This window comes from Medicago truncatula, chromosome 2 (genome assembly GCF_003473485.1).
Source record: "Medicago truncatula cultivar Jemalong A17 chromosome 2, MtrunA17r5.0-ANR, whole genome shotgun sequence".
In the NCBI taxonomy this organism is placed as follows: domain Eukaryota; kingdom Viridiplantae; phylum Streptophyta; class Magnoliopsida; order Fabales; family Fabaceae; genus Medicago; species Medicago truncatula.
This window is the reverse complement of record NC_053043.1, coordinates 13264364-13375925: the sequence shown is the minus strand read 5'-3', so window position 1 is coordinate 13375925 and position 111562 is coordinate 13264364. Positions and strand designations below refer to the sequence as shown.

At 32.5% G+C, this 111562-nt stretch overlaps 10 protein-coding genes and 1 non-coding gene across 14 annotated transcripts; 4 read left to right on the top strand and 7 right to left on the bottom strand.

Moving 5' to 3' along the window:
- Window positions 1–63: 63 nt before the first annotated feature.
- On the bottom strand, window positions 64–6227 carry LOC11412498 (beta-D-xylosidase 1). The gene is made up of 6 exons (XM_003594747.4): window positions 5766–6227; window positions 3181–3462; window positions 2292–2461; window positions 1755–2197; window positions 1184–1597; window positions 64–966 (listed from the first exon to the last, which is right to left on the bottom strand). Exons 1-6 carry the CDS (start codon window positions 6159–6161, stop codon window positions 383–385), a joined length of 2289 nt encoding a protein of 762 aa, XP_003594795.1. The 5' UTR covers window positions 6162–6227; the 3' UTR covers window positions 64–382.
- A 16274-nt stretch (window positions 6228–22501) lies between these two features.
- LOC11417125 (putative F-box protein At3g16210) lies at window positions 22502–23626 on the bottom strand. The gene has a single exon (XM_003594746.3). The coding sequence runs from the start codon at window positions 23624–23626 to the stop codon at window positions 22502–22504; it is 1125 nt and encodes a 374-aa protein (XP_003594794.1).
- Window positions 23627–27008: 3382 nt separating this feature from the next.
- LOC11417123 (chitinase-like protein 2) lies at window positions 27009–29241 on the bottom strand. The gene is made up of 3 exons (XM_003594744.4): window positions 28811–29241; window positions 27774–27933; window positions 27009–27614 (listed from the first exon to the last, which is right to left on the bottom strand). Exons 1-3 carry the CDS (start codon window positions 29184–29186, stop codon window positions 27194–27196), a joined length of 957 nt encoding a protein of 318 aa, XP_003594792.1. The 5' UTR covers window positions 29187–29241; the 3' UTR covers window positions 27009–27193.
- A 12043-nt stretch (window positions 29242–41284) lies between these two features.
- LOC11413919 (calmodulin-binding transcription activator 5) lies at window positions 41285–48063 on the top strand. The gene is made up of 14 exons (XM_003594742.4): window positions 41285–41424; window positions 41577–41721; window positions 42421–42546; window positions 42849–42964; window positions 43172–43260; window positions 43448–43493; window positions 43902–44019; window positions 44285–44401; window positions 44485–44543; window positions 44676–45062; window positions 45183–45880; window positions 46447–46993; window positions 47077–47385; window positions 47642–48063. The coding sequence occupies exons 2-14, from the start codon at window positions 41652–41654 to the stop codon at window positions 47705–47707; spliced, it is 2748 nt and encodes a 915-aa protein (XP_003594790.3). The 5' UTR covers window positions 41285–41424; window positions 41577–41651; the 3' UTR covers window positions 47708–48063.
- A 1583-nt stretch (window positions 48064–49646) lies between these two features.
- LOC11410239 (GTP-binding protein SAR1A) lies at window positions 49647–52994 on the bottom strand. The gene is made up of 3 exons (XM_003594741.4): window positions 52696–52994; window positions 52478–52609; window positions 49647–50225 (listed from the first exon to the last, which is right to left on the bottom strand). The coding sequence occupies exons 1-3, from the start codon at window positions 52822–52824 to the stop codon at window positions 49905–49907; spliced, it is 582 nt and encodes a 193-aa protein (XP_003594789.1). The 5' UTR covers window positions 52825–52994; the 3' UTR covers window positions 49647–49904.
- LOC112419631 (small nucleolar RNA snoR83) lies at window positions 51092–51213 on the bottom strand. The gene has a single exon (XR_003009756.1). It is a non-coding gene; the product is annotated as a small nucleolar RNA snoR83 (small nucleolar RNA).
- Window positions 52995–61975: 8981 nt separating the features above from the next.
- LOC11420043 (phosducin-like protein 3) lies at window positions 61976–66311 on the top strand. The gene is made up of 4 exons (XM_003594738.4): window positions 61976–62310; window positions 63994–64137; window positions 64224–64429; window positions 65854–66311. Exons 1-4 carry the CDS (start codon window positions 62069–62071, stop codon window positions 66012–66014), a joined length of 753 nt encoding a protein of 250 aa, XP_003594786.1. The 5' UTR covers window positions 61976–62068; the 3' UTR covers window positions 66015–66311.
- A 785-nt stretch (window positions 66312–67096) lies between these two features.
- LOC11420042 (transcription termination factor MTERF5, chloroplastic) lies at window positions 67097–70075 on the bottom strand. 2 transcript variants are annotated; one of them, XM_024775647.2, is made up of 4 exons: window positions 69752–70075; window positions 68990–69039; window positions 68672–68878; window positions 67097–68582 (listed from the first exon to the last, which is right to left on the bottom strand). In XM_024775647.2, exons 1-4 carry the CDS (start codon window positions 69880–69882, stop codon window positions 67492–67494), a joined length of 1479 nt encoding a protein of 492 aa, XP_024631415.1. In that variant the 5' UTR covers window positions 69883–70075; the 3' UTR covers window positions 67097–67491. The 2 variants fall into 2 exon arrangements, with proteins under 2 accessions (XP_024631415.1, XP_013463113.1); XM_013607659.3 differs by having other exon boundaries at window positions 68990–69051; window positions 69752–70074.
- A 4498-nt stretch (window positions 70076–74573) lies between these two features.
- LOC11408806 (dihydrolipoyl dehydrogenase 1, chloroplastic) lies at window positions 74574–80673 on the bottom strand. 2 transcript variants are annotated; one of them, XM_024777308.2, is made up of 15 exons: window positions 80231–80673; window positions 79722–79868; window positions 79228–79362; window positions 78763–78871; window positions 78108–78232; window positions 77738–77863; window positions 77564–77644; window positions 76884–76946; window positions 76715–76789; window positions 76555–76633; window positions 76377–76477; window positions 76062–76175; window positions 75447–75560; window positions 75182–75253; window positions 74574–75081 (listed from the first exon to the last, which is right to left on the bottom strand). In XM_024777308.2, the coding sequence occupies exons 1-15, from the start codon at window positions 80546–80548 to the stop codon at window positions 75073–75075; spliced, it is 1668 nt and encodes a 555-aa protein (XP_024633076.1). In that variant the 5' UTR covers window positions 80549–80673; the 3' UTR covers window positions 74574–75072. The 2 variants fall into 2 exon arrangements, with proteins under 2 accessions (XP_024633076.1, XP_003594783.1); XM_003594735.4 differs by having other exon boundaries at window positions 74574–75077; window positions 80231–80672.
- A 2087-nt stretch (window positions 80674–82760) lies between these two features.
- On the top strand, window positions 82761–98732 carry LOC11422056 (serine/threonine-protein phosphatase 4 regulatory subunit 3). The gene is made up of 24 exons (XM_003594733.4): window positions 82761–83079; window positions 85721–85801; window positions 86210–86309; window positions 86491–86575; window positions 86678–86727; window positions 87381–87460; window positions 89962–90021; window positions 90862–90961; window positions 91055–91132; window positions 91261–91328; window positions 91435–91503; window positions 91617–91694; window positions 91790–91885; window positions 93785–93855; window positions 94421–94498; window positions 94602–94695; window positions 95154–95252; window positions 95492–95709; window positions 95800–95914; window positions 96761–96892; window positions 97000–97107; window positions 97211–97317; window positions 97398–97508; window positions 97594–98732. The coding sequence occupies exons 1-24, from the start codon at window positions 83035–83037 to the stop codon at window positions 98126–98128; spliced, it is 2658 nt and encodes an 885-aa protein (XP_003594781.2). The 5' UTR covers window positions 82761–83034; the 3' UTR covers window positions 98129–98732.
- A 620-nt stretch (window positions 98733–99352) lies between these two features.
- On the top strand, window positions 99353–101688 carry LOC11415983 (outer envelope pore protein 16-2, chloroplastic). Of its 2 annotated transcripts, XM_003594732.3 has the most exons (6): window positions 99353–99631; window positions 100237–100317; window positions 100571–100602; window positions 100791–100824; window positions 101119–101186; window positions 101398–101688. In XM_003594732.3, the coding sequence occupies exons 1-6, from the start codon at window positions 99442–99444 to the stop codon at window positions 101539–101541; spliced, it is 549 nt and encodes a 182-aa protein (XP_003594780.1). In that variant the 5' UTR covers window positions 99353–99441; the 3' UTR covers window positions 101542–101688. The 2 variants fall into 2 exon arrangements, with proteins under 2 accessions (XP_003594780.1, XP_039686360.1); XM_039830426.1 differs by lacking the exon at window positions 100237–100317.
- Window positions 101689–111562: the final 9874 nt, after the last annotated feature.

Genomic DNA, 111562 nt, shown 5'->3' with positions numbered 1-111562 from the left:
TAAACAAAATTAAGACAATAAATGTAATTGATAACATTTTTTTTTTTGTTACAGTGCAATGAGTTATAGTAAAAACTTCCAACTTTGTTCAAAAACTTTTTCAACAACATATAAAGTGCCAATGGGACACTTGTCAGTGACTATTTTACAAGGATGTCACATACATTTCCCTATTTTACATTTGTAGCAAGAATGGTACATTGTTGTGGCACTATATAAATTGACATACAAATATAATCCAACCTCTATTCTTATTTTACATTTTGCATAAATTCAAAATTCTTGTTCTGAATTTTATTCTATGTAATGTAAACTCACTTAAGGAATCATCATTAGTAAAAATATTGTAAAACTTTTTTGTATATGTCAATTTTTTTGACACTTAATGTTTAATTTGGTCCAAAGTTTGAACCAAAATAGAATGTTTGAGATCACCAATTTGAAGTTCATGTTCACCCATTGGGATTCTTCGAACCCCAAACTCATCCACAGCAGAAAGGTGGTTACAAACATGAACACCAACCTTAACACGTGTCTTTGATCCAGCAGGAACATAAGTCTTATGAAAATTCACCAATTGTTTAACACCATTAGGTGCTTTAGAGTAAACTAGAAGTGTGTGGGCCCCATCCATTGATCCTTCATTTTTCACATCCACGTGAAATCCTACTTCCAATTCATCACAATTTGCATGACTCACTTTCATTGCTTTGTTACTTGAGTTTGTGAAGGCTTGAGTCAAAGGGGTTGTAAATTGGACTGAAACTTGTTTGGGTGCAAGTGCTAAGGAATGTGTGAATCTTGAGTAACTTAGCCCATGCCCAAATGGGAATACTACAGGGCCCTTGTAGAATCTATAGGTTCTACCTGGATACCCTGTTGCTGGATTTGCACGCATATCCATGTTTGTCATTGGTACTTTCCTTACATAGTCTTGTGGGTACCACGTATTGGGTAACCTTCCACCTGCAATAAAGGCCCAACAAAAAAAAGTCGAATTAGATGCAACAAAAGTCAAATCGTGCAAGCCGATTGTGAGATAACTCCTGAACTATATTTTTTGTGTTTTTAAAGACTCCGGGTGATAATTTCTAAAGATTGTTTTTCAGATTAAAGAGCAAATAGGGGGCCAGAAGACGAACAATAAAAAATATTAATACTAATTTGTAAATATTTTGCTTACTTGGATTAGTTCTACCAAAGATAACATCAGCAATGGCAGTGCCACCAGATTGACCAGGATAACCAACCCACAAAATTGCACTAATCTTGGGATCATTTTTGGCAAATGTAACATCAATAGGCCCACCAGACATGAGTACCAAGATAACTGGGCCTCTTGCAGCCCTAGCTACTCTAGACACTAGCTCTTGTTGGTGGCCTGGTAAAAGAAGCCCAGTCCTGTCTCTAAATTCTGCTTCTATGGACTGGTCTAAGCCCATTACTAATACGGTTGCATCAGCTTGTCTTGCTACTTGCTCTGAAAGCCCAAATAATTGATTTCCACCACAACCCACATCCTTACATCCTGCTTGATGAATGGTTTTCACATATCTGGCAATCCCCTGCAACGGCGTCGTATAACCACAAGCAATACCTTCAAAAGAAATACAATATAATGATATTAAAATCAAGCATTGCAAGCATAAATTAATTTTACAAATACATTCAATCTGAATGTATTATTTTACTACATAGATTCACTTTATGTAAGTTTATAAAAAAAGTGGTTACTTAAGTGAGAAGTAACTAACCAGCATAGTTTCCTATCATGGTAACAGTAACATCAGAATTGGGACCAATGACTCCTACAGTGCGGTATCTTGTAGGGGATAATGGCAATGCATTTCCTTTGTTTTGTAGAAGGACAATACCCTGTCTAGCTGCCTCAAGTGCAACATCATTATGGGATGGTAAGCAAACATCTCTTGTGCCTAAATTACCATATGGTTGGGCATCACCATCAAACATGCCTAATCTCATTTGGACTGTAATAAGGTTAGCTAAAGCAAGGTTAAGATCATTTTCTGAAATAAGCCCTTGCTTAATAGCACCATCGGTATGTAGGGCTAAAAATGGGCCACAATCAAGGTCCAGGCCCGCTTTAATCGCTGCGGCTGCTGCTTGTTCAGGTGTTCTTGTGTAGTGTTGGTTGTCGTATAAAACTCCAACTGAGTCACAATCCGAAACTATGTACCTATTTTTTTTTAAATGACAAATGTTACGAAAAAGGTGAAATTAAAATCATGATAGTAACGAAGAGAAATGATAACAACGTGATATAATCTTACCCATTAAGGCCCCATTCACCGCGGATGGTGTTACGAAGGAGTTCGGGATCAGCACAAGTAGGCTTGCCATTGACTTGATTGTAGGAACACATTACACTCGCCACCTTCCCATCCCTAACGCATGCTTTGAACGGAACATCATATGTGTCTGCCAAATCTTGTTTACTCACCTGCATAAAGATCCACATATTAACAATCCAAATCTTTGTATAATTTTTTGACATTGGTTAATGAATATTTACTCTATCAACAATACTATCAGCGCAAGTGATTGATGCATAATGCGAGTGTTGTAAATTTGGGATATCAAATTCGATTTACACTAATAGATAATTATGGGTAAATTCTTCTGCAATTATTTTTTTCAATTAAAGTTACATCAATAAATGGGGTTACTAATCAATGATGTAGAAAACAAAATGGTTTATGATGCACAAGTGGTAATTTGGTAGTTTGAATGAACATCACTATCATTTAACCGAATCAATTATGCAATATGCAAGTGGCCTAAAGTCTTTATCAACAACAACTTGCATAACTTCCACTTTAATAAAAATCATATTAATTGTTCCCATCTTATATTTATGGAAACTACTTCTTTGAACCAAAACAAATAGAATGACAAAAGCAAATAACACCTCCATGCTTTGGTTGGTATAATGTGACTGTACACCCATGCGCCACTAGTAACCACTCAAATAAGGCTTAGACATGCACATGAAAATTGAGAACATTGCTCTTAAAAAGTGTAATAAACTACCTACCACTTTGGGCTCATAAATCAACCAATTTTGGATGGGTGAAATTTCATATAAATAATAATAATAATTTTCAAATAAATGCAAAAATAATTAAATGGCCCCTCTTATTAGGTCAATGTCATACATACCTTGGCATTGAAATGGAACCTATCTACACCATTCCAGTTATCAAGATCATAGGCAGTGTAATGTTTACAACAAGCAGCAACCTTGAGCCGGTTTCCGGCACCGTTGCCTTGTAATCCTTGAACATAACTGGCGGCATATTTTCCGGCCACAGTGGGATCTTCACCGGGTGTCTCTTGGCCACGGCCCCACCGTGGATCACGGAAAATATTCACATTAGGACTCCAAAAAGTCAACCCTGCAGCTCCACCATTGTACATTGCTCTTGCTTCATCAGACACAATCTGCATGTGAATACATATAATTCATTCAACAAATAATTCTTTATGTCAATGCATATTTAAATTAGTGCTAATCTTATTACATATTTTCAAAAGGGACATAATTTCTTATCATTTTTAATTTAATATAACTTTCCTCGCAATCTTGATGATTTTTTTCTTCTTAATTTTTATGTTCCAATTGAATGTACTTTTTTTTATTTGTTATTGTTTTAAATTGAAAAGTCTTTTTCTTCCCTTCCCCAATTTGTTATTTGGTTAAATACCAACCGGAATAAAAGAATATTTTATAATACTACGAAACAAACAAAAACACCCCATTTTTTGACATTTTGTGGAATCAAAACGTCACAATTCAAGTCTTAATACAAACTTTGAATATAATTAAGAAAAGGACTTCACCAATAAATTAATAATATAGCATCTGTGGCCAAAGTGATTAGATTATTATTGAGCCTCTCATAACAAAAGCAAAACAATCAACTTTGAAAGACATGTATACATATGTATAGCAACATAACCAAAAAAAAGAAGCCGTAATTGAATGGACTTGCTGCAAGAAGAGGTGTTGATAAGCATCACCAAACACCTAATGTTTTGTCAATTATTTGATAAACAATAATTAAGAAAATATGCAAAGTTGATGGACTTTTATGCTTCATTTAAACACACCAAATCATTGATGTTTATACTTTACTCAACGTAAATATTCTTTAATAAAATTTCCAATTTTGTTTAAAAAAGAACGAAACAATTCTTTTTTTTATTATGGGAATATGTTTCTTATATCAAGAGAACAATTTAAGAAAATGAAACTATATTTATTAATTTCCTCCCTAATTAAGTACTATTTAACCATGAGGGAAATTAAAAAAGGACAACAAAAACAACCTTCTCATGATGATAGTGTTGCTTTCGTAGTTTAATGAAATAGTAGCGTAATGGAGTTTCTTTTAGCAACTTATGGATAAGAAATTATTTAAGTAGATAAATTTTCAACGTCACACCCACTTATTTTCCAAACCATATAATAAAAAGTGTCATATTTCATATTTTTCCAAATGCATGTAAGGCACATGGGACAGCTTGTCAGTTTCTCAGCTAAAATAAGTGACTAGCAAGTAGTTGAGTAGCATCATATATCTATAGTTATACAATATTTCCCTTTCATTTTTTATTTTTCTTTTGTTTGTATGAGAATCAAACAAAATCAAACAAGAAATCAAAATGAAAGTTTTTTTGCTCACATGATTGGACTATTATTGCACAACTTGTTTTCCTAGCTGTTTCCTCAAGAAAAAAGTTGTTTTTGTAAATGTGTAATTAGGTGGTTAAAATTGGGCCCCCATTTTTAAATGCCTTTTCGTTTTTATTGAGGATTGAGACACAAAATTTGGTGATTAGAGTATGGGATGATTCAAACATGCGATCAAATTGATTAATCCTCTTAAGTGATAATCTTACATGAAAAGTCTATTATTTGATATTCATGATTTTTAACATAATAATTATTTTTATTTTTTTATGAAGGCCGAAATATGATATATTAAATTAGCACAATCAAAACAAAAGAGGCATTGAACGAATACAAATTAATTAATTAGTTAATATAAAATAGAAAGACAGATATAAGTTTGGAATTATGAGAGAGAAAAAATCAACGAACAAATTCAATTTTTAATGTCGTATATACTACATAAAATATTCAACGTGAAAAAATCATGCTTATAGAAAATAAGGATATATATGATAGTGAAAGGTAATAAGTATGTACTATATTATTTATTAAAAATGGGATAAAATAGCTATTTACCCATTTACTTAGCTAGCTGGTGACTGTGGTATGCTATAACGACAACACCATATATTAAAGTAATGTTATTATCATGACTTTATTACGTATGAAATAGTGGATAAATGATTATTTTTATCATGAATGGCCCAAAAAGAGAACCAAGAAAGAAAGAAAGAATCTCCTTTAAATTAAAATAACTATGTCTATATAAGCCAAACCAATAGTAGTGACAAAGAATAAATAAAAATCATGATAATTTTTTCAAAACGTTAATTAGGAAAATGCTAACCGATGTACTATGGCATTGGTCAATAAAACAAATAGAATAATTTGATATTGAAAATTGTGTAGTTAACTCTTCAAAAATTTAAAAAGTGTTATTTTTAACTTAAAAGTTAAAAGTGTTTTGTTTTAGCTTCCTTAACTAGTGTTCTGAAACATTGGTGTTTCGAGACATTGGTTAGCATTACCCTGATAGATAATAATACAATAATGATAAGAATTATCTTACCCGTCCAATTTCAAGCCACAAAGATTGATTGAAAGAAGCAGCGGTGGTGATAACTTGAGGGAAGCTAGTGGCGGCGGAGAAGGCCCCACCAAATTTAGTACCTGGGCCCACATTAGAAACACCATGTAAAGCTTCCGACCACCACTCATAACCTTGTATTCCAAGTCTTGGAACAGCAATTGCATTGTTCACAACAAGCCTTATCTTTTCAGGTAATGCAAGTCTTCCTATAAGGTCTTGTACCCTTGCATGAATTGGTACTCTTGTATTGCAAAATTTGTAGCTTCTTGTTAAGCCATTTTTTGGGTCACATGCAAAGGGTACTCTACCTTCACTTAATGTAACTAATATGGAAATTAATAACATGAAAGTTATTAAGTTTTTGAAACAACCCATGATTGTTTTTGATGAATTGAAGATGAATGAATGAAAGAGTAGTGTGGGGTGTGTTGTGTGTTTGTGTTTGTGTGTTTATATAGAGGGAAGTGTTGTGAAGTTGCGTCTTTTAAAGGGTTTGGGTAACGAAATGAGAGGAATAGAAAGATACTTTTTTGATTGGTTTTCCACGTCAATTAATTTATTGCAAGATATTATATTATTGATAATATTGGATATATCATCTTCATATGTATATTCATATGCATGTATATATCAAGGTTATTATAACGACTTAAAACTAAACTTGAATTAATGGATATATTTTGTGAGGTGAGTGAGTTAGTGTAACACGCAGTTAGACTCGGTGGCTGGTGGCCGGTTGGTCCCTTTGTGGGACTTAGAGTAGATGCCAAAATAAATCACTTAAATATATTACATGCCATAACTCAAGAAGAGATAATAAAAACTTCAACAATAAAGAAAAGACAAAACTAGTGTAGTGGGAGGAATTCGAATTCTTTGTATTTATTCGCGCGCGGTTTACGAATTTTAGTGATCAGTATATTGATGGTCGTTAGATCGAAATTGAACGATTAAAATTTTAATATAGGTTTTAATTAAAATTTGTACACTTCAATTTCAATCTAATAATCACCGATGCATTAACTGCATAAATATCTATAAAAATCATGACTTTGAGAATCTGAATTCATAACGAGTAGTAAATTTGTCGGGTTTTTTAAACATGTGATTAGAAGTTTTTTAGACAAAGTGACGAATACTATATAATAAAGGTATTCAAAGATAAATATTGACATTGACAACTGAACTATTTTCTAAAGTTGTATATATCATTGTAAAGAAAAAGAAACTTGAAAAAAAAAAATACAAAAGTGAAAAAGTTGTTTCTCTAGTTTATAATTTTATTTGTTTTTAGTTTCGATTTTATTGAGGAAGTGGAAGTTTTTGGACGTTCACGGGTGAGAGAATCTCTTGCATTTTTTTACTTGCAAGCGTGAAGTTGTTGGATTATAGAGTAGCTAGTTTTGCATCTTTTGTATTAACCCCTTAGTTCTCACGGAGACAAGGTCCCGATAAAAACTGAAAGTCGGGTGAACTAAAACTCCCGTATATGTAGGGTTTGAAAAAGGGGTCTATCATTTAGTATATTATTAGTCTTATCTTGTTTTTTTACATAAGATGTTGTTGTTAGGAGTGTCAATGTGTTTATAAGTGGTGCTAATTCGTGAACTTGTTTGAAAAGGCCTGATAATATGTTTATAAGTGGGGGTAATCCTCACCTCACAAATCAGTGTAGTGAGGTTGTGTTAGGTCCAACCACACGATTTCTAATATGGTATCAGAGCCTGGTTCGACGAAGGGTATGACCATGACCAAGACAAACGGTCTGTTGCGCAGGTAAGGAATGTCCCAATCAATAAACACATTATCAAGTCATCTCCTATCCGACGTGGGATTCTTAACAAACCACCGAGCTCAATTGCTTTTTTGCATGTTTTGTATTCAATGACAAGGTAACAATTCCACAAGCAAGGTTCTTATTTCGCTCTCAAGAGAAGTCAAAATAATTGACGGATTCTGATTGTTCCAAACACCACCAAATACAATGACTTCACTTAGGATACACTGTTCAAAAACCACTTTTGTTGGGTGTTTACCAATGTTTCATGGAAACAAACGTTTTTCAATTTTCATCCCCGTGATTTTACTGGAACTGACTAAAGCATTTAAGTAAAATCAAATCTCGTGACTCTATTATCAGAAAATATGAGTAATTTTGTCTTGATTTACTGCATTGTTTTTCCTTCCTTATGCAACTTGCAAACAAGTTTTTCTCATTATTATAATCGTCTTTATCTTGTGTTTTTCTTTACTATCTTAAGACTTTGGGCCCAATCATAGACTCTATTTAAACCCAACTTTATTTATTGATCTTTGACTCATTAATGAAATTTAAAACTCTAATACCATCTTAGGGTTGGTTGTAATTTAATCCTCAAAATTAGGCCTTATAATTCAGTGTAGATTGTCTCTTTGTCAAAATAAAAAATGTAGATTGTTTGGTGTTTATGCTTTGGTGATTTTAGGTACTTTGAAAAGGTGGGTACACACTACTTTTAAAGCAAAACTAATTAAAATTAAATTCATTTTAAAATATACACGGGTCACTATTATAAATCAAAAATTCACATTTTAAGTTCATTCAATAAATGATATATGTGGTATATATTATAGATCATATACATCCCTTATTTAATGAATTTAAAAAGTTTATTTTTGCATATAATAGTAGCTGGAAGGTGTATTGTTGCCAAACACGTGCGTAGCCGACCTAATTTAGTAGAAAAAAGTTTGGTTGTTTGTTGTATTGTTGAGTAAACTTTTAATCAACAACTCCTAATGTTTATTCTACGCAAGAAGTACAAGGCATCATTATGATATAATTTACAGTCAAATTCTTTCAAAAAAATAATAATTTAGAGTCAAATTCTCCAGAGTACATATGGCTTAGTCACCTATGAATAAGCAACTTAACATTAGATGTGTTGTTAGAAATAGATATATACATGCATGTAAAAAATTCCATGCCAACTTGTGAGGGGCCTGCATGCTTTTTGAGAAGAATATACAATACACATTAATTGATGGCTTATAGCATGAAGACATTTTGTATATTTGATTGGATAAGAGGGGTTAGACATATGATATCCATTTGTATATCTTTTCAAACGCAATAAGAATAATTGATCATAAACAATAAATAATATGTAGACGTATAATTTCAACAAAACGTTCCAAGTTTGAAATTCAATATCATTGACCCCGAAACATTTAAAATAGGCCTCTTTATAACCAAAAAATAAAATAAAATAGGTCTCTGTACAACATGTGAATAGGCTAAACTGATTCGAGTTTTGCTTAAATAGGTAATATCTAGTTTAAAAAATTAAAGCTTAATTATGTCCTGTGTCTGTCAAAAACTTAATTTAAGCATGTCCTAACCTTTTCAAAAGTTCGGTCGGACCTATTAGTATGTCTAAAATCCTAATTTGTAATAATAATTTTAAATAGAACATTTGACATATTTATAAAAAGACTAATAAGGATATACTGCATGTAAATCCAAGAAAATTTTGTAGAGTTAGTATGTCCATTTTGTAGAGGTTAATAAGTGTGTATTATATAATGGGGGCTACTAGTCCCTGTGAACATAGTTCAATTGGCAGGGACATGCATTGTTATATGCAGGGATGAGGTACGAACCCTAGACATCCACTTATTCATCTTGAAATGGGAGCTGCTAATTTTACACTCACCTAAAAAGACTAAAGTGTAAATTAACAAACTACATCCATTTGATTCAAGAAGTTCATTTATCACTGTTCAAACCAAATTTAAATTGAAAGGTAATTTTGTAAGTTTCATTTAATTAACTTAAAAAAGAACAAAATTGTTTAAAACATCTAACTGTTTCCTTAAGTGAAGGTGATTTCATTTTTTTTTTCTCTCTTTCCATAACTCCATTACTTGCCAAAAAAAAAATATACCCAAAAAATAATAATAACGCTAGTATGACGTTAAAAAACACTAATCATAGTATTTTGTTTAGGGGCACTAATCATAGTATTAATTACAAAATTAAGTATTAATGAATTTTTTTGTTGCTCTTTTAAAAAAAAATTAGAAAAAGATCCTTAAAAAAAGAAAGAAAAAAAAAAAAAAAAGACAGTAACATGCTCAAGGTACAAAATTAGTAATAATGACAAACATTTAAGGAAACAATATCTGGAATGATAAAAATGTGTGTAAATTAGTGAGGTATGTGTAAAAATTTGATAAAATTTATAAAAAAGAGTGTAAATAATCAAGTGAATGTAGGTTGCTAACTTACACCTTAATAATTATAGGTGGGTGTACCTTCCTAATTTACACCTTGGTGTTTTTAGGTGGGTGTAAATTAACAACCCCTTTAAATAATATAGTATATTCAATTACACATATTGGTCGGCCTGGTAGGCCTAATAGGCTTGTCTATAAGCCTTAACCTGATCTGTTTAAATTAATGAGCTTTTTAAAAAGTTTGACCCTAATCTATTTAATAAACAAATTAGACTGAGTCGGATTTTAAGTAGGACGGGTCATAAACCTCTGACCGGTGGTCTGACCTATTTCCACCATACCTAGGCTCTAACTAATTAACTTATTCTGTAAAATAGAAAAAACTAATCAACTTATACATGTCGATCTTTTGTCAATTCAAAAATGAAGCTTCCTCTCCAATTGTGCATCATATATATTATGATAGCTTACCAACTGTCTTTAGAGCATGGCATGTGAGGTTCAATAACAAGATTCGGAGTTCCACATGCTGCCACTGTTTCAATACACTTAACAAAATTTAATTAATCATGTACTAGTATTTTGTGTGGGTTAACTTTTGATTTTTGAAACAATTATGGTCATAGATGTTGAATATATTCATTGTAATATGTATCATATTGAAAAAAATTAATTAATTAGTTAGACAGTCGTTCATGCTTGAAAGTGGGGGAAAAATCTTTATAAGCAAAAAATGAAATAAAAATATACTACCAATTGGTTTTTAAAATGTGGGAGCGACTTAAAGTGCAATAGTTTAAAAGATTTAAAACCTCAAAACATGCATTTAAGCTATGGGCACTCCACTTCTCTATAATTAAATTATGTGAGCTCTAACCATATATTGACAGTGTAAAATTATTTTAAACATATATTTAATAATGTGTTGTTAAATCAATTAATAAAATGAATATGACAACTCACGTATTTTTAAACATATTAAATGAAATTATTTTTAATACATCATTGATGACGTGACAATACATCATTGAATGAATGTGTAAAATAATTTTACATGACATCGTATATAAATTAAATCCTTTATATAGGCCTTGTTTAATTTCCATTGTGTTCTTAGATTGATACATTGTTCTCTTTATAGTTATAACTATTAATCATAATTAAAGAACTCATTTCTTTGAGTTGGTTATAGACAAAACATGAACAAATGGAAGGACCACCAAACCAAAGCCTTGTCAAGAAAAGCTTCAATGTGAAGCATAGCACAAGCCATTATGTTAAAATCCATTTGTGGTTGAATATTATGTCGTGGCATTGTTTTTGGTTTGAGTACCAAATCATTCATGTTGTGTTATCTTAAAACTGATCTATCGCCAAACCAAAAAGGGAACAACAAACAATTAAAAGAAGCAATACATGCTATCAAGGTAAACTTTTAGTAACGGTATAGTATTTGATATAATGTCAATTCAGTCCAAAAAGAAAAAGAGAATCATCATTAATATATATATATATTCCTTCAAAAAAATTAATATATATATATATATATATATATATATATATATATATATATATAATCCTTAAAATTATACGTGTGGTTCATGTGAAAAAAGAGTGTGAATCGCAACATTATTAAAAGATAATACAAACATTTTTTTCTATAAGCAAAATAAATTACCGAGTAAATGCGCTACTCTAACCCATCAATACAAAGGTTTAATATATTGATAAAAAAAAATGAGGAAGAGGTTTAATATATTGATAAAATTCAACACCCTGATTTTTTACCATCATATTTATAAACCAAGCACCATCATATAAGATTAATCGCATGTTTACAATCTTATCTTTGAATTTGATGTTATTTGTAGCGTTGAGCTTGGCTTTTTCACAAGCACCACACAATTGCAAGCCAGATTATAAAGTCACCCCTCATTGATAACTTGCACTTAATCAAGGAGGCAAATTGACTGAAATGTTCTTTAATTTAGTTTTGCAATAATATGATAACTCCAATTTACGTAAACACAAGACACCAGACCTTATGCAAGAATGTGCAAGATATAAAAAAAAAAGTATGATTGTTGGAATTGCAATTGTTCCATCTTAAAATTGTTGTTTTTGAATTTTTAATTAAATTGTTGTATTTGAATTTCTAAAGTCTATATTGAAAAATTATTTTTATCTATCGAAGTTGTTACCAGGTTAAGCCATGATCAGATTGCTCTTTTAAGATGTTTCATGGCACAATTCATAGTTGTGCAAGATAAACTATCAACCACGCCGCCACTATGATAGAATAAGTTCAGCTACAACTATGCGATTAACTATTGCTCAGTAGAAAACCGTTCGATAATTAAACCTCCAATATCGTACTAAAACCACTCATATCATATTTTAATAATGAAACCGATCAATTATGGTACTACGACCACTCTACTATTGTATGTTGGCCACGTAAATATGGTGTTACCACCATTCTAACATTTAACATCTCCTAGTATTAATTTGGTATTTCAACCACTCAAATATGGGGTTACCACTATTCTAACCTCTAACTTCTCCAAGAATCGAAAAATAATATATTTTTAAGATCATTCTTAATTTTCGAAGGGACATTATACCTCAAAAAGAACTATGATCTTAAAAATACTATTTATTCTTAAGGGACATAAATTATCGAAGGGATTATACTCTTAAGACCATTGTCAATTCCGAAGGGACATTATATCTAGAAGGGTCTATGATCTTAAGAACACTCTTAATTTCGAATGGATTGAAAAAAAAAGGAGAAATGCTCGTCAACAGAATTTTTCGGTGTATGGAATGAACTATGTGAGCTCTATATTAAATAGAGATAATTCACAACTAATATGTGAGAATTTTTGGGAACAAGTAATTCATATATTATCTAATACAAAAATATCTCAAATTAAGTAACATAATATATCATATTGAGTGCAAAAATATAATACATTATGTACCAAAATATATTTCAGATCAAGTACCAAAATATATTATTACATACCAAAATATTTCAGATTGTGTACTAAAATATTTCAGATTATATTCCAAAATATTTTGGCAAAACATGGGGACTAAAAAAGCACTTGCATATATTATTTAATAAAATAATAAAATATATATATATATTCTCTAGTGTGTACTTAGTTCACATGATTATACACCCTCGCACTAAATAAGCACTACTACCGTGTGAGATCTATCCATATCCAACATGTTCCAACAATCCCCCACTTGAATTTAGAAAATGGTTTCTGAAATCACATCAAGTATTTCTATAAGATTGCTAATAAACAAAGGTGTCGCCTACAACTAGAACCTATGCATTGAATTATATCTCAAACATAGAACTCACACACAACCTTTTCCTCATGTGTATTCTAAAACTCCGTGCATTTATGGCCATTCACGTTTATCTCAGTTTGATAAACACTCTAGGTATTCGGACTCAAAATTCCATAGGAACCGACCTCAGTTCGATATTCGTATAAGTGAGTCTATCAAGAGTACTCTTGCAGCTATGTACTCCACTCCACATAAAGTATCGACCTCATTAAGAGTTCCTATTATCTCATCCTCCTGTCGTTGCAGGAATCATGCTTATCTAGTTTTATCATAGCATGTTCTATCACTTCATGACTAGTTATTATCAATTGAACCTATTTCTTGGGATCTTCGGTAATTTATGTCAGATTACCATCACTTGTGATATATAGGCATTAATATCATCCTATGAAGCCCATATACATGATACAATACGACACTGATACGGGAAAATTTTAAAATTCAAGATACGATATGGCAGAGATACTTCAATAAAAAGATTAAATTTAAACTACATATTAAAACTCAAAATACAAAATATGGGCTCAAAAGCAAAAAAAAAATGGCGTAAAACCTAGATCAAACAGACATAAAAAAGCGATAAGGCACAACAATTAAATTTCCTTCACAGAACAATCAACAATAACATCATTCTCAAATAAACAAAGAGACACAAAACAGACGGCGACAACAATAGAAATATAAATGTAAGTAATATTGATAATAAAGAAAGCGACAATTAGTAAATTACATATATGATATATCCTAAATAGAAAACATCATTACTTAATCAATTACATATATACCAAATATAATAGAAACATTAGGTAGCCCGCACATATCGGTTTTCTACTGCCTATCGCTCGTATCCCAGATGTATCTGAAAAGTATCAAATTGTTTCTTCACTAGTTTTCTCTAGTGATCTCATTTCAGATTTCATTGTGGACTTAGTCAATGTTGTTTGTTTCTTTTCTTTTTTCCTTTAAAGAAACAACTCGTCTAGTGATACTCATTGTGTAGCCACTAGTCTCTTAGGAATCATATGAAATGATGTTCCATCTTGTATCATTGTCCCATTCAAGTACAATAGAATACTTCTCGTAATTTAATCTTAGAGTCATAGTATTTTTATGGCATCTCATGCCTCTTTCAATAGCATTCCAATGCTTCTCAATCGATCTACTAATAAACTTGGACAAGAGTCCCACGACGTAGACAATGTCAGGTATAATACAATCAGTGACGTACCCGAGGCTTCCAATGAAGCTCGCTTATTTTGTTTGTCTAACACCATCTCAAGTGTTCTTAAAGAGTTTAACTTAGATCATAAGGTGTGCTTGCAAGTTTACAGTCAAAATAATTATATTTCCTTAAGATCTTCTCAGCATAGTGAGATTGATCCAAATAAAATTCTCTTTTGTGATCTAGTAATCTTGATACCAAGAATTACTTCAACTTCGCATAGGTCTTTCTTATTAATATGTTGTTGCTAAATAATGATTTCACATAATTTACAGCATGAATCTTTGAACCAAATATGAGCAAGTCGTCAATATAGCAACATATTATCATGCAAATGTTATTTCCATATTTGTAGTGAATACCTTTGTCTCTTTCATCCATTTTAAACTCATTCGATATCTTTAGGTTGTCAAATTTTCCATATCATTGTTTAGGAATTTATTTTAGACCATGCAAAGATTTATTTAACTTATTGACCTTGTTTTCTTGTCCATTAACCACTAAACCGTCAGGTTGTTCCATATAGATTTCTTCTAACTTATTGACCTTGTTTTCTTGTCCATAAACCACTAAACCTTCAGGTTGTTCCATATAGATTTCTTCTTCTAATTCACCATTTAAAAGGGAAGCTTTCACATCTATTTGGTGTACTATCAAGTTATGAACAACGACTAAAGAAATTAGTACCCTTACATATGTGACTTTAGGGACCGGTAAATAAGTGTTGAAGAAATCTATATTTTTCTTTGCCTAAAACTTTTTTCTGCAAGGTGAGCCTTGTATTCATAAATAATTTCGTACTCTTTATAAATATAAAACTCATTGAAAATGCGGGGATCATGTTATGCTTTTAAAACAATTCTCAATTTCGACGGGACAATACTATAATTTCACAAAACATAAATATAGAGACTAAAACAAATATAACACTACTGTAAGATTTTAATAAAATCTTCATGTGAACCATGACATTTGTTGGCCCCCTTCTAACTTCGTTCCTAATAAGTCTAGCTGAAATGACTAGATTCTTACAACTTGCTCAACCAAAATTCAGATTTCAGTTAAGAGATGTGTCTATATTTAGCGTGTGACAATTTTTGAATAAAATATCTATGATGGATAAAACCTGCGAAAAATCGTTTAAATAGAAAATATCTTTTATATTGTGAGAGTAAATTTGTTACAAAATATTAAATATATTATATTCGTGTGGCATGATGGCCATCAACATGTAAACCTCCTGTCCTATTATTACCATTTTTAGTACCTATTTTTTGCATGATGTGTTAACCACATCTAGCTTTATTCAATTAGACAATGAAAGCGAAAAGAAGTAGGAGATATATAGATAGATTATAGAGGTGGCAAAGGAAATGGGCCTCAACAAACCCAACTGGACCATAAATACATATGGACCCACAAACCCTATCCATTTGAAAAATGTCTAGTTTGACAATAATTTTGGATTAGAACAAAAACAATATAGCAATTTCCACCAATGAAATCAAATCCATTAATCTTCATATACATAATAATACCATGGCTACTTGACTAGCTGATTTATATCCACCTCAGCAACGGTTCATAAAATTGCTGCTCAAAAAGAACAAAATTAAGTGCAAACAGTAGCATGGTATATGCATGGTGCTTGTATAGTTGATGATTGATATCAAGTATATACATTCTTATCCAATCAAAGTGACGTAAAGATATTGCTCTTCCTAGAAACAAGTTATCCAATTGAAACTTTTCTTGCACAATGAAGGTTTTAAAATGCTCCAAGGATCAATCATTCTTTATATTAATTATACATGATTTGATTTATCAATTATCATTTACTAGTTTTTCATTAATACGAAACTTTGACTTGATGACATTTCAAAGGTTTTAGGTTTTACCTACCTAATTTTGAAGCTTTTGTCATATATGTTATTTATTATGAAAATTTACCTTTTCTTTTGTCTCTTTTATTTGTTCTTATTTTCAATTTACATATCTTGTTTTGTATGGTGAACTACATATATAGTCTAAAAATTCAACTATTTCTAGAGGTAGAGGAATTATTCGTTTGAGTTTACTTTAACATAATGAAATAAATAAATGTATAGTGGGGTCCTTCATGATGGAAAATTGGAATCAAAGTCTATTATATTGCAAGGAACAATATGTGGGAGATTCAATCAAATCAAGGTAGTTAAAATATTGAAATTGTGATATCAAAATATCAATCATTCTAAGAGGATCACTTTGAAATTGAATCACATATTAGCAAGAACCTTTGCATTATCCAGGTAGTTTAATTTTATTTCACGCCACTTCAATTTATTTTTTTTTAAAAATCTAAGATTCTAGATGTTACAGGTCATTACTCAAATCATATTTGGAAGAAAAAAAGACATGAAGATTATCAGTTATTGAGTCATGTCCTTAGGAAATGATAAAGATTTTTTTGTGTGCAAGTAGACAATTAGTTGTCACATTTGATCCCTAGTAGTGGCAGACCAATAACTGATTAATGTGTGACTGCCAACCTTAACTTTAGGATCAATCTTGGAATTTATTTAGTTTTTAAATAATAAACTTAAATTCTTTTTTTTAGCCATCCAGCTATATACTTTGCTAATTAATATATTATATTGTGCATGTATAGATCACTATAAATTTGTATAGAAGATAGGGACGAACTGTTTTCATTCTTTTTCATATAAGAGGATTTGAGTGAGAGTTTTCAAAAAAAAAAAAAGAGGATTTGAGTGAGAAAGAAGGAATTTGCTGATGTGTCTTGAGTGAATAACCCCAAAAAATATATATAGCACTAGCTATAATAGCAAGACCTAAAGTCCAATTGCGTTATAATCAAGTAACAAAGCTTCCTACCCAGCCAGCATTTGCATATATAAACAAACAACTCAATAAAGCACAAATAAACAAACAACCCTTTACCTAAAAAAAAAAAAACAACAACAACAACCCTAAATAGGTAGCATTTAGTTTTTTTTTTAAACAAGGTATCATTCACGTGCAATTGTTCGTAAATAAGGTACCATTTAAAAAAAAACATTGAAATAAAAAATACAAAACGGTTTCGGAAGGTTGAACTAATTTTTGTACTCAACTGTTTTCAATAGGTTGAACTCCAAAATCAGTAAAGAAAAATTGCTAATAAAAACCAGTAATTTGTAGTAACAAAACTCTTGTTTGACCGACGAATATGAGACTTTTTTTTTGTGTATGTGTGTGTCTTGGGTTGAATTGGAGGGACAATATTGAGGAGAGTTAGGTTTAATTATAAGGAGATTATGAAAATTGTTTATTTGGTCTCTTGGATTATTCACTACCATATCAAAATTTTGAAATTGCCTAATTCGGTTTCTAACTTCTGATTGCTTTATTCTGAGTGTTGGGATCAGAACAACTCTTAGGGTATGTTTGGATAGTGAGAGGAAAAAAAGTAAAAGGAAAGATTGATGAAGGAATGAAAGAGAATAGAAAGTAAAGAGAAAGTGAGATGATTTTTGGGTTGTTTGGAATAAGTGAAAGAATGAAAGGAAAGAAAGATTTATATTTAGTAAATGACATAAATATCCTTATGATAAAATGAGTTATGTATTTATTTTTAAATTAACATAATATGTTCATATTTACATATTAATAAATAAAAATCGATATGTTAATATATGTATATGAGAATCAATATAAACTAATAATATGATATCATGTCTAAAACCATGATTTACTATATGTGAGAAGCAAAACTAATTTGAAAAAAATAATGCGTAAGAAGCATTAAAGAAAGTATAAAAATCTCCAAACACAAGGATCTATTTGTCATTTTATTAATTTTGATGTCTATTCCATGTTTCCTTCCCCTTTTGTGCGGAAAGTTTTCTGCATGTGGGGTCCACCAAAAGCTGGGTTTCTTTCCTCACTTACATAGCAACCAAACAATGGAAGCTCACATTTCCATAAACTTTCCATCCTCTCTACAATCTATCCACTCTCTTTCCCTTGAAACAATCAGGCCCTTAGTTCCAGTTACGTTTGGTTCAGTAGTTTTGAACCGAAGAAATCGGAAGTTAGGACCCGATATGTTCCAACATCAGAATTAAGAGAACATTTTCAAAACTAGGTCATTATCAAAATTTTCAACAATGTAATTCAACAACCACTAATATTTTCAACAACAGTTGACATTCATCACTCGTAATTCAACAAAAAGGAATGGAATTAGATTGAGGAACTAGAAACCTAATTGCTAAAATCATCAATCTTCATTCATACTTAAATGTCATTTATGATCAATTCATTTAACTATTTTGGATCAATTAGGAATAAAGATTAACTATTTTTTTTTTGAAGGATCTACCAACTGAAAGATTAACTATTTATTTTGTGTATAAATACAATTTCATAAATTTCCTAAATGAATTGACCCAAATACACAAAATTAATACAATCTTGGGTTAATACTGCTTTTGGTCCCTGTAATATTAGCGAATTTCGGTTTTAGTCCCTGTAAAATAAAATAAAATAAATAGATTTTGTCCTTGTAATTTCAGATTCCTCCACTTTTGGTCCCTCATTTAACCACGTCAACAGAATCTACATAAATTACGTCCTTGTAATTTAAGATTCCTCCCACTTTTGGTCCCTGTAATTTCATATTTCTTCACTTTTGGTCCCTCATTTCACGTGTCATGTATGCAGATTCTGTTGTCGTGGTGAAATGAGGGACTAAAAGTGGAAGAATATGAAATTACAGGGACAATTTTTTTTTTTTTTACAGGTGCTAAAACCGGAATTCGCTGATATTACAGGGACAAAAAGTGGTATTAACCCTACAATCTTTTACTTCGTTGTAATTATAAATATTAATCTCTCGAGCATCTTGAAACCAAATGAGCGGCATAATCAGAAGCGGATCTCTTTGGAGACCCCCAGGTGCCACTGCACCCACCAGTTTTGATATAAATATCATATTAGGCATAATAATTCAGTTAATATGTTCTGTTGCAGTGGTATTGCGTTCTCTCAACCCGTTGCGTGTCCCGAGTTCGATCCCTCAGGCATTTGACCAACATCCTCCTTATACCAACCAAGCATTTGTACCACTACACCAGTTTACTATGTTGTACATTATTTGAAAACGTTTAATATATATTTCATAAATATTTGGCACCCCCAATTTTTTTTTTCAAGATCCGCCACTGGGCATAATCTTCTTAAAAAATTTAACTTTGTTGCATCCTCCACTCATATTTGAAACTGAGACTAAGTTAAAAAAATACATGTATCATCTCATCTAAACATGGTTTAAAGGCAGGTTATTTTTATGTCGTGAAAACATGTATCTCTGTCTTCTTTACATATACTTAAATTTCCCTTTTAACATTTTATTTTCTAATGAAAAACGTTCTTGTTTGATACCTATAAAAAAAAAGTATGAAGTTCACATGAGAGGCAATATCTTACACCTAAAACCTCTAATGTTTCCTTGAATAGTTCTCAAGTTCTCTGAATTGAAGCAAAAACTGAACCCTATGTGATTTTACATTTCTGATCTTATAGAACTTATTTAGACTAATGATCTTATAGATGACTAGGTACATTTCCAGCTTTGTGGATCAAATCTACACCTTTGAGACTATCTATTTGTCATTAGTTTGCACCACAAGTAATACGATATAAAATCGTCAGTTATAGGAAGCGGTCTTGAACTTCGAATGTCAAAATGAAAATCATATATTTTAGGGTCTGCTGCAAGTGAACCAAACAAGATTTTTCTGCAAAGAAGTAGAATTGACAGCAGACTTTGATTCTGTAATTCTATTAAATATTTTGAATAAACTAAAAACTAGATGGTAACATTCCCTAGGAACCAAGTTCTAGCAAATGTGCACTTACATGACAGCAAATTAATTCTTAAAATGCAAGAAGCAAATTGAAAATGATTTCCCTAATAAGTTGAGCTACCACTATAAGATTATTTTTCCCTGTATATAACAATGTATATATAACCTGCTCTAAACTTCTTTCCTCACTAGTATTTAACAAAGCCACATTACTAACTGCTTTAAATTGAAGTCTATTAGTTTTCTAAATACTAACTGGATTTGTAATCTTTCTATGCAGGCTATCACTCAATGGTTTTCAACCATGTTCGCCAGATATTTAGGGAGTGTGAGTTTTCTTGTAAGATGATAAGCTTAACTTCTTTGACACTTTTTTAAAGAACCTTTTGTGATTTTTAATGCCACTTTCGTTTGAAGGCTTTCATTGTGACAGAATTTTCCAGCATTTAATTTTTCATAGTAATTTAAGTTTTGTTCTTGACCTAGGCAAATCGGGTTAAATGCTGTCACATTTTTGCCTTATTCACATTTTCAAGACAATCGTGATCGTTGGATTGAGACCAAACAATCTAGATTTCAATACATATTTTGATTTTTCTTTTATCGAGTTTGAAATCTAGACACCCGATATCGATCCAAGGATCATAATTGTCATGGATCATGAATGAGTAAATGCGTCAAAAGGCTAACTAGAGTCAATCATAGTCTGACCTAAGGAGTGAAACTTTGCTGCAACTTCGGACTTCATCATCATTTAGTAATTTACTTTGCAGCAACTTCAGCACCATTTAGTACTTACCTGTTGTCAGTTTTTTGCCTTATTCACACATTTAAGATAATCGTGGTCGTTGGATCGAGATCAAACTGTCTAAATTTCAATACATGTTTAAATTTATTTTAATAAATATATATCAAATGTGAAATCTAGACTGTCCGTTATCGATCCAAAGATAATGATTGTCATGAATGAGTGAATGCGTCAAATATCTGACTGCAGTGAATCATGGTGTGACCTAAGGAGGGAAACTTTGCAGCAGCTTCAGACTTAAGCACCATTTAGTACTTACTACTTAAGGTGGCTAGATCATTTGAAACTTAAAGTTTTGTTATGTGTTTAGTCTAGGTTCCTTAGCTTCCATCCTTTGAACCATAGTCACACAATTCGTTGATTCCCCTGACAACCGCGAACCAATTCGTTCGTACCGGTTCGCGGTTCTTTTCCGTACCAATTCGTTTTCTAATATGTTGAAAGTGACGAACCGGTGAGGAAGAAGATCAGAGCAGCGAACCAGAAAGAGAATACATTGTATTAAAGTGAACACATTGCATATTGTGGATACATATAAAGGGCATAATGTATTAAAGTTCAATCTTTTACTTCTTTCATTACATCACCATTTGTTATTAGTATAAATAAATAAGTAAAGCAGAGAAACAATCAGAGTATACATTGTAATCATATTGAAGTTCAAACTTATACTTTTCACATTACATCTCGTCCATACAATAAAAATAAAAACCAGTCCAATATGCCATAGAAAGAGAGTAACCAATGAAATAAAAAAGGTAAAACCAAACAAATACTTCTACCTCTTATACATGAAAATAAATATATCGTTTCCAATTGACAAGCAAATTGGCATATCGCGCTTGAAATCTAGACCGTTTGATATTTGATCTAATGATCACAATTTCTTGAATGAGTGAATGCGTAAAAAATCTGACTACGGTCAATCAAGGTTCGACTTAAGGAGGGAAACTTTGCAGCAAATTCAGGCTTCAACACCATTTAGTACTTACTACTTAAGGCAGCTAGCTATTTGAGCTGAACCTAAAGTATTGTTGTGTTCAGTCTAGGTACTTGGCTTCCATTCTTTGAACCATTTTAAACAGTTTACACTATCCTAAGACTTGCATGACCGACTCTTTTTATGCTTCAGCAGGCTCATGTAAAGGAAAGTGCAAGGAGTATTACATGTACCAAACCTGTAATCATATAATGTTAAACCTCTAGTATGAAAGCTTTAGGCTTAGACTACAAAAACAACTATTTTTCATTCCTTCAATCGGCGAAGATTTTTCTTGTAAATTTTGATGTCACAAATACCTCCTTTTCCTTTAACATCAATATCATCAACCACTCCGGTAGTTAAATCAAAACAAACTAGTTTAGATTTATCATATTTTTTCTTGAAGAATATATTGCCTTTCTTCCCAACTGCAATAGGATACAAATTGGAAGACAAAGGTCCAACATCGAAGAGTCTAGTCCATGATTCTTTAACACCAATTTCACCCAAAATTGATATGCTGAAATACCTTGACCCTTTGTAATATGAGATTATAGCAACTGACCCATTTAACACAACCAAACAAACATCACCATGTATGTCTAAGGGTGTTGTGAAAAACACTTCATTGCTCAAGTTGAATGACACAACATCAGTTTTATCATTTATCCTTCGCAACCAGTGACACACTCCATCCAAGTACACCTCAGAACTCAACGGGCCGTAGAAAACAATTGGTATATCAACATCGAGTTTTCTCCAAGAGTGACTTCTTAGACTATATATCTCATAAAAGGGGTCATGTGTCTTAAACATATCTTCTCGAAAACGCACAACCCGGATGACCTTGTAGTCATCACTATCATGGTCATAACCAAACCCATAAAGAAACTGATCAACGAAGACATTAGGTAGAGACTCGGGAAGGTTAGAAGGAACGACATGAACTTCGTTAGTAGTTGGGTTCCACAACACTATCTGTGAAGGATCAAACCAGTTGTAGATACAAAGAATACCATTAATAGCAGAACACAAAATACTAATATAATCAAGGAAGTCATTCTGTTGAATTTGAACTTGAGGTGGCAGATCCAATTTGATCTCTTTCTCAAACTTCTCACCTGTGAGGAAAGACAACTTCTTCACTGGATCCAAAACCCAGTGACAGATGAGACAAGCGTCGTCATCATCATACCCTGTTTGAGATTTGGAAACAAGATTGTTGCGGAACATGTTCATGAAAATAGGGTTTTCAAATAAATGAGACCATGATTTGCGAACACAAGCAAAGCGTTTAAGATGTTTAATAGGGAGTTTAGAGAGAATAGAGAAAACAATATCATCGGGTATATAAGTACCACTAACCTTCTCAAACGTTGGAGGAGACATAAAGGAGTTTTTGAACCTGCCGTGACGTGAATTAATGCTCTGTGCAAAGGAAAGGAAAAGTGAATCGTGAATAGAATGGACATAGGGCTTGAAAACAGAATAGCGCTTGAAAACGTGAAAGAGAAATTCTTGTGTAGGAACGAACCTAACCTATCATCCTTACAAACAACAAATTAAAACATGATACGTCGTTGTTTTCTTTTAAAATAATTATAAAAAAATAAATCAACAAGTCCTTTCTCTCTCCCTCCACCACCACTAGTTCGTGATCTTCCATCACCATTCACCAGCAACACTATTCATGGTGGAAAAACAACGATGTTTTAATTTGTTGTTTGTAAGGATGATAGATTAGGTTCGTTCCTACACAAGAATTTCTCAACGTGAAATAGGTTTGAATAGATCCGTCAAAAAAAAAAAAAAAAACTATTACTTTTTTTCCCTTTTTCCTCGTGCGCCCTATTTTTTCCAATTTTATCCTGGTTCGGATTTCGTTTTCCGAATTTCATTGTTAGAATTTCGCAGATGTTTCCGGATTTGAAAATCCGAAATAATGTTTTACTAGAACTTTTGCAATTTTAAGCTTTACAATTCGTAAAATAAAATGCGAATAAGATAAAAGACAGAAGTAAAAAGATACAAACATAAAAACAACTCATTTTATTAATATATGAACAATACATTACATTAATTTTCAAGCTTTTTAAGCTTATTACATAAGATCCTAAATCTATTTCTAATCTCCTAAGAGCTTAATTCTAATCTTCTAAGATCGTAACCACTGGTATCTGATAGGACATACCAGTAGTTTGCCTATTGGAGGAGGAAGGAAGAGGAGGGCGGGAAGAAGAAAACAATGCCCCTGAGGGAGGTGGGGGGTGCTCAAACTTACGGCCAGGTAGGCCAAGCTAAGAACCACACTGACCCACATGACCCTCAGATGAACCGCACATCGTTGCAGCACGATTCCTCATTGATCGTTCCTGAAAGTTTTCAACGAGGCCCATCTATGAAAGGCCAACGATGGAAAACCATGGTTGTAGAAGGAAGAAGAGGAGGAGAGGATGGTGTGAGAAATGGTGGGGTTTGGAAGGCAATTTATAGGGAGGGGTGGGTCAAAAACGATTGGGAGGCCATAAATGCAGTCAAAAAATGTGGTAAAAAGCGTTTTTTGACTTGACCACCGACAAAAACGTGTGGTGCAGACCACCGGCCTTGACTGATGCATTCCGGAATATAAAATCCGGAATGCACATGTGTTTTCCGGAATTTATTTTTCGGATGAATGCGATAATTGTGAGCGAGGGAAAAGTTGGCACTTCTTGTAGGGCTAAGGACACTCCGGATTGTAAAATCTGGAAAGATTCAACATTGGATTCTTTTGAAAGAGAGCCATTAATGTGGGGTTGGACGGTTACAACCACTAACACGTTTTCATTGACTGTATTAATGACAAAGGACTTGTTTTAGGCTATAAATAGGCTTCCATCTTCAACAAATACCTTCATTCTTCACTTCACCTCTTTTCTTCCATTTTCTTCAAATGTTTTTAGTTTTTTAGGGGTGTCGGTGGTGTCATGGTCATTGTTGACCGTTCATATGAACCCTGCAATAGCATTGCAGCTTGTGTGGGGTTCATATAACGGTCAACAGAGACCATTGACATCAAAGAAAGACACAAAAAAACACATAATTAACATCTGGTCCGGATTTCGTTTTTCGGATATCACTAACAATCTAGTCCGAATTATATAATCCGGACCAGAGGTATTTTTGTAAATTTTACAGGGCGCGCGAGAAGACAGCAGGGTGGAAAAAGTAATAGTAAAAAAAATTATATCTCACTAACTAGAGTTGAATAGATCCCTCAAAAAAAAAAAAACTAGAGTTGAATAGTGTTTTTTTGAAAATAGAGTTGAAATAGGTGGAATATTTTTTATTTTTTTTGAAAGAAAGGAATATTTTTTATTAAATTTTGAGATTTTAATTAAAATTATGGGTATACTGTATACATGTTTGTGACTATGATGAAATTATAATCAGGCTTAAATATAAAAATAGTCTCTGCAAATATTTGACATTTTAGTTTTAGTTCCTGTAACAAAAACCAAAACCAAAACGTCAGATATTTGCAGGGGACCATTTCCATATTTAAGCCTTATAACAAATTATATTTATCTTTTCTGAAGAAAAAAAAAATTTATGTTTTAGAAAAAATATGACTAATATAATATAAATTATTATCTTTTCAATAACACTAACAATATAACATTGTTATAGGCAAATTTATTTAAGGATATAATTGAAATAATGAAAAATTCAGCCCAAAATCATTGATCCTTTTTTTATATATTGTTATAAATGCAATCTCATTATCTTTTTACGTTTTGTTTCTTTCTTTGATTTAAAGAATTACGGTTAACTTTTATCCTTTTTTTTTGTGTGTTTTTCTTCATTTTTTAAGAGAAGCAGTTTCTTTTTTACTATATCAACATGTTCCGTACCTTTAAGAACTGCTGAGAATCCCCTTACATAGTGATAAGGTGCAGGAGTCATTGTGGGGCCCACTTGTGGCGCTCGACGGTTACAAATTGGTAATCGTCGAGGCAAAAGTTTAGGACACATTCAGGAGCCGTTATTAGTTTGTTAGAATTATTCTCCTTAAGTGTTACAAGCGCCTCCTTCGAGAAGATGTGTGCGTAATGAGTAACTAGCCCAAATATAGAATTGAATTTGTTTTGATTGGGCCCATAAAAATGGACTTTAATCGACTGCTCGGTGTAGAACACAAACTATATAAGACTAATTGTAAAGATATAATGTAATAGATAAAAAAATACCAATCATATATTATATAATTAATTAACTAATATTGAATGGAGGATGTATTTTCTCATTTGATTTTTAATTATCTATTTCTATAATATAATTTATAAACAAAAAAATTAGTTTTATAGTGATGGGTTTCAAGTGTGGTAGCTAAGTTTCACATCCTTTATGAATGAATAAAATTTTGGATATAGAAAAGGGAAGTGATCCATTAATAATGTCTTAAAATTTTGAGTGAAAATGTGGTGTCTTCCTCTCTTGTGGTCATAAAGTATTGACTCATTGATTCTCCGGTGACCTTGGAACTCCCTAACATTGTGGGTCTCACACTGATTTTTCTCACTCTTACATGGTGATTAATTGTTTTTCAAAGGATGAAAATAATTTAGAAGTTGGAATATTCATTAGTGTGTAAATTCGGTAAATTCGTGGCCGTCGTTTTGATTTAAATGTGATACACAAACAAAGCTGAAAATGATTATTTGAATGCAACTTTGCATCATTTTGACCGTTGAAAGTTGAAACACAAATATCAACAAAATTGTTAAAACAATTTTTTTTTAATGATCAAATATTCAATCTATGCATTGTTCCAAAAATATATTCAAATCATATAGTGATCGATCATAAAAACCAAGAGATAATAGCATCATAATAACCTATACATATTAGATTTTGCAAGACTCAAGAATAAACCAAGCAAGATTAATTCACAACCAAACAAGTAAAAATCTCTCTTCAAGTTGTTGAAGAAGAAGGTGAGCCAGTAGGTTTAAAAGCAGCTTGTTCAGCACAAGAGAGAATCTCATTAGGCCCTGCTTCTTCTCTACCAACTCCTAATAAATCAAGGTAATAAAGATAATGAGAAATTATGTTGCTCATTGCTTCATTATCAGAACCTTGGTCGCAAACTTGATCACCGTATAAAACATTGATTGTGGCACCAAATCCAGGTACCCTTTTGGACAATGTGTCATTTTTTGTCGGTTTCCAATTTCCAACAAAAACATCATGTGGTGAAGGTATGTGTTTTTCTGGTGGTGTCATCCATTTCCATAGTGCTGCTTGGAAGGCTAATGTTGCATTTTGTTCTATGTATTCTGGATGGTTTAATAGATCCACTTTCAAGGCTTCTCCAATTTTTCCATAGTTGTAATTCCTGTTATTAAAGGCATCAAGAAAGACAACATAAGGATTTTTGTCATAAAATACTTCTTTTATAGACGATTTGAAACAACAAATAATGAGTCTCAGTGGAACGTGGCAACAAGATCACGCAAAATATGAAATATTTCAAGAAAACTCAAAATATGAATACCAATAAATCGGTATGGCGCCACGGCCATAGTATGCTGCACCAGGACTACATGGATAGGTTAATTTGTAGTAGTCATCACAATAGAATTTATCAGGACTCAATTCCTTATTGTAGCATAAGCCCCATGCAAAGGGTCCTCCAGTAGCCACCCCATAACCACCTGAAATAATATTTTAGGAACCTTACAATTTTATCATCTTAAAATAAATATCCAACCACTCTAATAATCTAACAACATCTTTAATTTCACCAATATAATTTCATTATTTTTCCTAAACATAAACCATCTTTGGTGCATAAGCGCTAACAGATCCAAAAATTTGAAGTTGTATGATCAATATTTAGATAATGAATAGTATATAGTATGTCCATACAAGTTAGCTAATATATATATTATATACTTTAATATTGAGATTTTTGAAATCCTAATGTGAACTAAGTTAATTTGTTTTGTCTTATATGTACAACTCATATGGTAAAAAAGTATAGGGATATTTGATATGATGTGACGTAGATTTTAATATGCAATTCTCCACTTTTTAACACTTAGTGTGTGAGACGCCGTTTGACTCTTTAGAACGGAAAAAAGATTTGTGTTTGTATGTGTGTTGAGATATGGATTCTTTATGGTTACAATTTCAGTCATTCACGTAGTCAGCACATCGATAATCATTGAATCGAGTTTGAAAACAATCGTGTTTTGTTTCTTTTTAACTCTAAAATTCCAAGTTTGAAATTTTACTGTAAATGAAAGCCAAATATATGAATCATCAAATGATTCAAATATATGTATGAAACAAATTAATCAACAAATCTAACTATATCTCACTTAAAATGTCAAATATCATGCAATTGAGGGCCATAACGAACCAAAAAACATAAGATCAAGAAAGAGTTAACTTGTCCCCTACATGAATTGATCGTGTTCTAAAACATAAGATCAATAAAAAGTTAATTTTGTCCCCCACATGAATTGATCATTTTATAAAATGATTTCATATAACATAAACAAACAAAAACATTGAATTGTGACTTACAAGAGGTCTTGCTTCCAACATGACCAAGGAAAGCAGCAACCTCTTTCTGACCACCATGCTTTCCACCAGAAGTACCAAATCCAAGAGGCTGATAAAGTGCAGCCGCGGTAATAAAAGAACGATAATCCCAAAATCCAGAAGCATGTGCCGTTGGATCATTCCGTTTCGAGAACAAATTCTCAAATTGGTATGTTTGGAAATAATCGGATATAGTCTCATTGCAACAATACACTGACCAACCTTTACATTCCCACCCTTTGTCACATAGTTTCTTTCCCTTTACCGTTTTCACCAATGGCTTCACTGATGTTTGTGCATTTCCTATCACTAATATTGTTGCAATGGCTAATAGAAAAAATGTCCATTTGGAATTCATTTTTTCTTGAATCAATGAATCATGTTATGTGTGTTGCTTTTGGAAGATATTTATGTGATTTAAAAAGAGATTTCTAGAGAGTGTGTATGTGATGTTAAGTGAAAAGGATGGAAAGTGAGATTTTAACTTGTTAGGAGGAATTGATTTTCAAAGTTGGATTAGGTAGAGCTTTTGCTTCCATTCTTATACATGTTTTGAGTAGAAGGGAAGTAAACAAACACTTGGCTTTTTTATACAAGTGGAAATAAATACGAGTAAATGCCCTAATTGATACTTGAGATTGTAGTATTATATCAATTTAGTCATTGAATTATTGATATTTCAAAATGATTCTTGAAATTGCAAATTGTCCCTCGAATTAAGTTTGTGAGGACTAAAACTAAAACATGTAAAAGATAACTATTGTGAGAAGAGGACTTGTATATTTCAAAAATTAAAAACAAAAACTATTTCAAACAGGCTCTAAGTGTGTAATATCGTAAATACAATGAGGAACTAACTCGATTATCTTTTTACAATTTTAAGGATTATTTTGAAATATTCATAATGTAAAAGAGTGAGTTAATACACTCCTACAAATAAATTCTGTGATTGTGAGGGGATCCATTGCAATTGCTGTTCACCAGCATTACACGTAGTTTGGTCCAAATTTTCTGATTTTGCTATATTTTGGGTTTTCTGATTTGAAGCCCAAAGTTTTTGAGACAAATGAAAATAATTTGGACTTGAAAAGGAAATGTTTGGAATTTGGAATAAGCTTATAAAAGGGGGCATTTCTTTCTCTAAATTGAGATTGTTTACCTATAGTTTTCCTAAATTAAAAAGTATATTAAAAGTATACACCTACCATGACTGGTATTTCGATAGATTTATCATAACTGATTGGAAAATTAAAAGAGCAGTTTCAAGTATTTCATAGTTTTTTTCATAGGTTCTCTACATTGGAGGAAATCTTATTCGAGACACTATTGAAATTTAAATATGGACACCTCTCCTAACCAGGGATACCATATTCTAAATATTTTGATGCCATTACAAGCTATCAGCTACTTCACAACTCTGTCAAGTTTGCTTCTTGCAAAAGTCTGATGGAACAATGTATGAAATTAGAATGAAACCAACATTTAAAACTGTGTTCAATTGAAGAAGATGAAATTGAGATTCTGGATTTCTATAGTTTTGAGAGAGAAAAGAGATATGAGTAAAAGACTTGTGTAATTTTATTGAATAAATTGTCATATATTTACAACACATGAGTGAATATATATACAACTGGACGTAACAAACTAACTACCTTGGTTAACACGCTAACCAAGGTTTGTTACTAGACTCTGCTTCTGAAGAAGAAGCTGCACTTCAGAAGCTGTACTTCTGAAGCTACAAGTTTTCAAACAAACTACTAATCAAAGATAAAGCTAAAACTAACTAAACTGAATTACTAAACCAATAAAGTCTTTGTATGGCCTAAAGCAGGCCAACTAATAATGGTTTACTTGACTATCACTGCACATATCTCTCTTGGTTATTGACAATTGGTTATGAAACATGGATACAGACACGAATACGGGACAACATACACGTCGACACCCATAATCATTTGAGAAAATTATATAATTCAATCTAATTATAAATGTCAGTGTCGTGTTGGTGTCTCGTGTCGGTGTCCGACACCGACACGTGTCCAACACTAGGACACCCCTAGTCCGAGGATTATCCATGCATCATAGGCAATCACCATCTAACCAATTCACTTTTCACTCGTTGTTGTAAACTTGACTATCCTCTCCTACCATGGCTTAACTTAAATAAAAATAGCTTTAAATGCAATTGTAAACTAGCAAAAAAATTACAAATGACCGGAAGGAAAATGGACAACAAATTATACCGTTAAACTTTTTTATATGACAAAATCAACTCTCGTAAATGCAATATTCATGAATCTATGAGACATAATATTGTTATATTTGACCCTTTAAACTTTATGTAAAATATCAATAGCATGTGAACTAAAATTTGGTCTTTTAAACAATAAAACTCCTCACAAGGCACATCGAAAGGATTTTTGTCTGCCATTACCCTAAAGTCTCAAGTTTTATGTTTCACACTGATTGGACGGAAAGAAGTAGAAGTGTAGAACGTTGAAAGCTTTGGCCCTTGGGATGGGTATATAGATTTTCTTATTTGATTATTTTGCACAATGAATTTGAAGAATTATGTTTTACAGATAGGACTCATTTTCAAATTAATGATTCTTTTAATGATTTTTAATTTAACTAATTTTTTTAAAAAAAAAATGCTAAAACATAATTTTTTTTGAAGAAATCTAACACATAATATTATATTGTGATTGAGTGTCCGCGTCAATTTCATGTCTCATAAATATTGACTTTAACTAACATAATAGATAAATATAACTAATTTACTAACATTTAATCAAATTAAAAGATCAATATGGAACTTTCTTAAGTTAAAAGATCAATATAACCTCGCAATAAAGACAAGGAAAACAATGTTTAAGCCATAATTTTAATGGATGAAAAACTTCTTATTAACTTTTTCTTAAAGAAAACTTGTTATTAACATAAAATATATATATATATATATATATATATATATATATATATATATATATATATATATATATATATATATCTTAAAGAGTCAACCTAATTCAAAAGTCCTTACTTTATTTTTTTTAGGGGAAAACTCTTTGTTTCTTGTGTTTCCATAATCTACATTCAATATTGAAATTTAGAATCCACGGAACAAAATTCTTTCAATGCAGACAAAATAAGGAAGGGATCAATTTGCATAAAAGTTTGGATTTTTATAAATAAAAAACAAAAACAATAAAGTTTGAATGACAAACTGGTCCTGTCCAACCTTATCATAATGATTGGACATGTTTGCTGTTTGACTGTTTCCATGAAAAGGTCTTCTTAACAACCTTATACCATCTACTTCAGTGTATGCTGCTGCTACTATATCCACCGTTCCATCAATCTTACGGCTATTATAATAGACAAAAATTATCTAAACCCAATATTATGCTGCAACTATATCCACGGTTTCTTATTTTTGTCAACATTTTTTGTTCGTCCACCCAAATTCTACATTTCTGCATTTCCCTCTCTGTAAATCATCTAAACCCCATATTCAATTCATTCCAATCATTATTAGCACCTATACCTATTCTAAATTTATGTTCTACTTATTTGGATGCATTTGAGAGCAAAATAATTTAACTAAGCAAAACAAATTTTAGAAATAATTCAAGTCGTTTTTTTTTTTAATTACTTTCTCAAATTTGTTTTGTTGGGTTTGATTTGATCACACTCACGTTTTCAAATTTAGTTTGTTGTGGTTTGCCCAAAAAGTTTCTTAGACAATCACATTCAACGATTTATATTCTTTTGGAATTACCTCCTACAAACAGGAAAGCAAGCATTGCCGGACAATTCAATAAACTTAGATGGTATGAGTTGACTTGGAACAAAAGGAAATATTTGGATTTTGGAATGTTTTGTTAGTTTGTTTTAATTCAAGTTTAGTTTTAGTGATAATCACAATCAGTGATTAATTACACTTTATTTTAGTTTGTTATAAGTTTGTTAGAGGTTAGTAAATAAGATCTAAAGTTTGTTACATTGTTTTTGCTTCAAGCAACTTAGCTAGAGAATCAATAATAACAACTATTTTTCTTCATTCTCTTAATCTTTCTCTTCTCTCATTCTCTCTATAATTCATAAATCTACAAACCCTAGAAACTACAAAATTGCTTCTGGTTTTCATTGCTTGTTGAACAAGCTTTAGTGCTGCGCTAACAAATTGGCATCAGGAGCCTTTGGTTTCGTTCTAAGGGGTTATCAAGATCTTCAATCACGCAATTTGAAGGAAGAAACGCTGAAGGAAACACCATGAATGGTAGCAGCAGTTTCAACACACATCTTCCAATTCTTGAAGCACGCAATTGGGAAAGATGGGGTGCAATGATGAAGAATCTGTTTGGAGCACAAGATCTGTTGGAAATTGTGCAAAATGGTGTAGATGAATTAGCTGCGAATGCCACTGAGGTGCAAAGGAACACACACAAGGAATTGAAGAAGAAAGATTGCAAGGCTCTGTTCTTTATTCAACAAAGTCTTGATGAAGGAAACTTTGAAAGAATATCAAAAACAATTAGTTCAAAGGAAGCATGGGACATTCTTTCAAAGTATCATGAAGGTGATGATAAAGTGAAGTTGATTAAGCTTCAATCACTGAGAAGGAAATTTGAGCTGATGCAAATGGAAGATGATTAGAAGATTTCTGAATACATCTCTAAACTCATCAATCTTGTGAATCAGGTGAAGGCTTGTAGTGAAGCTATCATTGATCAACAAATAGTTGAAAAGATTATGAGGACCCTATCTTCAAGGTTTGATTTCATTGTGGTAGCAATTCAGGAATCAAAAGATGTGAAGACATTGAAGATTGAAGAATTGCAGAGTTCATTAGAAGCACATGAATTGATGGTAACTGAAAGAAGCAGTGAAAGATCAATTCAACAAGCCCTACAAGTTCAAACTATCAAGAAGGATGATAATGATAGGAATAACTTCAAGAAATGGAAGAAAAACTCTAAAGGAGGAAACTGGTCTAAAGGCAAGAACAATGGATTTGAAAAAGGTGAATCTTCAAAGGAGGGAAACTCTAATCAATGGAAGAAAACTAATCAGAAGAAGATTCAGTGTTTCAAATGTGAAAAATTTGGACATTATGCTTCAGAATGTTGGTCTGGTAAAGGAAAACAATCAAGAATGATGAAGAGGAAGCTAAAGTTGCACAAGATGATTCAGATGATTCATTATTGATGATGGTTACAACAACCAATACTGAGAGCTGCAATTCAAAAAGTTGGTTCAGATACTGGTTGTTCTAATCATATGATAGGAAACAAGACATGGTTAAGAGAAGTGGATCCTGGAAGAAATACAAAGGTGAAGCTTGCAGATCATAGAGTCTTGGTTGCAGAAGGAATGGGGAATATTGATATTGAAGGGAAGAATGGGAAAGTGGCAATAATTGAAGAAGTTCTATGTTCATGGAATGGAATGCAGTGCAACTTGTTGAGTGTAGGTCAATTCATTCAGAAAGGATACTCAGTTACTGTGAAGGACAACACCTTTAAGTTGTTTGATAAACATCAAAGGTTAGTATTGAAAACTCCTCTTGCAAAGAATAGAAATTTTCAGACCAATATGAAAGTTGTAGAGTTGAACTGTTTATCTGCTATGGTAAAAGATGAAGATAGCATAATATTGACTAATCTCTTTCGAAAAATGTGGGACTTCTTTCTCCCAACCGAATTTGTTCCATGCACATGAGTTAGGAATCAAACCCCCAACTACATGCCTAATGCTTAAGGGGTCTAATTCACTTACCACTTGGACCAATTTATTGTTGGTGTTGTTTCGAGGTTATTATCAACATTTATTTTGTTTTGCATATCGAGCTCATTGGTACAATTTCTTATACTTCATTCGTTCCTAAATACATGACGTAGTTTGATCATGTGTATTATTCGCATAACCCACTTTGATCATATTTTTACTAATATATAAACATAAATGTTAGTTATAAGATTTTTTTTTTACTAGAAATAAATGATATTCATTCATTCAAATTGATAGAGTACATTGATACAATGCAAATTCGCTAAAAACAAAAATGATGAATCTACGAACAAACTCATAACATCCATGTTAATATCATAAAACAGCAAAGTACAAAAGCTTACACATGTGACTATATTCAAGTCTCTGGAATACTCATGTCCCCGGATCTTCAACGTTGAAGACGCCAAAGTCGTTGATTGGATATGCATTGGATCAAAGTTGATCTGACAATCTGAATCGAATAAATACCTAGACGAAACGAAAAAGACAAACAACGTCGCACAAAGACGACGAACAAAACAACGTCGCACTAAGACGACAAAACCACGAAAGAAAAACGAAATAGATGTGAAAATCACTTATTTCAACAAAAGGGCAAGAGAAAACGAGTTAGAGGGGGTGATTTTGGTTCAAAAATGACCATAAATCACCCCTCTTTAATGGATGAAGCAGGAAAAAAACTAGAATTTTGACGACGGCTCACAAAATTGACATCAAGTTCGACAACAAAATTCAAAGATGTGGTTAACGCAATTTACTGGATGATTAATAAATAAAACAATGTGTCAAAACTCATTAACTATCAATCGAATATTATAACGTATAATTCTAAAATGCATTGACCAAAAAATATCTATTGCATATAACTCGAATGCCAACCGTGGTTAACAAATATCATGTATATTTGAACATTAAAAATTGTGGTTAATAACATTTAAAATTATGATAAAAAAAACATTATGATTAATTATGTTCAATTGATGGTTTGAGTTGCCGCTACTTGTTATATTCATTAACATCTAATGAACTTTTTTTTTTAAATAATATGAACATCATTAGCCACGTAATTCAATTGTGTTAATCATATAGTAATTTATTAGAAATGTAACGGGTATCCAGAAGTCCTAGCTCAACTGGCAAAATGCCGAAATTGTTAGGTCGGATGTCATGACCGGGGTTCGAACCCCGGTACCTCCACTTGTGTGTGTGAGTTTATAATGGCTTTGCCATTTCGTCTATCTACAAAAAAAAAAAAAAATGTAACGGGTTTGTTTGGTTCGATTATGGGGAGAGAGAAAAAAAATCAAATCACAAATACAAATAGTTTTTTTTTTTTTGAGCAACAAATACAAATAGTTAGTTTTATTCAGTTTCTGCAATTTTTTCTCATGATATCCGAATTTTACCAAACCGATTGATAAAAAAAAAAAAAAAACATTTTAGTTTGGTTTGTTTGATTTGGATTGTTGTTCTATAATATTATTTTTGAAAACCTTATTTAAAATATCTTAAAAAAAATGTTGCTTTCTATCAAACATTATAATTTGCTTATACTATTCAAAAGAAATATTATCAATATAATGTGAAAAATAAACGAAATAATTATAAAATATAACATTGTGGTTCGACTCTCCGAATTTTAAATGATGCAAATTCCTTTTTTTTTTTTAAGGTTAAATGATGCAAATCAAGATAGATCACATTTGATTGATTTGAATTCGAATAAAAATATGAACCAATTTAATTGATTTTCATTGAATCATTAAGTTAGTTCATTCTTCGATATGGTACCTATTTTCAACTTTTGTATAAATTTGATTTGATGAGTTATCCATGTCCTTATCGAGTCAGTTAGCGTCACATCATTGTTACGTCACTAATCACATGTCACACAAACAATTAGATGTGATAATAAGGACCAAAACTTAAATTATTAGTAAATGTAGAGCAATTTTGGAATGATTAGTAAGTATATAGACGAAAATTTAAGTGAGCCTTATTTGCGTAGACTAAACACATATTTAAATCAACTTTTTAAATATTTTTACGAATATACCATTATAAAAAGTTGCGAAAGTTGTTGATTGATTTTCTTTTAAAAGCTAACAAGTGTCATAAGGACACTCTAATGATTCTCAAAATTGAGAATGGAATAAAATGGATAATTGCAAATCAATTATGGAATCAAAGGTTGAATTGATATATTAGAACTCAATTAAAATTGATGTTTTCGACACATAAAAGAGAAGACTAAGCCGTTACTCTACTAGAGGGAGTACCAAAGGGAGAGAGGAGAGACTTCACCAATATTCTTCCTATCCCTTAAGTGTCCATCATTCCTCTATTTATGCACAATCCAAGCTTCCTTAATTTTAAAATTACTAGCCACATGTCCATTTATCTCGACTATAAAATTACGTCAAGTGTGTATTTCTTCATATGTTATGTCAAATCATAATAGACACTTGATAAGAAGTTTAAAGTATCAACTTTATCTTAAAAATTGTGTATTCACCTTTTTTTTTTAAAAAAACTCGATATCCGATCCAAGAATCGACTAATTTGAGGGGACCAATCCCATTACCCACTTGCGGGGCCCCGTTTAAAGCCAGAGCAAGCTCTGTATGGACTTAGTCCACCGGAATTGGCACCAGAGTGAATCGAACATGAGACCTCTAAAGGAGCAAATTCCAAGATCTCAAGCCAACCCCAAATGGATTGTGCATTCAACTTATTGAAAGATTAAAAAGCAACTTTTCTAATACAATTTTTTTTACTTTTAGATTCCTTAGCCCGCCTCGGAGGCGTCGGTTAACAAAAACTTTTTTTTTTCCTTATGGGCCAGAATGTGAACAACTCAATCATTAATCCGTTCCCATTTGGTTGAGGTGGACTATAGTCACTTTTTCATGATCTTAATTAAAGCTGCATGGGAGTAATTATTCGGTTGGCGATTAACGATCCCATAAGTACGTGGGAGTTTTAGTAGCCACCATCTTTGTCCCACGTTTGACGAATTTTTTTTTTTCGTAGACTATAGTACAAATCATTTCATTTTCTACTTTAATTTTTTATAAAAGTACAAATAATTTCTACCTCTCGGAAAAAAAAATCTAAGTGGAGTGTTTCAACTTTTTTTTTTTTAGGACAAATTAAAACAATAAAGAGATAAAATAAAAACATAACGTGAGTATGAGAGAGAAAATTGTTGCAAAAATTGTGTTGTACAAATATCATTTCTAAAAAAAATGAGAACATTTGCTCATTGTCGAACTCAATTCAATTCTCTACCCCAATGTGCATTCTCTCCAACTAATCAAACATATGTACTAGTATGTAACAAAATAAAGTTGGAAGTTGGAACCACTCAATTTGAGAAGACACATATAATCATGTTGGGCAATCGGTTAACTATATGCGGTTGAGAAAGAAGAAGATAAACTTGCAGAGTTTATATGAATTAAAGATTAACTATAAAAATGAGAGGCATCGATTTTTGGTAAGTTTGAGAGGATGCAGATATGGAGAAGAGATAGGGACGGGATTGAGTGTAACAATAGATGAATGTTCTCATTTTTATTTTTAATAATTCTAAACCATTGATTTAATCCAACGGTATTTTTATATGCTTCACCGGTGAGGTATTAATTGAACACTCACCTTAGAATCCACCGTACGACTATTTTTGAACAATTTTAAAGTAACTTTTTATCTTTTTTTTAGAAAAATCTTTTCTCTTTTTTAGGCATTAATACTTTTACATTAAATATTTTTCTTTTTTTGTTAAACCTTTCGACTCTGAGAGAAAAGAAATTTGATAAATCAGAATTCGATAGTGAGCTAAGTAAGATCTGATTGAAAATTATTTCACTTAAAAATCAAACTCAAATTTTCTCAAATGATACTTTCTTTAGAAAAGTCATTAACCATTTGAATTCAATCACTTGGTTAAACATGTTATTATTATACTATACACCAGGAAAAAATTATAGAGTTAAAATTAGTTGGACCTTCGTAATCTGATGTTCAGTTGTAAGGTAAGTTAACACGATCAAAAATTGTTTTGCTAAAAAAATTATAAAGTAAAATAAGTTTTTAATCCCTATGAATATATCAACCTCTTTTTTTTTTTTTTTGGTTACATATATCAACCTCTATTTAAAACTAAAATTGAAAATACAAACAAATAATCACACATGATTATTATTTTTTGTCAAACTCTTTGATTCCCGGAGAAAAGAGATTTGATAAATCAGAATTCGACCGTGAGTTAAGTAAAATCTGATTAAAAATTATTTCACTTAAAAATCAAACTCGAATTTTCTCAAATTATACTCTTTAATATAGTCATTAACCACTTGGATTCAATCATTTGGTTAAACACACGATTATTAACGTATACATAGTTTTGACAGGTATCTTACACTATCAAAATGTCTTTAATGAGATGTTCACTCTTCCAAAGGGTTCTTCCCTAGTCTGTATGCTGGACTTGAAAGAAAAAATCTCAAAGCTTTGGAAAACTAATGGTTCATGGTCCATGGTTTCATTACGTAAATGTTACTTTGAATTTGTTTTTTCATCCTTGGATGATCTAAGTGTAGTTCGATCTATTGGTGCTTGGAATCTCTCATCGGGGTTCCTTCGAACATTTGCTTGGACTTTTGATTTCAACCCTCACAAGGTGTAATAACAAACAATTTCTCAAACATGGATTCGCTTTCATGGTCTTGCTCGAGAATATTGGCGAAAAAAACAGTGTTTAAAATTGTAAGGGCTCTAAGAACTCCTTGGCTCTTGATGAGACGACTAGAAAGAGAACTTTCAGTCATCATGCCAGATTTATAATTGAGGTTGATCTTACTTTAGAGATGCGTGAAAGAATCCTTGTTGAAAGAAAGGATTTCGATTTTTATGTATATGTTGAGTTTCAAAAACTTCCCCATTGTGTAACTCATGTCAGATTGTTGAACATTCAGTTAAGAATTGCAGGTATCACATTCTCAAAGTGCAACCTATTGTTAAGCCTATTGCCTCAACTGTTAAGAAGGTTGATGTTGTGATCATACCACCCTCACGTACACATATGGTGGCAGATACAATAAAATTGCTGTAGAAATAGACCCGCTTATTGATGATATAATAACGTGTATAGAAGTTACAAATGTTGTGTTTATGAGTTAAACCATGTGGAAGAGGTTCGTAATATCTTTGTTGGAGTTTTTCATGTGCAACTTTGCAGGTTGATGACTATGTTCTGGCTGAGACACAGAGGGAGGACCAACATCGCAACAAATTTTCAGATATGCATATTGTTTGTTCTTTGGGGTGATCCAATCATTGATGTGGATTATATTCAAGATTCTCCTTCAAGTCAGGAGGATTTTGGTAGATCCATCGTGGTTAAAGACTCTAACTTGTCGAACTTTAGTTCAATTGTAATTCACGATATGCAAGTTTTAGGGCTAATTCCTACTGAGGCCCAACAAACTATGGAATTATTGAGTGAATCCTGGTCTAACATGGCTCAAAATGATGAGAGTGTTGATTTGGTTGGAAACGCAAATCAACCATTTCAACATGTGTTCCCAAGAAAGTCAAAGAGCAAGTTTTAGAAGCAGCAATCCGAGGCTAACAAAGGGTTGAAATCAACATGTGTTCCCTGCTCTAATCCTTTGGCTTGTTGTACCTCAGGCTTTTATTTTGTTCTTTATTTTTTGCTTTTTTGTTTGAGGGTTTTGGCTTTAGTCACCCCTCTTTATTTGTACTCTTTTTATTTCTATTGTTATAAGATTAAGGTATTGCATCAGGCTACCCCTTTGAAAAGAAAAGAATATATCAAATTTCTTTTAAGTCTCTAAAAAAATTCAAACTACGATCATTTCCTTCAAATATTTTCTATTGCTATTTTTTATCTCTTTTTTTAAGTCAACTAATACGTACCCTTTAGTTTTTTCTAATATCTTTAAAGTATTATAAGAGTCAACCACAAAAATTTAGAATTTATTAAATAAAAATGAATTAAATATGAATTTTTATGCGTCAAAAATATTACATTTTATAAACTTTTGTAAGAGAGATTTCTGTAAAGTATAACTATTATTACAAAAAATAATTCAATATTTTGAAGGAAACATTTGAGTTAATTTAAAAATAGAGACAACAAAAGTAAATATTATCATTAAAAAATTCATGATTCATCATAAAAAAAATCTAGAAAAAGCCAACAAGACAACAAAAATAAAAAGTTAATAAGATCGCTAATTCAAAAAATATTAGAAATATGAGCTCATAAAACGAAACTGATTTATTAAACAAGTTTTTTTTTGCCTACTATATGAGTCAAAATAAAGAGAAAATTAGAAAATTAATTGTGACTTATAAATGAATCAGTTTGGTCCATTTTGTCTTATATTTGACATGTTCAATTTATAATATTTAAGATATAAAATCCATTTTTCCTTCAAAAGAAAAATATAAAATCCATTTTAACAGAGTTTAGTCCAACATTTTTTTCTTTTTTAAGCAGAAGATTTTAACATGAAAGAAAATTTAATTTACATGAGAAAAAAATAGCAAAAACATTTACAAAATAGGTTAAATATAATTATAGTCCGTACAAAATTAAGTTTATTTTAAACAAATAGTAACTGTAATAATAACAGAAATTAGAAAGTGTGAAAGAAAAGAAAATAGAAAAAGGGACAGAAGCCAAAGAAGAACAGAGTGTCATTAATATTCAGCTCTGACTACTTTTTCTCTTTCATCCATTCAGAACAGACCCTCTTCTCCAAATTCATGTAAATTTATCTTCTTTTTTTCTGACCCCTTTTGATTTTTCATTTTTATTTTTCCTTTTCTGTTCACAGTTACAGTTTTAGTATTAATAACTGTTGTTTCTTTTGTCGTGTAGTTGCTGCTGAATTTATTGTTTCTATTAATGTTGTTGTAGGTTATGAAGTTTGTTGTGTTTGTGGTAAGAACATAAGAGAAAACAAATTTGTCATAGGTTTTTTGTTGTTCTGTGATGATGGCACAAAACAACTTAACAGGACAGCTTGTTGGTTCAGAGATACATGGATTCCACACCTTGAGAGGTAGTACAATGCATTCTTAACTTTGGATTATGCTCATAATCATGTTTTAATTTTGATTATGCTACCTTGGTTTGGTTTAATTATTTTTTTTTATTTTTTTTTTTTTTTGTGGAGGGAATTATTTTGATGTTTAATTGTTTGGTATGGTTGCAACTATTTATTGTTTTAGCTTCTAAAGATGCAAGTATGTAATTTTCAATGCAACTTAGGAGTGAAAAAAAGAAGTTTTGTCGGTTGTAGATAGTACTTTTCTTGCCTTCTTCAAATCTTTGACAACTGTTATTTTTTGATAGATAGATGTTAGTAAGTAAGTCGTTGCGTTGGTTTTGTTGGGGGTTGAACTCAGGACCTTTTGTTTAATTAGAAATTTTTCGGTGTACCTTAACTCGCCAACCGATTAAGGGTACCGGTTACAAAGATAAAAAGCATAAACTAATTTCAACTTATGTTGAGAAGCTTACCTAAAACAGTAACAATTTCCTTTTAACGATATATTTGAAATGCTGGACTGACTTCAGCTTAACTGAATTCCATCGACATATAGTTTAGAACAAATCAAATGTATTGTGTTTGCTATAAGAACAGTGAGTAGAAGTAGAAACATGCGGCTGCAGATTTAGTCATTGTTAACTGTTAGCAAGATATTAATCTTATCTGTTGATTTGTTGTGCTAAAGTAGTTTTATTATATATGACTCAGACCTGGATGTCGGCGAAACCCTGGAGGAAGCAAAAAGCAGATGGCTTCGTCCGAATGAGATTCACGCCATACTCAGCAATCACAAATATTTTACTATCCATGTCAAGCCATTGAATTTGCCCAAAAGTATATTGCTATCAGAACTAACCTGGTGTTTCTTTAGTAGATTCGCATTTCCATATATACTATATAATATGATCAATCATATTTCTATTTCTTAATCTGCATTGCATTTTGTATAATGTATTATAAAGTTTGCAAGCTTCTAGAACCTTTGGTTCTTGTTGAAGCTTTTGATTAAATGGAATTTTGATTAAGTGATTACTTTGCATCAAAAAGAGAGCTTCAGAAGCATTTACCTTATTGTGAATTATATGATGTCAAACAGGATTTCAGTGCTAACTTATTTAATGTTGTCTGTAAAACAGGTGGTACTGTTGTACTATTTGACCGCAAGATGCTTAGGAACTTCCGAAAAGATGGGCACAACTGGAAAAAGAAAAATGATGGGAAAACTGTTAAAGAAGCTCATGAGCACTTAAAAGTGAGGATTTTAATTTTCTTCATTGTTTTGTTTATTTGATGTTTTGAGGGAGCGTATTGACTGTGTACAATGTTTATGTTTATTCACATTTTTATCATTACATAACTATGTCATATTTGATTCTAATGTTAGTTCGAGTTACTATTGATTAATTTATCTGATTGACAACATGTCTTCTGTTCATTCTTATTTCCCCTTATCAATCAGGTTGGTAATGAAGAGAGAATCCACGTATATTATGCTCACGGCCAAGATAACCCAGGCTTTGTTCGGAGATGTTATTGGTTGCTTGATAAGTATGTATATCTATGTTTAGCTTAGCCCTTAAGGTCTCGATTCTTATATATTATGTATGCATGTTCGTATTTGTGATCTATGAATTAGTGGTTGTGTTTTTATATTTCTTGCTTTTATTTAACAGAATAAAAAGAAGTCTGCAAATAGTAAAGTGACTTTCAATTGTTTTTGTTGTTTTTCTTTCAGGAGTCTGGAGCACATAGTCCTGGTTCATTATCGTGAAACACAAGAGGTCGTCTTAATCATTTTCTTTCTTCCTTTGCTTCTTAAAAATTGAACTTCACCGGACAAATAAAGACGTATATGTTGCTTTGTCTGATAGAAAGACCCCACAAGTATTTTTTTTTGGTTTTCTGAGGCATTTTGTATAGCCTTGTTTACCGGTGAATGTGTTTAAGGGTATCCCGAGTCTAGAAAAACTTCGTTGAAACCAAATTTGTCTCCAAAACAAGCAAGTATATCCACTTTTAGATTTTCATGGGTTGAAATCACAATGCAATTTGAATTAAAATAACCTTTCTTGCTCACTTTAGAGGAGTCCAATGATTGATATGTGTGATTTATGCCTTGCCATGTGATCTATTTATTTATTGAAGAAAATTGGGCTTGCTAACATTCATTAGGTTGTGCATTGATACAGTCTCAAAGTTCTCCCGTTACACCGTTAAATTCAAATTCGAGTCCTATTTCTGATCCAACTACACCATGGATTCTATCAGAAGACTTAGATTCTGGAACCAGCAGTGGTTATACGAATGGTGAGAAATGACATCTAGATAGTTTTAGACAGATTTATTTTAAGTTATATTCCTTAGGCAATCGATATGAAAAGTCAGAATTGAACACATCTATACTCAAATGATAATTTAGTAATATTCATACACAAAATATACACATTAATTATACATTAGGATAATACTATCAACCTATTGGTTATGATATATTGTTATTGTCATAGATACTTTGGTTTCTTTCCTTCACCGTATATACGTATTTTCATTCCCTTTACTGTTTTGGAGGTAGGTCTTAATGGAAATTTAACAGTCAGAAGTCATGAACAGAAGCTTCATGAGCTTAATACACTTGATTGGGATGAACTAGTGGCTTCTAATGCTAATACCCCTACTATAAAAAATGGAGGTAATTGTTTCTGCTTTATCAGAGCCAATGGCTTGTTCACAAAGAACCTTACGATTTTATACTTTAAATTTAACTTTTGGCAGGAAACGAACCGCGTTACTATCAACTAAATCAAAGCTTACCGAATGGCAGCTTTGACAATGTAAGATAATACCTTCTTTCATTTGTGTTCTTTATTCTTCTCTATGCTGTGCTTCCTTTTTCTGTCTTCTAGTGATACCGGCTTTGTACTCATACAACTGTTGTTCTAACCTATAGAGTTTTTTATAAACAGGTTGCTGGTAATCCTTCCTCAGAAATTCCTTCGTATGGTATTCTAACTCCGCCAGAGTCCGGGAGCAGTAATGTTTCTTACTGTTTCCCAGAAAGTGTTAACGATCAAAAGAATCATTCTATGAATTTTGGTGGTGTTGATTCCGTTGACACTTTAGTCAATGAAGGTTTGCAAAGTCAGAATAGCTTTGGAACGTGGATGAACAATGCCATATCTTACACACCATGTTCTGTAGAGGCGTCAACTCTTGAATCGTCAATGCCTTCGTCTGTTACTGATCCATTTTCATCAGTGGTGATGGATAATCAACAATCTTCTCTTCCGGAACAAGTATTTCATATTACTGAGGTGGCCCCTTCATGGGTTTCTTCCACTGAGAAAACAAAGGTTTCCTTTTTCTTTTTCTCATATATCTAATTGCAATTGATTATTTTGTTATAGTAGCCTTCTTTCCTACCGTTATTTTGCAATTATAATTGAACATCCATGGCCCTTTACTTCTTGCAGGTCCTGGTAACTGGATATTTTCTCTTTGATTATCAATACCTTGCAAAGTCCAATATAATGTGTGTCTGTGGCGAAACAAGTGTTCCTGTAGAAATTGTTCAGGTTGGAGTTTACCGATGTTGGGTATTGCCGCATTCTCCTGGATTCGTGAATCTCTATTTGAGCTTCGATGGCCATAAGCCTATTAGCCAAGTTGTTAATTTTGAATATCGCACTCCTATTTTGCACGATCCTGCTGCTTCAATGGAGGAGACATACAACTGGGTTGAATTTCGTCTTCAAATGAGGCTTTCTCATTTGCTTTTTACAACACCGAAGACCCTTGATGTTTTCTCTAGTGAAGTATCACCTACTTCACTGAAAGAGACTAAAAAATTCGCCTCCAAAACATTATTTCTTTCCAAAAGTTTTCTACACTTCATGAAGTCGTCTGACGCAAACGCACCTCCCTTTCCGCAAGCGAAAAATACCTTGTTCGAAATTGCGTTGAAAAACAAACTCAGGGAATGGCTTTTGGAACGTATTGTTTTAGGATGTAAGACTACTGAGTATGATCCACAAGGCCAAAGTGTAATTCATTTGTGTGCAATGTTGGGATATACATGGGCTATTACTTTGTTTTCGTGGTCAGGCTTGTCTCTGGATTTCCGCGACAAATTTGGATGGACGGCTCTTCATTGGGCAGCATATAATGGAATGTATGATACACTGCCACTCCACTTGTTTGAACAAACAGATTTGTTGCAATGTTGATCTAAATGATTTTCTGAGAGTAACCCATCAATTTTGTCCCCTAAGTATCACTCTCACTTCTATTTAGTCCCTAAAGTTTATAAAAATAATTAGTCCTTAAACTATATGAAATTTGTCAAGTTAGTCCATAAACTATATGAAATCCGTCAAATTATTCCATATTGTTGTATACTAACAAGAGATACTGGGAACTAAAGAAACAGATTTCATATGGTTTAGAGACTAACTTGATGGATTTCATATGGTTCAAGGACTATTTATTATTATCATATAGTTTAGAGATCAAACAGGAAAGCGTGATACTTGAGAGACCAAATTGATGGTTTACCCAATTTTTCTGACATGCTTCACTGTTCAAGTTCTTTTCATTTTCTGGTTTCCCTAAGTTAAGCACTGTAGGCTTTTTAGGCAGAAACATTTTCTTATATGCATTTTTTTCCTTTTAATCTAGTTATGAGCCTGAATGAAAGTATCATTGTTTGTTTGTTTGTTTGTTTGAAATTTGTCTTAGGGAGAAAATGGTTGCTACGCTGTTGTCTAGTGGAGCAAAGCCCAATTTGGTGACAGATCCAACTCCCGAAAACCCTGGTGGCTGTACTGCGGCTGATCTTGCTTATATGAAAGGATATGACGGTTTAGCCGCTTATCTTTCAGAAAAGAGTCTGGTTGAGCAGTTCAATGACATGAGCTTAGCTGGAAATATCAGTGGTTCACTCCAAACCACTACAACTGATCCAGTAAATGCTGAGAACCTTACAGAGGACCAAGTGTACTTAAAGGATACATTGGCAGCTTACCGGACAACAGCCGAGGCAGCAGCACGCATACAAGCAGCATTTAGGGAGCACTCATTAAAATTGCGATATCAGTCGGTTCAATTTATCAGTCCAGAGGAGGAAGCACGCCAGATAGTAGCAGCAATGAAAATTCAACATGCCTTTCGCAACTTTGAGACAAGAAAAGCGATGGCAGCCGCTGCTCGGATCCAGTACAGGTTCCGCTCATGGAAGTTGCGTAGAGAGTTTCTCCACATGCGACGTCAGGCTATTCGAATTCAAGTAAGAGCTGCTCTTTCTGTCTCTGTTATTATTGATAATTTCCATAATCTTGAAAAGCTTGATTTGTTATATTTTCTATGCAGGCTGCATTTAGAGGCTTTCAAGTGCGTAGGCAATATCGTAAGATTCTATGGTCTGTTGGAATTCTTGAGAAAGTAATCCTGCGTTGGCTTTTAAAGAGAAAAGGTTTCCGTGGGCTTGAGGTGAATCCGGATGAAGACATGAAAGATGAGAAGCAGGAAAGCGATGTAGAGGAGGACTTCTTTAAGACTGGTAGGAAACAAGCGGAAGAACGTGTTGAGAGATCTGTGGTACGCGTACAAGCCATGTTCCGTTCTAAGAAAGCACAGCAAGAGTATAGCAGGATGAAGATGGCACATAGTCAAGCACAGGTGACTAAACTAAGATAAATGATATTTTGACACAAATTTAACAAAAAATAACGACAACAATTTGGATGGTTAGCGCCGTTCAAATATGTGATTAATTTCGTTATGTGGATGGTTAATGAGTTGTGTTACAAAAAAATTCTATTCATCAACTATCTACTAAATGTAATTAACCATGTATTTGAATTGTATTAACTATTTACATTCTTATTATTATGATTTGACATAGTTATTAACTTGGTAGAATTGTTTTGTGCAGTTGGAACTTGAATTAGAAGAACTCATCAATTCTGATGTGGACATGTTAACAACAAAGACATCATAAGTTCCTATGAAAGGTTTATGTTTTTGGGATGCATCCAATTCCTTTAGAATTGTGCAATGTAACAAACTAGTGTTTTTTTTTTTTTTTTTTTTGTATAGCATGTAGATCTTGTAAATTCCGTAGTGTGCAAATTGAGCTAATGACCCTTTCAAGTTGGTTTAATATCTTGAAATGGGTCATTTTGAAGCTTTCATGCTTAATTAAGATGTTTGGTGGATGTTTCTGGTGCAAGATGAAACATGTAACTTAAATGATAAGGCCTTCTTTGATGTGATTATTAGACATAATTGTTGTAGAATCTTTTATGTAATGATAAAGTTGACACTATAATGAGTGATTAATATCTCTCCACAAAATATAATTGATTTGATTACATACATATGGTTCCACTCCAACTTTTTCAATTTGCAAAAACAAAATTCACAACTTTTCTAGGCATGTTGTTTTTCATATTCTCTGATTATCATGTTCTACAATACCAAACTGTTTTCCAAATTCACTATATTCTCCCCAACATGCAAAACATTATTCAACTAAATATTTTACTTATGGCTGGCATGAGAGCAACCATTTTACATCTCCATTTGGTTTTTGTCCAAAATCCTTAATTTTCATTACAAATGGCATTTTTAAATAAAATGTGATGTGTGTTGATTTTTGTCCCAAATCCTCAATTTCCTTGCAAATCTTCAATGCACCATCAAGTCCATGTCACGTGCTCATGTCAGGTGCTCACCTCACAACCATGGAATCTAGGACCACGCTACTCTCTCGTCTCATTTTAATTGTCGCATTTGAGTTTTGCACGGTTTATAAAAAAGTTATTAATCAATTTTAATGATAAAATTAATATCATTTATTAAAACGTCTTTATTAATTGGAGTAGATAAATGAAATGAAATTTAATGAAAAAATTGTATTTTAAATATTGTAACAGTATTTTAAAGTGAAAATTATTTTAAAAAAGAAATGCAAAGGTGACAATTAAAATGAGATAAGGAGTTTACAATTAACAATGATAATTTTTCCCAAAAAAAAGTAATAATATTTTTTTTAGTAATATTGTCAACCAAAATAATGTAGTTGTCATAGCCAATCTAATGAAAGGGGTTACAATTGAATTGAATTAGGTCCGCATCACACACAGGTCATGCTTATCAAATCAAATTCAAATCATGAATTATATGATATGTCATTGATAAAGATGAATTTTTCAGATAAGTTGATGTATTGTATAGAAACTTCAAGATAATTCAAGACTCAGTCATAAATCAACAACAAAAAATGTGTCTTAATAAAAAGTTAAATAAAAAAATTGGATAAATATCTCTTTTCGTCCCTGTAATATTAGCGAATTCCGGTTTTAGTCTCTGTAAAAAAAAAAGATTTAAATTTAATCCTGTAATTTCAGATTCTTCCACTTTTGGTCCCTCATTTCACCACATAAGCAGAATCAGTATACATGACACGTAAAATGAGGGACCAAAAGTGGAGAAATATTTTGTTGACGTGATGAAAGGAGGAACCAAAAGTGAAAGAATCTGAAATTACAAGGACAAAATCTAAATCTTTTATTTTACAGGGAGTAAAACCAAAATTCGCTAATATTACAGGAACGGAAAGAGGTATTTACCCTAAAATACACAGTCCAACTACACAGTGGTTTCTGATATACTAGTCCATTAATTAGTTGAGCATAGGCCATAAATAATAAGAATGAGACATTAGAGGAGGGCCTAAGTACATTGGAATTGCAATATATCAAAGGAAGTTTGTCCCTCACTTTTTCAAATAGAATTTGAATTCCTTTACTATCTTCATACTGTTAACCATATCAAAGCCTTTTTACATTATAAAAAGTATTAAAATTAACATTGCCATAAAAACCTAGTCGGATCACAAGGTTGAAAAAAGAGAAAACTCTGCTTCCATTAATATCTAAGAGGGAAAAAAACTGTATTAAGATTCTTCAAAATTATTTAAGTTTCTGCCAAGTCATGCCATCCTATAACAGAATCAAGTATTTTAAAGGACAATATTCCACCCAAAAAAATAATCTCTAAACATACAAATGTTATTATCATGTAATATTACTGCAGTTGTATCGAAATAATCCAATCAAAAGCAAAAACAAAGGTAAATAACTTGTAATTTAACTGCAGAACAGTGCCTAGTTGACCAGCAAACAGATTGGACTCTACTTGATATACTGTGAAAGCCACTGGAAGCCTTCGCCATATCCCATCTTGCGGACAATACTGCACATGAACACTTCAAGAGGTCGAACGTTGGAGTCTGTAAGATTGACCTTGCCTTTGCCTGTGGTGAAATTGGTTAGGCCGAGATGATATCGTAGCTCGTCTTCTGAAGCTGCATACGGGATGTCAATCTTGTTTCCTAGAATAAGAAAAGGAACATTTGCTAAGGACTCGTCTGAGAGCAATGCGTCAAGCTCCTTCTTAGATTCTGCAAACCTCTCTTTGTCGTAAGCATCGACTAGGTAAACTACAGCATCCACCTGGACAACTGGCAAAGGTGAGAATTCTAAAGCCATATTCAATAACTCAAATAAAGACAAAAAAATGTAATTGTAAGTCGAATTTGTGAATAGAAATATAATGTTTATCGATACTAAGCAATAACTACCAAACAAGCTTCAAATTTATGTTTCTGAAAACCTCTTCTCTCTAGAGGTGAAAGAGTATATCAATTTAAATTTAAAAGTATGTCTTATAGTGCTTTAAAGGGGATGATTAAATTTAGGCAGAGTTGCATCAAATGGTCTTTCATCTTTTGAGTATGTCAAGTTAATAATTTTTCATGTCAATTTAGTCCTTATTGTTTGAAAACGTCAACAATGTTGGACCAGACTTTATTTTTCATCTACATCTGTTATCAAATGTCTAACATGATCAAACACAAAGTTAAATTACATTGTCAATGCATCAAGATAACGTCATAATTACATCAGGGACTGTTAAAATATCTAATCCACCAAAATTCACATGAACTTTCTTAGTTTCTATCTTAGACTGTGACCTTGTTGTCAATGAGGGTCAAATTGTGGTGATGAGTGATGAAGCATTTAGTATAATAAATGTTTCATCATTCATCACCTCAGAATGAGCATGAACACAGATTTGTAATAAAAGTGGACGAAGAATGAAAGTTGGTTCAACGATGTAAACATTTTAAAGAAAAATAACTAATTTCACAAAAAAGAAGATAAAAGACATGTTTGAAATGTTAAATTAAGTTAAACAACCCCGGTGCAATTTTGCCTTAAATTTATTTGAAAGTCTTAAATCCTTCTATGCATCTGTTATATTTGTTCCCCCACCCGTCTGAATATTCTCTCTCTAATTATTTTCAAAGGAAAACAGTACATGTGTGGAAGGCAACTAGTAAACACCTCCTGAAAGGTTTAAAGGGGTGCTATCAGCAAATCTTCCAGTCTTTTTTTGCCTCCCATGAATCAGATAAATACAAAGAGCTTTATCTGGGATTATGAAGGCAAATATTTCATGATCAGTGAGCACTTGTGTCGTGTAAATCCAGCCAATAATTGTGCTATAGTAAATTATACCAAGAAGAATGAATCATAAAAAGTTGCTCAAAGCCAGAATCTAACACTATTAGAATGAAAATTTCAAATATTTATAGCAACTATAACAAAAGATCGCCGCATGTCATAATCCAACACCCCATACAACAAGAAGTAACACCTATGAAGCACTTACATAGACACAAACACAACACTCACGCGTTGACATCACCGGTAATAATGTGAGAAAATGAATTAGTTGAATGTAATCAGATTTACCAATATGTGTCGAACACCGGGCACACGCTCAATATAAAGTGCCGATGCTACATAGAGTGAAACTAATTAAGAAACCAGCATGGGCAGAAAGTCATAACATAACCAACCAATATATATGTTGATAATGGTATTTGGATGAAAAGTCATTCAATTAAGTGCCTAAAGAAGCTACAAAATAAACAAGTTTTTGAACATCGTAGATGCATCATAGCCAAAGTCACAAACATGACATTGACACGTAGACACCAGTAACAATTAGGAAGTGTAAAATGTAACCACACGTGTCCGTGTCAGACACTTGACACACCAAGATCATAATAACTTTGTCAATCAATAGAGTATAAAATATGAAACAATAAAAAAATGTCACAAAGACCAAGACCCTATCAACAGATCCATCCAACTGAAAAGCAAATCAGCACTAACAAAACAATTAAAAATCACTTAAAACAACCATGCACTACCTAATCAAGTTGAAACAAATTAACCAAACAATATAATTGTTTTACACATGCAATTTGAATGGAAAGACGTCAAATTAAGTGCCTAAAGAAGCTACAACATAACTGAGTTTTTAAATACCTAAGTGATATCATAGCATAAGAAGCACAATCATTTGACACGACATTGACACTGACATATGGATACCGGTAGTAATTTAAGAAAATGAAAGTGCTAAATGTAACATGTGTCAAACATTAACACGTGTCAGACACCAGACACACCTAGATCATAACCTTGCCAAGCAATAGACACAAAACAGACCAAGAAGAACCTATCAACAGATCCATGCAACTGAAAACCAAATCAGCACAAAGGCAGTAACAAAAATAAATCATCAAAACCATGCACTGCATAATCAAATTAAAACAAATTAACCAACCCCTCAAAATCACATGAAGAATCCAAAAAATTTGATAATTAACAAATAGATCAAGAAATTCAACCTTAGCATAATAATCTTTCCAAACTCTACGAGCAATTTGATGACCACCCAAATCAAAAGCTTTAAACTTGATCTTCCCAATACTCAATTCCTCCGAAGTAGGATGTTGGGTCGGTTGATGTTGAACTAATCTCTGCAATAAAAACATCAAAAATCAAATTTTTATACAAAAAATCGAATTTTGAATCAAAAAGGTCAAAGAAAAAAGGAAGAAATAACCTCATCTTTGAGCATATGAAGAAGGGTAGTTTTGCCGGCATTATCAAGACCAAGGAAGAGAATCTTGGCTTCTTTTTGCCAGAGACCAAGGGATGCAAGAATGCCATAGAACCAATCAAAGATGAACATGGTTGAGAGAGAGATCTAAACCCAGAGAATGGGTTGGTTTTGTGAATCTGTGAAATGGGATCGAAGAAATGAAGTGTAACAGATCCTACAGAGAGAGAAAGAGAGATCACATGTATGAGTTTCTCTGTCTGTTGTGTTGTCTTGGCCAGTTCAGCCGTGCAAAACGTGTGTGTGTGATTTTTTATTTTATTTTATTTTATTTTTCAATTTCTTTTTCTCATTCTACCTTTTTTTTTTTTTTTTTTTATAATTACTATATCTTAAGGACACAAGTTAACAACGATCCTTAGATCATCAATATCGCTTGCTGTATGTCGTGCCATCACATTTCCCAATAGCATAATGTCAGCTTTTCACTTGGCACCATAGCACTGCATTGCAACGGTGGTTTATCTGATTTCTTTGATAAAAAAATATTAAAATATAAGTGTTAGAGATATTGTGATGTTTAATGGGACTCATTTTAGAGTTTTAGATGAGTGGTATGAATATTTATAAAATGTAGTTCCCCGTATTTGAGGTGATCAAGAAGTATGGAATACAAGAGGATGGAGTAGGAGAAGCCGAGAACAACCCTAGATCGAAATTGACCTGAAATACAAGTTGATGTGGAACAATCCACTTTAGTCGATCATACTTGTTAAAGAGTCTCACATCAGATAAAAGATTGTTTGAACATGTGTTTATAAATGCAGACAATCCTCACATCATGTGCTGGTTTTGTGAGGATGTGTTAGGTCCAAATACGATTTCTAAGATGATATTAGAGCTTTTCCAAGATCCATTGGGTCACCTTTTATAAGGTTTCTGCTATTGGGGCACCCACCATTTATGTCCACGAAGCATGCCCAATAGTGATGGTCGTGAGGGGATGTGTTAAAGAGTCTTGAAACGGATAAAAGATACCCTTTTTAATTCGATATGAGACTCTTTGACAATACTAACACATTTGTGCTACCCCTGCACCCCCTACCGCATAAATAGCGCAAAGGAGCTTTGGAGAGAGTATGAATGATTGAGAGTTAAGTCATGACATCATAATCGTCTCCAAAAGGAAAAAAGAAATAAAAGAGAAGAAGGAAAGAATGAGTTTTAGAATGAAAAGGATGGAAGAAACAAAGGCTACTTAGAGCAACAACAACACATATATTTTAACTACAAACAATAAGAACGTTTAAGACGATCCAATCGCCCATAAATACATTAAATACACCACCAACTGTTCAAACCTTGTTGGTAACGTCACCGTCCACAGTCTAGACGTTTTTGGATTATATAATTCAAACACAATTTATATTGTTTCAAATTATATACTATGAAATGTGTCAAGAACTGTTTTAATCTCCATCTCACTAAGCACTGTTTGGACATCAAGGTTCAAGCAAATCAAGATCAACCCATCGTCTACATATAGGGTGTCTTTGATATGCTTAAAGGCAAATAGTAGACGGAATAACACAAGACATATAACAACACAAGACACATTTTTAAGACATTGAATAATTTTTTATTATATTCTATATTTGATGGACAAAAGTCTATTTTGATATTTTAAACAACTTGTACTTTGGACAAAAAATTGTGTTGTGGTTTAGTGGTAGACAAAAAATTTAAGTTTTTTTGTTCGGTCTTTTGTCATTTAGTTTGTTTTGTCGTTGGAACAGTTTTACAATCAAACACAGTACAATTGGAGTTGTCTTATCATGTCATTTATTTTTTTAGTAGATCAAACGCATCCATAGATTTTAAAATTAATTAATGACTTTTTTTCTATTCCATCCTTTGTCGTGATCACCTTCTCCTCCTTATTTCATAGCATCAAGATAGTTTTTCTGCTCTTTTTTAATGCTAGGATGTGAAAGTATGTTGAATTTCTATCCTTCCACTTGATAGCTTTTGAGTGGAATTTGGAACCAATAAGCTTCTTTTCTCTTCAACCAGAGTCATAATTGGCTCCTCAAAGCTTGTAGTGTTTATGACAAATACGGCAGATATCTTGCTGGCTCTATAGCAACGTGGAGAACAAATACTAGAGATTTTGCGATTCAAAGTGCCTACTTGTATAAAGCATTAGAGCTCAACCCATCGAGGTTGATTGGAAGGCCTTGCTCGTAGAATTCAAAGTTTAATGTGGATGGCGGACCATGAGCATGTGCTCATTAATTATTGAAGAAGCAAAAGAAACTATTCATGTTTTACAGGATTGCTCCATTGTAACTCAAACGAGGATTAGATTACTCCCTTCAAATCTAATTACTAACTGTTTTTTTAACTTCATGAAATGGATCTTCAGAAGTATCCTGTTTGACGCTCATAATAAGAAATGGACATCGATTTTTATGGTCGCGTGCCTGCACATGTAGATGTTGAGGAGCAAATTTATTTTTGAAGTTCATTTTCACTGTTCGAAGGATCCAACCTATACAATTCTCAAGATGGCGGGAGACATAGACAACTACACCCACCGACCTTTGAACTTTCGCCAAAGTGACACTATTTTCATTGATTGGAAAAGGCCTAGTGAAGGGTGGGGTTAAAAACTTAACTCTGACAGAGCCTACAAGGATACTTTGGGTCTAGCAAGTTGCGACCATCTCTTGAGGAATTCATATAGCAAATCGCTTAAAGGGTACTCATACAAAATTGGAACTTGTAGAGCTGTCAAAACGGGCGGCCCGGCCCTAGCGGGCTTCAGGCTTTAGCGAGCCGGCCAAAAAGCCCGGTTGACAAAACGGGCTTGAAATATACTACCCGAGCCCGGCCCTACACGGGCCGCGGGCTAAACGGGCCGGCCCGTATTAAAAATTATATATATTTTTATTTTAAAAAAGTACTGTAAAACACTGCTATAATTTTTTTATAAATAATATTTTTAATATGTTTAAATAATGTCTAGCACAAAAGTAAATTGTAATCATTTTCGTACAAACGACGAGGAAAATGATTTTAAATAAATTAGATATGTTATGGTTATAGATATTTATATATTCGATCTTTAAAACTATAAATAACGAAATGAATAAATATAGTTTTATATTACATTTATATTTGTGTTAATTCATTGAATTTTCACTTTTGTTTTTTACTTTGATAATCAACTAAGTAAATAATTATTTGAAAAATATATATAATTTATAGAATATTTTTTTTGTTATGCGGGCTACCCGCGGCCCATTCAGGCTAGCCCTAACGGGTACCGGGCTTTTAAGGGCCGGGCTAAAAAGCCCTATTAAAATTCGGGCTCAATATTTTAGGCCTAAGCCCCATATTTATTCGGGCTAAACGGGCCGGCCCGTTTTGACAGTTCTACTTGTGATGCTCTCACCACTGAAATATGGGGAATGTACTTGAGAATGCAGTTTGGAGACAAGGTTTTCACCGCCATCAAGTGTAAATTGACACATAAACTTTGGTTGACATGATCAAAGGGGATATTAAAATTAATGGCACGCCCACCTTAGTGTGTCGTATGCATGATCTTTTAAAGTTAAATTGGTAGGTGCAATTCAACCGTACTTGGCCGGAGGAAAATAAAATTGTTGATTGACTTACTAGTTTTAACACCTTCTAGTGATGTTTCAAATCTCTTTTTTATGATATTTGCGGAGCTTTTATGCCAAGGATATTTGTGTAATTACGTAGTTTTTTTTTGCATGTTAGAAAAATCCGCTTATGCCTATCATCATGCAATTTAGACCGAGTTTCTCTGATTCTTAAAGCTGAGTAAGTATAACAACTTATCTTGATGGGTAGCACAAAATAGGGTTCTGTTCTCTAACCAACATAACCTTTGTTGTTGCGTGACAATATTCTTGGTATGTATGTTTGCATAACTTTTGTATTCTCACCATATGCTGATTAAGTTCCCTATTTTCTTAAATAGATATACGGATTTGTAAGATCATAGTAATTCGATGTTAAAGGTATTGCTAATATTCACTACTTTGATATAATTATTTATCTTCAGTTATTTTGAAGAGTAGTTAAATCTTAATCATGTGTGTGTTTGGTTTGCGGTGATAAACATTGTTTTCAAATGTTTTGATGTTGTAAAATTAATTTTAGTTAGAATAGGTTGTGTTTGAATATATTCATGTAAATATATTTGAAACAATTTTGAAGGCACTCTCACAACATTGTTGTGGTTTCTTTTCTTACTATGATTTCTCAAAACGTGCCGCTATTCCAAACACATTATAAGTTGATCAATAAATTTGAGTGTAAAAATCACGTTTGGAATCAAAAGGTACAAATCATGTTTGGAATCAAAATCTATAATAAGTGATAACTACTCATTCAGTTTTGGTTTGTTGTTGTATCATACGGAAGGAGACAGGTCTTCACATGGAAGAAGAAAGAAAACCTTGGTTCTTGTGTTTCAGTGGTAAAGCCCTAAAGAATCAAACTTACTCTACAAGGATTCTTGAACTAGGGGCATCAATACTACGTAGTGTACAACACTGTTGGTAAGTTTGGGAATAATACATGATATCAGAATATGTTAGTAGGTTGTTTCTTTGGAACCCACATAATTTTTTGACACATTTGTTTCAAAAATATGTTAGTCCTAGACGTATATAAGGACCATTTTGATTTTCCTTATGTTTTTAACATACATAGATATATGCGTGTGTATATGTTTTGTAGGATGATTGGTACACTCAAAGAAGACACAGGAAAAACTCATCATAATAGAGAAAAAGAAAGTAAATGCTCGAAAAAGAAAGTCCATTCGAACGATGCAGCACTGCCTCTAGACGTAGTTGAAGTGATTGCCAAACATCTTAACAATGTGATTGATTATTTGCATTTTCGGGCTTCCAATAAACTCTTTCGTCTAGCTGCCCCACCAATTCAATGGAGATCATCTTCTTCCATGTCAATGTCACGATTTGATGATCTCTCAATGTCTCCTCTATTTAAACGAAGGACAACAAGATCTTCACTTTTGTGCATCTAAAGCATGGTCTCGAGTACAAATACATCATAAACTTTCCTGAAAGTCAACTTTGGAACTTGAATTCAGAAATTTGTTGTTCAAAAGATGGTTGGATATTACTGGTGGCTCCTAACCAATGTTTTCAAGTTTTCTTCAACCCTTTTACAAAAGAACTGCTACCATATCCATTTGCAAGTAAAGAAATCACGAATAATCGGTGTTTTGGCATCTCACATTCCCAGCCTCTTCTGAATTTATGGTCATTGCGTTGGATATGGACGAAAGATTTCAACATATGGTGATAATAAAAGTCCATTCGTCGTTGAATGGTGCAATTATCTTGTATGATTGCAGGGAATTTCCTACCTACAACATAAGTCCTATTTATCATAATGGATTATTTTATTGTCTTAGCATGAAAGGAAAGCTAAGAGTTATAGAAGCAACAAGAGAAAAAATAAATTTGAAAGAGATTGAGGGGCCTCAAGCTCCATACAACAAGCACTTCAACAATTTTCTACTTGAATGTGATGGCAATCTATTGGCAGTACTAGAGAGTTCTTTCGGAAAGGGGGTTAAAGTTTTCAAGTTGGATGAGTCTACAATGACATGGATGAAAGTTGAAAGCCTGAAAAATCATATGCTTTTTGTTGGCAAAGCATGCTTTTCAACTGTGGCAAACATTCCTGGAATGGAAAACAAAATCTATTTTCCTAGATTTTATAGGCAAAGTGTTGTGTTTTATTCTTTGGACACAAACAACTACCACACATTCAAAAATGATGTGGTTAATTTTCGGCATGTGAAAGAACACTTGAATGGTTGCTGGATTCAGCCAAGGTGGCACTAAGTTTAAGGTCACGAGTTCAAGTCCTGGAAACAACCTCTTGTGTGGTAAGGCTGCGTACATTACACTAAATGGTGGGACCCCTTCCCGGACCATGCATATACGGGAGCTTTAGTGTATCGGGTTGCCCTTGAATGATATACATATACTTTCCTATAATAATTAATTAATAACCTTATGTAGTGGTTGATGAGGAAGTATCAATTCTTAATTATAACATTGATCATATGGTTTGAGTAAAAAAAAGTAACATTGAAAAGGTGCAACCAAACAAAAGTTATTTTAATATATTTTCTCAATTCATAGTAATAGGAATATTTTCCAAAACATTCTTGGTTTCTGATCCATTATGGTCTGTTTATCAGCAATAATTACTGCAGTAGCCACAGAAGTAATCTTTTGTTGTTGGTGGTGAGAAAAGATAAGAGATTTAGAGCTATGATTAAGCAAGATGATGTAAAATGTGCATTCATAACTTATAAATTCAAAATTGTCACCTATATTGTGAAACCAGTCATTATAAAAATGGATATCATAATTAAATTTGAAACTTTGTTTAATGTGCACAAGTAAATTAATTTTGTATCATACAGAAGTTTGATTTTTTACCTTTGGATCAACAAGTCACATCATCTCTCGTTTAATCCAACGATGAGCCTTAGGCTTTGTTTGGTAAAAACTAGTGAGTAACTGATAAACTAACTTATAACTTATATTAGCGGATGAACTTATATCAACAAATCACATCATATCTCATTTGATTCAACGGTGAGACTTATGCTTGGTTTGGTAAAAAAGGAAAGATAATTTTTAAGGTAACTTATATCTTATATTAGCGGTTGAACTTATAACGGACGACTTATAAGCTAACTTATACCTGATAGCGGATGCAAAAAAGTGAAAACCTTATCATTCGTTGAGAACACAAATAAAGGACATATCGAAAGATGATCAAACCACGACATTGACATGGAAGAAGATGATCTCCATTGAATCGGTGGGGCGGCCAGACGAAGGAGTTTATTGCAAGCTCGAAAATGCAAATAATCAAGCACATCATTAAGATGTTTTGCAATCACTTCAGCCACATCTAGAGGAAGTGCAAGCTCATTATGAACTTTATTTCCTGCATCCTTCAAATAGACTACGTCACATATACTTTTTTTTTTTTTTAATTTGATGAGATTTTCCTGTTTCTTCTTTGAGAGTACCAATTATCCTACAAAACATATATATCATTTTACTATGTTAAAAACATAATCAAATTAAAAAAAGTCCTTATATATAGGACTAACGTATGTTTGTAACAAATGTAATCAAAAAGTTAAAGTACCTTGTCTCTGGCATGAACCATCTATTCAAATGAAAAAATAATCTTTGGGTAGCCAAAACTATTTCATGCTTACTCAAAGCTACGCCGTTGTAATTATGTTTCTAAGTAGTACACTTAAATTAAGGAAGTGGATTTTGAGTTTTTTTCCCCTTGTCAAGTAGCACAGTTGTACACACTCTATATATCAAACAATGATCAATAGTCTAAATGTTTTACACGATTTTCTTTTAATAATCGTAAAGCGAAATTAAACTTATTCCAACTTCAGGTTAATCAAAATTTAACTCTCCTTCATTTAAGCAAAATTTAAACTTCTCTTGAACTACTTTAATCAACATTTATACTTCAACTACGAATTCAAAATTTTGTTAATATTGCTATGATACAATTCCATTAATCAATTTTAACTTCACAATGTTACTCCCCTCAACAACAAAAAGTCTGCAAATGTAACAAAAAATTTCCTAACTTTCACAATGTTACTCCCCTCAACAACAAATAAGCTATAAATGTAACAAAAAATTTCCTAACTTTCACAATGTTACTCCCCTCAACAACAAAAAAAGCTGCAAATGTAACAAAAAATTGTTTTAAAAAAATTGAATTTATCAAATGTATAGCATTATTGAAAATACGTAAGAATGAGAAATTTTATAATTGATAAATTGTACCCGTAAAATATCAAAACCATAATTAAATAGAAACACAAATACGTACTCAAACGACACTTAAAAATGTACGAAGGGATTATTATGTATTAGAGTTAAATATGTTTTTTTTTGTCTCTATAAGTATATCGGCTTTTTCGTTTTAGGCCTTCTAGGTTTCTTTGATTTTTCCTCCCCAAAATTTCAATCACCATTTTTATTGCTTGCTGTTATGTGAACTTGTGTAGCATTCATATTTTTGAATGAATTTATTTTTTCAGAAATGTTTAGAATATTATAAGAATCTATTCTAAAAGAAATTAGAATTTCTTAACAAAACATGAATTAAATATGTATTTTTATTAAGAAATTTTCACATATATATATATATATATATATATATATATATATATATATCATGTTAAAATAATCTCTTAATACTCGTCCTCGTGAACTTAGATCAGTTGATAGAGATATTGCATAATTTATGCAGGGGTCGGGGTTCGAACCTCGGACACCTCACTTCTCCACATTTAATTGTGTGAGATCCAGTCACTAGGCTACTAGACAAAAAAAAAAAAAAAATCTCTTAATACTCACAATAACTCTTTTCATATAATGACTGAAATGACAATAAATAAGTACTTATAAGGATTGATATGACAATAAGTAACCATATTAAAGGACTAATATGACAATATTAACGAAGTATTTCTACAATCAATAACTCATTTAAAATTTTAATAGATTGATGAACTACTCATTACACATTCAAACACCAAACACCAAAATAACTGTATAACTAAAATAAACAAGGGAAATGATAACTTACGCATTTAAAGCACATGTTAAGGAACTTAGATTAAAAATTTTGTTTGAAAAATGGTGTCACTTTATTGTTTTAGAGATTGAAAATTAATATTTTGCATTAATATCTACCATTAAATCTTTAGGGTCATGTTAACTTGTGCACTTATGGCACATGTTAAAGAACTTAAAAAGAGTAATTTTGCATTGGAAAACATAACATTTTAAATTTTAAAGTTAAATGAACAGTTTTTAATACGTATATTTCTATAACATGTGTCTTGATAGCAATAAGTTAGCATTTGTCAAATTTTTAACATGTGGCTTAAGATACAAGGTAGAATCTTATAAACAATTTAAATAAAAAAATACTCTATTCGATCACTATTATAAGCAAAAGTTCATTTTTTAGATACATATAATCTATATATAAACCACATATATTATTGATCGAATGAACCCAAAAAATTAACTTTTATTGACCAGGGAGGATTTTACAACATTGGTTAAAAAAAACTTAACTCTTAAAATTGAAATGGTAATATTTTGTGAATTTAACTAGTTATTAACTATTATCCACACACAATTTCTCTCTCTCTCACACACTCTCTTTCCCTCGCGCGACGGAGTAGAAACGGCGAACACACGGTGGTGGAAGTAAACACAACACAATGGGAGATTATCACTTCATATACAAAGATCTAGAAGGTTCCTCAACTCAATGGGATGATATTCAAGCCAAACTCGGCAATCTTCCTCCTAAGCAACCAGCTTTCAAACCGGCACCTTTCTCCCCTGCTACTGATCCTGATTCCATTCCCAAGGATAAATCATGGATCGATTCCAAAACCCATGATGAACTTGAAGACCTTGAAGATGATCTTGATGATGATCGCTTCCTCCAAGAATACAGGTACTCAACACTCTGGGGTTTCTCAATTTTCAATTTTTTTATGTGGGTTGTTTATGTTTTTGCTTGAAATGGTGAAAAATTACATCAAGTTGTGATTTTTTTATGTTGGTCATTTTTGTTTTTGCCTGAAATGATGAAAAATTGCATCAAGTTGTAATTTTTTTATGTGGGTGGTTTTTCTTTTTCCTTGAAATGATGTTAAGTTGATTTTTTTTTTTTTTTTTTTATGTGGGTCGTTTGAGTTTAATTGTATCACTTGGTTATTCTCTTTGTTTCAGAATGTAATCTGGTTAGTTGGTTTTTCTTCTTTTTTTATTTTGGTACGTTTTCAGGTTAATGCACTTGAATTGGGTAAAGTAGTGTTTTAGGTTCAATCAAAATTCTACTATGTTTGGGTATTTGATTTGATACAAGGTTTATTTAATTCTCCTTTGTTTTGATTCATGAGTTGGATCAAAATAAGGATAGGATTAGAAATGACAACATTAGAGAGAGAATTGGAGTAGCAAGTATGTTAGAAAAGATGGTGGAAACTAGGCTTAGGTGGTTTGGGCATGTAGAGAGAAGACATGTAGATTCTTTAGTAAGGAGAGTAGATCATGATAGCCAGGTCACTAGAGGCAGAGGAAGACCTAGAAAAACTATTAAGAAAGATCTAGAGATTAACGAGTTGAATCGAAATTTGGTTTATGATAAACCATTATGCCGTTGTTTGATCCGTGTCGCCGACCCAGCTTAGTGGGATAAGGCTTGGTTATTGTTGTCAATAACCCTCCGTTCTGATGGGGATCTTTCATAAATTTGGAAGTTTCATTTTTCTGAGTTTTTTTTATTTGGATCATTTATGTTTTCCTTGGTGATGGTAGAGAATGAATGAAGGTGAACTTAAGATTTAATGAAGTTCATTAAGTAGTTTTGATGAATGTGAGATTTCATGGCTAATAAACGGTCAAGAGCTTAGGAATGATAGGATTTTTAATAAAATTCAAAAGGAGGAGGATGATTTGGTCAAGGATATTAAGGTACTATCGTGGAGGTGGAGTTTAACTCGGCTTAAGACTTCACCGTGTTTGTTTTATGAGTGATGCTGGGATCCGGGACACTGTTGAAATTGAAACGTTGAGAGAGAGATTTGTTTTGGCTGTGGAGCTGCTGGTTTGCTGCTGTCAGGTTTGGTATGCACTATGCAGAGTTCTGTTTTTGCAGTTTCACTGGTTTTCTGCTGTGCAACTTCCACAGCAGTTTGCCTAGTGGCTCTTGGGTGATTTTTTGGCGTTTTAGGTCCGCCTATGATGGGGCTGTGGCTGGTTTTATTTGTGGTTTTTTTTTTTTTGCAATTATTAATGTCTCAGCACCATAGGTGTTTTTGCTGTTTTTAGCATAGGCTTCTGTTTGTTTGGCTTTGCTTGTTTGTTTTAAGTGAGCATTGCTTCGTGTATTCTGTTCTGTGTGCCTTGTTTCTCTTTAACATGGCATTGCTTATAATAAAATTTGCTGATTCAAAAAAAGAGCTTAGTTAACTTTTTGTTCTGTTGAATTTGTGACCTGTTGTTCATTCTGAGTTTGCTTTAGGGGTTTGAGAAGTGAGGAAAAGAATTATGTATGAGATTTTAAGTTAGCAAAATTGGGTGCTGTTGTTTTTTCAGTCCACATGTGCTAATTAGAGTTATTTTGCTGTGACAGGAAAAAGAGGTTAGCTGAGATACAAGAGGCAGCCAAAGTTTTGAGGTATGGATCAGTGACTCCCATTTCAGGATCTGATTTCGTTCGAGAAGTTTCGCAGGCTCCATCTGATGTTTGGGTGGTTGTCATTCTTTACAAAGATGGGTATGCTTTAGAAGCAATTGATTTTCATTTAAACCTTTAATGTTATGTTTCTTTTTGCTGAAGTTGGTTGTGCTTTTGTTTGACAGGATTCCCGAATGTGGGGTGTTGATGCAATGCATTGAAGAACTGGCTACAATGTATCCTGCAACAAAATTTGTGAAGATAATATCCACTGATTGCATTCCTAACTACCCGGATTGTAATCTTCCTACTTTGTTGGTTTACAATAATGGAGCTGTTAAGGGAAATTATGTGGGCATGAAAAGGTTTGGCCGAAGATGCACTCCTGAAGGTATTTATTTAACTCTCTTAGGATGCATGCAAGCTCCATTGTTAATGCTTTCTTTCTTTGATAATTTCTAGTTGTTAATGGTCTTTAAGTATGAAAGACAAATGCTAATCATCTCAAAGCGTTAGGAACCCGAATTAAGGGATAAAAAAAAAGGTAGTATTATTGATTAATAAGGAAATATCACGTAAGGTTAACCCCTGTACTCCCTGAGCAAAAGCTCCTCAGAAAATAGATGATTCTCTCTCCGCCCAATCTTAAAGGTTCTAATTGAGTGCCTCTACCACTTGCTACGCCTCCCCTGAATATATTTCTGTTTCCTCTATAACAGATTTTCCATGTAAACAAATTGTAACTATTTATCCTCCATTTGGCCCATTTGTTGGTCTAAGGTCAAAACCCAGTACCTAACATATAGTAAAATTTACAGTGGCAAAATTGATTTTGATTGAATTCATTTTGTAAAATTGATTTTAGTTAAAAGCAATTTAAGGTAAAATAATTTACTATGTTTGGATAAGTTCATGTGAAAGTGAGTTGAAAAATAAATTTGAGTGTAAAATCCATGTTTGGAGGTTAAAGCTACAAATCCTAGCTTCACGTAAAAATCGGATGAAGATCCTCTCCATTTGGCAAAATAAATGGAGATTTGCAAGTTGGAGAGAGATAGACACAAAAAATAGATGGTGGGTCCTACCACCAAGTGGGTCCCACCATCATTAATTATATTTTATTTTTTTCAAGATTTTATGTGTCTTTATCTCTCCAAATTGAAGAAATTGAGAAACGCATAAATGGAGAGGATCTTCACCCGTAAAAATCAACTTTGGAGGCAAAATCAATTTTAATTAGAACCCTCAAACATACCTAAAATCAATTTAAATCTTTAGAATCACTGTTGACTCTCCCAAAATGAATCCAACATGCATTTAGCATCTGTGTTTGTGTTATGAAGAATGGTCGGAGCTTCAGTTCCTAAAAATCCTAATTCATTTTCACAATTAGTTCAGAAAAATAGGGCCTAAATTTATGCGGAGTATTTTGTTTTTGGTTGGTGTTTAGAGAATTTTCTCTGGCTATGAAGCTTTCGGTCCTTTTCCTAGTATTTCCTAAGTTTTACAGCAAACACATCAATATAGAAACTAAAACTGATATGAATTCTTATCAGCATCTCATAGACATGAAGATTTCTCTCATCTAGTTGAACTTCTACCCCTTGATTGCAATTTGCAGTCATTCATCTCTCATCGCACATCTTTTACCTTTTTAAGTTCTTACGTAGTTATTAATTATTATACTTATATAGTTTAAATATATTCCCTCAATTTAATGACCTTATACTTATATAGTTTAAATATATTCCCTCAATTTAATGACCCTGCTTACAACATGCTACATTTAACTTTTTGCTTGTTTTGTAACATCAGGTGTTGCATTGATCCTGTGTCAATCAGATCCTGTACTTAACGATGGCCAGAGCAGAGATGAGGAATCAAGACAAGCCGTCATTGATGGAGTTCGTAAGAGGTTTATTGAAAAAGTTGTAGCTGATCATGAAGAGAAGGATGACGATTCTTCAAGCGATTAGCATTTTTGCTTATCTTTGCTGTCCTTTTTTTCTTTCCTTTCCTTTCCTTTTTGGATACATGTTTTTCTTTAAGAGATGTTTCTATTTGATGAAGTGAAACAATACATTTGTGGGGTTTTGTTCCTTCCACAACTTTGCTCCCCGAAAGAATCTTGTGTGTAGTGGGATAAGATTTCATCTTTGTAATCAGAGTAATTTCTAGCTTAAAGTTAAAAATGTAGTTTGAAGTGCGATTTTCCATTTGCTAGACCATAGATTGTAAACTACTTTCAGTTTGCATTCAGATCTTTGCTTTAACTTTTGTTGTGTTGTAAATAAAGGATTTATCAATCTAGTTTTTCCTATAAAATTTAACACTCCATGAATTTAGTAATACAAGACAATCACCTTGAATTTCTACATTCAAAACCGCTTAGCAGAACCAAGATTTGAAATGGACAATACAACTTGGAACAATATCAAAGTCTTGGAAATCGTGGTTAGGTCTAACGACTAACACACCCCCACAAACATAGGCTTGTGAAGTGAGGATTATCCCCACCTATAAACACATGTTTAGGCCTTATTTTGTCTGACGTGGGGCTCTTTAACACAAATTAGAAGAAGCATAATTTATGACCGCCTTAGCCAAAGTATGATCATCTATATTGACCTGCTTTCTCCCAACATAATTTATTTTGAAAAGAGAGATATAAGTTCCCTGCATTTGTAAACAATCAACCCAAATGAAAATGCTGCAGATACTTAGATTTTCTCTCAACAGAATGGCCTCATTTTAATAAGGGTTAATAGTGCTTTTCACCCCTGTAATATATGTCATTTCCGGTTTGATTTGCACCCTCGTAAAAAAAAAAAAAAAAAATCCGGAAAACACCCTTAATAGGCTATTCAAAAATCAAAATTTCTTGAAAAAAAAAATTCTAAAAATGGCCTATTAGGGGTGTTTTCCGGAAAAAAAATATTTTACGAGGGTGCAAATCAAACCGAAAATTTTATAGGGGCAAAAACCGGAAACAACATATATTACAGGGGTGAAAAGCACTATTAACCCTTTTAATAAATAGCACCAAAACCTGGTGTCATGTTACCAAAAGGATCCTCTAATCACTTATTTTACAAAGTACACAAGAAATACTACAATTACTATCACATATACAACAACTTGCAAGTAGAGCTGACTAGTGTTATTCATGTTAAAATCCTGCAAAAAATAAAAATTGGTTGCAGGTGCTAGCATGTTCCAAAGTCCCTCAAAAACAGTTTAAATGCTTATCTTCATGAGCACGAACTGCATTTCCCAAAGTTATCGATCCACCTATGTTCCAGTATAAAACTGCAACTTTTCGCTTGTAATGACATTGATCCGAAAAAGAAAGGGAAAAAAAAAACAGTCATGACCATCTTCTGAGCTGAAACATGCCTGAAAGTCTCAATTTTCAATATTGGATTGAACAACCATGCTGCTGTAAAAAGAATCCTAATCAACTTGCATTTTCATTATTTTCTTTCTTAAGATCTCTTCAAAGTTGCTGCTTGACAGTGAAAGAACCTGATTCAACAGTAATCTCACCCCAGAAATTTTCACGCGTGTATATCTCGGTTTAATTCTTTGCTCTAAACTGTATCCAAAAAATTGAGGGAATTTAACCAGCTCAGATTTTGGGTAATCCATAGTCAAAAAGTAATCCCATTTCGGCATCAAATTCTCAGTCAAGCTGAATGTGTACAACATTCCATATCTTTTAATCATAATCCCAATTTCTTCCATGGTGTATCCTCTCTCCAAGAAAAATTGTGTTACGGGCTTTATATTGGCCTCAATGCTAAGACCAAAATTTTGTGGACAATTGAATAGAAGAAGGCCAACATCAACCCCCAGAGAACGGAAGTACATTGCTGTCGGTCGAAGATTGTCCTCTACACTGTAACTAACAATAGTTGGGCAGCGAGTTAAAATCTTACCTATGTTCTCTTCTGAGACGCCAAATTCGCGGAGAAAATCTAAACTTTCATTAATCTTCTGCGTGCTATAAGTTAGCAGGGCTGGGAAACGGTAGATCACTTTCGCCCATTGTTCCTTGTCAACACCTAAAGATTCAAAGAATTTCATGGTGGGCTTAAGATTTTTAGATAGACTGATTCCACATAATTGAGGCCTTTTAGTGAGGATAATGATAATTTTTTCTTTTGGTACTCCAAGTTCAAGAAAAAACTCAACCACTGGCTTAATTTTACCCTCCAAACTATAGTAGGCAAAAGCTGGGAATCGTCGCATAATACTCCTAACCTGGTCGGTATTCATTCCGAGTTCCATCAGATAAGCAATATGAGGACGAAGATTTCCCTCAGCAGGGTCTATACCACTCACTCGAGACACGGCTTTAACTTTCTTAGAGTCTACCGCTGGACTAGGATTAGGAGGTGGAATTGGTGCGTCCGATTTATCCTTAACGGGTGGATTTGGATAGTTTTCCACTGCATCCACTAGAATTTCTCCATGCTCTTCGTAAAGTGATTCAAGATAAGAGATAAGAGCATCCCTGATCTCAAGAGTTGTAAGCTCTCTCCCTGATTATTATGTCAATGAGACTGATTAGCAGGATCCAATGCAAAAGGAAAGTTATTAAATAGAAGTGATCAATTTGTAGCAACCAAACCTGAAAGGTACCAAGTTTTGTGTTTAGAGTGAAGCTTTGAGAGAAGGTGATCAATAAAAGGATCTGACTTGTTAATCGTTCTTGCTGCATTTGCATTGCTCAAACCTCGTTTCTTCAAAAACAAGGTTAATACAGCCTTGGCTTCTTCCTTTTCTGCTGCTAATAGGGTTGGAGGCAACAGTTTTACGCTTAATGACTCATCTGTGTCTGAGTACAAAGCACGAATGGAAGGTCTAATGCTTATCAGAATAGTACATTATTAAATAAACCTCATGTCAATTGCAACATCTAGATGAAACTTTGAACAAGATTGCATACCAGATTTTTCCTGAGAAAAGAAGACCCTTGTAGAGGAAGGAAGTTGAGTCCTGATGCAAAATCTTCATATTAGAGAAAAAATTCCGAGTTTCAGTAATACTATAATCATAAATATATAAGATAAAATAAGAGAGATTCGAAGAGAGGAAAAAAAAAAGCATAACGGTTGCATGCTGTTCATATAAGGCTCTGCTTGAATTGATTCGTTTGAGCTTATCAATTGGCATAAGCACTTGTAAGACTGTTTGAGAGTGCTTACAAAAACACATTATGACATGTCCATAAGTTGTTTTCAACTTATCTTCATAAGCTATCAAGGATAAGTTAAGAAAAACAACTTTTAGGTATATAAAAACCGTTTGACATATTTAAAATTGTTACAAAAAAAGCTTACATATAAGCACTTATATGATAAGCGTCTATCCTAGAAGCACTTTTTGGACAAAAAGTTAAATATACGATATTTTTATATCGGTTTCCTTCACCGGTGCCTCAGGCGCGTTAGTTAGCATTTCCCATTCTTAAATTGGGATATGACAATAAATTCACATTCACTATTACAATACATTAAGTGTATAGCAAATTAAACAACTAAGTTCTTACACAAATAACTAATACATAACTAACTTTAACATCTCTACTATTCACAATTCACATACACCCTTATCTTCTTTATTGAGAATTTGATATTAAAATGTGTAAAATGAAAGGATGAAAGAAAAAAAAAGACATTGATACATGAAAATAGGAAAGAGATTGTACCTTATGGAAGTGTAAGAGAAAAAAAGTGTGGAATGGAAATTGTGGGGTGGTTGAATTGATGAGAAAGTTTTCATCTTTATTGGTTTTAAGAGTGGAATATCACTGCAAATGGAAGATGCAACAACAAACATAGCAGCGGGTGCTGCTGCTGCTGCTGCTGCTGGTGAGTTGGGTGGTGGGTTGGTTAGAACAACGGCAGAAATTGGCTTTGACAGTGGTTTTGACGACGGAGTAAGGTTCCGATCGCTGTGGCTATAGGTGAGAGCTGAGACAAAGCAATGTCAAAAGGAAATTATGTTTTCTTTCTAAAAATTATTTTCAATCTATTTTTTGTACGTAAAAAAACTAGAAAGTACCGTCACCAATTTTTCAACAACATCTCGATTCTTTTCTTTATCTCTTTTTTATCATATCATTAACATATCACATATATTATAATATTCATTTTATCTATGTAATGGTAGATTGGGTTTAAGTGTCAAATAATTTTTTTTTATTTATGTGTGATTATTTTTTTCCTGTAGATTTATGTGTGTGAATTAAGGTTCGTTTGCTAAGGATTAAAAAATGAATTTAATATTTAATAATTTTGAGATTTCTTTTAAAGATGTTATAAAAAAAAGTAGAATTTATTTGTGTTTTTTTTTTTTACACGAGAAAAAGAAAAACAAAACAAAAAAAAAAAAACAGGAAAGAGAACTAATAGAAGTGTGCCAAAGTTGAAAAAGCTCAATCTTTATTTATGTATTTCTTATAGTAGTTATCTCATTCTCGTAGTGATGAGTGAAGACATCTCCATGATGTACCATATGAATAGTATTAATGGAATCAATGTAGTAAATGATGTTTCTCAAATCTTCCTTCCAACAAAGTCGAATCCCTTGAAGCAAAGCCAAGATTTCAGCATGAAGAATATTGGAATAAACAATATTACCATAAAATGCACACATAAAACCTCCATTAGAGTCTCTAATTAGCCCACCAAAATCTGCCATTCCCGAGTTGAATTGAACACTATCATCCACATTAAGGATATATGTACTAGATGATCCTCTCTGTCAAGCGATAAATCGTCCCTCACCCACCGCCTCTCAAGGTTGCAACCTCAATTTCAAACTGATCCCCCAAGCGCCCCCTTGAGAGCCACCATGGTATTTGTGTGTTTTGGTTACTCCATCACTATTTTTCACTTGTTTTTTATTGTTATTTCCATATTGTTTCAAGATTGTACTATATGTGTTTGATGAAATGCCTGGAAATAACTCTTTTTGCTGGTACTACGGAAATTTATCACCAAACTTTTCATCATTTAAGCCACACAAATGACTTGTCAACGTTTAGTTGAATTGATCACATTAGAGATCATTTATAGTCGATATGAGCGAACCAAATTTTGTTTTTCTTCTTTTGAAGATGGATGCCTTAAAGACTGTAGATCTTGCCTTATTCTCGACCATCAACCATATGTGGAAGAATTTTGTTGGGTTTTTAATTTTTCGATGGCTCTTAAAATGTTTATGTGTATCATGAATGTTATCGTTTTTAAGGCTTTTAATCACTAGTATCGAGTTTAAAATGTGGATGGGGAATATCCCAATGCTGAAAACACATGATCACTTTAATTGTACGATCTTGATTTTATAAGTTGAATGAAGCTTATTTTTTCAATAAAAGAAAAAAAAGGAGTGGTGTGTGATATATTATCACTACAATTATTATCCGTCTTATGTAAACTTTATTTATAACTTGCCACTGAATAACTTAAAACAACCGTATAACTAGCGGGTCTAATTCTACTTTAAATTTACTTGGTCACTCAAGATATTTTAGTATTCTACTTATGCGCCTCTTCTTTCAAAATAGTTGGTCTAAAATATATTTTAAATGTAAGCAAAGATTTGAGAATATAGAGTTGGTTGTTGATGTGGAGCATTGTTTACAAGTCTCTGGAATGTCGAGCATTTTTTCCAAACTTAACCTTTTATATTTATTATAATGCCAAATGATTTACTTTATTTTCATTCAAATAAATTTTCTATTGAAGAGCTACGCGGAACTATAGCTCCACAGTCCTTGTGGAATTAATATCTTTTTATACTATAACCTAAGAAGTGTATACTTGCACTTACTCTTTCCACCTTAAAATACTCATAGTGTTATGGGAGACACCAATTATACATAAATAGAAACATTCAAATCATTCAACCTACAAATGTATAGATATTGGCTATGTTATGTTTTCGGTGTAATTGAGATATTTCAAAAATTACTATTGCCACTTATGATAGTCTACTTTAGTCAACTTAAGAGTTTTATATACTAAGAGTAACGTGTGATAATATGGACTTGTAAACAAGTTAATTGAAAACAAAATTACTTTTACAGTTGGGATTAAAATTCCTACCTTGCTGGTTGTTGTACACGATGTCTAGTTTGGGAAGCAATTTGATTTCTGCTTTATTCATACCATCAAGTGTCTCTATTGGGGCCGTGGTGCAATAATGGGATTAGTAGGAGGCACACTATCAAATTTGACAATACATCTAAATAAGAGGAATAAATAAATGAATATAGCTCAATGAATCCATATAATAAATAGTTCACATCATATTTATGCCACAAAGCAAAGATTTGTTCGTTTCATTTCTGATTTTATTTATTTTGCAATCTACTGAGATGTGGACTCTCATTGTGACCATTTATAATTCGCTTAGCTCTTGGATTAATATTCCACAAACCAATAATTTTAGTATCATTGGAGGATTAATAACAAGGATTCCTCTTGGATATGTCTTGTTGATACACCTTCGGAATAAACGGTTTAGTCAGATAAATTCTCATTCTACTCTTTATGTGCACCATAAGCTCAAACCTTATAAGCATGCCCTCCGGATCATCTTTTTCGTGCTACTTATGTTTACATATTGATAGAGGGGAGGGTCATGTTCCTCAAAGGGGTGGACATGAGTGATCACTGCTCTTGGTGCTCCTCGTGTCACTATTTAACTTGTGTCTCAAGCTCAAAAGTGATATAATTCTTGTGTTAATTTAGGCATTTTGGTAATTTGTTTTATAAGTTATCGATGGAAAAGCTTCAATTATGTGCAATAATGTCATTTATGCTTTACATGCCTTACTCAACCCTTTTTGTGCAGGAAAATGCAAGCAAGGATAAAATTGTACCAAGTTCACAAGATTTTTGCCATTAGCAAAATAATTTCGCCATCAGCGAAATGTTGGCAAAGTTCCAGAGAGGTTTCGCCATCAGCGAAGTTGTGGGCGAAGTTCAGAAGCAGAAGCCCAAATTTTGCCATTAGCGAATATTTCACCATTAGCGAAATGCATCAGAAGAATTTCGCTATCAGCGACCTTCAGGAAAATCAAGTGGATAAGGGACACGTGGAACAACTCCATTGGTGCAGAGGCAAATTTCATACATTCCGCTAATAGCGAAATATTTGGCTATTAGCGAAATTTCGCAGAAGTGGCCCATATAAATAGTTTTCTCTTCTCTTTCCACCATTCCATTACAGTTTTATTTACATTTTTCTGGTTTTTAGAGAGAGGCTAGGGCTTTTCTAGAGAGAAACACAAAGCAAGGTAGTTATGAGTAGATTCAACCCAAGATTCATTGAGACATCATGAATCTTGTCATGGAATCTTCATCTTTTCTTCATCCTTTACAAAGCTATCATAGACATATGTAGCTACATCTACTCTTGTGGTTCTGAGGTATTCAAACAAGCTATTATGTAATCTTTTGATCATTTAATATATGGTTCTAGCTATTTATTCAATATTGTTGTTATTCTTGCTTTTATTGTTTTATTGAGATTTGAAATGATATGGACACATACTTTTGAATCTAGAAATAGAATAACAATCTATCTTAAGTTATCACTCTAGACATGGATGTTAATATTTGATAATCACTTTTAATCTAGAACTTAATGCTTTTAGTTCATTTAATCGGTTGGGAAATCGTCGATTAAACGATCCAATCGACTTTGTGATCGTTTAAATGTTTGGAAAATCGATGTTTAAACGATCCCTTAGAAATAACGATATCATTTGGACACGAATGATATTGTTGAGTGATTGTGATAATATCGTTTAAAAAGCTAGAATCCGTTAATCGATCGAGAGATTGCAGCTGTTACGCTTGGTTGATGTCTCTGACCGCAAGCGAAATAGCCCTATCTCTTCTCGTTTTACTTTTATGTTGATTAGGAAAATAGTTTTACACAAACAAACAATTTATACTCAAACACTTAATGTGACAAATATTATAAAAATGCTTATAAAATACGCAACTCCATGTGGAAACGATCATATTATACTTACGTGTAAATAGTTTTATGACATGTAAAAATCTTACATCACATGTAGAATTATAAGATAACATTTCTTTGGTCTAACACTGAGACTAACTCCTCTGTCCTTTCTTTGTTTCCGTAGGGTGCATTGCGTTGTTATATTACTTGGGTCCCAAATTTAAAAGTTGGCATGCTTATGTTTACAAATTGATAGGCGGATGGACTTATTCCTCAAAGGAGTAGACATGAGTGATCACTGCTCTTGGTGTCATTATTTAACTTGCGTCCCAATCTCAAAGCGAAGCTATAAACCTCATTGAATTTCCATTTCTTGTAATTTGAGTGATGCCGCTATTTTCTTAAGTATTTGTTGTTACGTATGCAGCTATGCTTCCTAAAGCATTAAACTATATAGATATTTTGGTTGAATTCTTATTTTTAGATAGAATATCATTTATCCTTAACACCGGTGATATAGATATAATCAATTATACAACACTTAAACGGGTAGTGCATATAAAATAAAATAAAAAGGTAATAACCGGTAGAAACAAGATAGTGACTCGTAAAAACAAATGAGCCTAAGATGGGGAAATTATGCAACTGGCTCATGCTAAAACTCATCCTATTTATAGTCAACATGTTGGATTCAAACTCATTCATACTGAAAAATAGACCACTACAAAATGCCTCCCCACTAGAATCATCTTAGACATTACTTGGGGGAAACGAGTTTCTATAGTCCAATAATTAGGAATATGAGCGTCTTTGACAAACACTGACAATATGCCGGGAAAATAATAATTCGGTGCCAATCCATTATCAAATCATTGGCAGGGTCTCTTCTAAGTTCAAACAGTTCCCTTCTATTAGAAGATTCTGAATGTGCTGATGTATCACGCGTGAAGATGGTCAATATCTTGAAACTTACTTTTACAAGCAAATTGCATGTATGCAACAGATTAGACTGAAACTGGTTCCTTTACTGGGTCAGAAGCTTGTGCTTTAACCTGTCTTGATGATTGAAGAAGCGAGCGCATATATTAACGCACCAAGCACAGCAAATTATTTGTTTAATAAGTGTAAGGATGGAAGTAAATTGTAGATAGTTCACCTTTGCTGATTTAAATAGCTCATCAAGCACCTCAGACAAAGTTGGATGGGCATGAACTGCAAATTTAATATCCTGCATTTGTAACACAAAAATGTTCGAAGTTACCAAATAAACAGGAATTGAAAGATTCTTACAAGTAAATTTATCAACATACATAGACAGAGAGAACATTTTATATTCTATAACACTGCAGCGCATGTAGCCATTAATAATTCAAAGCCAGGGCCAGTCTCGCACAAATGACAGCATCGGAAAGAAAATTTACCTGAATATGTGTCCCTAATGCTATTGCATTTGAAGCCTCGTGGATGAGATCTGCAGCATGCAACCCAAATATATGAACTCCTAGTATCTCTCCGTTGTCAGGTCTGTATATTAACTGCATGAAAACATCATGATGACAGTTAAACAATGATGAAACTAGTTAGAAGTAAAAATCCACCCATTCTGCTATCAACCAAATGCATTTTGTTATCGTCAAAGTAACTCCTAAGAAGATAATTCATCACCACCGTCTGACTGTTTGGTGTTAGGTCAGGAAGAGACCGCTGGTTGTTCAGATTTTAGAGTCTTTAATAATCATGTTTGGCCATTAACAGGGAGTCGATGTTTGGATGGTTTTACAAAATCAGCCACAATTTTCAAGGTCTAGAAGTAACGATAAGAGAATAATGATGTTCTTGCTTCTCCGCTGACTTTTAATTTAGTATCGATATTACCAAAACCGGCGTAGTAAATTTTCAAAATTATCTCTGTAACTGAACTTTAAAATAATTCTACTTTACAACACCCAAAGATTTAAAAAACATATCTTTTAACGCCAGTTTTTAAAATCCAACCCAATCGATCATGTATTAAGAAAAAGACACAGACAAATTACCTTGGCAAGACCCTCTCCTTCATTTTCTGCTAAGGCTTTTGTATTAGCTTTAAAACTTGTTTTGGCAATACTTACGTCAAACCCTTCTTTTTCACCTTTCTCCCTTGCTTGAGGCTGCAAACAACATATTTGATCATAATGAACAACTTCATAAGGCATGGACAACTAGTAGTAAAGTTATTGCATAACTAATATAGGAGGATAAAAAGGGATAGAGCAAAGGAATTGAGGCAGAGTTAGCCGCTGTGTAAGAAAGATTGAAACAAGTAACAAGTGGATGATGAAATATTAACCAACATAAAAAGTATATCATACCTCTGTCAAACCAACCATGCTGATTTCAGGATGAGTGAAACAAGCCGCTGGTATGCTTAAATGATTGAGCACATGATCTCTTCCAGTGACTTGCTCAACCACTGTCCAATAATATTTTCAATCAGTGAACTGGAAAAATCACTTGAACATCTGTAGCCAAATTATATAGTTTTTTTACCTGAAATTCCTTGTGCACTGGCAGCATGAGCAAGCATCATCTTGCCATTTGCATCGCCAATACAATATAAATGAGGAACCTATAGCTCCATATTCTAAATCAGTAACAATAGTAGATCAGCAGGAAAAAATAATGCATGCGTGAGAGTTTTGAAACAAACCAGGTTTCCATTTGCATCAATTACTCTCATACGCTCATCCACGGGAACAAAACCACGCTGTGTTGCAACGTCAATCTGCAGGAACATGTAACAATAATATCGAATCACTTCCTCCACAGAAAGCTTTTTGTACTAAATTACTAAATATATTTCTGTTTGGAAGGCATACATTCTCCAACCCCAGTCCTTGTGTGAATGGAGCCCTTCCAGTTGCTATTAATGCAGCATCCACCTGCAGAATATAAGAAACAACAGATTAAAAATATTCTTTTTATTCTTTTTACTGGAACAGAGTGTAAATATTCAGTTATTAAACATGCATGCATAATATATGAATTATGTATAATTGAGATTTTCAGATAACTGCAATAGCTCTACATATCTTGATACTAACATTACAAGTGTTCAGGAATTTCAGCCATACAGAAGCCACTAACATATAAAGCTACATGAACTTATAAATTAATGAAACTACAAAACAAAAAAAAAAAGGGTAAACAAGAGGGAAGATGCATGGCACAGTTCTGCATCATTCATAGAATTGTCGGCACACACTTTTGTATTTTCTTCTCTCCGTATTCTAATTGATGGTGAGTACATTAACGATCACTGGATCTTAAAAATTTGATGAGGACATTACAGGGTCTAATACCATGAGGGCATGCTGTATTGAGGGTTGTTCTAGAAAGCATATGACCAGAAATAATTACTAATTGTAAAAATATATTATTCTGTATTAAGTGTTCCCTGCTCACATATTCTCCAATCAACCTTTTCCAAGTAGTTTCTTTAGGAAAATTTACAGTTAAAAACAAAGTGATTAACTAAAAACATTTAAAGAGAAGGTACCTCTAAAGTTTCCTTTTGCTCCTTGGTTTTTGCATCAATGAGCTCAATCATTACAGGTTTTCCATCTCTTGCAGGAGTTATCTATACAGAAAGCATATTTATTTTGACGTGAGTGTGACAATTCCAAATATCAACCCAACAAAAATTTACAGGAGAAGTTACAGACGTAGTTACCTTGGATGCAAAAACGCCAGTATGATAGTCAATATTCCTGGGATTTATGAGAACCCTCTGAGCCAACTTGCTAATTTCAGGATCAAATCCAGGCATAAGCTGATCTAAAGCTTCAACAAAAGTAACCTGCAAAATAACTTTATTACCCACATTATCCCATCTGCATATAGGACTTTGAAATTTTACAAGGACATAATATCAATTTTTTGTTTTATTTTCTTACGTTAATAGAAAAAACTGTAGTGTAAAAAGAATGTGTAAGTTTACAGTACACAGCCTTTGATCATAAAAGTAGTAAACTATTAGTAATCCTTTTCACAAACAAAATATAATAAATAAATGAGGAAAGTTATGTCGGAAAAAGTGCTACCTCACTTCCAAGTGCTGTATATACATCACTGAATTCAAGGCCGATATAACCACTTCCAACAATTGCTATCCAGTCAGGAACTGTCTCCAACTTAAGTGCATGGTCACTGGTGATCACAGTCTTCCCTGAAGGTAATTACTCGTCAAATTTTAATTGCAGTGGAGATATACTATTAGGAACCCAAGAATTGGATTCCAATGGAAATAACAACTTTATTACGAAATAACAAGAGAGCAAGCTCTCCTACACTGGTTATAAAACCAATTAATCTAATTTGCCTTTATTCTATAATCCTATCATATACTTAATAAATCTTACAATAAGAAATATGAAAACTAAAACCAAGAGGGGCAGTATCAAACAATCAATAGACTACATAACAAATATCTACTTGGAGTCTAATATCCTAAATACAAACATACTACTAATCAGAAAATATCTCCAATGCTAAATTAATCCATTCTTTTTTCAATTGCATTCTGACTGCTTTTATAACTGATAGCATTCTATCTTAAATCACTTGAAGCTTAACAGTAAATTTAGAGAGAACACATGCCTATAACAAAGTCATTCCATTGAGTAAAAACTAGGCCAAACAAAAATAGTAATAATGCCATTGAGAGAAACAAAAAGAAATACATAGTGTACGGTGTACCATCGACTTCAATTCCCTTAGGAACAAAAGGAACGGAACCAGTGGCAATGATGATGTCTTTTGCAGTTACTACATTGTTGGAAGAGCCAATTTTCACCTTTTGAGGACCCTGCAAAGATTCACAAATAAGTCGGGCTGTAAACAAAAAACAATAAAATTTCCATTGGTGATTTAAAATGAAGCTCAGTGTTGGCAATCACAAATTATGGACAATAGCGGTTTGTTGAAATTCTGCTAAGTTACACTGTTATAGCGCTGCTATTGAAAACATTTTGTACTAAATAGCATATCACGGAACAATTGTTCGAAATCCGCTACTCTATAGCACCACTATAGAAACTATTTGACAACATTGTTCAATCCTTGGCTAACAAACAGACAATTCAATTTCTGAAGAGAATCATAACAGCATAAGCATGTATCTCTGATAACCACTGACATTACAGAGCAAAATAAGACGCTCACCAAAATAGTTCCAAAACCAGTGAGTATATCGACTCCAAGTGCTTTCATCGAGTTGGTCAAGTTACCGCGAATTTTTGAAGCAAGATTATTAGCATGGTCAGCAACTGCTTGTCTGTCATATCCAGCATTAGAAACCTAACATAACAAAACACAACTGATAAGTTAACCAATTTAAATATTTTTAACCATGAAGTAAAATTCTAAACACACTTCGACATATACATTATATTTTCTATCAATGAAGCCAGATCCACTAATGGTTTGTTTGGATTTACCTATTTGAGCTTACTTTCTATCATAAACAATTGTGAAATTATTTCAGAGAGCTTACGAAAATAATTAATGATATGTCCATAAGCTGTTTACAGATTATTTTCACAATCTCACCAAAATAGTTTATAAAAATAATGTACAACTTAATTAATTAAGCACATATATGGTAATCGCTTAATTAAACTGTTTATCCAAACACGGTCTACGTTTTGAGTTTTTACCTGAATGCCGAGAGACTTCAAATGATGATCATTCCTGAGGTCTCGCATACGACCACTTACAGCCAATAGAGCTTTAGAAGGAACACAACCTCTGTTGACACATGTCCCTCCCACAACATCTCCCTCAACAATTGCTGTTTTCAAACCCTGTAATTCACTCACTCATTTCAAATTTCTCTGGAAAAAATACGAAACTTGAGCAATACAAAAGTTCTTTATCAATTAAGGCATGTTTGGATCACTGTTTAGAAAAGCTCATCTAAACCGCTTATAAGTTATAACATCTCTATCAAGACGCTCTCCAATATAACATATAACTTATAGCTTATACAAAAGCAATTTAATTTTATCTTTTGTTATAAAAAAACAGCTTGCAAATTGATAAACGTTTATGCTTAATTTGTTTATTGAAACAGATTATAACAGTTATTTTATCCAAACAAAGCTACATCAACTGCATCAACTGAGGTGAATTTTAAGTTTGAACTTTGCAAAAGAAATTAGTGTACCTTCTCGACGGCGTGAAGAGCGGCACCGTGACCACCAACACCAGCTCCAATAATGAGCAAATCGTAATCGAATGATTTAGGAGGAGTGCCGTTATTTGAAATTGCGGCGGATATGGCATTGAGGTGTGTCAGGCGGAGGTGGTGGTTGCGTGGTGAGCGATGGCTGAGGGAAGTGAAAGCGAAGGCTTCGCGTCTGAGACTACAGAAACGGAGAGTGAGTGACGTGGCAGTGGTGGTGGTGTTGAAGAGGGAACAGTGGTGTGGTCCTGAAATGGTGGTGGGGGAGGAGAAAGATAGTGAGATTGGTGATAGCGTCATTTTGAGAGGAAATTAAATGTGAGAGAGGTTTGGAGTTTGGAAGTTGGGAGTTAGGACAGGGCGGACATATCCATCCAAGTCAGTGTAACTGTAAGTGGCGTACTTTCTATTTTTCACCAATGCTGTTGGAATTGGAAGGAATGGGCATCATTTTTGTTTCTTCATTTGGTCCTTGATTTTTTATTTTATTTATTCATTTTAATAAGGTAAATTTTTAACTATTGAACTACTTAAAATGTATAATTTAATCATAATATTCAAATTGTTTTCGGTATATAAATTTTGTAAACTTCTTGTTTTTACCTCTATATAGACACATATGACTATATGAGATGGTTTAAATGAGCTTTATATACCATTTTATATTACTTTATCTTTTTTAATTATATAAACATTTCAAGTACATTTTTGAAATATTCATGCAATTCATTAAAAACTTTGAATAAATTCCCTAAAATACTTTGAATAGGTTCCATTGAACTCACAATATATCTGACATACATTCATATTTATAAATCAACTTTTCATTATTACTGTTTACACCAAGAGAGTACAGATGAAACTTCGCACTGCACGAGGCACGTTGCCAAACATCCAAAGATTTCCTGAAACCATTGGCTAGGAACCTAGGACAATGGAAAAACTACGCAAGTTTTCTAGCGACGTGTTTTTGCTCTAAGCTTCCATCGAATGTTAAATTTGGTGAAATGTGAAATTAAGTTAAAGATTCAACCATGCAAAAAAAATAAATATTTTACTAGTATAAGTAAAAGTCATTTATTCAATTTTAGACGTGAATTTTAAACCATTAAAGATGGTGAAATAAAAATGATTTTGACATCAACTAATAGAGATTATTTTGTAAAGATTTTATAAAAAATTAGAATCTATTTTCCATCTGTTTAGCGTAATAAAAATATTTTTTTAAGCGATTTTTTTATAAAATTAGTTTAATCTTTTCACCTATATTTTCTCTCTTCTCTAAAATATCTGTTTATTTTTCAGGAAAAATAGCTTATAGTTTTTCATTACTCCCTCCGTCCCATTTTAACCGAGCCATTGACTTATTTCACACTTATTAAGAAAAAATGTATAAGTGAAAGAGAGAGAAAAATGGGTTTGAGTGCCCTTATCAACTATTGGTGTATTCTTCTTTATCATAAATGCAAAGTAAAATATATTGAATTGGAAGTGGTGAAAGTAATATTAATTAGTGTTATAATTGAAAAAAAATAATTAATATTGTATTGAAAAGTGAAATGGTCAATTTTTATGGGACAATATTTTTTTGCAAATGACTCAGTTATTATGGGACGGAGGGAGTGATAATTAAAGTCGAAATACAAAGAGGTGCAACATTAAAAATTTGGGGACTAGTTAAGAAAGTGACATTTCTAGCAAGTGTATGAGCAACCTCAGTTGCTTGTCTCTGACTAAACTCTACCTTAGAGTTTTCAAAATAAGTAACACAATTTCTCCGACATTCCTCCACGATTGCTCCAAACTCAAATACATTATTACCTTTGTTAAAGTAATCTACAACCTACTTTGCATCCAGCTCAAAATCCACATTTGTAAGTTGTAGTTCGCGCACCCAACGGATAGCGTGTGAAACTCCCAAGGCTCCACCAACTTCTGATGAACAAATGGGGTTTGACCACATTGTTTTTGCTCGTATAAAATTTTCAGCTTTCATCCCTAATGCAAAAACCAAATCCTACGCGATTTAGAGCATCCGAAAACGACGCATCCACATTACATTTAAGCCTTTCAAGACCGGGTTTCTTCCACCGAATCAGTTCATGTTGCCCAGCTCCATTCGCACTTGTTGCCGTCTGTTCTACTATACAGTAGCTGCAGCAGCCAGCCCGCCCAACAACTTCTTACCATTTGCAACTCGCCAATTAGCCAACAGCTACCTAGCTTGTTCCAATATAATCTGGATTGTGCCTTAAAAAAATTAAATAAAATTTTCAACTTTATCATGCATAATTTGTAAAATAAAAGTTTACAAAATTAAATAGCCCATAATTAGCTACAAAAATGGAGGTAAAAGTAAATGCCTCTCATTTACGTTTTTAAGTCTTTTCTATTTTGAATTCCTCACCTAAATTTTAAGTTCAAAATTATATTTTATCCTTTTTCTTTTTTGGGAAAAAAATTTGAACAGCTAATAGTGTGAGAAGGAAACACGTGTATCCACATAGTGAGAAGACAAACAAGGATAAGCGCGGGCAGTGCACTGAATCCAATGGCGCATTCGTAGTTTCACCAATTGCACAGTGGCTTTTCCGCCATTCCACTCCCGCCTAATACACAATTCATTTCTACTTCTTCTTCTTCTTTTCGCTTAATCCAACTTCATCAATGGCGGTTTAGGGTTTCCAATTGATCCCCCAAACCTCAATTCCCTCTCTTTAAACCCTAATTTCAACTTTCACCTCCAAGATTCACTTTCTCTGCTTTCAAATTTTTACTTTGCTGTCATGGGCGCACCTGACAAATCGCAGGAAAACGTTAATTCTTTGCAGGCAAGTTTGCTTATTATGTAATTCAACCTTTTTCAGCTTCTTTTTATTTTTAATATTGTGTTTAGAGTTTATTTGATTTATATGGTGAGTTGGTGATTGAGCTTGACGCATTTTGAATTAATCGGTGTTAGTTAGTTACCGCTTCTAAATTCAGTTCAACTGTTTTTCATAGTCAAATGGTGTGTTTGTATTGACTTGTTCGAGCTTATTTAGTGGCATAGGTACTGTTTGAGAGAACTTATAAAAACAACTTATGACTTGTTCATAAGCTGTTTTAAACTTATTTGCATAAGTTCCCAAGATTAAACCAACTTATAGCAACAATCTAACTTTATTTTAACTTTTTCTATAGAAATAGCTTATAAGTGCTTATCATGATACACAATTGTGTTATAAGCTGTTTATCCAAACATGACCAAAATCTTTTCATGACTCATAAATACATGGTAGTCAATTCATGTCATCAAATCACAAGGATTGAGCTGGTGGTGAGGGAGTTTGAGTTGTTTGCTTGAAGTTATTGGTTCAAATCTCCCGGTTAAAATTAAGAATCTTTAGATATTCCTTTAATTGTACAACTTCCTAGTTTAATTGTTATTACTCCTAGAGTATACAACTTCTTAGGCTAGTGTTCACTTATTAAGCATTCTATGCATTTATTGTTAAACCATTGTGTGATCTCATTATGGACACATAATTTTACACAGAAATCACATATTTTTACACTCCCCATTGTCATGATTTTATACCAAAAATAATTTGATTTAGAGATTTGCTTAAGTGCCTTTGAAGTATTGGTTAAGGTAACAAAAGTATAAAGTATGTTAGGTAAAAGGTTAAGCATCTAGGCAACATATATACTTTCTTTAAATAATTTGAAGCATTTAATACCATGTTTATTGTTTAACAAGTGCAATTAGGAACTTTTTAGCAGAGCGTAATTAATAATGGCCAGGAGTTATATAATATAATGAAAGTCAAAATTAAAACCTTCTAGAAATGTACTGAAAGGTGAGTGTTCAGTTGTTGCATTTGTACCTTTCTTTGAGATGGGTATGCTTTGTGCTCATAGTACTTTTTTTCGTTGTTATGAGACAAGAATCTGGTATCGTGGAACTGTTTATGTTGAGAATCTTGAGATAATTGGATAACTTTGGATAAGCTCGGATTTGTTTGAACCGGAGTTATTAATTGTGTGCAGTAGCAACACCACAACAATTCGAAGCTTGGCACAAATATGTAGGTTGGACAGAAGTGAATAATCTGAAACGTAGTGTTTATAATGTTAGATTAGCCTTGGGTGAATTTATAGCAGCTATTTTAAGTACCCTTATGGAATGAATAGGGTTTTTGGGATGTGATATTTTAGCATGCTTATCAATTATTTTCACAGTCCAACTTAATTTCGACTAGTTCACTTACATCCTAACTGTCTGATTTCAGCTGTTGAAGAATACAAATACTAATAGAAATATGTTTCATTAGCGCCCTTATCCAATATTAATATCTAACGTTAGAAAATTTTGGTTGATTAGCCATTTTCAGCTTGGCTGGTCTGCTGCAAACTTTTGAAAGTTGTTCAAAAGATGTATTTTTAATCGTCTAGGAAGCCCCAAAAAACGTTTACTTGGTTCCAGCCTTCCAGGACGGAAAGGCAAAACCGATGGGATAATTTATCACTACATTAAATATTAAATATGTATTGAAAATGACTATTCTAATTGTCAGTCAGTCATGTTTACTAGTTACAATGTTTCATGGAAAGAACTTCATTTGCAGTATCTTAGACGTCTTATTAGTATTGTTATTATATATTAGCTGCGGTTATTATATTATCAGGCAGCAGTTATAAGTATTAGGGCAGCTGTTATGTTATTATACATTTATTGGATGAATGGGGAATGGAAGAAAAGTCAGTAGGCATTTATTTTAGGACTAAATAGAAAATATTGATTGGGAGAGACCAAGCTCTCGAATTCTTGCAAGGGAGAGACCCAAACTCTTGAATTTCTTGGATAGGAAGTGTCTATCTTAATTTTCTTTTGTTTTCTCTCTTATACTCTGTTAACTAGATTTCCTGTTGTAATCAAAACTCTTGCCACAGTGACCAGAATTATTCAATAGAAATCAATTATTTCCTTTATATTTCTATGTTTGGTATCGGTTTCTATCACAATATTGTGTCTTTGTATTTCTTTCTTACCCTTGTATTATTCTTATTTTACTCGTATTATGGATTATGGAAGAGAAAATGTGAAGTGGCGACATTCCCATTTCATTTGGTTAATTAAAACTGTTTTGGTATTGTTTGCTGATGCTTCTTGCTTTAAATTGTTTCAACCAGTCCCTCTAAAATACTTGAATGAAAAAGGAAAATAAAACAAATGATGGAGTAAGGAATTCAGTATTCAGCTATTCTATAACTATTTTCATCATAGTCAGCAGTTGGGCTGCCTGAGTTTGTTCAATGAATGTAGTTCCGACATATATAGTTCCGATATATCTTTGTTATTTATGATGTAATACTATATATACATTTGCAATATAACTAGGGTAATGTTTTGCACAGTTCTTTTTCCCTATTGATGTCTCCATTTGTTGCAACTGTTATATTACTTATTTTTTCCTTATTGAATTTCAGCGTGTCAAGGTCTACCGTCTGAATGATGATGGGAAATGGGACGACCAGGGCACTGGGCATGTCACTGTTGATTATTTGGAGGTTAGTACACTGTACATTGTAAATAACGGGTACTATGTAAATGTTCGTGTGTGTACGCACACCTTTCGAGAGGCAGTTCATGCACGACTTCCCCTTATTGTCTGGTTATTCGTATTCTCGGGCTTTTACCTTTGCATTTTGAATTATAATATTAATTGCAATTCATAAGATATAATCTCGTTAAGGATTTGTGATACCGATAGGTACTGGTTTTCCTCATTGTCTGATGACAGTACATCTTCCTCCCTCTCCACATGATTATATTACTCAAAAGAAATAGGTGTTTGATTGGTCTTGTTATTACATTCTATTACATTGTATTTGAAGTTGGTTTTCATTTTTTAATTGGATAAATCTTAAGCTTCTTGTATTCAAATGAATGAAATATCATGACATCTCAAAATGCAGCGATCAGAAGAGCTGGGCGTATTTGTTTATGATGAAGAAGACAACGAGACTATACTTTTGCATCGCATAATTTCTGATGATATTTACCGAAAACAAGAAGGTAATTGATAGCTATTATTTTCTCCTTTTAAAAAAAATTGGTAGCTGTCATGCTTTCTGTTGCTCATCTATGATTAGTAGTCATCTGTTCATGCTTTAAAATATTTGAGGATTCATTTTATATAGCGGTTTGATTGAAGATTTTATAGTGGTGTGATTGAAGATTTTCTTTTATCCTTTAGATACAATTATTTCATGGAGAGATCCAGAATATGCCACTGAGATAGCGCTAAGCTTTCAAGAACCTGGTGGATGCTCTTACATATGGTTGCTAGTGACTTTCTAAATTTTAATTTCTTCACACTTTTCTTTGGGTTTTCTTCCTTCTGATGTGGAATTGATCTTAATTACTATGCTTGTTTTATTTAGGGACCATATTTGCAACGTGCAAAGGAATATGCATTTTAATACTTTAAATAGTAAGTAATGCAAAATTTGAATACAATTTCTTTCTATATTCGGATAATGTTTGCATTTTTTTTTTTTTTTTTATCATTTGAATATTAACTCCCAAGTTGAATTTCTCTATTTTATTTAACATTAAAAGTTTTTTTTTTTTTTTTTTGGGGGGGGGGATTAGAAGTTTTGTATCCCTATAAATAGGAGTTAGTTTTTTGAAGTTATTGTCAATGATGTTCAACTTTTTATTATTTCTCCTTTTATCGAATATCCATACTTAAACAGCATCTTTAAATATTAGATATGTAACCAAAAAAAAAAATTAGATATCCAGAATTACAAAATCAGTTAACGATTATCAATTTTGTTAACTGAATATTTTTTATCTTAAATAATTAACACCTAACAGTTGCAAATGATGTTAATGTTACTATATCTTTGGTTCAATCAATGATTTATTGATCCTATACCTTGATTGAGTCAATGCAAATCTGAGTTCTAACATTGCCTTTATACTACTAGCAAACTTAGCCATGTCACCTAAGAGTTCTTGTTAACAATTTCTTTGGTTTTATATGTTGATATATATATATATATTGGACCTGCTGATTTATCTATTTATTGTTGCCGGTTATCCCACAACCGATCTTACTGTTTATTTCGTATATTTCAGGTGAGGCATTTCACAGTGTAAACAGTGAGTTGAGTGAGTTGCCTGCAGTTGAATTATCAACGCTTCCATTGATTCTTAAGGTTTGGATATATGCTTTAATCCGCTCATTTGTTTTGTTTCTACTTTTTATTTATTTATGGATCTGCAATTTTATCATGTTTTTATTTAGGATTATCTCTTTATTTGGAATCTTACTTCACGCAGATCAACTGTGGCCACAACTTTTTGTTTTTAATCTTCCAAGCCACAGTTCCGAGTATAGTTTAGAAGTACTTGTTTTATCACTTTAATGTGTTACCACCTTAGTTTGTTTATTTGCAATGCATCAATTCCAAGTTTCTGACGTATCTCCAAACAATTTCACTTTGCAATCATCAACAGTTTTGTGCTGCATAATGAATCTAGTTTTGATCTCAGATTATGATACACACATATGTTCCGTTGGTGTTTTTTTTAATGCCATATGTTATGTTGGTGTTGCTTTTATGTTATTGCTTCTTGCCTTCCGAGAGGAGAAAGCAGATTCACAAGATTCATGGTCAAGTACTTATATCACTTTTAGGACATGGGAATAAGGATGCGACAGATTTTAAAAACTACTACCTCCGTCCCTAATTATAAGACCCTTTTTAAAAAAAAAATATCCCCCTTTTTATAAGACCCTTTTGATATTTCCAAGTACATTAATTATTTCTTTACCAACATACCCTTATTTATTTTACATCTTTTTCTTCAATCAACAATAAATATTATGTTGAAAACATAAATTAACTCTCTCTCTTAAGGATAAAATTGTAAAAATAATACTACCTCCGTTCCTTTTTAATTGTTACTTTTTGACATTTTACACAAACCAATACACTCAATAAATGTTACTACTTTTGATACAATGATATGTATTTTTACTATAATAACCCTATTAATTTAAAATCTAATTTCATATATTTCTCTCTCCGTAATAAATAAGTAAGGATAATATTGGTAAAACAACATTTAATGTTACATTGAACTTCGAAAGTGACAGTTAAATAGGAACAAAATAATTCTCTAAAAGAGACACTTAAAAAGGTACAGAGGGAGTAGTAATTAGGCTAAAATATGGGTTTGGTCCCTGCAAATATGTCTCGTTTTGGTTTTGGTCATTGACCCCACTTTTATGATGATTTGCACATGTGGCACATGATGACTGAACCCATTTATTAGAAAAATAGTCCCTGCAAAATCTTTTGATTTTTAAAATGGTCCCTGCAAAATATTTTACTTTTGAAAATAGTCCTTGGAGGGACTATTTTAAAAAACAAAATATTTTGCAGGGACCAAAAACAACAAAAAAAATTTACAGGGACTAAAACCAAAACGAGACATATTTGCAGGGACCAAAACCATATTTTAGCCTAGTAATTATATACAAATTTAATACTACAACTAACTTTCTTAATCTCCGTAATTTTTGCAAAAGGTTCCTATAATTAGGGACGGAGGTAGTATACGTTATGCTACAATAAATACAACCTTAATACAAGTCATAAAATTAGTATGAAGTTAATATAGAAGTACATTTTTTAAGATAGATGAGAGGATTCAAATTTATAGATTTGTAAAGGTTTAATTACTCTTTAGGTCCTTGAACTATGAGAATTTTTAAATAGGGTCCCTAACCTTTTTTTTTAATTGGATCCTTGAATTTGTTAGTACTTATCCGTCCCTAACTATAAGCTCCCTTTGAAAACAAAACTGTCTTAAATATAAGGCCTCGGTCATTTTGCCGAAGATGATTGATCGACGCATTAGGTGCATTTATTACTTCTTTTCACACATAATCATAATTAATACTACTCATTTTTCTTGGAAGATGAAAAGTAAACATTTGATACATCTGTACACAAAAGACAATAGTTAAGCACAAAATGTACATTAATTACACTACCAAATTTTCTTGATACATGTGAAAAGTGAAGAGGGGGATTATGAAATGGGACAGAAGGAGTAATTTGTATCTAGGCCCTTAAACAACAAAGTTTTTAATTGGGTCCCTAAAATTTTAAATGATTTGCAATTAGGTCCTTGAATTTTAAATGATTTGTAATTAGGTCCTTGAATTTTGGGACCAAAATACCAATTACTTATAAGTTTAGGAGGGACCTAATTAAAAATCAATTAAAAGTTCATGGACTCGATTAAAATAATTTAGTTAAGGGATCTAATTAAATATTTATGACAAATTCAGGGACTCAATTACAAATATTTGTAGCCTAGAGACCTATTTAAAAATCTAAAAATAATTTAGAAACTTAGAGAGTAATTAAACCATTTGTAAAATACCAGTAGAAGTATTTGAAGTGTTTGGCTTAGTATGTGTTTCATAACGGCATATAGAACAGACATGGTTCTTGTTTGAAGTATCTTGACTTCTTGGTAGAGTATTACAGCACTTCTAGCAAATGAGTTTGACTAAATTACTTTGTTCTATAGTTCTAACCATTATTTCTTGTTTTTAAAAGCTTGAATTTATGACTTGAATGCAATTTATCATCATCGTCATCATCATCATTATCACCATCTTTTCTTTCTGTGTTCACAGACTGTGGTCGAGAGTGGCATTACGGATCAGTTGCGACTTACAGAACTTATATTAACTGATGTAAGCTAAACTTGATTTCTAGTTTATATGCTTGCGATGTGTTCATAGAGTATACTGGTTCCCCTCATTCTGCATGATTTGATGATTTCTCACAATCAATGGAGATCAGCCGTGAATTGAAGTATTAATTCAATCAACAAAAAAATAAAATCCATTAATCAAGTTTTTATCATTTCATTCCAAGCAATCCCATTTGGTACTTTTTGTATTGACAATTTCAATAACTTCAATTTTGTTTGTGGCGGTTTTTAGTATGACTATGGTGGAATATTGTGTAAGCTGGAACCAGGAATTTCTTGTCCCAAATATATGTCAAAATATTTATTCATATTGTTGGTTGTGGACATTAGGCAGCCTTTACAAAACTTGTATTCATCTGTAATAAGCAATCATGGACCAAAAGGATAAAATGACTAGAAATTTATATGAAGTCATGTATGACTTTTCATTTATGCGATGTGTTTAGATTGATAAAAATACGGAATATTATTTCAGATTCAAATGTTCATAAAGTCATAGACATAGGTTACAATATATAGATTAAGGTACATAAATACTATTGATGACCATTCTAAAATTAAGTGAATAGTAAAAATAAGAGGAAATACAAACAGCAAATTTAACATGGACCACCACCATGAATCACCTACCTATTATAGTTAACCATGAAAAGAATTCACCTAATACAATAGCCCATCTTGTTTGCAAACTTAGAGTGTTCTTGTGCTCATTTTGTTCATTTTTTAATTGCATTGTTCATCTGTATGCCAGAGTGCGTTAGAATCTTTCATAAATTTCTTTTTCATCCTGTGCTTCCTCTCATTTATGTTTGTAATGCAGCAAGAGTTTTTTCCGAAGCTCGTTGAAGTATTCAGAGTTTGTGAGGATTTGGAAAATATGGATGGCCTTCACATGGTTTTCAAAATAATGAAAGGGATCAGTCAGTATCCATATTTTATGTCATTTTGATTTCCAACGTTTTATTGACAATTTATTCTTGTTACAATTTTGACATATTTTTGTTCTGATGCAGTTTTGCTCAATAGCACACAGATTTTTGAGCGAATGTTTAGTGATGAGTTTATAATGGACATAATTGGTGCTCTTGAATGTAAGTTTATGACATGATTTTTTTTTCTTTCTATTATATGTCATTTCCCTCTGTATTTAAACCCCAAAAATGATTTTTTTTTTTTTTTTCCTTTCTTTCTTGAAACTCTTCTTTTTCTGTTATTTCAGATAATCCAGAGGTTCCTCATGCTCAACATCATCGTGAGTTCTTAAAGGAGAATGTTGTTTTTAAGGAGGTCTATTTTGTGATCTTATTACTTTCTTCTATTGTGGGAGAGAAGCAAGGTGGTAGATAGACTGAAGAATGTTTTACTTACTATGTTCAGCTACTGTGTTTTTCAGGCCATACCTATCAAAAATTCAACTGTGTTATCAAAGATACATCAAACATATAAAATTGGTTTTTTGAAGGTTTGGCTCCTTCTTAGACTTTAATTATGCTCTCTCTCTCTCTCTCTATATATATATATATATCTTGCTCTTTCTCTCTGATGAATCTCCATATCTTCTCTGACTGCTTTCAGGATGTTGTTTTGACTAGAGTATTAGACGAGGCAACTGCTGCAAATCTCAACTCTATGATACATGCAAACAATGCCACTGTAAGATTTTTGATTAGAATGGAAAGAAGACTTCTATTTTAATATACTGATTGTTATCTTTAGTTTTGAGTTTTGACTGCATTGTTACTTTTTAGGTTGTTTCTTTATTGAAAGATGACAATGCATTTATCCGGGAGTTCTTTGCTAGGTTTAAATCTCCAACTACCTCTCCTGAATCAAAGAAAAATATGGTAAAGTCTTCTGTTTGTCTCAGCGTTGGCAACATTCTTATACATTTATCTCATTATCCGGGATTGTAGTTCCTCTGTTTCACAAGTTTCGGAATTTTTCCCAGAACCCAGTTTGAGGCTTATTTTTTATGACGTGTCACATTCATTAATGATGTGGAATTACATTTGATGACGTGAAATTGCTGATTTGGACTAGAAATTGCGAATTTCAGAAGGATAGGTTTACATTTGATTAAAGAAACCAAAAAAAAAAAAGTTGTAACAGGGTTTCTGGTCCAAAATAGAAATGTCACACCATCAAATGTAATTCAACATCATTACTGAATATGACATGTCATAAAAAATATGGGTTCTCTGAAAAAATCTTGAAACTTGTGAAACTGGGGGACTAAAATCTTGTTTCATTTAAATTATAGGGACCAAAAGTGTATTTAAGCCTAATTGGGAATATGAATATAGAGAGTGGACTGGGACGAGCCTTACTTAACCCAAAAGGCTACCTGAGAGTTATACAAGTCACTAGTGTGTATTGTGACGTTATACCTAGACGTGTGATCTTATGTACGCTATCAGGCTAGGGTTAGACATTTGGAGATGTTAAGATTGGATGTAATAGGTTGTGATTCCATATTTTATTTGACAGCAAATTAGCCAAAAACTAGGCTCAGCTCAAGCCTAAAACTATCAGGCTAGTGTGTATTATGGCCATATAGCTAGTCGATGTGGGGTCTTTAATAGGAAATATTTGAAAATAGTTTTATTTTTGTGTCCAATTTTTCCTAAGCTTGAAGGTCAGTTTAGAATTTCGGTTGAGCTTTACTCAACCCCAAGTGTTAGCTCATGTAGGTAAGCATGCCACCACTTATGATCCCTCAAATTCGGCGATATGTCTAATATTTGGGCTGCAAAGTTTGTTGGACTGAACATTTGCGGGTAATCCAGCAACAAATGTGCTGAACTTTGTTTCCATCTTAGAAGTCGGGCTGGGTCTAACTCATATCGAGAAGTTAGTTAATGGGGTTGAGGGCTACCCACCAGTTACAATAGCTAATTTAGCCATATCATTAGATGGTGTGAGATCTCAACAAGAGGAAAGGTATTAGAAGTTCTTAGAATTTGTGGTTGGGCCTAACACAGTCCCAAAAAACTGGCATATGAGGTGAGGATTTCCATCACTTCTTGTTCGGGTCATCTCTCATCCAATGTGGGACTCTTTAACACACCCCCTCACGCCAACACTATTGAGCTTGGTGTGTGGGTGTAAATGGTGGGTTGCCCGATAGAGGAAATCTGATAGCATGTGGCCCAATGGATCTTGGAGGAGTCTCTGATACCATCTTAGAATTTGTGGTTGGGCCTAACACGACCCCACAAAACCGACCTGTGAGGTGAGGATTGCCCTCTCTTATAAACATTCGTTCAGGCCATCTCTCATTCAATGTGGGACTCTTTAACAGAAGTATTTCTGCTCATTGCTTATCATCTTAGAACAAAACACAACCAAACAGTGAAATTTTGTTCTTCATATTTTTATGAGTGTGCTAGTGTGTCGAAAGAGGTGTGTTGAAAAGTGTGAGTGTATTGCTAGCATTATTCTCTCTCTTTTTTTCTTTCCAAAAAGTGGTGTCGCAAATGAGTTTTACCATAATGGTGTGATCTTATAGGGAAGTGTTCGTAAAGATCAATTGTCTTGGGAACTGAGGTTGAGCTTCTCATTCATTCAAAAGGAATCATGCTTGCTCGAGTTTAATTTTTGTATTCTTATAAACTGTATTAAGGAAGAGTTTTCTTCTATCTTGTACTTTTAAACTTCTTTGATGTTAATGCCAGAATTCTTTTAAGATGGCTTCACTGCTGATGCTTAATTTTGTTTGTTTTGCTTCTCTAAACAATGGATAGATCAACTTCTTGCATGAGTTTTGTGGTTTAAGCAAGAGCTTACCGATGGTACAGCAGCTTCGACTTTTTAGGTATGTAGCATCTGGAGCGGTACAAGTTTACACGCAGCATCAGCCTAGTACGCAATTTGTTTTCTCCAATATTTTGTAATCGGTTGCTATTGTCTGTTTGATTGCCTTCTTTTAATTATGTTGGCAGAGTTTGGTATTACTTCTCAAGTTTGCCTGTCTATTTTCTTAAGAAATATTTGGATTGACTATCTAAAATATTGGTAGTGCTTTTATTGGAGTATTTAATTGGGGAGATTGCATAGGTGCATTTACTTTGGAAATTTGATCCTGCACAATTATAATTTTAAGCTATGACTATACTATTTTTTTTTAATTAATTAAGCTATGACTATAACTTCAGTTTGGTTCCTTCACAATGCTTAGCAAGCTTTAATTAGTATAAAAAGCTTCTAAAAGAAACTTTTGACACAATTATTACAAGTCATATTTAATATGTATATGTCAGTTCCTTAAAGTTAGAACGTAGAGCAAACTTTCATTGGTTAAAATTGCAGAACTTTGCCATGTAGCATTGATGCCAAACTCATTCTGAATTCCTGATCAGTTTTTCATTCATTGTATGTAGAGATATGGTAAATGAGGGCATCTTTGACACTGTCACCGATGTCTTGCAAAGTGAAGACAAGAAGCTTGTGCTTACTGGGTATAGTAACCTTGATCTCATGATCTGCATTATCTTTTTGACTATTCTGATTTTACATTCTTTGCAATCAATTTCTAAGAGGGAATTGCTTCTATGGTTGCAGAACAGATATTCTCATTCTCTTCTTGAACCAGGATCCTAATCTTCTTCGATCCTATGTGGTTCGACAGGAAGGAGTCACACTTCTTGGACTGTTGGTAAGTTCTTTCTATGCAAATTGGTGACATGTTCTTTCTAGATGATATGCATGTGTTAATAAACAATTGAAATCAGATAACTTTGGTGGTGTGTTTGTTGCCAACTTTGTGCATGTGTATCACATTATGTTTAGCTGTGTCTACTACTGATAAGATGCCATAGATAGATTTCTTGATGGTTGATTCCTTGTTAAGATGTATGTTGTACTAGCAATTACATATGTAGGAGTTCAACTATCTAGTTGAACTTACAAGTATTTCCTGTCAATTCTGAATCCTGAAATACTTTGCAACTGTTTATTAGAGTATTTTTTGGTGTCTTTCGCCCTCTTTCTGTTTCCTGTATTTTCTTCTATTTTCTCAGCAGTGCTCATATTCTTTTGCATGGAAATATGGAACATGACAGCATGGTTTTTGAATATTTATCATTTTTGTTAAAGGATTTTTGTAATGTACAGGTTAGAGGAATGGTAACAGATTTTGGGGACGACATGCATTGCCAGTTTCTTGAGATTCTTCGCATTCTTTTAGACTCATCTACATTGTCTGGGGCACAGGTTCAACTTTCTGTTACTTTTACTGATCTCTCAATCTTGCCTTGCGTTGTTGCTGATATTTACTTAACCAAAATGCTTCTCGACTAAAATATATCTTAGTTTGTGCTTTGTAGTATTTATTTCTTTTTGTAAAAGAGATTTTGTTAACTTTAATTATAATATGTGAACTTAAGTTTAACATTCTGAAATAAGCCGTTTTTTATCATACAATTTACTTAACTTTACATTTCGTTTGGCAGAGGGACACTACTATTGATATTTTCTACGAGAAGCATTTGTGTCAACTGGTCAAAGTGATAACAGCTTCATGTCCTCCAGAAAATGTTGCTAATGGGAGCAACAAATTTGTAGACCCTGACAAAGGAGACCAAAATCACAGTGGGACAAAGCCAGAGATTCTATTGAACATATGTGAACTACTATGCTTCTGTGTTCTACACCACCCATACCGAATAAAGTATTTCCTTGTTGCTTTGCAAAAATCAGAATTGACTTTTATGTTGTTGATCATTTGAAAATTTAATTGTTTTCTCTTTGCTCCTTGCAGGTGCAGTTTTCTGCTGAGTAATGTGATTGATAAAATTTTGTTACTGACACAAAGAAGAGAAAAGTATCTGGTTGTTGGTGCTATTCGGTTTGTTCGTACCATTCTCTCTCGTCATGTAAGCTCATACGTTTGTGTAGATATTATCTCAGTTTTGTCTTTGGCAACTGCCAGAGCATAAATTTCCACGCTGCCCCAATATGTATATATATTTCAACACCCAGAGCATGTAATTGCAATTATATGGTTCATAAGGGTCTTATTACCCTGTCTAGAGTGAAAGTAGGGCATTCCTCCTCCCCTTAACATTGTATAACAAACTCTGATTACTGTGTATTTGTAGTTTATTTTTCTTCACATCCTCATCTAATCTGGGTGGAATATTAGAAGTTTGTACCAGGTGAAACATGTAACTCATTCTCTACTGGCTTAGAAGTCACAACTAACTGTTAATTTCTTCTCATTAACTATGTAACCAAGTTCTTGTTTAGAGGTTCTTGTCTGCTCTAGATTCTTTCCGCTTGCAAAATCTTATCAGTGACTAAGTTGTACCTTGTGTCATCTTGGTGCTCGCCTCCTTGCTCTTCTTTGTTGAAGTGGAGTTAATGATCAGATGTATGCTGTAAATACTTGCAGACTACGTATGAGGACCATGGCATCTTGGCAGTTTGAGAGCATTTTATATCTTGATAACTGTATAAATGCGTGTTAACTGTTAACTTATGTTATCGAGTCATGCTTAAATTTTTCAATTCATGAGGGGATGAAGGTGTCAGTTGGCCAAAATATAACTTTTGGACAATTTAGCGTACTTGATTAGTGCTGTTTGAGTTGCTTATGTTGGCAGCTTTATGGAAACTTTTCTCTAGACTATTGTGGTGCAAGTTTATAGGTTAATTGGCTGAATCATTTTTACTTAACAAAACTATCTTGTTTTAAGCTCTATATTATTGGTTCTCTGCAGGATGAGCACCTGATAAATCATTTTGTCAGAAACAACCTTCTCAAACCACTTGTAGACGTCTTCGTTGCTAATGGCAGTCGCTACAATCTGCTCAATTCTGCTGTTCTTGAACTTTTTGAGTTTATTCGCAAGGTATTGGTCTTTTGTTTATACTAATTTTTTTTTGGAAATTGTTTGTATTCATTTTGGATATTAATTGCCTCAAAGCAATTTTGTGCTGATAATCTTGTATAATGCAGGAGAATATGAAATTATTGATAACATATATAGTTGATTCTTTCTGGGACCAGCTAGTGAAATTTGAGAATTTGGTTTCCATTCATTCACTGAAAGTAAAATACGAGCAGGTATTTTCCATTTTGTTTTATCTACTGACTTCTTGCTCAAAGTCAAATGCAGTGCAATTATGAATGCTTGCTTGCAGTTTTGAGATTAGATGCTTCCTTGCAGTGTTTGGATAATGATGGGACAAAAGGTACTGTTACGAATGATCTTCGAAGACGAATTGAGGAGCGTGCTTTAGAAAAAGAAGAGGAAGACTACTTTAATGAGGACAGGTATATATCTTTTTTGTTAACTGTTACCGGAAACTTTATACTTCTGGCATGGAGTCTATTTAACATCTGTGGTTAATCAGTGATGATGAGGATTCAACCTCTACGTCTATTTCACATCATCAGAAAGGGCAGCAGCAGAAGCCGCTGCATGTGCTATCCAATGGAGCTGCGGCGAGCCATTCAAATTTAAGGTATACTTGCTTTACTTTGCATCTTACTAGTCCAATTTTATCAAGATCATTTTTTGTAAGGCAATGCGTTTCTTTTGGTTTTCAGTCCGAGGTCTGGTGGACTGGTTGACTATGATGATGATGAGGATGATGAAGATTACAAGCCACCACCAAGGAAGCAGCCAGAAGCTTCTGAAGAGGATGAAGGGGCATTGGAGTTGCTCGGAACGAAACGAAAGTTGCCTTTGAAGGATAAGATGACGGATGTTGTACATAAGCAGAAGATGTCTAAAAGTTTAAAATCAAAAGACACAGTTTTTTCTGCCTTGTGTTCAACTTTGAGCCAGGCTGTATTACCTGGTAAGAAGACTGCTATGAACGATCATACTGGTGATCAGACAATTGACGGGAGGATGAGCTCAACTGAAGACAATCAAGAAAAAGAGATAAAAGTTTCTAGGAGCTGCTCTGAAAATAGTAACACAACAGCTGAAGAGAATCATGTAGAGAAAGAAACTGATACACCTAGGAACTTCTCTGATGGATCGAATGGCACTACAGATAATGGACAGTTGGGTGGCGAGGAACATTCACTGGTTTCACCCAAATCCTCGCCAGAGATGGCCGTAAAAGGTTCTTAAAACTTTATAAACATATAGAGAAAAGCAGATTGTGATATTTATCCCAAGAATTTGCTGGTGGCAAGGTGGTTGCTGTGCCCTGTGAAACAAGAAATTCCTTCTACAAGGGTTTAGGTTCTGATATGCACATGTGAAGGACATTGCAGATGATATACAGTGCCAATGGGAGGCGGCAAGATATTATAGAGCAACTTGGCTCTGATCCCATGTTTGGTTGGCTGTTTCAAGCTTTGAACATAGTAATAGTTGCTTTTCTGTAACATTCATCACCAGCAATAAATTATCGTTTTGTTTCCTTGTCACCATTTTTTATCTCTTTCAGCTCATTTTTCATAGTTGCTGTTAGAGAATTCTGATTTGGGGGGTTGATCCTGTTGTCATTTTGTAGTTTTTATAAGTTATAATAACACCTTGATAGAGGGCGCCAATATCTGCCCTACATAGGTTTTATTTATCTGTCCCCCCCTCTGTAAGTGATATAGGAATATGTGCAGTGCCAGTGGGATTGTATTAACAAATTTTCAGATGTAATACGTAGAAAGTATCATCTTGTATATCCCTATTAAATTATGAATGCACTGAACTTAACTCCCTTTTCGCGTCATTTACATTAGTCTAGTTATGTTTGGGAAAAACCCTCCTAAGGGATTTAATTTTTCTAAAAGTGTGCTCTCAACTTTTTTCCTCTAATTTTTGTAATACTCATTCTTTGAAGGTATAAATATGATTAACAATTATTCATGAAAGAATTAGTAGTTGCAATTTTAATATATCAACAATTTAATATATAATTATTACAATTTAGTATGCATAAAGCAAATTACCAACTTCATGCAACAATACTGTCTTTGTAACACTCTTCAAAACACTCACCTTCTTATGGATCGAAACCAAACCTACGTGAGATCTACGTTGATTTTACATAAAAGGGTGAGATAGATATTGTTAGAATGAGAATGTTGTTAGGCATTTCTCTCTTGGAGATTGAGATTGTAAAAATGTGTCAACTTTATCCTTGAGACGATTAAAAAGTGAAGATATATATTATTATATTATATTCTGGAAATGAAAACCGAAGGAAGGTGAATAGTGTCAAATGTGTTGCAAGTGGGGGAGGCCAACAACTCTGCATCCTAGTTGTTTAACGAAACGCCACGTGTGAGTGGTGTGTACACGTGTTCTTCAACCCACTACTACTCTCAAAATCCGTTTTTTCTTTCTCTGTTGTAGCCAAATAATAATAACTTGTTTTCATCTCTATACCGTATCATCAAAAAGAAGAATTGAATTGCATTTGGAGTAAATAATCAAAGATGAACTTGAAGACGAGCAGTGAGGTAGAGACAAGGGCTCTACTTGATGAGATATGTAGCTTTGATAGGAAAGGTCTGTTTGACCTTGGCCACCCTCTTCTTAACCGCATTGCTGAGAGTTTTGTCAAAGCTGCTGGAATTGGTGCTGTTCAAGCTGTCTCTCGTGAGGCTTATTTCACTGCCATTGATGGTAAGCCTTATTTTCTATATTTACTACTATTCTATACATAACTTGCATGCAATAGTATATGCTTCTATGTTGTTTGAACCATGGACACTACTTGAATTAAGTATGTCCTGTCCGACACGACACTGACACATATAGTTATATTAAATTATGTAATTTTCTCAAATTATCGGTGTCAGTGTGTTAGCGTGTTCGTGCTTTATAGGTTGCAGTGGCGGAGCCAGGAATTTTATAGAGCATGAGCAAAAAATTTATCGCAAAATGTTACTTCCTTCCAGCGAATAATTTCACATTTTCCGCAGATAATTTCACATTTCCTACGGATATCTCTTTCCTGCGGAACCTAAATCCTTGGCAAAATCTGCAGGAAACGTGTTTCCTGCGGAATTTACACAAAAATCCGCAGGAAAAGCTAAAAATTCTAGTAATGGTTGGGCTTGCTACAAAGAAAGTTGGAGCTGAGCCTGGGCACTAGCCCAGGCTAGCTGGGGGGTGGCTCCACCCCTGATAGGTTGTATCTAATAAATATCTAAAACTGAGTTTTCATTTTGCATGATGAAAGTAGTAAACTTGAATAATATATTTTCCCGAGGGTTTGGCATTTGTAGGTCACAAGGTTGATAAGGGTGGCGTTATTCCACAAGATGTTTCACCAACCAACAAACGTCGTTTGCCAGCAGGTCTTAGAGGTACACATACACACATGCATGCATGCCATGACTATTCATTTCTATCACTTAGACCATGGTTTTAAATTGCGGTTTGTAGACTGCAATTTCAGACAACAGAAAATGTTTAGACTTTAGAGTTGTGTGCAATGACATAGGCAACCACAATTGTGGCCTCATTGCTCAAATTTGCTTGCATTTTTGCTGCAATATTATCAAGTTAGAACTAATTAAGTATTAACATTTCCTCTTTTTTTTGTTTTTGTGTAACTAGGAGAGACCAGTAACAAATCCCTCGATGCCATGGTGAGTTACTTAGTTTATAATCTTTTATATGATTGTACATTATACATACTTTTCCCTCTAAATTAAGCACGTTGTGAGCAAAACTTGAGATGTTGATAATGATATGAGATAATTCAGGTGAGTCTTATATCATATTAATTGTGTGGTGTTTTTCTATTAATTGTATTTCCTTTTTTTCCCATCCTCAGGTGATTAACACTGGGAAAGAGTCCTTACAATGGGGTAATAAAATATTCCCTTTACTTGCATAAGACACTACACTCTATATGCTTCTGTATATCATGATAAATTTTCCAATGATTAATAATTCCTTTTGGTGCTGTATAACTGTATATCATTTTCGTACTTTCCTCTAATTGCTCATGTTTTGTGTTTATTCTAAATTACAAAATGCTTTCAGTTTTGCTTCGATGATAACTATTGTAAGATATGATGAAATAGACAATATTACACAGTTTCAAAGGTAAAATTTCCTTTTGTAGACACATGAGCCTTATAGATTCTTTTGCATTGCAGGAGTGGCTGCAGGAATATACTCCGGCCTAACATATGGGCTGAAGGAAGCTCGAGGAGCTCATGACTGGGTAAATGCCTTTGTTTCTGCTTTTATTTTCCCATAGTTTTAAATGGGATCGCATTTGTGATTATGCTGCGAACCTTTATACTGCGGTAAAATGTGGCTGATGCAGAGACCTCTAAATCTAAAGCTGTTATATTTCTGTCGAATTACAACCGGGGACTGAAATTTAGAACTAAATCTAAGAATAACATCATCACTTGTTCTGTTTGATGCAGAAAAACAGTGCAGTTGCTGGAGCAATCACCGGGGCTACCCTTGCACTTACATTGGAAGACTCCACACATGAACATGTTGTTCAATGTGCTATCACTGGAGCTGCAATCTCAACTGTTGCAAATCTTCTCAAAGGGATTTTCTAAATGGGTACTCTGTCTATGGATATTTGCTTTTACTAAATCTTTTTTTTTTTTTTAATTGTAAAAGTTCCTTATACATATTTAAGATGGACTTGTAAGAATTTCCTTTTGAATTTTTTTAGTTATCATTTATGATGCTTTTCTCCTCTATTGCTTAAACTTGTTTTGTTGGTTTAGTAGAGTAGAAAAAAATACTTGGCCAAAAATAAATTAGTAGAAAAAGAATATAATAAAAGCTTGGTATTTTATTATTCAAAAATATACATGAAATTCTGCAGTTAGGCTCTTCAGAAGAAAAACAATGGTTCTTTAGAACAAAAAAAAAGATATATGGATCAATACTTGAGTGTGGTATACTATTTTATTGTTTGGATTTTTTTTTTAAATGATGGAATAGAAGAGAAAATGATAACATTTATTCCATCTCATTTTTATTGTTTCTCTTCCTTTCTATCTAAATTTTGTTCTTTATACAAGTGGCACACAATTGAAAGTAAGCAAGTGGAAAAAGAAAAAAAAATAGGAGTGATATGGCAGTTTTTTTTTTTTGGGTCAAGTACTTTGACTTCACAAATGAAGATACTGATTGGTTTGTACTTAAGACTTAAGAGGACAGTGATATGGTAGTTTGAGAGTAGTATATAGATAAGGGTCATGTTAACAAATACTCTAAGGATATTAGTTAAAAAATCTAATTAAGAAATGAATAAATTGAAATTTTGGAGTTGAGAAAATTTGTTTCTTTAACAAATGCCTAAGGCACTCTTTTTAAGTTTCAGATTTTGATAGCATCCTAAAAACATGAGCTAGTATCCTCTATTACCCCTCGCAAGATGAAAATTGGTAAATGTTTACCAAATTCAGCTTGGGCAAATTGAGGAGAGATTTGGTGAAGAAATCTGCTAATTGTTCTTGAGAACTCGCGTGTAGAAGACCAACTTGAACTTTACCAAATATCTACATACGCTAGAAGAATAATGAAAGAGAGTATGTTTTGTGACCATGGAGTGATCTGAATGAGCTTGTTTGTATCAAAATAGTCTAACCCCTCAATTTGATTGTATCCCTTAGCCACCAAGAGGGTTTCCAAATGTGCGAGATGTGGAAAAACTCAACAAAGCTCTAAATAATGTTTATGTTGGTGATTATAGATTGTCTGTGAATAACACTTGTCAGCGGGTTCAAGCTAGTGGTTCGAATCAGGTTGGGAATAATGAGATTACAAGTATTGGTGTTGATCATTGTGTGCCCACTGAAGTTACGGCTATGGTATTAGTTGGTGCGATGGATTCAAAGAATGGGGATTTGGAAGAGAAACTTAGTATGACTTCAACATCTTAGTCTTGTCCCCCATGTTGGCAAGAACTAATGGGACATGGATCATGTAGTTATGATCGGCTTATAGAGAAAGGGGTGGTTGAGGGGGATACATATGCTTCTTTATTAAATAAAAATGGAGTGAATAATTCTAACAAGGAGAAGGTTGGTAAGAGGAGGATACCAAAATCGAGAATTTAAATATATGTACCTTCATTGATTGATTTGAAAGGTGTTGCATATGAGGCCTTTTTATTTATAAAACTTAGGCTATGTTTATAAGGAAAGAAAGAGGAGGGAGAGAAAGATTGAAGAATATTCTGTTTTCCGTTGTTTGGTTTGCCAGCAATAAGGTAAGGAAAGAAAGTTTTATGATGGGACCCACATCTAAAAACTTTCCCATCTTGAATGCACGCATGCGGAGGAATACCAAATTTCATGAAATGACAATATAGCCTTTGCTTTTTAGACATATTTCCTTTTATTTATAAAACTTAAGGAAAACTATTTTTTTTGTGGGTAGGCCTAAAGAGAATGTTTTAGTGGTTTTATCCTTAGTTTGGTTGTGCTTATGGACACAAGAGAGAAAGGAAAGGAAAAAAAGTTTTTACCTTAGTAAAATAACAAACAAGTTAGTTTTTAATAGATCTCACACTCCCCCCTCTTTATGTAAGTGAAAATGACAATGTAAAGGTTAGAAGAACAAACATAACCAAAACCAAAACACAAACATAACCAAAGCAAAAACCAAACAATAGAGAGTCAAAACCAAAACCAAAATAACAAACATAACCATATTTCAACTCGATACCCAAATAGAAGAAAATCGAAGAAGAAAGGGTGAAAAGAGATGAAGATCCTTTTTATGTTGTTGGAGTGTTGAGTTGATTGATGAGAGATAAAATAAAGAAGATGAAATTTCCATGATTCTTTTTTATGAAGTTATGAGTTTTGTTATGATTTTTTTTTTTTGATTAATTTTATGGATTTATGTTTTTTTTAATAAAGAAAGGATAACGATGTTTACATTTTATAACATAAGTGATTAAATCGGAGAAAAATAAATAAAACAAAGACGAAAGTGTTAACTAAAATTAATTTAAGTATGTATTTGTGTGTATGCGTGCGCTAATAAAAAGGGTTAAAATTAATCTTTTTTTTAATATCATCCATATAAAAACGAGAACGATTATAACACACTGTCTATAAATAAAAATAATTATAATATACTTAACTTTTCACACTTCAATTTTTAACTTTGTTTATTTTTTTGGTATTGAGTCTGTAAAGACGTCGTTAGCACATACAATTGATACACACGACAACTATTTGTTTGTCACTAATAAATAAAATTTAGCCACTTTTTAAATGTTCTAAATAAAATAACAATAAATATAATATACTAATTTGATTTTATTATAATAAATCATACACAGATACATGTATGTGACTAAACCCAAATGGAGGGCCGTTCTTGTAGTCGCCAATGCTATTGGGTTTCTGATCCTTGTTATTTCTTGCTTCGATTTTGAGCTCTGGGTATTTTTCCAAGGTCCACGTCATAATTGGGTTTTTCAAGTATTTTTTCATTTTGTATAATTTGTATTACATAGATTTTACGGTTTATGTACTAACCTAACCATAAGTCTCACGAACAAGCAAAGGAAAAAGGAGATAAAAAAAATGTGTGTGACACACACTATTTATAGGTGAATTAAAAATGGACTTATCCTTGAGAGTCATGTCAGATGATGAACAAGAGAATCATAGCTCAAACAAACCAAAAAGAGTCTATAGTCATCATTTTGTCGATAAATATCTAGGCTGGAAGAGTAAAATGGTTGATCCTTTCTTATGATCCAAATTTTTCTTAGATTATTATTTTGCTTTATTTTTATTTGATAGGTTTTCGTAGAATTTGATCTTGATTTATTGGTGAAAGGGTCCGTATTTTCAGAGAATTTGTGAAAATTTTTCAAAATCTCCAAAATAATCAATAAAACAAGATCGAATTCACTAGAACCTATCAAACAAAAATAAATAAATAAATAAAATCATCTTAAAAAATTATAGATCATAAACTAGAATTGATCATCTTATTCTTCCAACCAAAAACTTTATCAACAAAATGACAAGTGTAGGCTGTATTTGATTTGTTTGAGCTATGATTCTCTTGTTCATCATCTAACATACCTCTCGAGGATAGGTCCATTTTTCATCTCACCTACCAATAGTATATTTTTTTCCTGACCTTTTTCCTGTAACTATGAGTAAGATTTAGTTAGCACATAAATTTATAAACTTTTTTTAAGAAGAAACTATAAACATTTGTAATACAAATTACATCAAAAGGAAAAATACATGAAAAAAATGTAATAATATGCATGAGATTACCTCAACTACTGAATTCCCCACTAGATCAACCAAACCAAAATTAATGTATGAATGAGTTTCCTAATGGTTTTAAGAGACAGAGAATAGGTTATATATAGGAGGTTTGGGAAAAATTAACTACAAATATTTTCTTATAAAAAATAATATTTAATACTAATCAAAATAATTTTATTTTCTTAGAAATAAAATAATAATTAATACTAATTAAAATAATTTTATTTTCTTAGAAATTGAGGAGAGTAGAACATTTAATATAGCTATTTGACTATTAACATTTTCTTTTAAAAAATAATTACTCTCTCCATCCTAAATCATATGTCACTTTGAAAAGAAATTGTATAATATTATAAGTCATTTTACAAATTGTATAAATTTTATTTGAGCTTGGCGGCATAGGATGGGGGTTCTTCGAGGTGTCAATCTAATTGGGATGTCGTTGCTTCCCCTTAATGCATATCCTTGCTCCTAGCTTAGCAAAAAAAAAAAAAAAAACTTTTAATATTTATTGTCATCTTTTCTTTCAATTCTTTAATTTTTTTCCCATACTATTAATTAATGATAATTTTATAAAAATAACTCATAATTTTTCTTTCTCATACAAATTAATTACATTTTTTAATATATTTAAAATGACCAACCAAATTATATTTTATGAGGAAGAGAGTGCTATTAATCAAAATGATTTTTTTTATTGGAAATTGTGGAAATTAGAACATTTAGAGTACACGTTTGACTAGCAAGTACTACCTCCGGTCCTATTTATAAGAGAAATTTAGGTCAACAAAAGTGAATGTATTTGGACTGAATTTTTAACTAGATACATCAACTTTTGTTGACCCAAAATTCTCTTATAAATAGGACCGGAGGGAGTAGTATTTTTTATGAAAAAATAAAGGAAATACTCCCTCCGTCCCTAATTATAAGATTCTTTTGAGAATTTTTTTTGTCCTTTTTTATAAGACCCCTTTGTTATTTCCAACTACATTAATTATTTCTTTACATACATGCCCCTATTTATTATACATCTTTTTCTTCAATCAACAATAAATAACATGTTGAAAACATAAACTAACCTTCTTTCTTAAAGGATAAAATTGTAAAAACAATAGTGATTACAAACAAGTTTAATACAAATATCCACTATCTTAATTCCCGAGATTTTGGCAAAAGGGTCTTATATATAGGGACGGAGGGAGTACTAAAGAGTGCTCTTAGGGTATTCTTTAAGATCTTTAAATGATAATTTTTTATAAAAATTTATGTAATTAATGCATTAAAAATTGAAATATTTGACTTTTTATGAAATAATTTCTTATTTTAAAATCATTGAAGAGTGTCCCGAGAAAACTCGTTAGCAAGACCCAAAAAATGATTAATACTAATCAAAAGGATTTTGTTTTTCTAAAAAATTGAGGAAAGTAGAACATTTAATGTACTAGTTTGACTACTAATATCTTTTATAAAAGATACTCTCTCTGTCTCAAATTATATATCGCTTTACAATACCAATTAAACATTAATGATATTTTTTTTATTATATTATTAATTATTTATTACTCTCTCTTCTTTTAATTTTTAATATATCTTTTTCGTACCATTTATTAAAAGCAATTTTCTAAAACAACTTATAATGTATATTTTTTTTCCATAAAATTACATTTTTTAATACGTGTGAAATGACCAAAATGTCATATAATTTAAGACCGATGGAGTAATTAATACTAATCAAAATAATATTTTTTTTCTTGTAAATTGAAGAAAGTAGAACATTTAATGTACCCACTTACTCTGTCTGTCATGAATTATATTTTTTTGTTGGTGGCTCGAACCCCGAACCTTGCATATATTATGCATTGTTCATACCAACTGAGTTAAGTTCACGAGGACTGCCCTGAATTATATGTCAGTTTAACAAATTTTATTTGTCTCAAGTTATATACTCCATCTGTGCTAAATTATATGACGTTTTGAGCATTTCACACGTATTATAAAATGTAATTAATTTTGTACAGAAAAAAATATTATGGGTTGTTTTACAAAATTGTCCATAATAAATGGTATGAAAAAGATAAATTATAGAATTGAAATAAAAGAGTAATAAATAATTAAGCATATAATAGAAAAAATAATATTAATGTTTCATTGGTATTGTAAAATGATATATAATTTGGGATAATTTTTTTTCAAAATGACATATAATTTAGGACAAGTGAGTATCAAATGAGGAGGAGTATTGTGTTCTTTACTCTCTCTCTTTTTTTTTTTTTTTTTTTTTTTGTGTTCTTTACTTTTTATTACTTTACATTTTTACAAATTCTTTTAAATTATCTTTTAAATACCTGTAATGAATGATATTTGAGTTTTTCTACTTGCACCCTAGTTAATCATGGTTGCACCCCAAAATGACAAGATTACCCTTTCATAAAATTTGATTTTCAAAAAGCCTATTCCTTCTTTTGTGGTTACACCCCAAAACCCTTCTTCCAAAACCATAATTCTCCAATCGATCGATTGTGTTCTGCGAAGATTTTCAAAACCATACTTTCTCACGTCTATTCATGATTTCAAAGAAAATTTGAAGCAAATCAGGTTAGCAAGTGTTGTTCTTCAATCGATTGTGTTTTCTTGTTATGAGTTCTCAGTTCTGATTTTGTGTTTTCCTTGTTTTGCGATTCACAGTTCTGCGATTTTGTAAAATCAGTTTAAGTAGGTTCATGTAAACTCAGTTTAAGTAGGTTCATGTAAACTTAGTTTACATGAACCTACTTAAACTGAATTTAAGTTAACCTTGCCAATGTAAATTAAAACCGTAATCGTACAGTGCATCATTGCAGTTGAAGGAAAAAAATTGAAACTAGCAAATAGAAGAAGAAATTCACTTACTTATATCCAATTGAGTATGGATGAAAAATATTTTGATTCACTCTTTAATTTTCATGGAGATTGATATTGAACATCAAATTGTTTGATCGATCGCTTTGTGGGGTGAAAGAGGGTGAAACTCACTGACAATGAATAAAATTAGGGTTTTAAGAAAATTTATATAAAAGGGAAATTTTGGTATTATAAAAAAAAATTAAGAAAATTTAGGTGTAACCAGAAAAACATGGGGTGTAAATAAAAAAACTCATGATATTTTTATAAAATAACTTTCCATTACTATGTTCTATATAACATTAACAATTTTTATAAATTTTATTTATTAATATTTATTAATAAAATATTAATACTAATATTAACTACTAATTTATGTTGGTCAAAAAAAATTAATTATAAAAAAAATAATACTGGTCAAAATGGTTTATTTTCCTGATAATTGAGGAAAGTAGAACATTCAATGTACATGTTCAAATACTAATATTTTTCTTTTAAATAATAATAATAATAATAATACTATTTAAAATGAATTGTTTTTCTTGAAAAATTTGGAAAGTATAACATTTAATGCACTCATTTGACTACTATTTCCTTTTAAAAAATGATTAATACTAATCAAAATGATTTGTTTTTCTTATACATTGAGGAAAGTGTCTCCGTGAGCTTATCTCAATTGTTAGAGACAATGCATAATAAGTATATGTAAGATTAGAGTTCGAACCTTGGACACCTCACTTCTTTATATATAAAATGTGTGAGCTCGAGCCATTATACTACCTGACCAAAATATTATTTTTTTTGGAAAGTGGAATATTTAATACACTCGTTTGACTACTAATATTTTCTTATAAAAAAATTAATACTAATAAAAATATATTTAATACTAATACTTTCTTATAAAAATTAATTAATACTAATCAAAATAATTTATTTTTCTTGGAATCTGTGGAATGTAGAAAATTTAATCTACTCATTTGAATACTAATATTTTCTTATAAAAAAAATAATTGATACTATTTTAAATGATTTCAATTTCGTCTTAGAAAATAATAGGATTTGTTTTTTCTTGGAATTTGTGGAAAGTAGAAAGAGTATGTTTGGTGCGTATGAAATAATAGAAACATGATACTCTTATCATGTGTTGTTGCATATAGGGGTGTTTAAAACCGAACGAGTCCAATAGAAAAATTGTAAACTGAACCAATTCAAATTGAAATTGTAAAAAACCGTATTTGATTTGGATGTATCCGGATCACGTTTTTACTCAACCACATGGTTTGGTTTGATTTGCGGTTTTTATTTTACGGACCGAATCAAACCAAACCAAACCACAACATAAGAAAAACTTTAATTAAATATATCACCTAGACCAATACTCATAGAAAATCAATGGAAACTTTTATAAAATGACATATTTTTTCTCTCTTGTTAAGTTTCTTCTTTGCTTTTTATTTCAAAAATATATTTATGTGCTAATTAAACTTTTAGAGAATGATAAAATCTTAATCTTTTATATTTCTTACATAAAAGAATTACTTTGTTTCCACGTTTTTAATTTGATTTATGTTGTTTGGTGAAAATAAAATTGTAATGTGAAATGAAATTAAAAACATTGATGGAAACATTGTCGGAACTATGTGGTGTTTTGCCTTTTTAACTCAATTTTAATGTTGAAAACAAAAAATTGTATTATCTTGAAAAAACCGTACCAACCGATCCAACCCAAACTGCATTGGTTTGATTTGGTTCGGATTTTATTTTAAAAGTCAACCGAACCAAACCAAACAGTATGCTTTTTTATCTTACGGTTCAAATGATTTTTAGCCTTAAAACCGAACCGCGAACACCCCTAGTTGTACACATGATAACAAATATGATAACATATTACATATATGCATAATATTTAAATTAAAAGTTTACCCATATAAAACAACTATATTTTTCTTCGAAATTATCTTGTAAAACCCTATATATGTATATTCGTTTAGTTTCACTTGTATTTTTTTTTGTATAATAATGGCAAAATAAGCATGGGTAGAGACGTAGAGTTAGGTATGCAAGCAGCACATCCAAACGTATCAAGCTATCTCTTCTGCAAACGACAATGAATTTTGATATGTTGGTACGAGTATGTCCTACATTGACCAGCACATCCAAACGAGCTGATCCACCTACCATAATAAAAAGAATAAATAAAAACAAATTTTGTATAAAAAATGGTGTTATATATGGAAATACGGTTTTATACAGATCTATATAATCTAGGCTTAATTATATTTTTGGTCCTCTAACTATTTAATTGGTATCAGATTGATCCTCTAACTAAAAATTGATTTATTTCGGTCCTCTAAGTTTCTCACCGTTACTACATTTAGTCTTTTCTATTAGTTTTATTCAAATAAACGTTAGAGTTTGTGTTATGTGGGTACCTGACCTCCTATTTCACACATACATATGAACCATAACAGTTACCAATAATATGAGTCATTATTTAATCATAATACCTTAACAAGGCATATGACCAAAATGATACTAATAAATAAAGTTAGAGGACCAACATAACACAAACTCTAACGTTTATTTGAATAAAACTAACAGAAAAGACTAAATGTAGTAACAGTGAGAAACTTAGAGGACCGAAATAAATCAATTTTTAGTTAGAGGACCAATCTGATACCAATTAAATAGTTAGAGGACCAAAAAAGTAATTTAGCCTATAATCTACTATTGATTATAACGTTGTCTTGTAACTTGTAAGTTGTAAATACCAAGTAAAAAATGTCACAAATGACACCTAAAAAGAACATCAATAATCTGATTATAGTGGAGAAGTGTAGTCAATACCCAAAATTTAAGAGTTACAAGGATCATGAACAAATTTAAGAATCCAAAGACTTTTTTTTTTTTGAGTAATTAATAATCCAAAGACTTAAACCACATAATCTACGATCTAAATATTGATCCAAAAGCTCGCATAGGACATAGATTAAATAGGTTGGTCCGTGGATCCCCATCCATATATCCAACTCTAGACATAGGATCTCCCTTCACGTGTTTAATAGGACGAATGTCTTAGAGCTTCCCCATGTTGTCTTCTTGCCTGATTCTCATGTAATTGTTAGGAACAATATCAAGTATAGTTTATTAAGAGACACACAAATGTGATGTTCGTGCCTTTGCATAGAAGACTTCATCTTGACCTATCCTCAGTATTCCAACTCAACCATCTTGTTAAACATGGAACGACACACCTTTCAGGGTTCATTGATAGTATTTAATATGCAACATTACTTGGTTAGGTCTCAATAGCTCTTCTCATGGAGAGGTTGAGTCTTTTGCCTATAACAAGAAGTCTGGATAGATTTGGAACTTCTATGTTCTAAATGTATGATCATATCAAGTAGTCTTTCAAGTTTTGATCTCTTGTCGGTATAAA

Coding starts and splice junctions, on each gene's coding strand:
- LOC11412498 (XM_003594747.4), bottom strand. CDS start 6,161: ATGGGTTGTTTCAAAAACTTAATAACTTTCATGTTATTAATTTCCATA. Junction 3,463..5,765: donor TGTGGCTTGAAATTGGACGG/GTAAGATAATTC, acceptor ATTCACATGCAG/ATTGTGTCTGATGAAGCAAG. Junction 2,198..2,291: donor GGTGAATGGGGCCTTAATGG/GTAAGATTATAT, acceptor AAAAAAAAATAG/GTACATAGTTTCGGATTGTG.
- LOC11417125 (XM_003594746.3), bottom strand. CDS start 23,626: ATGTCTCCTCCAACGTTTGAGAAGGTTAGTGGTACTTATATACCCGAT.
- LOC11417123 (XM_003594744.4), bottom strand. CDS start 29,186: ATGAATTCCAAATGGACATTTTTTCTATTAGCCATTGCAACAATATTA. Junction 27,934..28,810: donor TGTTGGAAGCAAGACCTCTT/GTAAGTCACAAT, acceptor ATATTATTTCAG/GTGGTTATGGGGTGGCTACT. Junction 27,615..27,773: donor GGCGCCATACCGATTTATTG/GTATTCATATTT, acceptor CTTTAATAACAG/GAATTACAACTATGGAAAAA.
- LOC11413919 (XM_003594742.4), top strand. CDS start 41,652: ATGATGGCACAAAACAACTTAACAGGACAGCTTGTTGGTTCAGAGATA. Junction 42,547..42,848: donor GCCATTGAATTTGCCCAAAA/GTATATTGCTAT, acceptor TCTGTAAAACAG/GTGGTACTGTTGTACTATTT. Junction 44,020..44,284: donor CAGCAGTGGTTATACGAATG/GTGAGAAATGAC, acceptor TTTTGGAGGTAG/GTCTTAATGGAAATTTAACA.
- LOC11410239 (XM_003594741.4), bottom strand. CDS start 52,824: ATGTTCATCTTTGATTGGTTCTATGGCATTCTTGCATCCCTTGGTCTC. Junction 52,610..52,695: donor TTCATATGCTCAAAGATGAG/GTTATTTCTTCC, acceptor TTTTTATTGCAG/AGATTAGTTCAACATCAACC. Junction 50,226..52,477: donor GGAAAGATTATTATGCTAAG/GTTGAATTTCTT, acceptor CCAGTTGTCCAG/GTGGATGCTGTAGTTTACCT.
- LOC11420043 (XM_003594738.4), top strand. CDS start 62,069: ATGGGAGATTATCACTTCATATACAAAGATCTAGAAGGTTCCTCAACT. Junction 62,311..63,993: donor CGCTTCCTCCAAGAATACAG/GTACTCAACACT, acceptor TTGCTGTGACAG/GAAAAAGAGGTTAGCTGAGA. Junction 64,138..64,223: donor GTCATTCTTTACAAAGATGG/GTATGCTTTAGA, acceptor TTTGTTTGACAG/GATTCCCGAATGTGGGGTGT.
- LOC11420042 (XM_013607659.3), bottom strand. CDS start 69,882: ATGTTTGTTGTTGCATCTTCCATTTGCAGTGATATTCCACTCTTAAAA. Junction 69,052..69,751: donor TTCTCTTACACTTCCATAAG/GTACAATCTCTT, acceptor TCTAATATGAAG/ATTTTGCATCAGGACTCAAC. Junction 68,879..68,989: donor CTTTTCTCAGGAAAAATCTG/GTATGCAATCTT, acceptor CTTTGTACTCAG/ACACAGATGAGTCATTAAGC.
- LOC11408806 (XM_003594735.4), bottom strand. CDS start 80,548: ATGACGCTATCACCAATCTCACTATCTTTCTCCTCCCCCACCACCATT. Junction 79,363..79,721: donor TGAAGTCTCTCGGCATTCAG/GTAAAAACTCAA, acceptor TTGTTATGTTAG/GTTTCTAATGCTGGATATGA. Junction 75,254..75,446: donor CATTAGGGACACATATTCAG/GTAAATTTTCTT, acceptor TTACAAATGCAG/GATATTAAATTTGCAGTTCA.
- LOC11422056 (XM_003594733.4), top strand. CDS start 83,035: ATGGGCGCACCTGACAAATCGCAGGAAAACGTTAATTCTTTGCAG. Junction 91,695..91,789: donor TACATGCAAACAATGCCACT/GTAAGATTTTTG, acceptor GTTACTTTTTAG/GTTGTTTCTTTATTGAAAGA. Junction 97,108..97,210: donor TGAAAGTAAAATACGAGCAG/GTATTTTCCATT, acceptor GCTTCCTTGCAG/TGTTTGGATAATGATGGGAC.
- LOC11415983 (XM_003594732.3), top strand. CDS start 99,442: ATGAACTTGAAGACGAGCAGTGAGGTAGAGACAAGGGCTCTACTTGAT. Junction 100,825..101,118: donor GAAAGAGTCCTTACAATGGG/GTAATAAAATAT, acceptor TTTGCATTGCAG/GAGTGGCTGCAGGAATATAC. Junction 101,187..101,397: donor CTCGAGGAGCTCATGACTGG/GTAAATGCCTTT, acceptor TGTTTGATGCAG/AAAAACAGTGCAGTTGCTGG.